The 144,179-nt window shown below is 35.1% G+C and overlaps 1 long non-coding RNA gene across 2 annotated transcripts; it reads right to left on the reverse strand.

Annotated features, from left to right (window-relative positions):
- Window positions 1–19,633: 19,633 nt before the first annotated feature.
- Window positions 19,634–94,389, reverse strand: LOC112665059 (uncharacterized). 2 transcript variants are annotated; one of them, XR_003140193.2, is made up of 4 exons: window positions 94,251–94,389; window positions 88,775–88,876; window positions 77,021–77,143; window positions 19,634–19,881 (listed from the first exon to the last, which is right to left on the reverse strand). It is a non-coding gene; the product is annotated as an uncharacterized LOC112665059 (long non-coding RNA). The 2 variants fall into 2 exon arrangements; XR_004806250.1 differs by lacking the exon at window positions 88,775–88,876.
- Window positions 94,390–144,179: the final 49,790 nt, after the last annotated feature.

Raw genomic sequence — 144,179 nt, forward strand, 5'->3', positions numbered from 1 at the left:
GTGAATATTTATTTGGTAAGGGAACTCAAGAGCAGGGGTTGTGAATGATATGTTCACAGGGTTCCACTCAGAGAAAATTCTCAATTAATTATCCACACCCGATTACCCCTCAAGAATAGGAAAAATAATGCTATATAAGTCATTACTCTTTTGCAGAGAATTCCCAGTTCTAAGAGTCATTTCCTTACTGCAACCTCTGTCTTTTAGGTTCAAGAATATAGAACTGTTGGAGTACTCAGAGTAGAAGTTGAATAAACATACAAGCCTTCTCTGAGTCCTAGATCCCTGAAAAGGGATTCATCAATCCATTTTTTTTTCTTTCCTTCCACCTCTCTCTCACTCTTTCCCCTTTCTCTTTCTTTTGCTTCTTTCATAAAAGATCATGATTATTTACTCATAGCAAGCAATGTTCTAGACATTGGGTATACGGCAGTGAACAAAGCTTTGAGTCTACATGGAGGAGAAACAAAAATATATATTAAAAATAATATGCATACAGAAGTGTCTGGGTGGTTCAGTCAATTGAGTGTCCAACTCTTGATCTCAACTCAGGTCTTGATCTCAGGGTAGTGAGTTCAAGTCCTGCACTGGGCTCCACACTGGAAGCCTACTTAAAAAAATAAATAAATAAAAATAAAAAATAAAAATAAACTGTTTCAATGACTTCTATTACATGTTTCCCACTTGATACTAGTTGAGGCAATCTGTTCTATTTTGGAGAAAAAAATCATTGACAATATCTTTCTTTTAATGGGAAACAAGGAAAAAAGTTATCCTCATAACTTCTCTTGAGTTGGCTTACTAGAACAATACTACAAAAATAGCACCTATAACTAATCCTGGCTTTGCTATTTGCAGTTTTCTACCTGATACTGATGATGTGGCAAATTGTAAGAAGTCATTAAAACTGCTTTTTGTTATAAAAAATATATATATAAGAAAATAAGTTGCCTCAATCAGTAAGGCAATCAAAATAAAGAAGTGAAGAGATCCAAAGAAGGTTTTTTTTTTGTTTTGTTTTGTTTTTTTTTTTAAATTTTTATTTATTTGTGATAGTCACAGAGAGAGAGAGAGAGAGAGGCAGAGACATAGGCAGAGGGAGAAGCAGGCTCCATGCCGGGAGCCTGACGTGGGATTCGATCCCGGGTCTCCAGGATCGCGCCCTGGGCCAAAGGCAGGCGCCAAACTGCTGCGCCACCCAGGGATCCCCAAAGAAGGTTTTTGTTGTTGTTGTTGTTGTTGTTGTTGTTGTTTGTCTTTTTATGGTACAAAAATGTGTTTTTAAAAAAAAATATTTTTTTACTCATGAGAGACACAGAGAGAGACAGAGACATAGGCAGAGGGAGAAGCAGGCTCCCTGCAGGGAGCCTGATGCAGGACTCAATCCCAGGACCCCGGGATCATGACCTGAGCCAAAGGCAGATGCTCAATCACTGAGCCACCCAGATGCCCCTCCAGTTCATCTTTACTTGACTTTGTTTCTCATGGTTCTCCTCACTTCCAATTTCCCAGTGATTATAAACACTTGACTGGCTAGAAAGTGCTGCACTGTGATATATTTTTAAGTTGGGGGAGTGGATGTTAGAGATAACAGAGGTCTCTAAAAGGGGTTCTGTATATTAAGGAAGATTTACATGATCCTGGAGGTCTGGCTATTGTCAAGATAAGGCTGCTTTTAGTCTCTAGCAAAGCATTAACATAAAGGCAGCTGTGAGTTCCTTAAGGAAGGTCACACTCCGCATGTCTCAGATATTTATCAGCAGGCTACAAGTTGTGAAGAAATTTAATTTTATCTACATTTCACTTGCTTTTCTTCTCCTCATCATTTCTCCCCTGAACAATTTTAACTCTTAAATCTTAAGGCTGCTGAGGATGGAAGGGCTTATCTTCTGTAAATTCTTCCTGCTGAATATGGACATAGAGATGTCAACATTGGTCAAATGTTGGGAAATTTGTATATAGGAGTTACAAAAGGCAGAGGCAGCAAAATCCAAGGTAGATAAGCTATATGAATCTCCTTGAATAGAAAGAATCATCTGTTGGCTTAAGTTATGGCAGCAAAGGAGTCTACTAGGCACCAGATGAAGATGGCAGAAAAGACAAGGAAATAAGGTAATATTGTCATAAGAAAAAGAAGCCCAATAAAAAAATTCTAATAGTTGTTCAAAATCCTCCTCCAGTCCAGGAATTTAACCAATCACTAAAAGAGAGAGAAAAATTGTTTAAAGCACCAATTTGAGTATTCATATCTTTCAGTAATCCTATTTACATCTTTGAGATAATCTTAAATATATAAACAACATTCTGTTTTATTTTTTATTTTTATTTATTTATTTATTTATTTTTTCATTCTGTTTTAATAATGACATATATACCACCTTGTATAGCTGTTAAAACATCTAAGGCCACTTGATTTTATAGAATTATTTTACATATTTGAGTTATTTCAGTTTTTTTTTTTTTTAGATTTTTTATTATTTATTCATAATAGTCATAGAGAGAGGAGAGAGAGGCAGAGACACAGGCAGAGGGAGAAGCAGGCTCCATGCCGGGAGCCCGACGTGGGACTCGATTCTGGGACTCCGAGATCGCGCCCTGGGCCAAAAGCAGGCGCTAAACCACTGAGCCACACAGGGATCCCCGAGTTATTTCAGTTTTTAATAATGTAATGCTATTTTGAGAGTCATGTAAGGCTTTAATAATGTAGCAGATGATGTTAGCCATCATATAGACATTGTTTTGTTTAGCAAGCAAGCAGGTAATTGGTAAGAGGTAACTTTATGGAAATGAGAGAAAACTATAATATTTGGAACAAATTACAAACCAAGTATCTGAGTCACTAGTGCTGCCATGAGAATATTTTTAGATGTCAGGCCCGAAGCATCCTCAGATGGAGTGGGAACAGGCAGCCAGAATCAGATGGTCTACTTTGGTTTGTAATTCAAATGTCTCTGGTGATTCTTTTGAATGGCCCATATAAGCAACAACACAAAGATTGTCTATGCATGAGTTTTGTGGCAATTTCTCTGAAGTTGACCTCAGGTTCTAGAGCATCAGTTTTCAGGGCTTTAGGAAACAGAGTAGTCTTAGTTTTTAATGTTTTTAAGGTAAGAGAATGGAAGAATACTGGAAACTTTAGTTTGGAGAGCCATAGCCAGATATTTGAGGAAACCAGGAGAATTCAGGAGATAGTCTAGTTTATAATAAATAGTATTAAATTCTAATATCTACAAAGTATGTTAAACAAATCTCTCTATAATTACCCTTATTTTTATCAAAGATATCCAAATCAAAACTGATTTGCTTCTGGAGCACCTGGGTAGCTCAGTCAGCTAAGCAACCAACACTTGATTTTGGCTTAAGTCATGATCTCAGGGTCCTGAGATCAAGCTCTGTGTCAGGCTTTGCTCTCAGTGTGGAATCTGTTTGAGATTCTCTCCCTCTCCCTTCCACTCTGCCATTCCTCCCTCAAAGAAAGAAAGAAAGAAAGAAAGTTTTTTAAAAGACTGATTTGGGTCAATCCCAGTGGCTCAGCAGTTTAGCGCCACCTTCAGCCCAGGGCCTGATCCTGGAGACTCGGGATTGAGTCCCATGTCAGACTCCCTGCAAGGAGCTTTCTTCTCTCTCTGCCTGTGTCTCTCATGAATAATTAAAAAAAAAAAAAAAAAGACTGATTTGATTATAAAACAAGGTGAGTTACAACAAACTTAGCTTAATTATTTACATAAACTCATCAAGAATAGTGACTGGCCAGATGGATCTTTTAAGATCTGCTTTGCTAGAACATTTTACAAGGAATCTCTAGATTGAAGTAGTCTTTTGAGCCCAGAAGCCAGGCCAAATACTTGTCATTAGACATGTCTGCAACAGCTGTATATTTGGACAAATGCCTCTTCTTGAGGCCCCCAAAATATCATGAGGTTCCTGCACCTGCCAGGAAGTGACATTCTTTATTCATTTGGTAAAGCTTTGGGAAAGTCTTTAAGCAAGGTATTGGTTAACCTTGCTTACCATTGCATAACATTTGCATAACATTTCTAAGAGGTTTTATTGGCTTCATAAAGTCAACCTTAGTTCCTTAAAGCTGTCTGGTCATATCTGAATGGATGGGTGCATGACTCTCAAATACGACATTCCAGTCAAAGCCTTGGTAAAATAACTATTGTTTCCAGGGGAGTCCTATTAGAATGAGAATAGATTCTTACTGAACTTATGTGAATAACTCTAATTGCCATGAAATAAAGAATATTCACCGAGAGTTTCTGAATTCTGGAGGTTCTAGTAGAGAGAAAAGTTAAATGCTTCACTCTGTTCACAAAGGAATATTGTATCATATTTCTGTATATCATGGATATCTTAAGAGAGTTTCCTTAATCTGGGAGAGTAAATATTAGAGAACAATGTTTTAAACAAGAGACACAAAAGCTGTAATCATCTTCCTCAATTCATTTAGTCCCATGTTACTAACTTTTGTTTAGTGTGAATGCAGTTTTTTTCCATTAGTTCTGAAAATTCTTATCCATTTTAGTTTCATGATTTAAAGATATCAAAAACCTGTATTTGTCAAAAATCCCTTTCATGAATCTTCCTTGAAGATGAAACATGTCTTGCAAGAGAGTAAGAACAATAACTCTAAATGACAAAAGACTCAAAAATGGACATGGTTAAGAATCTAATATGAGAGTTCATTATAATATAGCTGACAAGGAAATACGGTTATTTCTGTTATGCATAACACTTTAATAGTTAGAATGTCAAGTGATTACCTTATACCAGAACATATTAAAAGGTTAGGAATTCAGATAATTTCTAAATCAGTCACAGTATTTATCCAAATAATGTAATCTAAGGCTTATCAATATGTGTTTGATAGAGCTTCCCAAGTAACTTAACATACCAAATAAACAAGCCCAATTAGTCAAAAAGACTTCATTTACAATTCAAATCTCAGGGGAGTTTGTTAAAACCCTAAGAAAGTTTTAAAGCTCATGCCTACATAGGATTGCAGACCATTAAAAAATTAGTATTTACATTTAACCAAGGTGGCAATAAGGGATTCTTCAGGAAGTTACTTGTTAGTAAAATTTAGCTCCTTTGGGGATCCCTGTGTAGCTCAACAGTTTGGTGCCTGCCTTGGAACCAGGGCGTGATCCTGGGGTCCTGGGATCAAGTCCCACATCAGGCTCCCTGCATGGAACCTGCTCTTCCTCTGCCTGTGTCTCTGCCTCTCTTTCTGTGTATGTCTCTCATAAATAAATAAAATCTTAAAAAAAGAAAATTAGCTCCTTTAATATTGACAAGTTTGAACTTTCTTAAGTAATCAAAGACCTGACAAAGAGAAAATATAAAAGTTTTCTTTGATTAAAAAACAAACAAAAACAAACAACAAAAAACTGGTTTTCAGAGCAAAGAAAGTAAAAAGTAAGAACATCAAAAACTTTGTTTATATTTTCTTATCAAGAGCAGACCGACAATCCAAGAAAACTTTGTCTTTTTAACAGGAAAGCAGAATTTCAATCTTACACCAGCATACTTCTAAAATCATACCTTTTATTTATTCAAACTACTTAATTTTTAACAATTATCCAGGCAAACTTTGAGACAGATAAAATTAGCTATCATTTTAAGTTATCTTTTTGCTGACAAATTACAATAAAGTTAACATGAGCTTATTTAACCTTCAGTAAACCTTGGTAGAATAGAAGTTTTATATTTAATAGTGGTAATTCTAAGGACATATTTATCTTAATTAAATTAACAGACCTAAATTAGTTTAAATACCAAAGATGTTGCACCTGAGTCTACTTAAAAGTGAATCAATTTGTTCCCCACTGTCAATTTTTTACCTGGGGCACCTGTGGGGAAATCTGAAGTGGGTGGTTTAAGTCCAGGGAGGAGTGACCTGTTCCTTGATAAGAAAGGTAGGAAGAGCAGGAGCCAATGGCACTGCAGGCACAGGGGAGATATAAGGGCCATAATGTAAGCTGTGTCCAAGGCAGTGCAGAAACAGGAGGAGGAGGAGGCAGAGGCAGAAGAGATGAGGTGCTGGCAGCAAGGCTAGAAGCAGATAAAAGCCCAGAGGGCAGAGAAAGAAGACTCCTGGTATAAATCTAGTCAGCTCAGAAAGATGAGCAGATGTTTTTTGTTGTTGTTGTTGTTGTTATTCCACCAATAAAACATGAAAATAGGCAGTCCATGTAGGGCTGGAAAACTGGGAACTTCCCCAAAACAAAGGGAGGTAGACTAACCAGACAGTTGGCTCCAATTATCATAGCCATTAACCCAGAAATGAATGAGGGAGAAAAACTCCCCATACAACAAGAGCCAGGCCACATTCATCTAGTCTGCTAAAGACATATTTCAGATCTTTAGAAGGAGCAAACAAAGAAGAGATAAGTAACTCAGGAAAAAGAAGGAGGCATGTACAAGATCTTGGCAGAAGTAGTATTGAAGTTTAAGGACCGATTAATGGGCCATTTTTCCTTGTCTCCTAAGGAGTACTGAAGCCATGTGTTATTGCAGAAGAAGATGGTTTTTTTCTTCTTTATATCTTGCAATCCAAATTGGCTCTCATGGGTTAAGAGATACCCCCAAGAGGAAGTCCCTGGGAACTGAAGAAGAAAGTCCATTACCATAATTCCCCAGACTTCTCAGTGACATCCCACTCAGGATATGTCAAAAGTTCCTAGCATTCAAAGCAACCAGGGACAACTATGTCCCTTAAAAAGTCATTATGAACACCAACTTGTCCTATTAAAGGGATGCTGACATCCTTTTGCTTCTTTATTGTTTTTCCCCTGGATATAAGGGTGACAGTAGATGGACCAAAGAAGCCTGCCATAGTTACCCTTGGAGATGCTAAGAATTTTTTGGCTTTTTAAAAATTTAAATCCAATTAATTAACATATAAGGTATTATTAATTTCAGAAGGAGAGGCCAGTGATTCATCAGTCTTATATAATACTCAGTGCTCATGACATCATGTGCCCTCTTTACTGTCCATCATCTGGTTCCCCTATCCTCTAACCCCTACCCATCAACAATCCTGTTTGTTTCCTATGATTAAGAGTCTCTTATGGTTTGTCTCCCTCTCTGATTTCATCTTATTTTATTTTTTCCTCTTTTCCCCTATAATCCTGTGTTTTATTTCTTAAATCCACATATGAGTGAGATCATATGATAGTTGTCTTTTTCTGATTGATTTATTTCACTTAACATAATACCCCCTACTTCCAACCACATTGTTGCAAATGGCAAGAATTCATTTTTTTTGATGGTTGAGTAGTAGTCCATTGTATGTATATGTGCATATATACCAAAAGGAGATGCCCCAAAAAACACCTAATTCTTTTTTTTTAAGTTTTATTTATTTGAGAGAGAGAGAGAGAGAGAGAGAGAGAGAGAATGAGTGGGGGGAGGGGAAGAGAGAGAAAATCTCAAGTAGACTCTCCACTTAGTGTGGGCCCTGACATGGGGCTAGATCTCATGAGCCATGAGTTCATGAACTGAGCCGAAACCAAGAGTCAGACACTTAACCAACTGAGCCACCTGAGTGACCCCCAAACAACTAGTTTTGAAAGTCAACAGGGTTTGCATCCAAGAGAGCCACAAAACTACATCAAAGAAGCAGTTCTTAAAGCACTTGCAAATGAAACTAAGCCCTATTTTTTTAAAAAAGGATAAACAAAATAGATAAACTCTGATCTAGACTTAACCATGGAAAATGAGAGAGAACACAAAAATTGTAGATGAAATATCAAACATTATAACTGATAACACAAAGACCCAAAGAATCATAAGGACTACTATGAACACTTATAGGTCAACAGAATGGACAATCTAGAAGAAATAAATTCCTAAAAATATACAACGCACCAAACCTCAAATGTGATGAAACAGAAAATATGAACAGGACAATTATTAGTAAGGAGATTAAATCATTAATCATAAACCTCACAACAAAGAAAAGTCTGGGACCAGATAGCTACAATGATGAATTTTACCAAACATTTAAAGAACCAACACTAATCCTTCTCAAACTCTTCAAAAATACATACATACATATATACATAGAAGGGAATATTTCCAAAATCATTTTATGATGTCAGCATTACTATGATATCAACTCCAGACAAGGACTCTATAAGAAAATTATAGACCAATATCCCTGATAAACACAGATGTAATATCTTCAACAAAATATTAGCAAATCAAAATAAATGACTGCATTAAAAGGATTATCCCATGATTAAGTGGGATTTATTCTAGGGATTCAAGGATGGTTCAACATCCAGAAATCAATCTAATATACCTCATTAAGAAATGAAGGGAAAAAATCATATGATTGTGTCAGTAAATGCAGAAGTATTTGAAAAAGTCAACATCTATTCATAATAAAAACTCTCAACAAAGTGAGTATAAGGAAATATATCTCAATTTAATAAAGAGTCTATATGAAGGACCCACAACTAACATCGTACTCTGAAATGAAAAGCTGATTTTTCCTCCAAGATCAGGAATTAGACCAAGATGCCCACTCTAGCTATTTTATTCACCTTTTATTCCTCATAGTAATGGTAGAGCTAGCCAGAGCAATTAGGAAGAAAAAGAAATAAAATTTATCTAAATCAGAAAGGAAGAAACAAAATTGTCTCTATTTGCAAATGACAAGGTATTATATATAGAAAATCCTAGACTTCACCAAAAAAAAAAAAAACCTGTCAGAATTTATAACAATTCCAGTAAAGTTGCAGATTACAAAATCAAAATTCAAAAATCAGTTGTATTTCTATATACCAACAATTTAGAAACAATCCCATTTATAATAGCATCAAAAAGAATACATTTCAATAATACATTTAACCAAAAAGGTGAAAGATCTGTGCAATGAAAACTTAAACCACTGATGAAAGAAATTGAAGAGGACACAAATAAATGGAAAGATACTCTATGTTATAGATTGGAAAAAATTAATATTGTTATAATGTTCATATTACCCAAAGTAATCTATATATTTAATGAAATTCCCATCAAAATTCTTAAGGAAATTTTCAGAGAAATAAACAAAACAACCCTAAAATTTTCATGGAACCACAAAAGGCCCTAAAGAGACAAAGTAATCATAAGAAAAAAAGAGCAAATCTAAAAGCAGACACATGCAGAAATAGAACAGAATTTGCAATCTGGAAATCAAGCCATGATTACTTGTCAATTACTCGTCACTCTTAGGTAAAAACTCTATCCCACTGAAGTTGATGTAGTCAATAAAGACTACTATCTCTTCGTAAACTTTGTGCTATCAGTCTCTCATTTAGTCAAGAGCCAGCATTCCTCGAATAATTTTGCACCTGGATAAATCCTTCCTTCTACCTCACATTTTGCCATTATCCTATGTGATCACCTATATGATTTCACCAGTTCTATAGATTACATATCTAGATCCATGGACTCTAAATGCACTTATAATACATTTAATTTGTCCACTAATAATTGTAGTCACACCTTAGATCTTGGTGTGCAAAATGTTTTACTGCTGAAATTCTAAATTTACGTGTCTAATTCTAACATCCTAAATTTCTATCCTGATTTCTTAATCTGGTGTTTCTACTACAAGTGGTAATGCTATCCTCAAGACTTGTAGTTCTCTGACTTTTCCATTTTCATTCTTTCATTCATTCATTCATTCACTATTCATTCATCCAGTCATCCATCCATCTTCTATCAATCTATCTATCCATCCTCTAAATATCCATCATCTATCCATTCATGCATCTAGATACTTTCTGTCTAGACTTCCTTTCTTCCATATCTAGCTAGATGATGTAAACATATCTGTTGTTTACAAGTTACCTAGTCTTTGGTATTTTGTTATGGCAGTCCAGACTGATTAAGACAATTATTAGGGCAGCCTGGTTGGCTCAGTGGTTTAGTGCTTGCCTTCAGCCTGGGGCATGATCCTGGAAACCTGGGATTGAGTCCCACATCAGGCTCCCTGCATGGAGCCTGCTTCTCCCTCTGCCTGTGTCTCTGCCTCTCTCTCGCTCTCTGTGTCTCTCATGAATAAATATATAAAATCTTTTTTTTTAAAGACAGAAAAAATAAATAAAAAAGACAGTTATTAAACTTCTTTCGCTGATAATCTGGCAAAAAAGATGATGAAAGAGGGATCCCTGGGTGGTGCAGCGGTTTGGCGCCTGCCTTTGGCCCAGGGCGCGATCCTGGAGACCCCGAATCGAATCCCACGTCGGGCTCCCAGTGCATGGAGCCTGCTTCTCCCTCTGTCTGTGTCTCTGCCTCTCTCTCTCTCTCTCTCTGTGACTATCATAAATAAATAAAATAAAAATTAAAAAAAAAAGATGATGAAAGAAAAACCTTGAAAATAAGGCAGAAAGAGCATGTAAGCAAAGTCAACATTAAATTATTAAAAGGCAGAAATTTTGTACTAAAGCAGTAATATTAGTTCTTACAATTTTTACTGAAAAGCAATGTGGATAGGATTAAACAGGTAGGATTTTGATTAATTGTTGAAGCTTATAATTTATTTCTTCAAAATTAATCCCATTCTTGTGGAGAGTCATTTTCCAATTGGATTATTAATTGGAATATATACTATGAATAAAATAGTCTTGATAGCTTTCAAAAGAATAGTAAGGGGACACTTGGGTGGCTCAGCATCTGCCTTTAGTTCAGGGCGTGATCCCAGACTCCTGGGATCGAGTCCCACATCAGGCTCCCTGCATGGAGCCTGCTTCTCCCTCTGCCTATGTCCCTGCTTCTCTCTATGTGTCTCTCATGAATAAATAAATAAAAATCTTAAAAAAAAGGACAAGTAAGAAAAATATGTTTTTGTTGATGCATAATTTTGATTACCATCATTGTATTGTGTTAAATAATGCAATACTAAAGCATGATATAACTTATTTATTCAACCTTTATTAGGCAAATATCAAATGAATGCTTGTGATGTGCTAAGCACTCTTCTATGTGCTATGGATCTAACAATAAGAAATATGGAGATCAAAGTCACTGATTTCATGGAAATCATAACTTAGTATTACGGAGAAAAAAATAATTATTAATAGAAAATCAAAGCATTTCCATGTAGTTTTCAGTTCTATGGAAAAAGAACATGTTTTGATTAATTTTGGATTTGGATGCATAGATATGTATCATGTTATGATCTACATTGTTTATGTTTGAAATATATCACACATAATAATAATAATAATAATAATAGAATGGATAGGTTTTGATCTAAAACAAATATTACATAATACAATATGGCACTAGTATTTTTGCTATAATTGGTCCATATAGGTTGATGTAGTCTATGTCCTAATATAGATGTGGATCCAAAGTGAAAAACTATAATTGAAATACAGAAGCGCACCGGTGGTAATTATGTATGATTGAGGAAAGGCAATTATGTATGATAGAGGGAAGAAGAAAGAAGAGTTTGAACGAAAAAAGATGACCTCAGTCTGGGGCCTACTGAACTTGATAGGGCTTTGAATAATGTAATTGGATATGTTTACCTTAAATCTGGATGTAATGGTAAGGGCTAGGTCTTTTATAAAGGTGTATCTTCAAATCTGATTACTTCATGTTGTAACAACCACTCCCAATTCTTAGAAGCATTACGAATATGGTTTGGCAGGAAGGTTCTGCTCATGATAGTCATTGAATACTTGCTGAGACACAGTCCAGTAATATAGGATTCTATCATCTCAATAAGGGTCTTTAGGCAGAAAAAGAGAACACAGAGAAGTCTTCATTGGCTCTTAAGAATTTCCACCTGCAATTATGTGCATCACATTTCATACATCAAAGCAGAATACAAGCTCAGTTCTAATTTAAATTAGGCAGACAGTACAAATATCTTTTTTGCCTGTAATGTCAAGGTAAGTGAAAACATTGGTGAGCGCTACCAATACCTACCACAAGAAAATTGTGAGATATTTGCATTTTAGAGGTAGCTTAAAGCATATTAACACATGAAATTGTTTATACAGTGATAAAAAATAAAAGGTACATATAGCATAAAAATAAATTTTAAAATATGTCCATATTTAGCAGCCATTATCTGGAAAAATAATCCACTCTTTATTAGGGTTGCTTAAATCTCTTTAGAAAATTCAGTAGATGGACAGTAATAAATAACTAAAAGCTAACTAGAAAAACAAAAATATGTGAAAGAAGAATCTTAACTAAAACAACCAGGAAATGTTAATTGAACATTTTGAGTGATTTTGTTTTCAACTTTTATTATATGTTTTTGTTTTTCGGTTTTTTTGTAGATTTTATTTATTTATTTGAGAGAGAGTTTTCAGGAGAGTGCAGGAGGAGGGCAGAGAAAGAGAGAGGGACAGGCATGTTCCCTGCTCCACAGGGAGGCTGGATCCCAGGACTCAAGACTGTGAGATCAGGACCTGAGCCAAAGTCAGAGGCTTAACTGACTGAGCCACCTTGGCATCCTCATTATATGGTTTTTAAGTTATTATTTTGTTTAGTAAATTTTAGTATTGAAATAATAATAAAGACAAGCAAAAATTTGTATGGATCTAGCATGAAGATGTTTTTATTTTAATATTTGTAAAATTGCTTGCTATCAGTTAAAAACCCATAGGTATCATAAAAATACATAAAATAGTTTTTTTTTCCTTAATTCAAGTTGCTCTTATCTCCAAGCTTCAACAATTGTAACAATTTAGGATCAAATCTCTAGTCAGAACCATAGTCAAATCATCCCATTATTTATTACAATTTTTTACTTCAAGCAAGTTGTATAACATACATAATCTTAATTGTTTAATTTGTAAAATGAAGATAAAATTTGACTTTAAGGTTTAAGTGATATGTTACTTGTACAAAACTAAACATACAGCAGATCAACAAATATGAAAGTAATTCCTAATATTCTCCCCTGCAACAATTTAGTGAACATGTAATTTATTTCCTTGACTGACCATCTTGTTAGTAATTTCATGAATTTTAATCTTGTCTATTCTAAACATTTGCTTTTCCAGAGAATATAGCTGTTGTTTTGGTTGTTGTATTATAAACTGCTAATACTTAAATTTGTGGTAATATAATCCAACACTTTTGTGAGCTGGATACAAAAGAAACTACTATGGTCTTTCAAAAAAATGAAAATGTTGACACCAAGTGCATATAATTTAACAAAGAATTGAAAAAGGAATTCGGTTTTCCACTGAAAGGAAACTGGGAATTACTTTACTATTTAGTTATTCCATGACCTTGATCATGTTGCATGCCCTTAATGATTATTACCTCATTTATAAATGTGAGGGGATGGGCTATATAACCTTGAAAGTTCATCTAGTTCTTTTATTCTTTGATTTCAATAGACCACTCTAATGTAATTCTCTGGGTTGTTATATTTTATCTGATTAAATCTAAATGTGTGAATTGCTTCTGTATTGTTTAAAAATGAGCTTTCTTATTAGCTTAAGCTGTACTGAAGCAGATCTCTATTGTGTATTTATTATTTCAAGACAGAGAAGTCATAGAAATAGCATATTCCATTTGTTTACAACATATTTGAATGAATAATGCAAAGAAAAAAGCTTGCTAATAGAGCAAACCATGTTCACATATCTCTTTCTTATACATACTAACAACAACATCACAATGTCACAAGCAGTGTCAGTACAAATATTACTTTCTTCCTGGGGGGGCTATGTCAGGTAATTTAGCATTAACAATGATCTTTGGTAATTATCTATTCATTCATTTCAGTTTATCTTATTAAAAAAATTCTCTAAATAACACAAGGAAATTTGGCTCTGTGAAAATTAATGCAACATATTTTGTAAGTTTTTATTTCCTGTGAAATCAATAAATACATAAATTTTATATGCAACACTCTCATTATTACAATTATAATTTTCTCACTTTAGTCTAATGTAGGAAAGTTGAGCAATGAGGTAATAATCCAAATAAACAATGATATTAGTGTCTTCAGTAGATATTATCTCTTCACATTTTTGAATGGGGTAATACTGATGACACATATGAGCCTCAAATCATTCTTCTCATGTTAATGCTAATATCTAGTCAAATTGCTTTACCAAAACATTGCATTGATCAACTGGAATTAATTATGCCAAAGCACTTTTTCAACTGTACACTGCTATTTAAGGTATTAAAGTGAGTTGAATATAATTTAAATAAGCCCTAATGTCAATTCTAGTGGCTCCTAGTGATTGAAAGGACAGCTCAGAGGATAAAAAGCTATGGGGTCTAATGATGAAAAAATAGAAAGATTCATGGATACTCTGCACAATTTTAATAATTGGGGGCATTTAAGAGGAGGTATGTTATGGGCCTAAATTATTCAGTGAAGATCTCCCAGCAATCTCCAAAGGGACCTATGGCTTTTTAACAAAGTGTGTATTGGAAAAAGGAAATGATCAGATCTTTTGGGAACCAACAGACATGGATCTGAACTGACACTAATCCTAGGAGACTCAAAATGTCACTGTGATCCACCAGTCAGAAAAGAAGCTTATAGAGGTCAGGCGACTACCTACTACTAATCTACTTTTAGCTCAGATCTGTGTCAAGACAGACCCAGTGGATTCCCAAACCCATCCTGTGGTTATTTCTCCAGTTCCATATTGCATAATTGGAATAAATATACTCAGCAGCTGGCAAAATCCCCACTTTGGTACGTTGAACTGTATACTAATAGGGTAGAAAAAGCCAAGTGGAAGCCACTCGGATTGCTCCTACATAAAGAAATAGTAAACCTAAAGCACTAGTGCATTCTTCAAGGGATTGCAAAAATTAATACCACCATCAAGAACTTGAAAGATTAAGAGGTTGTGATTCCTACCATGCATTCCCCATGCATTTTGCCTATGTGGCCTATGTAGAAGATGGATCTTGGATAATGACGGTGAATTATCACAAGTTTAACCAGGTGGTGACTTCAAACACAGTTGTTGAACTAGATGTGGTTTTTGTGTCTGGGCAAATTGATACATATGTAACTATTGCTCTGGAAAATGACATCCCTCAGGATCTGTCAATAAGGACCACTAGAAGCAATATATGCTTTCAGTAGCTGACTAGGCCAGTGATACACCTTCATGGTGCTACCTTAGGGACATATCAACTCTCCAACCCTATGTCATAATTTAGTTAGAATTATGTTTGTTTCCCTTACAAAATACCTCACATTGGTCCATTATATCAATGATATTATGCAGATTGGACCAGATGAGCAAAAAATAGCAACTATTTTGATATATTTTAAAGACGTTTATATGTCAGAGGATGAGAAATAAATCTGGCAAAAATTCAGGGGCCTTCTACCTCAGAGAAATTTCTAGGGGTCCAGTGGTATGGAGCAATTTTATGTACCAACTTGGCTGAACCACAGGGACACCCAAACTCCACCAATTCAAATGTTAATATCATCCAAAACACCTTCACAGAAATATCCAGAATAGTCTTTCACAAAATATCTGGGTACTCTGTGGCTCAGCCAAGCCAACATATAAAACTGACAGTGTATCCAGATATTTGGAGTCTTTCCGTATTTCTCTATTTTATTTGGTAATCATTTACTAGATCACAAATAAAAGGGAAAGGGCTTGGATTTTCAGTAGCCATCTTCCCTTCCTCTATGGGGAACTGAGCCATCATTAGAAGAGATATGAGTAAGCAAGAATAAATGTCAAGACTAAGCAGAGTCAAGATACTGGAGTGCTCAGAAAGAAACTCCTGTGGTATTGTGTGGGACCCTAGATCCATAATGCATATTACTGACATAATTTAAGCTGGTCCTTTTTTTTAAAGATTTTATTTATCTATTCATGAAAGACACAGAAAGAGAGAGGCAGAGACATAGGCAGAGGGAGAAGCAGGCTCCATGCAGGGAGCCAGATGTGGGACTTGATCCAGGAACTCCAGGATCACACCCTGAGCCAATGGCAGAGGCCCAATGGCTGAGCCACCCAGGCATCCCTTAAGCTGGTCTTAAGGTAGTTTACTCATCCCTACTTTCAACAAATAAAATGCATCAAATAATATACAGCAACATATACTATATAACCATAAGGGATGGTTCTCAGTGTTGCTGGTACAGTAAAGAAAACCCTGGAGAAAATTCCTACCTATATGAAGCTCACATTCTAATAGGGGAGAGGAGACATAAAGATAAGATTGAGTTTCTGAGTTAGATGTCTAGTATTCAAAATACAAATCATATAAGTCAGAGAAAGACAAATATCTCATGATTTCACTCGTATGCAGAATTTAACAAAGCAAATGAGCAAAGGAAAGAGAGAGAGACACAAACCAAGAAACAGACTCTTAACTTTAGAGAAGAATCTGACAGTTACCAGAATTAATGTGGGGGGTGGGGATGAGTTAAATAGGTGATGGAGATTAAGGAGTGCACTGTGACGAGCACTGGGTGATGCATGAAAATGTTGAATCAGTGTATTGCACACCTGAAGCTAATATTACTGCATAGTAACTAATTGGAATTTAAATAAAAACTGAAAAAAAAAAAAGAAATCTTTGTGAACACCAGTCTGCATGCTTTATTTCAACTAAAGGATATAATGGCCAAGGGGTCATAGAGACAGATGATCAATGAGAGATTCTCTAAATATTTTAGAGAGAATGTTTATGGGAAGACCATAAGATGATTTTCATATCATGACAAGTAGATTTTATTTCAGCAATAATATATTACAGGGGGAAAAAAAGGTTTCTATAAATCAATTGATGGTGCAACTATACTATTTTACCAGAGACAAGATTTTTATTCAGAAAGCCTCATCTTCAGTTTGGATGGATTAGATATCATATATTTTAGATGTAATTATCTTAGCCTCTTAGCTCTTCACTGCAGTTCCTTTATTTATCTATGTGTGAATAAACAATGACAGTAAAGGAAATCATTAAATGATGAATCCCAGGTTAGGCCTTTTGTAAAGTGAAGACTCATAATACAATTTACTACTTCTTCATGTAGTCATTTTGTAAAAAAGGACTTTTAAAAATGGAATTTTTATATAAAAATAAAATCAGGAGGGCTGACATAAACTCTCAAGTAGTACTGACCTAAGACTTAATAATATAATAGTAAATACATAAATGCTAAATTATTTTCTTGAATTACAGCATGTGTCATTTTTTAAAAATTAAAAACTTCTTAATACTGAGGGGATGTTCTATATGGAGTCCAACCTCTGACTGTTAGAAGCACAATTAAGATAATTAATACTTGATCATGAGTTGAACTAATATTAAACAGAACACAGATTACTTTTTCTGAATGAATGAAAACCTCTTTATTCTAAGAATAAAAGACTTAGAGACCTTTTATCTCTGATAATGTTACCAAAGGTATTAGAAAAATACAGATAAATCTCTTTATTGTCATAGTCATGCATTACATTTTTGTATGCTTTCTTTCTTCATTTATTTTAAATAGGAGAAAATGCCTTTATTCTTCTGTTCCCAGAAACTACAACTGTAGGCAAAGACTGCAAAATGAATGCACTGATTTTGCTGGCAATTTAATTGGATTAGAAATGTCTGTGATGTTTAGAAGATTTTATATTTAATCATCAGGCTTACATAAGGGTAGGATCCATTCTGGGTGAAACTATGGAAGAGGTTAAAGACCTCTTCAGCACATATTGCTAGGTCCCATGTAGTTCCCCAGAGCTCACAGACTTCTTTCCAGAAACTCAGCACTGTTTAGGCTGGGGATCTGAGGTCAGAGTTGTGTAAGGACACAGATGAAAGTACGGACATTCAAAATCAAGATTTTCTTATCCAGTGTGAGAGATTCTTCAATGCTCCTTGGTCTTCTGGTATGCCAGTCATAGAAGGCAACCCTATGACTGGCATAGGGTTGCCTATATTTGAAGCTAGATTCAATTCCCCGTGACTATCCATTCCCACTGGAAAGAATGTTTTTAGGCTTCACAAACTCACAACCTGCTCTGTCCTACTGCAACCAACTCCATGCCTTCCTCCCAAGATCTAACATGTTTTTCCCATATTTCCCCAGGGACTAAGTGATCTATACACACTAATCTATATTCAAAGGTCCTGTTCTGTACTCTAGACTCTACCTTACTAGTCTAAGACACAAATGCAATTCAAGCTCATTTAAAAAGATAGGTAAATTGCTGTTTACTGATGACACTTTATTTGTTTCCTATCCTATAAGTATAAACATCCATTCACATAGAGTCATTTCTTAAATATTTTCTTTAAAAGAGATTAGTTTATGTTCTTTTTTCTAAATAACTTGAAAGAACGCCAGCCCTTGCTTTCATTAAGGAAGTCATTAATTAATAATAAACCATTAGTATTATCTTGACAAATGTTAGTGAAAAAGTAGTGGGCCAATTTAAAAAGTCACTCTTTACAGATAAATTCCAAATTAGGAAGATTCACTCATCCCTTTTGTTGGGGATTAGGACAGGCCACCGTAAAATATGCCACAGTGGAAGATAGATTATTTTGAATTAAAGTTACTTCAGAAGCAGCCAGGACAGAAAGGACACTCTTACCCTCCTGTCTCCAGAAAGCAAGAAATAAATCTCCTATGTGAAATGTACCTTCCCTGCACCAGGAGGTAGAGAGATAGCCTTACTGTCAGAGTTGAGGATTTTGACTATACAAATAAGCCTTCTTACTTTTACTAATTTACTGTCTGGGCCCAACTTCTGTTCGAATTCTGTACTGATTGAAACTTCAAACATAAGTTTTCTTTGTCTTGTCAATTCTTCACTGATTTATGTTTCTCTGTCTAAAATGTATAAAAGCTACATGCCTTTGTCACTTATTTGTGTCTCAATTTTTAATATAGGGATTCCATGTACATACACATATTTAACTTCATTTTGTCCCTTGTTAATCTGTCCTGTGTCAATTATTGATCCAGTCAGAAGAGCTTCTGAATAGTATCAGGAGAAATTTTCTTCTCCCCAACACTTTCTATGAGCAACTTTTCATTTCCTCCTCATTTTTTGGAAAATCTGTCTTAGCATCTGATAAAAAAAAAAAAAAAAAAAAAAAAAAAAAAAAAAAACCTAGAATACTGGCTCTGATACATTCTTATTCTGTCATCTTTTTATTGGTTCACAGCCTTTCCAATTTTTAGGACTCTTTACTTTCTCATGTTGTTTGTGTTTGCTTTTTTCCTTTTGTTTGATGAATTACACTTGCCAAATGAGGGGAAAAAATATTCTATGTTCAAATACAGTGTCTGGCTTTGTGTTTAACAGATATAAAGTCATAAATAAATGTTATATCTTTACCTTGCAAAGCTTTTTTTGTTTTTTAAATCAGCCCTTGAACTCCCTTACAGCAATTCTCTTTTCTCTCCCATTTCCTCTCATTTATTCTTTCAAATTATTATTATTTTATATCTTTATCATCACTCCCCATCCTACTATCAATATTCTTCCTTCTTTTCTTTTTTCCTCCATCACTCAGAGAAAGAGCTAACATTTGCCTCTGTAGTGAATTTTCTAGTACCAAGTAAATACTAAGGACATGCTGCCAAGAGTGACATACTTGCAATTTATTTGCCCTCCCTGCTTAAATGGGAGAAAGAACAGGTGAGATCTTTTTCAACAATTCATAAATAGAGATTGCTCTCCACTTTGAGTAAATTAAGTTAGTTGCTTTTGTAACAATAATTGAGGCAGTTATCAAGTCTGAAGGACCAAGAAAAATAGAAATGTTTATAGAAACTTTCAGGGGCACTAACTGACTTTCACAGGGCAGTAAAAGAAACTTTTCAACTCTGGAGAGAATTGAAGAAGCACAGAAGTCCACACGTATCTGGCTGCTTCATATCAGGAAGGCATGAATTGGATACTGTAAAGAAAGAAAAAGGTTTGAAATTACATGAAAATCAGACTATCAGGAAGGGAACTAAACTAAACTTAAGGGCAGAGAATAATGCTGTGCTTGAGAACAGATGAATCTCACTATTTGCAAAGTTTCATATTTCTCTAAGGGCAGGAATTGAGCTGGAAAAAGAAGTGGGGAGAGATTTCCTCTCTGCCTCAGGTATCAGGTTCAGGTTGAATATTTCAGGTGGTGCCTCTTCCCTGGGTGTGCAGTAATATGATTCACTGTATGATTAGGCCTTTCTTAAAGATGCTGTTGGTTTGAGGCTGTTGATTTTGCCTCAACCTATCCTCCTGATTGACTTCACATCATGTGCTCCCTTCAAATTTTATTCTGTCAATCACAAATTGTTGAGTTGGAGAATGATGGTAACACCTACAAAAGACTTGTATTACTATTAAAATGAGTGTCTTTATGGTAACAATCCTCTTGGGTTATCTTACCCATCAATTTATAAGATTATAGAAAAAAATAACTTTCAGTTTTTGTTTAATGAAAATCTGATACATACCTAATAAAGGAATTCAAAGGTTGTCGAATGGAAAGCAATGAAGACTGTGGTCTCCTCACTTCCATTTTCACCTCTCTCTGAAAATGGCCCCTATGTGACAACAGGCTAGTTTCTGAGGGTCTGTACATGGTTCATATATACATATTTCATAAAGACAGAGGGATATTTGCTACCTTTGGCTTAAATTTTTGGTCATTTTCTATAGATTATTTGTAAAATACTAGGATAAGGGCTTGGGCAGAGAGAATGCACAATATGGAAATGCGATTCTATCTTAACAGAATGTGAGATTTGATTAGAGGCTGAGAAAAATTAAAGAAGAGAACAATAAAAAAAACTACTGCAAAAGAAGATTAAAATGCTTATGCCTGTAAAATTCTGCTCAAGTTTGACCTCTCATGCATGTAGTAATAGAATGATGATAGTCAAATACATGTGATTCACTTGAGAGCACACAAGGTTTTAGATATTAATAAACACAAAAGCCAACATGAATCAATTACAATTCATTTATTTTTTACTCCTCTGTCCATCTAGCAAAACAGAAACAGTCAAAGAACTGGTCCAAGATAAAGAATCAGTATATTATTTTTAAAGAGGTAGACAAAGAGCAGACAGGAGGACAGGAATGAGTATCCATCAACTCTCTTTTTAAGTCACCCCAAATGAACACATTATCTGAGTAAAATTAGTGTGCTTCCCTGAACAGTTTCAAGAAAAAACATCCACAATACCTCTTCATCTGCTACTCAGATTGTCACTCTCTCTCTACATAAATATCTTGTTTTTTCAACAAAAGATCTTAAGTTCTACAATGAGTCAGGCCCTGCAATAAGGTACCAAGTAGGATTTTGAGGTAAAAGATTTAAGCTGGATACATAACAGTTTTTTCTGGGGTCCAGAATTATTGCCCTATCCTAATACTAATGGGAAACAATTTGTGTCATTTCTGAAGGAAAATGCAAATTTCTACCCGACTAGCAGCATTACCAAGAGAATAAAGAGGTACATATTCTATTCAATCTAGTAGCAGTTTATCAGAATAAAATATGAGAAAGATGGTAGAACAGGATGGAAAATATTTTTACTTTTTGTTTGAATGTGAGTCTTTGTACCCTTCCCCCATTGTTCCTCAGAGGTTAAAGGGAAGAAATAAAACTCTCATCACTCATATATTTCTGGTCAAGCAACCCTGAGGGCTACTTCCTGTTTTGCTGTGTGTGAATAATAGTCTGGTGCTTAGGGCAACTGACTTGTGTTTTATTTTATTGTAGTGCTGTAAAGCAATTTTGGTCTCCAACTGAACATTTCATTTCTTCTTTATTAAATTTCATGATTGTTCTTTCACCTCAGGTACTTAGAGTAGTAGCATTTATATTTTTAGAGAGCACATTTTCTTCAATGTAAGTGCTTATTATAAAGAACCTGGTGCTTTTCAGTACATGGATTCCAGGCAAGATATGCGGGATATGGTTACTTAGACCCCGGAAGGGCAGAGTATAGGCATTTACACAATAGAAAGGGGAGGAAGGTAAGCTGACATAATGCACGACAGATCAACGTGATGCCTAATCAATGTGGCAAAAGGGTCAAACCTTCTTGGTTGTGATGTGATTGACAAGAGATGTCATGTCTGTGAGCAGCCAGGGAATGGATATGAACTCTGCTGAGGTCAGAAGCAAAGGACACAAGTTACAAATGAGTAAAATAGATTTCAAGTCAAGTTCAAGTGTCACCTTTTCCATGAAGTCCTCTCTGACTACATCAGCCCTCACTCTTCTTCCTCTTCAATGAACTTATATATTGCTTCTTTTATTGCTGTACAATTTAATATTCAACCATATTTTTTGTTTTATTCATTCTTCTTTTTAATATTTTTGAATAGCTAATGCCATTGGTTTAGGTGATCATACCTCACTCCTTAACTATCCTACAAGGCTTTAAGGACAGTAGTTATTACGTAAGACATCAGGTGCTGTGGTAGAGTAATATTAATGTAGCCATACTAATAGTATAAAGTATCACTAATGTTTAAGAGACCTTGTAACCTGCATTTTCACAAGTGTTGCTGTTAAAATTTAAACCCGGATGTCTAAAATCCTGCCTCATATTTATTTTATCATAGAGAAGCATTTGAATTTTACTCAAATAATCAGAATTCTAATCTGACCTCAATCTCCTTCTAGTTGTAAAACTGTGGATATTCACTTCCTTTTTCTGAGTCTCAATTTCATCATCCACAATATGAATATAATATCTCTCCTGAAAATTTCTCAATATGGTTTAAGTTTCAACAAAATCATAACACATAGGAAGAAATATCTGAATCAAAAACTATTATGCAAATTGAATACGGTGCTTCATATTTTCTTTTGTAACTCCCCAGTACCTAGTTGAGTGTTGATATATGAAAGCCATTCAACTATTTTTAAGTGCCATGATTTTAAAGATGATAATGAAATGAGGAAAATAAAATTCAGGAAGCAGGTCTATCAAATAATCAATTTTAGGTGGCCTTTTATGTTTTTCAATTTTAATTTCAGGTGTGTGTATATGTGTATGTACATGTAGGTTTATTGTTTTGAGCAAGGCTAGTGGGTGGAGAGAGAAGTTTGGTGTCTGGAAATAACCATGTTAGCAGAGAATATACAGAGAAAACCAATTAGTTCTGCAAAATTCAGTTGTTAATACATCAGGGAACAAAATTCAACTGAAGTTATTGATTTGGTATATTAAAGTGGTAATTGGGCCTCAGAAGATAATTACTAGAAACCAATATACTTTGTTTAAAAAAAAATCTGGAACATTGGCTGACCTCTATTTCCCATGTACCCTCTCTATCACCCAAGGCATAATAATTTAAATTCAATTTGTTGGAATTTGATGTTTATTTTGAAATTCTAATTATGAAAGGCTATTAAATTGGAAGCTCCCTATAAACCATGCCTTCCAGTATTCAGGTGCTTATGTAATCTTCTCCTACATTAACTCTGGGTTTGGCACATAGCTTGTTTTGATCAATGGAAAATTAGCATGGCAATGAAAGCAGAGGTTTGAAACCTATGTGCTCATTGGTGCTTGTCATCTTAGAACTTCTCTTAGAAACCAGCTACCATTCTGTAAAGAAGGTTAAACAAGAGTACTAAATAATGAGAGGTGGCACAAAAAGAGAAAGAGACCTTGAAGAATAAGAGGCCATCTTGGAAATTACATCGCAATTGAGCTCACGTTTGAATATAGTTGCTTGAATGACTTCAGCAAAGAAAAAATATGGAGCAGAAGAACCACCCACAGAATTATGATAATGAATAAGTCACTATTGCTTAAAGCCTTGAAGTTTTACTTACTTTGTTTTGATACTTAATAAAACACTCATAAAGGCTCAAGCATTATGGATCTAACACAAATTTCACCCCCGATATATTTCATTGGCTAGCTTCCCATCATATATATTAGTATAAAAGTAACCAAGGGCACCTGTGTGGCTCAGTGGTTGAGCATCTGCTTTTGGCTCAGGGTGTGATCCTGTAATCCCAGAATCAAGTCCCACACCAGGAGCCCTGCGGGGAGTCTGCTTCTCCCTCTGTCTTTGTTTCTGCTTCTCTCTGTGTGCCTCTCATGAATAAATAAAATCTTAAAAAAAACAAATAACCAGAAACTTGAATTTTTAAGTCTCTTGAGCTCACTGAACTTTACCACCTAAACTCAAAACTGCAGTTTAGAAAAATGGATGCTCCTTCTAAATATGCCCCATAAGGATATATGGAGAGGGAGGCAAAATTTGATTGTGCCTTGACTCCCATTTTCCTTCAACCTTTTGAGACCTATCACTCCAAAGTTTGCAAATAAACATGAGTTTTTTTGAGGAATTGGGCCAATAAAGAGTAGAATAACAACTCTGGAAAATCCTTGTGAAGTGTGAGTCCAAAGAAAAATCTCCAAAGGACTTTACCTTTCCATAGCATTCTCTCTCATGAAGGGTAACAATTTCCTAGCTTAATAATTAAAGTCCACTTTCCCCAAAACTTCAAAAATCTTCAAGTATCTCTGACTGACTTTCACATACATTTGGATAACATCCATTTCTATTCCAAGAAGGGCTCCTGCTCTCTGAATTTCTTTTCCTTTTCCTTTATTACCCTTGTTCAAATATTCTCACAGCTCAGTTATCTTTCTTAGATGGGCCTTTTGGTCTTTTTTGGGGGATGATCAATTTTGCCCATTATTCATAAGCTTCAAAGAACCATGTTGGGGACCCAGAGTACAAGAATGGAGAGGAAATTTGGAATGACAAGTCTCAAGGGCTCCTTTGAAATATTCTCATTACAGTAAGTTGCAGACAGATTTTTTTCTCATTGAATCTATTAAATCAAACTCTTTTTCCATTATTCTGGAGGCTGCTATGATCTAAATCTTACCAACATGGCACATATTACCTTACCTAATCCATAATCACTCCTGCACCTTTGGAATTAGTAAGCACAATTGTTCTTTACAATAGAATCAAATGACACTTCATAGACTCCTTTGTATATAAACTAAAGTGAGGGTCTGGATTGACCATTTTAGTGTAAGAAAAAAAAATTCTCTATGTCTCCTAGAAGATATGATAATAGCAAAAAAAGAGGAAGATAAGGGAAAAGATGAGTGGCTAACTTTTAAATTACAGAACTTATTTACTTTTTAGAGTAACTGAAAAATTAAAGTACTTGATTAAATAAAATAGATAATAATGGAGAAGTGAATTCTGTTTCAATTTTAATTTATTTTAAAATTATGTGGTTCAAGCCTCTCAGGAATGTAAAAAAAAAAAAAATCTACCTTGAACGTTTTCTCTTCATATCTAATGAAATGTTTTTTAACTTAATGCATATATATTGAATGGAAAATTTGGCAAGTTTAAACTATGTAGATAACACATATAAATTCTATAATGCAGTCAAGTTACATGAGTATTTTCCTCTGACTTTTCCCATCCTAAAGACTGGAATTGTTAAGGGGACTTACATGGCAGAGTCACCAATTAAAAAACACATCATTAGCAAATATATTTATAGAGTAGATTTAGATGTACAGAGTGATGGCAAAGATAGTACAGAGTTCTCATACATGCCATACCCAATTTCTCCTATTTTTATTATCTTACATGCAATACTTGTCACAATTAATGAACAATTACTGATACCTTATTATTAACCAAGTCCACACTTTATTCAGCCTTACTTTATGCCTAATGTTCTTTTTCTATTTCAAAATCCCATCCAAGCTATCATATTATATTTAATCGTCACACTTCCTTAGGCTTCTCTAGACTATGACAGATTCTCAGACTTTCCTTGTTTTTTGATAGTTTTCAGAAATACTGATCTAATATTCTGTAGAATGTCAGTCAACAAAGATTTATCTGATGCTTTTCTTATGGTTAAACTCTTTTAGGAAAAAGGTCCACAGTGGTAAAGTATCATTTTTATCACATCATATCAAGGACACATATTATCAATATGATTCCTTACAACTGTTAATCTTAATCACCTGAATTTAAAACAATGTTTCTCAAGTTTCTACACTATAGAGATACTCTTTATTCCCTCTTGCCTGCATACTGTAGTCTTTGGGAGCAAGTCATTGTACCCAGCTCACAATTAAGGAGTGGGAGTTACGCTCTACCTCTTTGAAGGTGAAATACCTAAAAAAAAAAAAAAAAAAAAAAAAAAAAAATTACTTGAAATTCTGGAAAGATATTTGTTTATTCTCCCTCATTTATTATTGTTCAAGTATTTGTTTATGCCACAGTATGGACACATGTATATTTATTTTATAGTTTAGGTCATAATCCAGTGCAATTTAATTTTTTTTTCTTTTTTTGTTCAAATTGTCCCTGCCTTGGCCACTGAAGCTCTTTCAGTTATATTGATTTGACATACTCCCATCATTTTGTTGCTTTTGTTTTTTAGTATTCCTTACTTTTTTGTTACTATAAGATGCTCCTGGCTAATCTTGTATGTTTCTTTCCCAAGTCCTAGAATAAGTTATTTGCCCATGGAATTTGGTTTCCTTTATTGAAAACAGTATTAGAAATCAGTATCATGGCACTAGGTGTGTTCATTGCTCTAGAGTATCATTGCTTCTAGATCCTCTCAGCTGACAGAGCAAGAAGATATACGTGTATATACTAACTTAAGTACTTACACATATCTATGTACATTTCTATGTAATCATCAGTTTATCTATTAAACTAAAAATGTCTCTTACTGTAATCTGTTACTATATAGATCATTCTATACTGCTTCCCTGGCTTATCTGTGCCTCCTAGAAAAGGACATCTTGGTTATTTACACCTCTGGCAATATGAATAAAGCCGCTACAAACATTCATGCACAGGTTTTTGTATGAGAATAACTTTTTTATTTATTTATTTATTTATTTTTAATTTATTTTTTATTGGTGTTCAATTTACTAACATACAGAATAACCTCCAGTGCCCGTCACCCATTCACTCCCACCCCCCCGCCCTCCTCCCCTTCTACCACTCCTAGTTCGTTTCCCAGAGAGAATAACTTTTTAATTCAACTGGGTAAATACCTAGGAGTTTGAAAGGTAGATCATTTAATAAAACTACACTTAGCTTTATAAGCAACTGGCAAAGAAAATTCCAAAATGGCTGTACCATTTTGCTTTTTATTGACAATAAAGGAGAGTTCCTTTAGCTCCTCATTTATGCTGGCATTTGATGTTGTTAGTGTTTTGAATTTTAGCCTTTCTACAGGTATGTAGTAGCATCTCATTGTTGCTTTAATTTCCAATTTCCTAATAGCAAATGATGTGCATCTTATGGTTATTTGCCATCTAAGTAATATCTTCTTTGGCAAGATATCCATTTAGCTACTTTGTCATTTTTAGCTAGACTGTTGATTTTTTTCATTGTTGAGTATAAGAGTTTTAAAGTTATGTATACTTTGGATGCATATTCTTTAGCAGATATATGGTTTTGCAAATCATTTTCTCTCACAATCTTTTCATTCTCATATTGATACCTCTCACGGAGTAGAACTTTTTAATTTTAATTACATTCATTTTTTTTCATGGATCATGCAAATGTGTTTTATAAAAATTTCACCACCAAATCCAAAGTCATGTTAATTTTCCCTTCTATGTTTTCTTCAAGATGTCTTATAGATATGCCTTATATGATTCCTATATTACATTTTGAGCTAATAATTGGATAAGATATATCTATGTTCATTTTTTGAATATGGAGTTCCAGTATTTCTGTAAAAATTGTGGACAAGACAATCCTTTCTCTCTTCACTTTGCTCTCTGGTCAAAGATTAGTTGACTATAATTTGGGTGAGTTAATTATTTCTAAGATCTCTGTTCTATTCTGTTGACCTATATATCTACTCTTATCAATATCCCACTGTCTTGACTACTATAGCTTTATAATAACTCTTAAAATTGGGTATTGTGACTGATCAAAGTTCTTCTTCAGTATTGTGTTGGCTACAAGAGGTCTTCTGATTTTCCATATAAATTTTAGGATCATTTTGTCAATTTTACAAATAGCTTGCTGGGCTTTTGATTGAGGTTGCATTGAATCTATAATCAAATTGAGAATAATCGTTATTTTAGCAATATTGACTCTTCCAGTTCGTGAACATGAACTAAGAACAACTATTTCTAGTTTATATTATTAACCTTTAAGTTACTTGGTAACTATGTTAAATTAGTATTGCTGATTACGTTTCTGGGGACATTGTTTAAATCACTTGACTTGTAAAGGACAATGTATCTCTTATTATTATAAAAGATACATTTCTAGACACATATTCATTATTAAATGTTTAGAAAACCATTTTTCTCTTACTTTGGGGGTTGCAGGACTTCTAATTTTGATATTCACTTAAGCTGTTTATTTATAATGCAACAGAAATTCTAAAACTACCTAAAATGCATTTATTCATATTCACTTTATTCATTAGGATTGGCTGTGTGGTGGAGTAAAGACTAAGGAGTGTTTGAAGTATTAGTATTTAAGTATCCAAAACTTAATATTCAAAGATCTGTGAAAAATCATACATCATAGTCAAAACTATCAATAAAGTCAACTCAATTCAAAAGATATGTTGTGCTAAATTTTAAGCCTTTGGCAGTACTAATGTTGGATGTTCGATTGACTTGGGGCTTCAACCTATTGCTTTTGGAGTGTGTAGAAAAAGCTGAATCTGAATCAAACTCATCCTGATCAATGTAAATAAAATCTCTTCCTTTTTATTATATCTGGCATATCTGAACAGATTACTTCCCCCCCAAAACAATATCATTAAAACAACACCTTTGCATTTCTTACAGACAGCAATGATTCCTAACATTAATTAATTTATCCACCATACTACACATGATTATAGTGTCCTTAAAATACTAGAGTCTCTATGAATCGTTCACCCATATAAAATGTAGTTTATATCAAGAAAAGCTGATTAGAATGCTTACCAGTAGCAAAGACAATATTTTAAGTTCCAATAAAAATTAAGTTCAAGGTGGAGTGTAATATCATGATCTAGTATGTCACGACTGATGTTGCTCCTGTGTCTTGCTAAATTATTTTCCCTACTTGTGTTAGTTGAAATTTGATATTGAGTAATACAGAGATGTGTTCCCTATAAAATATGCTGGGAGAAGTGCATGAGGTTTGACAATAGGAGAAAGTGATGAAGACTTGAAGTGATGAAGATTCCTGCGTATGGTAGGAAACCTTGTGTATTCTTAGAATACTATAATCTGGGATCCCTGGGTGGCGCAGCGGTTTGGCGCCTGCCCTTGGCCCAGGGCGCGATCCTGGAGACCCGGGATCGAATCCCACATCGGGCTCCCGGTGCATGGAGCCTGCTTCTCCCTCTGCCTGTGTCTCTGCCTCTCTCTCTCTCTGTATGACTATCATAAATAAATAAAAAATATAAAAAAAAAAAGTTTAAAAAAAAAAAAGAATACTATAATCTTAGAGAAAGAATTAATGAAAGAGAGAGATTGAGATTCAAATACAGCTTTTTTTTTTAACTTTTCATTTTTAAATTCAAAACAAATATTCTACATATGTTAGAATTAGAATCAAGTATTTGCTTTAGAGCCTCAAAATAGTTCTCAAAGAACTGTATTATATCCACTAGAAAATATACTTTATTTACTCTTGTATTGAGTGCTTTTACTTAATATCCAGAGAAATATGTTTGATGAACTAGTTTTACCATTATAAATTGATATAGCTATTCTTCTAGATTGGTCAGAATATGATACATCCTATCTTGTTACGGGCTAGGATAACATAATTAAATTTAAGCTAATCATTTCTATAATTTGGGATGGATACAGGCAGAATTAAGTGGTTCCATATAAGACTGACTCAATTTTCCAAAGGATGAAAAAGGCAAAGTACTTGATTAAGGGAGGAGGTAGAGTTAAGATCTAAGAAGAAAAAGAAAAAAAGTTGTTTTGAGGAAAAATAATTAGAAATAAAAGTCAACACCACTAAGGATGAATGAAAAAAATGTTTCCTAGAGCTTAGATTACAGATATCGTTTTTGGTTTCAATTTCAAAATGCCTAATAAAGACTCTTAAATCTATATTTTGAAACAGACAAATTTACCCAAAGGCTAGTTAGGAATCAGGATCATGAGGCAGACTCTGTGGTCTCTTTAAATTGTTGCTCATTCCTAGGGTGTCTAGAGGCTCAGTAGGTTTGAGTCCAACTCTTGATTTCAGCTCAAGTAATGATCTCAGGATTCGGAAATCAAGTTCCACGTTGGGCTATACACCCAGCTTAAGATTCTCTCTCTCCTGCTCCTTTCTCTTGGTCTAAATAAATAAATAAACAAAACAAAACAAAACAAATGGTTGTTCATTCATTTATTTTACCAAGAGGAAAACAAAAAATAAAAAGAAAATAAGAAAAAAGAGGAAAAACAGGAAATTTTGTTTTTGTTTTGTTTTTGTTTTTGTTTTTTTTGTTTGGCTCCAAATCATCTGAAAGGTCTCTGAGTCTTAGAAAGAGATGAGAAGTTAAATAGGAAGTGGTCTGTTCAAAATGTCAATGTGGAAAATAATAAGTGAAGTTGCTCCATATTTGGATATTTGAATGACTCAAAGTTTTAATATGTCAGCTGTCTCTGGTCTGAAGCATGAAGGGATATCCAAGAGTTAGATATCTATTCTCAACCCCAGGTGACTTAACTAGGGTGATAATCCTATCATATTACTCTATATCCATGTGGTCTCTCCACCTGTTTTCTTTTACACTGGACTCTCTCTCTTTTTTAAAAAATTTTTTTGACTTATTATTACTGATATCTCCTACTCCTGAAAGAGTCTGTATCTTAGCCCCAATTTATACAACAAATACAACTTTCCTATAGAAAATAGCATTTTACAAAATGATACCCTTGAACAAAAGATAGTGATTATCAAGTGTTACTAGAGGAAATCACTACCAGCAACAAACTGATTTGATTTCCAAATCTTTCCACATCAAAGTTTAATAAAATGAACATACCAATGTTATTTTAATGAAAACTATTTTCATGTCAGAAATAAGACTGAAAAAATAAACGGTGGTATTTTCTTTAGTCAAATTGGTAAAGGAATATAAGAATATAGTTGAATAAATAAAATAGAACCTTGAGTGTTCATGAATGCAGTTGAAATGGAAAACAATTAAATTCAGAGTAGGATGAAAATGCAAATGAGGAGGAAGCTGGCCATGTAAGAGAAGTGTTTCAGGCAGCACAGGTAATATTGAAAAGAAAAATCGGCTTTTATGACTTGAATATTAGGAGAGGGAAGTACAGAGAAGGTTGTGGCTAGGGAATTCAAAATTATTCATTCATTCATAAATATTTACTATGTCTCCTTCAAGATGCTAGGGATATAGTGGCAAAGACAGCACCTGTATTCATTTCATTTAATTCTATCAGTATAAATAGCTAATAACCAGTAAACAAATAAATACAAAATGTGATAAGTGATAATATATTCTATAAAGATACATAAATACAGTCCTGGAGAGAGAGGGGTGTAGAAGACTCCAGTATTAGAAATGGAGGTCAGAGGGATCCCTGGGTGGCTCAGAGGTTTAGTACCTGCCTTTGGCCTGGGGCATGATCCTGGAGTCTCTGGATCGAATCCCACATCGGGCTCCTTGCATGGAGCCTGCTTCTCCCTCTGTCTGTGTCTCTGCCTCTCCCTCCCTCTCTCTCATGAGTAAATAAATAAAATCTTAAAAAAAAAAAAAAAAGAAATGGAGGTCAGAGAAGAGTTTTCTAATACAGTAAATAAATGGTGCAAGGTTGGAAGTGATGCAGAGATCTGAGGAGGGGGATTCTAGAACAAAGAAACATTAAATCTAAGATCTCAAAAACAGAGATGCTTGGTGTGCTTAAAAAAACACCACAAGGGATCCCTGGGTGGCGCAGCGGTTTGGCGCCTGCCTTTGGCCCAGGGCGTGATCCTGGAGACCCGGAATCGAATCCCATGTGGGCTCCCGGTGCATGGAGCCTGCTTCTCCCTCTGCCTGTGTCTCTGCCTCTCTCTCTCTCTCTCTCTCTCTCTGTGTGACTATCATGAATAAATAAATAAAATCTTAAACAAACAAACAAACAAACAAAAAAACCACAAAAGCCAAATGGCTGCAGAGAAGTGAGCAATGAGAAGGAGGCAGGATATGAGAAAAGGAGATAGCCAGCACCAAATTAAGGCACACATGGTAATAACAATGGATTTTTTTGAGATACATGAAAAAATTATAGCAATTTTACAAAATAAGTGATATGAGACCTAGCATACCATTAATAGTACTCCTCCGTACGGTGTAGAAAAACATTTACTGCTAAGTACAAGGGTGGAATCAGGGACATGTATCAGGTGCTAGATAACACTTATACTGAAATAATAGTGGTAGCATTAGGGAGACGGGCTGGAGTGTGGCTTTGTTTTGAAGGAAAAGTCAACAGAATTTACTTCATAGATTACCCGTTCATAGTTTGAATTGGCTAAGCAGAATAGTATGGGTGATGTTAGGCCATGAGCGATTTTAGGGCTGTTGCTCCTATATAGCTTCATGGTGTTTGAATGAGAACTGCTACAATGACAAGGGCTATGTGACTAACTGAGGAGTATGCAATTAGGGATTTTAGGTCCATTAGACATAGGCAGATAGAGCTTGTCATGATTATGCCTCATAGGGATAATATTACAAATGGGTATGCAAGAAGCTGGTTAAGGGATTTAGTAGGGTTGCAATTCGTATTATACCATATCCCCCTAGTCTTAGAAGTACAGTGGCAAGTACTATGGAGCCAGCAATAGGGGCTTCTACATGTGCTTTTGGTAGTCATAGGTGGAGCCCATATAGGGGTATCTTTACTATGAATGCTATCATGCATGCTAATCATAAGAAGATATTAGATCAAGAATTTGATAGAGATTGGATTCAGTATTGAATTATGAGGAAATTTAGGGAGCCTATGGTGTTTTGGATGAAGAGTAGTGCTACTAGAAGAGGTAGATACCCTATTAGTGTATAGAATAGAAAGTAAAGTCCTGCGCTTAGTCATTCAGTTTGATTTCCTCATCAGGTAATGATAATAAGAGGTGGAATTAGTGTAGCTTCAAATAAGATATAAAAGAGAATTAGTTCTGTAGCAGTAAATGTTATGATCAGGAATAGTTGAAGTGTGATAAGTATTGAGATATATAGTTTTTTTCGAGTTAAAGTTTCTTTTGCTAGGGGAATTGGCTTGCTATTAACATGAGTGGTAAAAGTCATGTTGTGAGTGCTAGCAAGGGTGCTGATAGGGAGTCGGAGAAAAATAGCAATGAGAAATTAAGGCTATTGTCGTTAGGTCAATTTAGATAGAATAGGCTAATTAAACTGATTAGTAGGCTATATGCTGTTGTGTTGATCCAGCTATGCTAGGTTTTGATATGATAGGTATTGCGGTGGGGACAATAACTTTAGCATTGTAGAAGGTTTAGATTTTGTACATAATCGGTGCCAGAGGAATAGTTGATAAAGAGAGATGTCTAGAATATCTCCATGGCTTTCAACTTTGGCAATAAGAATGATGGAGTTACCATCGAGAGGGTTGGAGAAAACAGAGAAAAGGAAAAATATGAGTTGAGGAGTTGAGGAGAAGACCAGGATTTAAATTTTGACTTGTTGGCTTTGTTTTATTGACTCCTAGACTTTCACATGGAGATGTCAGATGGAAAAATAAATACACCTGCCATTTGAATACAGATGGCATTTAAAGTCATAGTTTTAAGTGAGCTCATCAAGAGAAATCATCCAAGGAATGAGTCCTATGTCTCTTCAAATGTATATATTTGGAAGATGAGGAAGATTCAGCAACAAATGTTCAGTAAATTGGAGGAGAGAAAGTGGTCGGCAGAATGAGGGAAATAAGTGCTTTAAGAAATTGGAAGTAATCAGTTAGGTCAAATGTTGTAATAAGTTGAATAAAGTGAGGCTAAAAAATAGCATTAGTTTTAGCATCATGAGGTCATGAGTGTCAAAAAGATTAATAGCACTTTTATTAATGTCAGGAAAATAATATATGACTGTGATAAATTCAAGAGAAAAATGGGAGAAGGGGGGATGAAAACAGCAAATTTTCTACGAAGGGGAACCTCAAAAGGTAATTTCTCCAGAGAAGTTCACATAGATTGTATGAGTTTTTAGGATGGGAGACATACATAGAAGCAAAGCAGTGTTTCAATTTATTCTAACGTGTAGAAAAGGGTCAGGTGACCAAGGGAAAGCTGTGACAATGGTAGACTGTTCATAAATGACATTATTTTTTAAAACCAGCCTTGAAAGTATTACTAAGAATGGTAAAAAATAAACTCAGAAGATATTTTTACACCCCAGTCAAAATGTTCTTATAGAGTAAATAAGAAGTGAGTTAGAAAGTAAATGGAAACAATTGTTTTAAAGAATAATTTTGCATTAGTTAACACAGTTGAAGGTGCAGCATCCACTGAGACCCACCAACACAACTTCAAAGTCTATGTGCTGAGTATGCCTCATACATTAAAGAAGAAAAGGTCCTAAAGATGCTCCAAATCCTCAGGTTGACAGAAAAATGAAAACCAACCCAAATGGCACTCATTAATGGCCTGGATAAAGACATATTATAGTATTACAGATGAAAGCAGGTAAAAAAAAATAAATGTATTAACATAAATAAACATGTACATCTCTAAAATCTCAGTTTATAAAGATGCCAACTGCGGGAAGATATACACATAATGGTACTAACATAGGTGAATTACAAACAGACACAAAACAATATGCAATTGCATAACTATTTTACAGACACACACATGTTGAAAATACAACTGCTGGATGGAAAGGACACATAGGAAATTCAAAATTATGATTTCCAAGTAAGGAAAAATGAGTATGAGGCCAGAATATGACTGAAAAATTTCATAATATCTCCTACAATATGTTTTAATTTCTTAGAATGTAAGAGAGAGGAAAAAAGAAAAAAATATAAGGACAGGTTGAATAAGAGCCTGAATTTTGCCATATAATGCTGGGAAGGAGACCTCACCTAAGTCTCTTTTGAGCTAATGAAGAGTTGCCCAAATTAGAGAGACTGGACCTGGAGAAGTCCCTCATCTATGGCATCAATTTCCTATTTCCCCTGGTTGTACACTATATGCTATGTGCACAAACACATTGATTTATTTATATTATTTTTAAATACTTTAATTTTGTCTGAATTTTAAAAAGTATTTTGCCTGAAAATGCCAAATATTCTAAATAGAGAAGCTGCAAAAAAAAAAAATGGTGTACAACTGGGGAATTTAACGTGATAAAGTTAGTTAAGTGATGATAACTTATTTTGTGCATTCAATGGAGAGAACCAATGCTAAACGCAGAGGGTTTTTCTTTTCTTTTTCATCTTCCCTGTAGGCCTATATAACCTCACATACTTTTCTGCATAAGACAAGCACACGATCCAGAGACTGTAGCCTCTTAATTAACTGCCATGGGAATGTTTAGGTGTAAAATTAGTCACCAGAGGGAGCCCATATTATTCCTCAAAAGCAATCACAAAAGACTGAGGACAAAATGAAAATATATTTAAAGATTGGGGCAGAGAAGTTCAAGGAGAGTACAGAGTGTTCTTTTACTGTTTCTTAAACTGCAGTTTCCTTCCAATTTCAAGCTTTGGAATAAACTAACTTTGATGATGCAAAGGGTTTTTTTTTTATAAAGAAGACATAAGGAGAAACAATTTTTTTTTTTCCTCAGTGGCTATTTTATCCATTGACCTTCACATCTACTTAATGTGAAAACTTCTTTTGTATATTTTGGTTCAATTTACCCATGAATAAGAAATTCTATTAGGCTTCTGGGTAGGTTAACTATAATTCCTAAACAATGCAAGTGTCAATACTTTGCCTGATTCTTTTCAAAATGAAATCAATCACAGCCATGTATTTAACAAATGAAATTGTCTACACATTTTAATCTTTTAATCAAGTATGAAAGAAATCGGTTTGAAAAGCAGAAGCTCTTTACTCCAAAGTACTTTCTTTTGTGAAATTCTATAATTTTGGGATTATATGAAATGGATAAATGGAATCTATAAATGGTTGTCTATCAATCAATTCAAAGAATGAAACTCTTTTTTTAGAAAAACTCAGGACAAAATCTCAGGCACGCATTTTGGTACTGTACAATTGAATCATTTATATGCTTGACTGGACAAAGATGGATAAAATGTGACATGCAATGTACTCTATGATCTCTACTGGCTTTGCTTACCCAGCTATAAAGCTTGAAGAACTAGAATGAGATTGTGGATTATTCAGAATTTTTTATTAACTTCTCATATTTCTATTACTAAGAACATGACTGAAACTCTACTGAAATTTGTATGTCTTTTCAGTTGGTAATAATGGTTCGAATTGACTGACCTGCCTTTACATGCTGAATTCTGTAAAAACTGTCTTAAGATATTTAGGCACAAGGAGTGGGAGACCTGCCACTACTGTGCAGACAACTCTAGAAACCTAATTGTTAATTTACTTTACTCTATTTCTATTGTCATCCAGCCATTTATTTAAAATGTAGATACTCACCTTATTTCACATGACTATCCTTACCATTCCTAGTTAGAATAAAATAATGGTTTAGGTAGACTTCATATACCTTACCCCATTTCTGAACCTTTGCATGAACTGTAGTGTAGCAGGTATTGGATGTGACCTGGAGTGAAAGATCTTGACTCTTGACTAGCTATAATATTTTCTACCTATGTGACCTTAGGGAATTTACTTAATCTCTATTTTCCCATTTTAAAATTAGGTCACTAACACTCCTAAAACAATCAATGTGATACATCATATCAGCAAGAGAAAAACCAAGAACCATATGAGCCTCTCATTAGATGCAGAGAAAGCATTTGACAAAATACAGCATCCATTCCTGATCAAAACTCTTCAGAGTGTAGGGATAGAAGGAACATTCCTCAACATCTTAAAAGCCATCTACGAAAAGCCCACAGCAAATATCATTCTCAATGGGGAAGCAATGGGAGCCTTTCCCCTAAGATCAGGAACAAGACAGGGATGTCCACTCTCACCACTGCTATTCAACATAGTACTGGAAGTCCTAGCCTCAGCAATCAGACAACAAAAAGACATTAAAGGCATTCAAATTGGGAAAGAAGAAGTCAAACTCTCCCTCTTTGCCGATGACATGATACTCTACATAGAAAACCCAAAAGACTCCACCCCAAGATTGCTAGAACTCATACAGTAATTTGGCAGCATGGCAGGATACAAAATTAATGTCCAGAAATCAGTGGCATTTCTATACACTAACAATGAGACTGAAGAAAGAGAAATTAAGGAGTCAATCCCATTTACAATTGCACCCAAAAGCAGAAGATACCTAGGAATAAAACTAACCAAAGAGGTAAAGGATCTATACCCTAAAAACTACAGAACACTTCTGAAAGAATGTGAGGAAGACACAAAGAGATGGAAAAATATTCCATGCTCATGGATTGGCAGAATTAATATTGTGAAAATGTCAATGTTACCCAGGGCAATTTACACGTTTAATGCAATCCCTATCAAAATACCATGGATTTTCTTCAGAGAGTTAGAACAAATTATTTTAAGATTTGTGTGGAGTCAGAAAAGACCCCGAATAGCCAGGGGAATTTTAAAAAGAAAATCATATCTGGGAGCATCACAATGCCAGATTTCAGGTTGTACTACAAAGCTGTGGTCATCAGGATAGTGTGGTCCTGGCACAAAAACAGACACATAGATCAATGGAACAGAATAGAGAACCCAGAAGTGGACCCTCAACTTTATGGTCAACTAATATTCAGTAAAGGAGGAAAGACTATCCATTGGAAGAAAGACGGTCTCTTCAATAAATGGTGCTGGGAAAATTGGACATCCACATGCAGAAGAATGAAACTAGACCACTCTCTTTCACCATACACAAAGATAAACTCAAAATGGATGAAAGATCTAAATGTAAGACAAGATTCCATCAAAATCCTAGAGGGAACACAGGCAACACCCTTTTTGAACTCAGCCACAGTAACTTCTAGCAAGATACATCCACGAAGGCAAAAGAAACAAAAGCAAGAATGAACTATTGGGACTTCATCAAAATAAGAAGCTTTTGCACAGCAAAGGATACAGTCAACAAAACTCAAAGACAACCTACAGAATGGGAGAAGATATTTGCAAATGACATATCAGATAAAGGGCTAGTTTCCAAGATCTATAAAGAACTTATTAAACTCAACATCAAAGAAACAAACAATCCAATCATGAAATAGGCAAAAGACATGAAGAGAAATCTCACAGAGGAAGACATCGACATGGCCAACATGCTCATCAGAAAATGCTCTGCATCACTGGCTATCAGGGAAATACGAATCAAAACCACAATGAGATACCACCTTACACCAGTGAGAATGGGGAAAATTAACAAGGCAGGAAACCACAAATGTTGGAGAGGATGTGGAGAAAAGGGAACTCTCTTACACTGTTGGTGGGAATGTGAACTGGTGCAGCCACTCTGGAAAACTGTGTGGAGGTTCCTCAAAGAGTTAAAAATAGACCTGCCCTAGGACCCAGCAATTGCACTGCTGGGAATTTACCCCAAAGATACAGATGCAATGAAATGCCGGGACACCTGCGCCTCAATGTTTATAGCAGCAATGTCCACAATAGCCAAACTGTGGAAGGAGCCTTGGTGTCCATCGAAAGTTGAATGGATAAAGAAGGTGTAGTTTATGTATACAATGGAATATTCCTCAGCCATTAGAAATGACAAATACCCACCATTTGCTTCGACGTGGATGGAACTGGAGGGTATTATGCTGAGTGAAGTAAGTCAGTCGGAGAAGGACAAACATTATATGTTCTCATTCATTTGGGGTATATAAATAATAGTGAAAGGGAATATAAGGGAAGGGAGAAGAAATGTGTGGGAAATATCAGAAAGGGAGACAGAACATGAAGACTCCTAACTCTGGGAAACGAACTAGGGGTGGTGGAAGGGGAGGAGGGCAGGGGGTGGGGGTGAATGGGTGACGGGCACTGAGGGGGGCACTTGACGGGATGAGCACTGGGTGTTATTCTGTATGCTGATAAATTGAACACCAATAAAAAATAAATTTATTAAAAAATAAATAAATAAAAATAAAATTGGGTCACTTATACTTCTTACCTCATACAGTTATTGGGAACATTAAATGAAATATTCCTTGGTGAAGAATATTGACAAGGACATGGTAAATTCTTAATGATGATTTGCTGCCTCTCATCTTTTTATTATTGTTGTTGGTGGTGGTATTATACTCAAAAAACAGCCCAGTTATGACCATCTCCTAATCTACACATTTCACTTTCCACCAATTGAACTGAGCTTGCTTTGATTTTGACTTATACTTTTTTTTTTTTGGCTTAACACTAACACTTTCATGTATTACTGAACTGTCCTTCCAATAGGTCAAATGTCCTGTTACAGTTAGAATCTTTTCCCTTGTAATTTTCAATAGTCTCTTAATTTTAATTTCCTCTACAAATATTTTTGTGCACACACAGAGGTATATACACATATATCCACTGTTGTCAAAACATAAAATGAAGAATGTACCCAAGGACACTTCTGTAGCTTCTCAATCTTGGTCTGCTAAACAAGAATCTGATCTATAGACTGTGGTTGTAGAGGAGGTAGGGAAGTGGTGAAGGTGTCAGGGAACTAGAACAAGGAGGAGATTGAGAGATCAGGAAAGATCTAGAAACAATTTAGAGCCATGACATTTTTGCTGTGTCTAGTAGAAAGTGCTGTAGATTGACAAAACTAGTCCATAATAAAAATTGAAAATGACAACAAAAATCACAATGATAGGTTTTGGAATTAAATTTGTAGCAATGCAGTAAATGTAAATATAAATAACAAAATTATATACTTCTGCTGAAATTCTACCCAAAGTATTTTTCCCAAGATTGTAGTTTTCCTATAGGACCATAAATGTCAATCTATAGTATATATTTGCAAGCTTATAAGCATTAATTACTAGTGATTCATTGAGAAAACCATTGATATTTTCTGTTTAATTTTTATGGTATGGTAAATTTTTTTTCATATAAACTTTTCTAAAGAGTGACAGTAATAATAATATACACTGGTTTTTCACTTCCACTGTAATGGCAGCTCAAAAAAATACCACTCAAGTGAAACTGTAAAGTATTCTTAATCAATGGCAAAAATATGATTGTTCTGTGACCTCCAAAAATGTTTGCCAGAACATAAAAACTTGTCAGTTATAAACATAAAGTGAAATTTTAAAAAGTAGTAAAACTAATAATTATTTTATATATTATAATTTAAAACATACAAGATGAAAAAATATGTTTAATTCTTTGCAAAAAAGTATTAGGAGTAGTTTAAAAAGTGATTACCTTCTTACTGTGGTGACATCTGATATGAAATGAGTATCATTTCTATGTCTTGGTAAATTATTCTTCTCGTTTCTAAATTTGGATCAGCTTCCAACATTTTATCATGTTTGCTTTCAATGTGATGAAATGTATCCAAGAGTTCTTTTAATGTGAAGTGTTTTTTCTTTGTTTGCCAATGTCACTTCTTCTGGGATATCTTCAGTTCTTCTGTCACAATTACTTCCTTTATATTGGTAAGGTCTTGTTCTCGTTCACGACATTCCTCTGACCCCATATCTAAAGTCTCTCCAATGGCAGCTTTGTCAACATTCCCATCGTTGGCTATTTCTTCTATAATTGTATTTGTTTGATTTGAATTTCACTTACTGTGTTATTGCTCTTCACTTCTTTGTTGCACTTTCTTTTTTTGTTGGCCTAGATCATCTTTGATTACCCATTTTTTGTAAAAGGGCACAGAGGTTTGTAACTGGGAGACAAGGACACAACCCAACTATATGCTTTGCTGTCTGTGCATGAAGTAACAAACGTATAGTGCCCGGTAACCAAGAGACTTTGGAAGAAGAGACATGGTCTTTGACTATGATGCTTACATGTTTTTTTGTTTGTTTGTTTGTTTGCTTGTTTGTTTTTTATGTAGTGATTCGCTGTTTCAAGAGCTAGCAGAATACTTTGCACTTTATGCATTTATTTGCAATTAACAAATTTGGTAACATATATTATTATTTACCTGAAATCTGAACTGTGATGTTGGGGGACTAGTTTTATCTAACTAAACCAGGATAACTAAGATTTGCATGCATTTCAAACAAGAACTGTCTGTATGTACACCAGGACTTATCTTGTTAGCCATTTCCTTGCCACACCTGTTGGCCCAGGCAGCCTCCTTGTGCATATCTCAATGATCATAAGATATCCATAGCCTTTCTCTAGTACAGATGAGTAATTTTCACCTATCCTCAAGACTTTCACAGTATCTGAAGAGAGGTATGAAAAATACCAACAAACATAGTTAGTAAATCATCTATCAGTTGATAGTTGCCATGATAGAGAAATGGATATTTAAATGAGGAAAAAATAAAAATAAATGGCCAAAATATGATAAATTTTTAGATATTTTTTGCCTATTTTTATAATGAGAAAATTGTTTACGGGTAAATTCTAAAATTTAAAACCAATTGGAATTTGGTTGTTTGTGTTTATCAATTCAGGATAATGTAACTGGAACTTTGGGGAGAAAATTTTTCCTTTGCATTATGATTCAGACAAGAGTTATTCAAGGAAGCCTTTGATGCTGTCTCCCATGTCAAAACCTGTTAGAACTGTCTCATTGTAATCTATCTGCTTTTGAATAGACACAGAAGGATGATCTCTGCATTTCTGAAACCCTTTATGTATAAGCAAATCATTGCTAGGAGAGCTAAATTCCTCCTTTAAGGAAAAACTCCTGCATCTCCCTTCAGCCTCTAATTGGAAGCCAATTAGTTTCTTCACAGTTTTCATTGCTGGTGCTAGGAAGAATGGTATCTTATCTTCACCTTCTATTTTTGAGGTGGTAAATGTACTTATCCAGTCTCTGCTGGTTCTGCATTTAGCATGGCCTCACCACCTTCTGTGACTCTTCTTTGCATTCTAACTTGGCCTGACTTTGTATAAATTTTTCATACTGCCTATGATAAAAAAAAAAAAATTACTTCTTCCTTAGTATATTATGTGGATGCATTTCCCTCTGCCATGTGTTAAGAATTTTCCTAATGTGATAAACACAGAAATTAAGTAAAATGCTTTTTACTCCCAGAGGGCTGTATTTAATACCTCACATTTAATTTCAGATAGTATCTGAAGTATTTTAAGAGACACTATTACCCAATAAAAAAAATCATCAAAAATAGTTCCATCATGCTAGTTAAAGTTGGCTTCAGGAACACAAATGATAGTACCAAAAGAAATGTTATATTTTATATAGTCAGATTTTTGAGGATTTAATATACCATTCAGTCCAAATTGTCCTACTGGCTCATATTAAATTTCCAACTGAAATTCTTTTATTTGCTGAGAAAAAAAATGAAAACACAAACTAATACACTGGAAAGAAGTACTATCATATATCTGTGGAAGTAAGAATATAAGTTTGAGCTAATAGCTCTTACTTACGTGGGATGCTAAGTAATATTAAATTTTATTCTATGAAATGTGCTAATATTTAGAGAAACCTGTTTTATTTTTACCTAAGACTGCTAAAAAAAAAACCCTTAGATATAATAATGAATAAACTTGGACTCTAATTTCAATAACATTATACTCTTCTAAAAAATGTACATGTGAACAAATATTCAAGCACAAAATTAAGAAGAAGTGGTCAGGGGGAAGTTAACTTTTCTTCTAGTCACAAGAAGTGGGCTGATGCAAATGAGGAGTCTATCAGAAATGATGGCTGTGCAAAGTTTGGAATGGATAAAGGATGTCACCAGAGAGATACGGCAGAGTGGAGGTCAGTGGGAGGAGAGGGAGAGAAGCATTCCAGGCCACAGCAGCCCTGAGCAAGACAGAGTGTGTAAAGCAGAAATGTGCCTTACTACACCCCAACTAGTGGTCCTGATTGAGCATCACAGAGATGCTGGGCAGAAGAGGAGACTGCAAAGGCAGTCCGTGGAGGCAGATTTGGTATTCTATGCCTAAGAAGGGATGCAACAATTCAAAGAATAAAGCATAATAATTTAGAGTATAATTACATTTTATTTTTTTTTAAGATTTTATTTATTTATTCATAGGCACAGAGAGAGAGGGGCAGAGATACAGACAGAGGGAAAAGCAGGCTCCATGCAGGGAGCCCGATGTGGGACTCGATCCCGGGTCTCCAGGATCACACCCCAGGCTGCAGGCGGTGCCGAACCGCTGCGCCACCGAGGCTGCCCTATAATTACAGTTTAGAGGTTATTTCAATTCCCTACTCCAGGGCAAGGAATTCTATTTAGCATAATTGGCAGAAGGAAAAATGTTCCTTCCCTTCTCCCTCCCCTCTCCCTTCCTTTTTATTTTCAAATTGTTTTATTTGTGTGTGTGTGTGTGTGTGTGTGTGTGTGTATGTGTGTGGTTTTATTGCTTCATATAACAAAAGAAATACTGTAAGAAAAGTAAGCAAATCAAATGAAATATTTTCTGTATGTTTCTATGTTTATGCACAGTAAGACGCATTCACCAACTTTTTACCACTTTCATATATGCAGTTTTAAACAAAATGGGTTCATGATTGTGGATTTATTTTTCTGTTAGCAAAACATCACACTTTCCAAATTATTTTAATTAATTATGTTTATGCACATAAGACGCATTCACCAACTTTTTACCACTTTCATATATGCAGTTTTAAACAAAATGGGTTCATGATTGTGGATTTATTTTTCTGTTAGCAAAACATCACAGTTTCCAAATTATTTTAATTAATTAATTAACTTAATTATTTTTAAAGATTTTATTTAATTATTCATGAGAGACATAGAGAGAGAGAGAGGCAGAGACACAGGCAGAGGGAGAAGCAGGCTCCACGCAGGGAGCCCGACGTGGGACTTGATCCCGGGTCTCCAGGATCACGCCCTCGGCTGAAGGCGGCGCTAAACCGCTGAGCCATCGGGGCTGCCCTATTTAAATAATTTAAAAATGGGGATCCCTGGGTGGCTCAGCGGTTTGGTGCCTGCCTTTGGCCCAGGGCCCGATCTCGGAGTCCCTGGATCGAGTCCCGCGTGGGGCTCCTGGCATGGAGCCTGCTTCTCCCTCCTCCTGTGTCTCTGCCTCTCTCTCTCTATGTCTATCACAAATAAGTAAATAAATAAATAAATCCTTAAAAAAATAAATAAAAAATAAATAATTTAAAAACCTAATTTATAAGTATATTTTCTACAAAATAATGTTATACGAAAGTGTAAAAAAACATGAAGTAAGAGCAAAATTTACTACCATATTACTCATCAGCCAGTTCTACTCTTCAATGGCTTATAACAAGTTTTACATATCATCCAGTGATTTCAATTACAAATGCATATTCATAGATACAATTGTACATTCTTTTGCTTGAAAAAATCGGTGCATATTATATACAGTATGAGTTTACATTCCTAAAAATACTAGACATTGGTCATATGTGTATATATAAATCTTTTTCTTTCTTTTCAATTACCAATTACTGCATTGTGTGGATAGATTGTTATATATAATTATTATCTTTAGTATTTAGGTGTTTCTTATTTTGTTACTGCTGAAATGCTGCAAGTAATAGCCTTATAAATGCAATTTTGCCTGCTTTTATGTAAATATCTTAACGATACTTTATAGAAATGGAATTGCCAGATTAAAGTGTTTGGGCATTTTAGATTGTGATGGACATTATCAATTAACTCTCCATATACATCTCCAATTTACACTTGTGCCAGTGGCATATGAGAATGGCTATTTCTCCACACTTATTTATATAAGAGATTATCAAACATTTCATCTTAGCAAATGTTATAGCTGGATAAATGTGGAATCCTAGTCTATAAATTTGCCTCACTATAATTATCTGACCATCTTTCACATATTAGTCAGTCATTTTTTTCTGTGAAATACATACTCAACTCTATTGTTTCCATTAGGTTACTTATGTTTTCATTATTATTTTCAAATGGCTTTGCACATAATAAACATTCTTTTTTATATCTCATATAAGTTATGTTTATCTTTATATCTCTTTTTATATCTCTCCTTAATTTTAATTGAATTATTTACTTTCTGAAATTTATAAATGATTTTAATTTTTGATAAATGCAATCTACAAATCTTCCACTTTATAGAATTTGCCTTTAGTATCATGCTTAGAATATCTTTAATGGTTAGGGTTCAACAGTGAATGTTTCACAAGCATTTTCCCTCTCCTCAAAAAAGTGAATGGATACAAGATGTATAGGATGGGAAATTTCAGCAAATGACAATTTCAATATTTTTTGGAAAATTGAAATCAGATAAATTAGGATAACTGGCTTAGCAGGGTAGAGGAAGCTAGATACTAAAATTCTTAGAGGTAAAGAAGACATGAAAATTTGAGGACAGGATGGATTAGATATCTCAGATCTGATATACATGGTCCCAAAGAGGAATATTCCCCTAGTCTTAATAACCAAAATACACACACGAGGAAAGAAAGTTTATTTTCAAGGAAATCTGAACTGAAATGCTCTGAACTCAGGAGCTTCAAGCACAGCAAAATTTAAAAAAAGGTGAGCCTAAAAGCTATAAAAAACGTGTGGTGGGTATGGAAGAGTCAGCTGAGAGCCCAGGCTTCTTTCCCATACATTGCTTTAGAATTCAGGCAAATATGCCACCCCACAGACAGGACACTAGGAGAGTCTTTTTTTGGACTTTTTTGGACTTTTGGACTTTTATTCTATTTTTTTGGAAAACTGAACTCCATCAGAAAAATGCCTTATAAAACAAATACTTAGGTTCCTGAATGAAAGGCTATTTTTAAACATGAGCTGTCCACATATTGTCCACAATCAAAATCTGTTTAAACATTTTTCTCTTCCAAGATTTTCAAGACAAAATATCATACGTAGGGGGAGAAATCATAGTTACATTATGGGAAGGGGATTATGATATATAAAAGAAGATATAAAATAAGACTCTTCTATAAAAGAAAACAGATATGTATTTGATAAAAATAAGAAATAGCAACATATTCCTTCCTACTATTATAAATATGTAGATATAAAACAGAAGAAACAACTATGTGCAGTGGTCTGCTAATTTTTTAGATCTCATTTTTAAATGCATATGTCATTTATTTGATACTGTACTATATAAATAGTGTATATATTCTTCAAGCAATTAATATATTTTTCTTTTTCCTCTTTTTTTTCATGTATATCTTTAATCAATTTAAATTTCTTTTTGGGTAAGAAAAAGAAAATAAAGATTTAACTTGGTTCTTTTGGTTCCCAAGAATAAATTGATTCCATAAACTCTATTGAAAGTATCACATTCTTTTCCTAACAATTTAAAATTCTGCCTTCCTTAAATAGTGAATTTTTACACGTACATTTTTTTTGTAGACTCTGATTTCTGTTCCACTGATCTTCTTCAATATTTCTGTGCTAAGATCTCATTGTTTGAATCACTGTAGGAACGTATTGTTTTTTGATATATCCTGCTCTTTGTTGGGCGGCTGTAGTAATCAGAAAATCCTCACAAAAACCAAAATGAACATCAAGGGCCCTTGCCCTGGTTTGGAAGGATAATAGTTCAGGAAGATGACTTGGTCACTACTTGAACATGTGATGAATCTAGCAGCCCAAATCAAAAGACAAAAATAATTTAAATTGACCATGCTTGATTTTTCATTCAGAAAAAAAAAAAAAAAAGAGGCCATTAGAAGAGTGCTACCCCATGAACATAATCACATTTACTCACCTCCTCAACTGCATGTACATCTTCTCATCCTGAATTATGGGTAAACTATTCATAAAACTTTCTAAAAGCACCTTCTCCATTTGTTCATGACACTCCCCACTCACCTAATGAGGATATTGCTCTAATTTTGCCCATTTCCTTTCTACTGATACCCATCAGTATGCAAAATGTATAATTTCCTCAACCCAAATAAATATTAAGTTAAACTTATGAATAAACAAACTAAAACTCTGACTCTGCATCCCTTTCTATTTACTGTCTCATCTCTCCTTCACAGCAAAATGGTTTGGCCTTCATGATTGTCTACTCTCACTGACTCTAGATGTTAGATTCCTATTCTCTATTCAACTCTCCTCAGTAATATTGCTTCAACCACTCCACTAAAATATACCTCACTGAGATCACTAGTGACAGCTATGTTTCTGTGTCTATTCTTTAACTTTCAGTCTTCATCTGGCTTGACCAATCAGCACCGATTGCTCCCATTTTCCTGAAATGCTACTTTCAAGTATTGTCTTAAAGACACCAGACTCTCCTGATTTACCTTGTCCCTCATTTGTAACTTACTTTTCCTTATCCCCCAATGTCTATATTCTGGCATGCTCAGGGCTCAGCCTTTGGACCTCTTCTCTATACTCACTCCTGGGTGACTTCATCTAGTTCCATTGATTTAAGTGGCATATATTCTCTAAAGCTTCCCAAATTGTATCCCCTTTCTAGACTTCTTTCTTAAATTCATGAATTAAATTATCTACCGCCAACTTAATATTCCTACTTTTAATAGGCTTTTCCAATTTAACACCATTTTATGTCCCTGTCTTATTATGAATCTCTTGACTCTCTCAAGTATGTTTCTCCTTTGTCTATCCCTGGAAAGGCAATTCCAATTTTCTCATTGTTTAAAACAAAAATCTTGCAGTTTTCCTTTACTCCTCTCTTTATCTTAAAGGTTTCATCCATTTTTTTTGGTAAATCTCATTGGTTGTTAGTAACATATCCAAAATCCTACCATTTTTCATACATCTAATGCTTTCTTCCTCTTCCAAGTAATCATAATCTCTCACTTACAGAACTGAGGTAGTCTTCTAAATGGTTTCTTTGTTTTTATCTTCTGTCTACCCTCTATATAGAAGTCTGTGGGAATGAATTGTGGCTATTATTTTATAAGATACAAAATAATACACATATAATAAAAACATTAAGCTGTATACCTTTAATATATACAATTTTATTTATCAATGATATTTCAATAAAGCTGGAAAAAATCTTGGGTCAAGCTACTTCTGTATTAAAATGCTTTCAGTGACGTCTAATATCAGTCAAAATAAAAGTAAATTTCTTACAATCATGTCATGGCCTCCTATTACCTTCTCTCCTGGATGGTTCACCCTTTTCCTCACTCACTCACTAGTCACACTAGCCTCCTTGCTATTCCTTACACAAGTCAAACCCCTCCCAACATCAGGACCATTAGACATACTATTTGTTTTGCCTGAAAATATCTTTCTCCTGACTTCCAGTTCTTCTCTTCATTACTATATCAAATATCTAATTAAATGCTATTTATCAAGCATGTCGTTCCTGATTATTCTATTTCAAAGAACAATCACTCTCAATTTCTTATTTATAGAGGAAAAAACAGAAACAACTTGGATATATACAAAGTAAAAAATGTAAATCCTCACAAAACATATCCAGACTCATTCTATAAGAGATGGCCATTTTGATGTGTGAAGTCTTCCAAGCGTTTTATGAATAATGTCTTCAGCAAAATATTCCTTCCTAAAGATTCCATCTATTTCTTTTTGTTCTCCTATCTGAGAGAATCATTTAAAATGCACTGTCTCTTCTATATAACTGTCCTTCAGGTATTTGTGAAAAATTATTTTTGTCCCTACTTTATCTTTTCTTCTCTAAAATAAATACCCCATTTGACTGCTTTCTATTTCTATAAGCTTAGACATAAAATACGTTGTCATATTTGACTTTTTCCTCCATCACTTCTAAATAGAAACAGTATTTTCAGCTATTCATCTTTAAATTCATTTAGCAGTCTAGTAAACCTTTGTCTGAGTCTGCATACTAAAACCAAGTTGGAACGGTCTCATAATATCCAAATTACCTTGAATTTAAATTTACTATTTATCATAATTTGCTACCCTTTTTAACTATTAGTATAGTCTTCTTGCAAGAAAAGATTAGAACAAAGTTGGAATTTATTCATTCTGCCTTCTTATTCTATTTATGCTACACCGTTGCATCCTTTTTCCTTCTTTTAATTTTTTACAAACAACTGGCCTATCCTTTCCACCTTCTCCTTATTAATCAAACATAAATATAAATAAATAAATAAATAAATAAATAAATAAATAAATAAATAACAAATAAGACCGAAACTTCTGTGAATTACATTTCAATATTTTATGAACTTCAGTTCATTCTGACTCTGGTCTTATTCTAGGCTATCTATACTTTCTTCCATGTATAAAATAAATTTCAGTAATTTTCATTGCCACAATGTTTGAATGTGTCCTTTAACCAATTTTTCTATTTTTCTTGGGATAATATGCTATTACATAGTGTTTTAATAATTTTAATATCCCTCTGAGTCAATCATCCATTTAAGAAGCTCATTCACTGTTGTAGTACAAAAATCACGACTTTTAATTTGGAACTGAGTTCAATTCTCAGCTCCATGAATATAAATTTGGGGCACACCCATTAATCTCTATGAGTCTTAGATTCTTTCTCTGCAAAATGAGGAAAATTACTTATATCCTACAGATTTTATTTATTATTTCCATTTGCGCTATTATTTTAAAAATCTCTTATACAAATTAGATGTTCAATAAATGGATGCTGATGACGATAATCATGAGATTAAGTCTTTATGATTTTAAATTTTTCTCTATATATAATAAAGTATATGTGAACTGTGCCTTAATTACCCATGTTTATTTTTATTTTTGTGTAATTTTGTACTTTGCTACTAAGACCTTCATTGTGTCTACCTCAATGAGTTTGCCCAACTAAGACAGAATACCATAGATTGGGTGGCATAAACAAGAGAAATGGATTTCTGACAGTTCTAGAGGCTGGAATGTCCAAGATCAAAGTGCCATCAAGTGTCTTGTAGAAATATGCTTCCTGGTTTGCAATTGGTTATCTTCTCTTGTATTCTCACATGCCAGAAAGCAGATAACAATCATCTCTCTCATGTCTAATAAAGGCACAGATTCCATTCATGTGGGTTTCATCTTTGTGACCTAATTACCTCCCAAAGGTCCAACCTCCAAATACTAACATATTGGCATTTGAGCTTCAACATATGAATATGTGGGAGAGCAGACAAAAAAAAAAAAAAAAAAATTCAGTCTTTAGCACTGGCATAATAATTGTCTCTAATCATTCCTGGTTTCTGTTCCCACTAACATGAAATAGATCCAGATTAGCAATCTCCCTATTCTTTCATTCTGAGAATGTTGTTTGCATTAGCAAACAGCATTAATTGAGATGCTCTAATAAAGGGGATTTCCAGTAGATTTGTGGAAGGTTAGAGTTTCCTCGTCATTCCAAGTCTTGTCTCTATGTGGATATTGTATTCTACTTTAGAAAAACATGCTTTGGTTGTCAGCTTCTTTTAAAATACCTATTTCTATAGAGACTGCCCTTGCTTGATGAAATCATATGCAAAATAAGGTATTTCATTTGAAGAAATGAACTGTGGCTCTTCTCATGAGTCCTTCATTCTGGTTATGACATCCATGTGAAAGAAGAAAAAAAATTCTATCACTGTACAGAGATCAAAAGTGGAAAACTTCAAACAAAAAAAGGTAAAAATACTACTTACATCCTGTATTCTTCAGCTTTCTTCCTGGAACTTCAGAGTTGACTTGGAATTCCTGGTTCTTTCAATTCCATAATTTGTCTACTTCAGTAGCAGTAGAAGTAGTTTTTATTTTTATCAAAGCATGTATTTAACTTGCATATGCTGGTCAACAAAGAGGTGAGGTAGGAGGTAAGCCATATGACCCATTAAATGTGGATCTAGGAATTATATTTCTCCCACATACTAGCCTCCACTAACAGCTGCTTGAAACTTCCCTATTGGATTTTTATGTCATGACCATTAGCCACTTGCTAAAAATGTAGCTTTTTTTAGAATAGTTAGTACTTGAGTGCTGCCTACCATTATAAATCATTTTGGTAGGAAATAATAAGAAAAATTATCAAAATATTCAAACTTTGCATTTTTCTCTGCCATTTACTGTCTGTACAATGTTAGTAATCTTGCTTTCTCAATTAATTTTATTTTGTCATTTTTTAAATTTTGTCACTTTTAAAATGATATATTAACATAAACTTCAGATTTCTCATAGGAATCAGCTGAAATGATTTTATGAAAATATTTTATAAACTACAAGTTGAAATACAACTACTTTTTGATTGAAAAATAAAACATAGCATGATATTTTGGAAAGATTATGGACTTTGCATTTAAACAGACTTGTCCTAAATGTCAGGTTCTGCCTTGCGCTATGTAACCATGTCCATAACTCTTCCTCTACGAACATCAGTTTTCTTACCTGGAAAGGGGATGAAACATCCATATGTAAGGAACTATTATTATAATAATTACCTTTAAAAGTATATTTAAATTATCTAATGTAATGCTGGTCACTCATGATATTAATTCTTTATTTGTTTTCTCTCTAATATGGCAAAAGTCTTTAGAGACCAAATTTTGATGAGGAAAGTAAGAAGACAAAAGCTGAATCTGAATACCTGAGAAATAAAGATTTCCAGGGTGGGGTGAGGTCACACTGAATAATAATAGATAAAACATATGGGTTTACTACATGCCTGACACTTTTCTAATCCCCTCTGTATATATTAACTCACTCCATCCTCATGACGATCCTAGGAGGTAGGACCTATTACCATGTCTAGTTTAAATATGAGGAAAATGAGGTACAGAGAGGTTAAGTAACTTCTCAAAATTACACAGCTAGGAAGTGGTGGAGCCGACATTTAAACACATGTAGAATGGCTTCTATGCCCATGCTCGGAGCTGCTAAACTAAATATCACTGTCAAAAATAACCAGACCTCAGACTTTTACTCATCTTAATTGATAATCTTCTCAGAAACTAGTACATCAACAGAAAAATAGACAAAATTGGAATAGTGGCTATTCTGCACCCCTAAAATTGTACTGCATTGATCTTTCTATGCCATAAAGAAATCACTGTGCCTAAGATTTGTTTTTCTGTTCCCAGCTCAGCAGTTTCATTTTCAATCCTCTCATTTTGGCAGGTAGACAAGGTCACAAAATACACAATTGCCTGAATTTTTTAAAGCTAGCCTCCTGATCACAGAGTCAGTGACATTTGCAGCTTTTTAATTATACACACATGCCCCTTTCATCTTGTATAATGCTGAGCAATAAAATCAAATGCACATTCTTTCCTGTGGGTGGCTATTTGGAACGTAAAGCATTTGTATTATGTGTTAATCAGCACATCTATATTTTGGTGGAGTATATATGGACATGAGATGCAAGCATCCACTTACTCCATTATAATGAATTTATAGTCCTGAGGAACTCACAATAGGGTTAGAAAATGTTGGCTATTGTTCTCTTTTAGGAAAATATATTGCCTAAGGATGTAGAAGTGCTGACTATTGAGGAACCAAACTGGATTTAAGGAAAGCAAATAGCATGGCATAAAGTTACATTAAAATAACTTTTAAAAATTTGATCAGGAGACATGAAAGCCAAGAAACAGGGAAGATGAGGGCACCATTACTTGCAAATGAGTGCTTCTTGGCAAGATTCAGAGATAAGTTGCTTCTGTGAGAGAAACGAATTAAACAGAAATTCTGTTTTCACTTGATGCTTAGACCCACAACAAGCAATGGAATTTAAGGAGAAGGTTAGCATGTCTGATATCATAATCTAAGTAACAGTCACTGTGTTGTTTGGCTCCATGTGTCTTACTTCCTTGTATCATTCACTGACATCTGCTCAAAGAGGCTCTACTTTCAGAAATCATTTCCAAATAAATAAAAAAAAATAGTCCTTTACCAGAAGGCATGAGTTTCTGAGATTTTAAAGTTTATTTCATAAATCTCAAATTTACCTAGATTCCAAGCTATTTTAATCGCAGTTTCTTTCAGAGAAATATATATGTATATTATATAAATTATATATTATATTTAATTAGCTGAATGAGAAAGTGTATGTAAAGTACTTCGCAAAAAACTCAGTTCACAGTATACACTCCAAAAACAACAGGTATTATTTTTAATTTAAATTAGCTTTATCTTCAAGCTAATTGTTCACCTGTTAGTTTTGTTTTTGTTTATATTTTGCTTGAACTCAATTTTTTCAAAGGTAGGATATTCATTAATTATTTAACAGTATTTGTGAAACTGTCCCAAACTCTGTTATAAAAGATAGAAATGTGGCTTAGTAATACTGCCCTTCCCAAAAAACAAGATGCTTCAAATCTAGTTTGAGAATATAAGCTTAGAATAAATGATAAAAGAGATTATAGATCAATGCAATGTAGAGTAAGTTTTAAGTGATGAGCAAATAAATTCTCTAGATATGGAGAGGCGGGAAACTGAGAGAGTTTATTATGATCAACTAGAGCTTTATAATAAGGAATTTATCATTAGCTGGACCTCAAAAGAGAGTGGGCATTTGCATCATATAAAAAGAGCATTATTTTATAATTGATACAGCCATTAGGCATATTTAAAAATGAAGACAAGGCCTTTCAAGGGATTTTAAAAGTTACAAATGGTGTGAATACACAAGACATCATTTTGACTATTCTCCATCAGAGACTTTTTTAACTAGTGAAAACAATATTTCAAAATGATGATAGTTGTTACATCATCTTTAATACAGACTAGTACTTATGACCTTGATTGTCTTGGTATGAGGAATTAGTTTGCCATTGGAGAATGATATAATAGAATGAGGTTTTTGAGAGGATGACAGGAGCAGTTATGTGTGGTAGATGTGATATGACAAATAACAGTACTAAGGAGATGTAGTTAAAAGTTAAAAGTCAGATTCAGAATGGAACACTTCAAATATTAGCTAAAGAGAATCTGAACTTATGTAGGTGGTTGGGTAGATTTCTCTGCATATGTGTTTGTGTGAAATACTGCCAATTTTATCAGGCTATAAATGTATTTTGGGTTATAGATTACAAGATTTGAACAAAATAATCTCTATAGTTCCTATAAACTTTTGAATGTCAATGCACATATCTATTAAAAGGCAAATTATTCAGTAGTGTTACATAGGAAATGTTTCAAATAGCACCTGATCTCATTTAAATAAATGGTTGGAAGGTTTTTTTTTTTTTGCCCATTGTTATTTTAATGAAGAATACATAGCAGGGCATTTAAAAATCAAAAGTACAGTTTTTTTTTTTTTTTTAAGGTTTGGGACACTAAGTATTATATTACAAATTCCATTTTTTAAAAATGTGAGTATTCTTTCCTTAAAGCCACTGGTTACATTTAACTGTGATACACTGTTGAACATTAATTTGATGTATACTTATTTTCTCATTGTGTGATGTTTTCATTCCTCTGATAGAACTAAGGAGGAAATCACTGTTGATGCTTCAGTATTCTTGTTTCTCCAGGGAGTAGATAGAAAATACTCATGCATGGAAAGACTATAGTTAAAATGGGACAGTATTATTGAGGCACAATAAAAAAACAAGATGGAGGAAAAAAGAATGCAATAACAAAGACTAAAATGACAAGAGCAATAGAAATAATAATACTGTGTGAATTTCATTCATCTTATATGTTAAGATAAAACATAACTTTAAGGCTTCAAGACATAAAATATTAGACAGAAAAATGTTATAGTTTGGTCATTTGGTCTACAGGACATGTCAGAACCATTAAAAAGGTTAACATGTTCAATACATTTGCTTCGCAGTATTTAAATAAATGGGAACATAATAAAAACCATGATATTATTAACAGTAAAGACATCTATTTGAAACTCCCAATACAATCTTTAAAATGTGTTCAAATTAAATTTAAAACTATAAGCTCCAAAGTTCAACAATATAATCATTTACACTTTTGTAAAAAAAAAAAAAAAATCAGTGGTTGCCATATATCTGGATCAGTGCATAAGTAATTCAGTTTCATGAATCAGAAAAAATCAAGGAGAGAAACTTGAGATCTGAGGTCATTCGGGAGAAAGAAAGGGTTGCTGTCATTAACTATGATGAAACAGGTCTTCTCAATTTAACAAGTGAAGCCAATGATACTCAAATTTTGTGATTCATTCAGAGCTGCTCTGAGAGATTTTCAAAGAGGAAGCAGTATGGTTATATCATATAAGTAGAAAAAAATAGAGAGTGATTCAATTATCTAAGATGTATAACAAACTATTCCAACCTTTACTAACTTAAAGCAAAACCATTTTAGTACTTCTCATAAAGCAAAACCATTTTAGTACTTCTCATAGTCCTTTAATGTGGATTGGACTCAGCTGGATGGTTCTTCTGTTTCTTATGCTATATTCTAGGGATAGAATGTCCCAGGTGTTCCTCCTCACTCATATGTTTAGTGCTTCCCCTGAGGGAACGCAAATAGCTAAGAGTTGGCTGAGCATCTATAACGTGGGCACATTGAGCTCTCTTAATGAATGGTAGTTTCAGGGTAAGATGATTTCCTATATGACAACTGGTTTTTAATGAAGAGTATCACAAAGTGCAAAAGCTGAAACTTGAAAGTCTTTTTAGAGCTTAGTATTAGATATTAAAAAGAGTAACTTCAACCATTATAAGAAACTTGATTATAAGAAACTAAAGGGCCAGCCCACACTCAAGGAGATGAGAAATAGATTCCACCTACTGATAGGAACAGTGGCAATGTATATGTGGCCACTCTACCACAGGAACTCAGACTCTTTTTAAGGGATGATTTGTGTGATTAACATCCATTATTAGCAAAACCTCTTCGTCTAAGATATACCTGCATTTGCACCTGACCAGAAGGTGAAATGAAGAGAATAGACTACATCATCAACCTTAGGGGGCACATGCTGAAAATTGCCCTCACCACTTCTGCTTTCATTTTTTTCAGGTGAACCCACTTGCATGACCAGATCTAGCTCTAAGGGAAGCTGGAAAATGTAGCCTTTAGGCAGACATGTGCTCATCTATCACATCTCAGGCTCTTTTTTTTATTGAAGAAAGGGAGAAGACGCTGTGAGACAACTAGAAGTCTCTGGTGCAAAACTTAGTGTTTAAATTGCCTATTTTCCTAGCATTCACAGGTAGAGGTTCTCACTACTATATTCCTGTCTGCCTTGAAGGATATTCTCCAGAAATTACAACATGGAATGCTGCCAGATGGCTGTAGGAAAGAAGACCATTTTACTGGGGGGATATTTCCTTTTAATGGCATTTCCTGTGAGAACCTGCTTTTTTTAGCCCTAGTTCTTGGATTGCAGGCTTCCTTTCCTCCTCTCGTAGGAGCTGTAGGCATTTTCCTAATGATGCAGCATCCTTGGATATATATAAATCCAGCCAACTGGTTCTCTGAATACAAACTTCATGAACTACCAGAAAAAAACTACACCACTGGGTGTCTCTTCACAGCTTAACCACCATCCTAATAAATCTCAACAATGTTTGTTTCTTATTCAATACTGACCATCCCTCTTCCTCACACAGAAATGACTGGTTATAGGCATTTTATTTAGAGAGAACACGATGGTATCTGTCTGAATAAGAACAAAGTAATTTCCCTCAGAGCACTTGCCAAATGCATTAGGAATACACACTCCATCACTGTCCGATACACTCTTCAGTGTTCATTCCCTAAACTCATCCAGATAGCATTATGTGTCTAAAGAAGGCAAAATAGTCCTAAATTCAGGTTGTTGGGTTTTCTTTTTCCAATAATATAAAATAAAGATTAAAAGGGGAAGGCAAACCAGAAATTACTAAGTCTTATAAAGTGATTTAAAATATTCAACATTTTCTTTAGCTACATTTTACTTCTAAAATATCTTCAATGTGCCCTGCTTTCTGCTAATATTTCACATAATTTTGACCAACTTACCTTCTTAATCTTACTTCCCAAAGTTCTCTCACACTATTGGACCTACATGGGCCACTTGCTTGAGTGACTCCTTACCATCCAAACAAGTATTTTCTGCTTGCTTGGCTTTGCTTTTGAGTGCCTGGCTGGGCCTCTTTTTTTTTTTTTTTTTTTTTCCTCACTTAGGTAGTTTGGACTATGTTAACTTGGTATAGTTATCTAGAATCATATTCTTTGCAAAGGTTCCAGGTTTAAGTTTCCAAAAGAAGAATTTGTAAGACATTTCAGGGATGGCATTCAGGCAACAGCCATTATTCTGATGGTCAGCGGGTCAGATGCTATGACAGGCAGATAGATGCAAAGGTGCCAGTGGATTCCTGTTCCCACTGTCCTCTGCTCTGTGTCCAGACCTTCTTTCCAAATGGTGACCCTGTTAACCAACTGCAGCTCTAAGCCCTCCAGGAGAAGCCTGGAAGCAGACCCATCACAGGGAAGGTAACACACAGAAACAAAATTTTCTATAGATACCCCACAAACTTCATCTTTGCCATACCTTTAGCCTCTGGACATATCTGGCTTCTCAGATTGACTGCTTGGAGAAAAATCCCAACTCTCTCCTAGACTTTTACTTCCTTCACTTTTCCAAAGTTATGTAATATCTAATTCCTATTTTATATCCCTCGGTCAAAACTGATAGAATATCTGCTTCCTTTATCGAACTCTAACAGTTCAAGTCCCCAAAGTAGAAGAGAACCGTATCAGGAATTGTACTGATGACCTTCAAATGACAATAATAAACTCTTTATTTGTTTAAGCCACTGTCATTTAATGTCTTCTATTATTTACAGATAACCAAACCATAATTAATATACAGGCTTTCTCTGTACTCATCCCAAATAGCAGAATTGTCCTGAGTGCCAAAATTATCCCTATCTTATCCTAGTTAATACAATGAAGATCAGATCCAATTTCACAGAAATAACTACAAACTCCACATGCAAGAACAATATAAGTATCTATTTTTTTCTTTCTGCTGTATCCCCAACAACAACCAAAAGACATGTGGTCAAAGAAAAATAAATATTTATTGAATAATGAAATAAATCCCTTTTTAATATAGAGTGCCTTATGGATAAAACATGGGTAATTTGGGAAACCATAGTAAATATTTTATACCCCAAGGGTAACATTTAGCTGCTGAAAAGGTAATTCATCCTATGAATCACTTAAGCATTAAAGTGCTAATTTTCAATTGCACTTTCATCGCCTAGGGATTAAGAATTAATTCAGATAATAAGTCCCATTGAAATTCCAAATTGGAAGTCATATTCCTTAAAGCCATGGTTTCTACTCTAAAGTCTATAGTCTCCTAGGGAGGGGTCATAAATTGCAAAAAGTTCATGAATCTATGCATGCATTAGACATTAGCAGAATATTAAAGTGTATATCTAGCACATATTTGAACTGTTATTTTTAAAATGCAAATGAATTCTGTATTTTGATTAATCAGTTTCACATGCATTTAAGAGTTACTAAAATCATACTGCCATTTTTTCCTGTATTCTCTCTTAATCAGTAGATAGTAAAATCAGACCATATCATTTGTCTCTTCAAATAAAAATCATTAAAAATCTTTACAAAAATGATGTCATGCAACTTAGTCATCCTCCCTCAAAAATTCTCAGTGAAATATAAAAAGCAATATAGAAATAGAGGATTCTGTAATAGCATTAGAAAAGAGGAAAGAGCACCAGCTACTCAACCAAAAACTGTAAACAAAAATAAAAATATAGTGTAGATGAGATCGAATTAAGAGGACAGAAGTGCATAATTGATTTATGGGCACAATGAATGTTTTAGAAAAAAAAAATACCCCACAGATTAACAACTGAGTGAATCATGCTTTAGAGATTCCCCAGGATTTCCTACACTGCCAAAGTAGAGGTAATGAAATTCCATTTAGTGGCAATATGCAAATTTCAATCATTAAGAAATCGAATGTTGAAATCTTCCTTCAATACAACAGAGAAAGAAATATGGGCCTTCTAATGTGATACAATGTGAAATATATAGGATCAGCTGACAAGTATTTTCACCAAATGTTAAACTTTAATCTGTTTTAAACTTTGGATCCAGCTTGAGGTTTAAACTAAGTATAACAAATACCTTAATATCAAGAAACATTAGAAAAAATTCATAAAGTGAATTCTGCAGGACAATGGGCTCTGGCTGCATATTTCAACAAATCAATTGTATTTTTTTAAGTGGGTATAGTTAGGTCAGTCTACATTAAAAAACACTTCAGTGATATAACAACAATCAAATACAGCAAATAGACCTTGTTTGGATCCTCATTAAAACACAAAACAAAATGGAAACCCAAACACTTTGTTAGACATTATTCTGGTATTCTGGTATTGTAGCTATATAGCGAAATGTCCTTAATTTTTAGAGATGAATCACTAATGGCAATATCTAAATGTGGAAGGCCGAATAATGACCATTGTCCCAAAGATGTCCACATCCTAATGTTACATTACATAAAGGGGAGTTGAGGTTGCAGTTAAAAATAAGGCTGCTTATTAGGCAACCTTAAAATAAGGATATTATCCTATATTATTTGAATGGGTATAACACACTTACAAGGGTATTTTTAAAAGATTTATTTATTTATTCATGATAGACACGGGGGCGGGGGGCACAGAGACACAGGCAGAGGGAAAAGCATGCTCTATGCTGGGAGCCCAATGTGGGACTCGATCCCGGGACTCCAGGATGGCGCCCTGGGCCAAAGGCAGGCGCCAAACCACCGAGCCACCCAGGGATCCCCTACAAGGGTATTTTAAACATAAAAGAGGGAGGTAGGACATTCATTGTCAATAATGTAGTGTGACAAAGACTCAACCAGCCATGGCCAACTTGAAGATGGAAGGAGAACCATAAGCTAGGGAACATAGGGCCTATAGAGACTGGAAAAGGCAAGAAAATTAAACCAAACATTAACTGTAAGAGATCCATTTTATACTTCTCTGTATTTTTAGGTATGTTTGACAATGTTATAATGAAATTTTTAAGGTATCCTTATACCAGATATATTTTTAAAATGAGAAAACCAAATAATGTTAAGTGTTGGTGAAATGTGGCAATATAAAAGTCTTCATTCATTTCTTACGTGAGGTAGTCCAGAGCAATCTGGAGACAGGAAAGTATATGATGTGCCTCAAATTCACTGTGGATGTATAGCCACAAAGGAAAACTCACATAGTTCCATCAAAGGACAGACATGACTAAGGCAATTAAAGCCTTATGTATGATTTGGGGAAGTTTGAAGTATCCTGGTTGTACATAATTAGGAGAGTGAAGAGTAAAACAGTATGGATATACATTATGTTGGGTTAAGCAGCAGGTAGAAGCAGCAAAAGAAAATGAGATAAATAGTGCAATGCTATTTACATAAAATAAAAATATGCAACCAAAACCAATACACTTTTTAAAGAAATCATGATATATCTAGAAGCATAGACAAAATGACACAAAAGTGAGGGAAAACTCACTAGAGATGCACAGAAAAACAACAAAAAAGGTGATCATAATATTAACTTTAAAATGGGTAGACTTCAAGTTCACAAACAGAAATGGTAAAAACTGTCAAGGCCACTTTTAGACAACAGGCTTGAACAGTGGAAACTTGATCAAGGCCAAAGGGGCCCCATTGGCCATCTGGCTGAATACAGACAGGCTCATTAGGCACTCCTGAAAATACCCATCAGTCTCAACTGACCAATGTGCTACTTACAACCAGGCACAGCTACCAAAAAAGGGAAACTTCCATACATTCCTCCTCACCTTTCTGCTTTAAATACAACCCCTACCCACTGCCTCCTTGCAGATAGCCTCTCCTTTGCAGTCCTGACCACTGCTCCCTTGTGCGTGTATTCAATAAACTTTTATCTGCACTTTGTTCTGCACTGGGTGAATCATTTTACCACCCACACCACCAGTTTCCACCCCATCATTGCCTCACATTTGCAGGCCATTGGACAGATACCACATTTAGACACCACAATAACCTCCCATGTGTAAATAGTGGTAGAATAAATCATTTTGATGTGGAGAACAAAGGCAAAAGAAATGAAGAAAAAAAATTAAATTTCCTTTGCAGCCCGTTGACAAGTACTTAAGATAGGCAGCATAATCTTTCTCAAGGAACGCACCTATTTTAATGTTAATACTCTGATAGACTCAAAAGGCAACTTTAGCTTGAAATTAGCCCAACCTTAAGGATTCTGTATCTTCTTTAAGATATAAAAATCCTTCTGGAAACTTCCTTTATTTCTACCCTCCCAAGAGATATATGTTAGTAATCATTGTCCAAATATATGGCCCACTGATATACATTTGACGGGTCTGATGACTAACAGTTTACTAGACAGTAGTAAATGACCTTATCATGACAGCAGCTAGCTCTTCAAGGTCCTGGAAACCTTGCTTCCAAATTCCTTAGCAACTTATGCTGTCCCTAACCTGCTCCCAACTTAAAAGTATATAATCAGTCACTCCTCACAATCCCAGCGTGGCTCTTTCTGCCTAACAGTCCTGTCCCCATGCTTTAATAAAACCACCTTTTTGCACCAAAGATGGCTCAAGAATTCTTTCTTGGCCATTTGCTTCCAGACCCCAACATTTCACACCAACTATTAACAGTCATACAGTTTAGCCTTCTAAATCTTCTTCCTAAATCCAATATCTTGCCCACCCTTTCTACACCATCCCCCACACCAAAGAAAATAGATATAATTAGGTGGGGGAAAAATAGGATCATGTTCCTTGTTTAAAATTCCTCTCTTGCTCTGAGGAAACAATTCAGAATCCTTAGTCTGTCCTCAGAGTGTCCCTCCTATCACCCTTTTCCTCTTTCTTTTTCCTCCAACCCTATTTACCTCTTTCTACTTGTTTTTCTTGCTCCTTCTCCACTCAAGGCCTTCACACTTTTGCTTTTCTCCTGTCTGTAATTTTCACTCTCTAATCCTCAACACTCACACTTCCTAGAGAATCATACATTAAATACCATCTGAAACAGAAGCACAGGAGAAAAAGTTCTGGCTTTCCACATAAAGTAAAATTTTCTTATTAAATATCTATAGTATCTTATGTTTCTCCCTAGTAGCTAGAAAAATTGAATGAACGATACATTAATAATGTATATTATTAATGTATATAATGTAATGTAATAATGTATAATAATATACACTGTATTATTAAGAATGGCTTTTATTATACTTTGTTTTGATGTCCATAAAATATTTCCCATCACGAGGGCTTCATGAGAGTAGGGACTCTTTTATCTGGTAGAGATTAAGTGTTTTTAAAATTTATGTTGAGTGGAGTTTTCAAATGCTTTATGTATTTAAACCTGTATTACTAAAATGTTTACTCAGAAGCATTAAAACAATACGCTCTAAGTTTGAGAGATAAATTAAGCAAAAATTAAGTAAGGATAAAAGGCATTTGGTAATCATAAAGCGTATAATTAATATATAAAGCATATAATTAATATATAAATCCAACACTGTACATTATTGAAAATGTATATTCTTTTCAAATTCTTGAGTTGTTTTCAAAAAAGAATCATATATTACTTTCACAGGGTTATAAATTATATACCCTAGATTTTCTGAATTCAGAACAAAATGTGTCAGATTAATAACAAAAGAATAAAGAAGCCAAAACAATATATATATTGAAAGATAAAAGCTCTTCTAAATATCTCTTGGGTCAAAGAAGAAGTGATTATGGTAATTTTAGTCTATTTAGAAAATTACAACTATGAGTTCCGAGCAAGACAGAAGAGAGAGAGATCACAATGACACACTTCACCAATTGAAATGAACAAAATTGAATAAAAATAAGTACAACTTTGAAGGGAGGTATTCCCTAATTTGAAACAGAAAAAAATTAAAAACTCCAATTTATCATCTGAATCCAATAAAGGTCATAAAAAATTGTCATACAGCAGATATCTATAAACTCTTTCTGGAAAAGATTCACTCAAAATTGTAAGACCATATGGTCTTTATTGTAGCAATTCAACTCTGCAATGTAGTACAAAAGCAGTTATAGTAAGTCAACAAATGTGTGGCACTTTGTTACAATAAAATTTTACTTATGAACTCTAATATTTGGATTTTATAAAAGTTACGTACCACGAAACATTATTCTCATTTTTGCTTTTATTCAACCACTTAAAAATGTAAACATGTAAAAACCATGGTTTTCCAACTATATAAAAAAGGTAGGGAGAAAATTAAGTTATGAACTATATAGTTTGTCAATCCACATCAGAACTTTCCTTCTGTCAAATATAAATAGTTAAGGTAAAAGCTGGGGCCTGGAAGCCATGGGAAAACCAGGAAATAAACTACAATTATATGCCACAAAATAGTCGAACTTAAACATCCTGTACTTTATCTTTTACCACTTAAGGAAATATAATCGACATGTAGCATTGTATAAGGCTGTGTTCCCTCAAGGCTGTGAGTGGTTGTTGCCAACTTTACTGTTGGGGAGTACTACAGGCTTGGCTCTTCCGTCATGCATGCTCAGATGCATCTCAGGTTGTGCTCTCCTATAAACTGTTGCCACTTCCTGGACTCCATGTTCACACAGCATGACAGGCTCTGTTCTGAAGTTGGGGGAGGGGGCATAGGCTGGGTTTAGCAATCAGATAGGTTGGTGGGTGTGCTCTGTGGTTGTGCAAGGTTACTGGCCAGGTTCTCAGGTTGGGAGGGGCGTCTACATATATCCTGCAGCCTACTCCATGACTGGAGCAGAATCAGTAGCTGAGATTCCTACTTGTGCAAGTCCACACACTGTGTTCAGCAATCAGTCACGGCAGTGCGTGTGCTCTGCTGCCAGGTGGGGTTGTAGGCTGAGCCACAGGGCTGAGCAGAGCTTTAGGGTGGATCAAGGTGAGGATCACTGTTTAGGCTTTCTAGTTATGCTCCACAATTGAGATGGTCTGCCGGTTCGGCTCCTGCCTAAGTGAGGCCATAGAAGGTGTTTTGAAGCTACCTGGATTCTTTGGCCAGCCTTCCTGAATGGGCAGGAGTAAAAGCTATGATCAGCCTGAAAATTTGCTTCCTTGTCGAGGTAGGGTAGTGGAATGAGCTCCAGCTGTTATTGCCCATTGACTCTGGATCCAAATCAGGCGTAACTGCCAAATGATCTCCCTGGCCAGATGAGGCCACTACACTTGCTCTAGATACAGGCAGAGCTGATGATCTCCACTCAGGTGACACAGTGAGCAGTCATGCTGCCTACCAATATCTGTGCATTGGTTGCTGTAAGCCCTGCCCCCTCTCCATCTCTATCTGAATCCCCAGTTTTTCAGCCCTACTGGCGATTCCCCCAGTGATTCCCATAAGGCAAGACCTGAGTAGGCCACCAGGAAGCTTCCTACAACACTGGGGGAGCTATATGTTCACCCTGGGCTCTTTTGTCACTGGAGACACCATAGGCCTGGGGCTCTCAGTGCAGCTCTATGTCAGCCTGGTAGAGAAGCAATGAGGTTTCATGTTCCTCTATCCTTCTAATGTGGTCCTTCTTGGTCTCTGTGGTCTGTGGGGGTGCTTCAGCTACACCTCCAAGTTTTGAGATTTTCACAATGGTGCTTTGTCTATGAATAGTTTCTAGGTGATCATGTGAGAGGGCCAAAAGTCAGGAACTACCTTTGTCACCATTTTGATAATGTCACTAGCAACTGATATTCCTGCACTTTATACAAATATAATCTTTATTTAATTTTTTTAAAGATTTTATTTATCTATTCATGAGAGACACAGAGAGAGAGAGAGAGAGAGGCAGAGACACAGGCAGAGGGAGAAGCAGGCTCCATGCAGGGAGCCTGATGTGGGACTCCATCCTGGGACTCCAGGATCATGCCCTGGGCTGAAGATAGACGCTTAACCACTGAGCCACCCAGGCGTCCCTACAAATATACTCTTTAACCAAACACAGCACAAACACAATCTTCTTTATTATTTTGTTGTTTTCTCCTTTTTTTGTTTGTTTTCTCTTTTTGATAGATCAAATTTTTTAAGTGGAAAGAATAAATTCTGAATATGCCAATGGGTTAGAAGAAAAATATTATATACTCTATTTCACTGATTTTAAGATGCTTAATGGTCTCAGAAATACCATATATAAACGCTATTTTTATCTCATTATCCATTGTGTCTTAAAATCATTGTCAGCCATTCGGGAGTTGTGAAGTAGTTGTCAGTGCCCGTATATACATAGACTTGGTCATTCCTATTTTATTTTTCAGTGCAGTCATTTGATGTGCTTTATTGTTAATGCATAGTGTTGAGTTTAATTGCCATTTAAAATGGCATCATGAAGATTACACTATGAATCATTCTTAAGATGAAAATGAAATATCTCTGATTATGCAGGAGAGTTCAGAAACAATCATTTGATATAGTAGAGCAAATCTTTGTTGTCAGAAGAATGAGCAATTCCACATTTTGTTGTAAAGAAACTATCAAGTACTATGCAAAAACTAAGAAAATATAATACCCATAAGCAGATGAAACAGAATTAAATTTTATTTCTGAGATATATGAAAAGAATAACCTATCATACAACAAACAGTGCAGTTAAATGTAGGCAGAATTGCAAAATCCCCTAAAACAGATTGAAGAAATTTCAAAGCAACAGAAGGCTTATGTAAAATATTTTTGAGGCACTGAGCTATGGTTAAATTAACAAAATTTTTCTTCATTCCTAATCATGCATGAACAAATAATGGGTCTTATAATCATAGAACAATCAAATTTCATCATAAAGGCAACTTTGAAGTGGCTAGCTAATGCCAACTTAGGGAAAATAAAACTTGCAGCATAAACATGAATGTATAGATTATCATCCTTTTCCCTTCTGCTAGATATTACTTAAAAACAACAATTTTGGAAAAATTTCCCTGTTGTCAGCTCTAGAAATCCTTACTTCATCCATATTTATACAAACCAGTTAATGTTTCTCTAGTATTATATCTTATGATTTCAATTCAGAAAAAAATCAACCCAATAGAGGATATATATAATACAGATACAAAAACTAGAAGATCCAGTATTGAATTCCATAACAGTTCATAGTCTTTTTTCTTTCATTTTTATTTTTGAATAAATTTGTGAATTCTTTATTTTTTTAAGTTAAATATTATTTTACCTACTTTTTAAAAACCCTGATCTTTTGAAAGGTAGCAATTGTTCATATTTATTATATTTATTTCATTTTTCTCCTCCCTCATTTTTTGTTTTGCCTTTATTCTATCCTTACCTTACTCTTCCCATTAATATTTTCAAGCATAATAACATCAAGAATGTCTTCACCCAAGTTTATGAAGGAAATATTTGTTGAAGTTCAGACCATTAGGCAAGAACTAGACCTCTCCATGGGGTCACATTAATTTACTCTCTCATTCACTTTGGTAAGAACTTGTCAACAACCTATCTAAGTGTCTTATCATGCATTCCACTGTCTGCTATTATTATAGTAAGTTTTCAGATGTACACATATTCCTAAGTGTATGAGCTAGTATTAAAAAAGTGTCATATAAATTATGTACATAAAAATTATTACCAAAAAAAATTATTACCAAATCAAGATACCCTAGAGAATAACAGAATAGATATATTAAAATAAAATTTAAAATTGCCTCACAAAGACATGGAAAATGGATAAGACCATGAAAATGTAAGGTAGGAAGAGGAGACCATAGAGAAACTGGAAAATGTTGAGCATTAATATATACGGATATACTGTATTCATTTGTAAAGGAATATTTTATTAGCTGTACTTAAAGAACTTACAAACAGTAATGGTTTTGTAATTAAAGGAATACAATGCTGACTACCTGATCATAAGAACAAAAGAATGTTAAAATGAGGAATGAGATGAGCAACAGAGACTTGCTTTCCTGTGCAATGGAGATTATCACTACTCTGTCAAATTGTCGTAGATGTGAGGGAATACATGGAGAGTTGAGGGCTGGGTAAGCTCAATCTAGTGAATGGAATTACAAGATTCTAACATAATAAGTATTGTAATACAATAAAGTTATTCTAATCGTTGACATGATATCAGCTTTATTACCTTAACTAGTCTTGGTCAAGTCACTTTGTCCCCATGGGCTTTAGTGTATCTAATTGTAAAATAACAGAAGTTGCCCAGAAAAAACTAAATTATTATTCTTATTTATCATGCTTGTGAGTCTTCATTATGAATACAGTCTAGGAAAGGCTGGATATTGCTTCAAAGACTTTCCTTATTCAATTTGTGTATTGAATTGAATCGTTGGATTTCCCCATGGTTCTATTTATAATTACCAAGAAATGAAGGAGTCTTGATAAGACATTGAGATCTTCAGGAAGTCAAATTAGGAGAGGCTCAAATAAAAACAAAAATAGGCTTCTTGGATGGAATTATAAAGTGAGGTGGTAAAAATGTATTCAGTCATGGAGTTTGAAAAAATAGACTTATCATTTAAAAAATAAATTAAATTGTATTTCTCATTTTTTATAACAATGTAAAATAAAGTTAAAAGGTATTACAAGTACTTTACATAAACATTTTTAAATTATAGGGCTGGTACAGATTTTTAAAATATGTCATCACAGCTAAACGCATCAAGGAAAATATAAAATCTGCATGTGTCCAAAATAGAAACCAAATCAAAAGACAAATAAAAAAACAAAGAATATACATTTTAACTATATGAAAATGTTGCTCTAAAAATATATGAAATGCTTCTACACATCAGAGAATGGTTTCTGAACATAATTTGGAAAATATTAACTGCAGCCATAAAATCTTCAATAATCACATGAAAATAATATAACTTTTGACAACAAGTTGTAGATGATCAATTTAATAATATAAAAGGTCAAAACATCCAGATTCAATGAAATTATGGGAAAATAAGCTCATTACTAGTCTGTTGTCGACAAAAAAAAATCAATCTATTGTTTGTAATTATCACAGGTTCTATCTCTTTTTCATTAAGCTAGTGTACAGAACTCCTAGACTATGCCATACTATGTTCCTACCTCTCTCAAAAAACAAAACTTCTCTCTCACCTTTATTAAACAACAAACATTTTATAATGTTTATAATATTTTACATAAGTTATGAAGGTCTTGGCCTATAAATCAGAACATTTGCCCTATAGATTTAATATTACCTTAGATTCAAGCTTACTTAATAAATTAAAAGCAACAGAACTTGAAATGGCAAAAGATGAGAGAATAAACATTTGGATGGGGTAAAAGAATGGAGAGAAATACATTATAGGAATCTTTAGATAAAAGATAATAAAGAAAATAATACATACATAGGAAAAAAGACATGGCCTTACGGTTTTGTTCTGCCTCTTTAATAGAGCATAACACCCTTAAATTTGCAATGCTCATGTATATATTTATATAAATACACACACACACACACACACACACATATGTATTCTCTTGCAATAGGGAATAATACCTGGTCCACCTAACACATTACAGTTGCAAAAACTGAATTCCCAATGTGATACTAAATAAAAAAAAATGTTGAAGATGTTTTGTAACCACAAAGCATTGCACAAATGTGACCAATTAATATCTTAGTATTATTTACATTAAAGAAGTTCATATTTATCTACTTCAGCAGGCATTTCTAAAGATACATTGATTTCTAGCTGTATTATAAAGACCATAAATAATGGTATTAAGTCTTCCCCTTAAGAAATTTTCACCCTATTTCAGAAGTCAATATATGCCATATTTAAGTGGATAATATTCAAAAAAATGATTCACAGTAAAACTTTAAGTCTAAGATGCATTGATTGATTTGAAAAATAAAATTCAATTAGATATCTGTAACTGTATGTTCCATAGCAAACTCAAACTGTATGCTAAATTCATCACCTTCACAAGAATCCTTATCCCTGGACACAAAAACAAAAAAAAAAAATGAAATATCTAATTCCTTATTATGATCTCTCTTGCTCTATGTTAATCACATAGTGCTTTTATAAGGGGAGTAAGAGACATCAGTTACCTCAAATGGATCATGCGCAGAACAGGAAGAGGGACCTCACCTAAAACTGCATCTGCCAGCTTTGATTTTGGACTTCTTGGCCACCCAAACTTTAAGAAATAAAGTCTTTTGTTTAAGCCACGCTATCCATGGTATTTTATTATAGCGGCTGGGCTAAAACAATTGCCATCCAGTTTCCCTGAATTGTTTTCCCATTTTAATCTGTCTTCTACAGGATTGCTAGGACAATGTGTTAAATCATAAATATCATCTTTCATAGTTTTCTGCTTAAAACAGTTCAGCAATTCCCCACTGCTTTTAGAACAAACTCAAACCCCCCAAACTGACACATAAGACTCTTCCTGAACTGACTCCAGCAGACACCTTTGCAGCCTCATTTCTGGCTGGTTGGTCCAGTTTTCTGCTGCAGCCATTCAGAACCACACAAGATCACACAGTCACTCCTCTGAGGCCCTGCCTTTTCTTCTCTCCCTTTGGTAAAGTATCCTTCTCTATTTTTGCCTTTCATGGCCCCAAGTCTATTCTTTGATACTGAAGAACTCAAATTCATCAGCATTAATCTCCTCTAATCTCACTAGATATTTTTAAAAATATATTCAACAAGTCAGTATGAGTTTATTGTATCCACTCTCTCTGCTAGGCCCCTGGGTAGGCATGAGTGATACAAGGCAAAATAAAGCAGGCATAGATTTTTGTTTTCCTGGAGCTTAAAATGACCCTCCACTTTATTCTGATAGCAACAGAATTTCTCCATTTTCACACTTCTTGGAAGTTTATCTCTTATACTAGCATAGTAGTCATAATGTTTTATTCACTTGCTTGTCCACAGCATATAAGTGGCATCTGGTACCTAATAAAAGGCTCAATGAAGCTTCTACTGAATGAATAAGTTTTATCATTCTGTGGATTAAATTACTAAGAAAATCTGTATGAAATATATTGAATTTGAGTTGTGCTAAAGTAGTTAATTTGGATTATTAGAAGAAAGGAAGACATTGGGATCTCTGGGTGGCTCAGTGGTTTAGCACCTGCCTTTGGCCAGGGCATGATCCTGGAGTCCCGGGATGGAGTCCCACATCAGGCTCCCTGCATGGAGCCTGCTTCTCCCTCTGCCTGTGTCTCTGCCTCTCTCTCTCTCTCTCTCTCTCTCTCTCTCTCTCATGAATAAATAAATAAAATTTAAAAAAAAGAAAGGAAGACATTGCAGAATGGGGACACATGATATTTAAGGTTTGTATGGCATTAAAGAGTAAATTAACCTCTCTGAATCTCAATTCTATCAACTGTAAAAGTAGGGTAATAATATCTACCTTATAGGTTCTTTACAAATATTAACTTGTAAAAGCTAAAGTAGACGGTTTAGCATTATACTAGGTACATAATGAATAAAAAATAAATAAAATCACCATTATTGTTATATAAGGTTTATCCATTCTCTAAAAGATTTTAAAAATCACAAAAGATTTAGCATTAAAGAGTAAATTAACCTCTCTGAATCTCAATTCTATCAACTCTAAAAGTAGGGTAATAATATCTACCTTATAGGTTCTTTACAAATATTAACTTGTAAAAGCTGAAGTAGACGGTTTAGCATTATACTAGGTACATAATGAATAAAAAATAAATAAAAATCACCATTATTGTTATATAAGGTTTATCCATTCTCTAAAAGATTTTAAAAGGGATAGCTGAAGTTTTCAAATTATTTCTGTGCAAAATGTTATTGCAACTGATATAGGTAATAACTGCTACTGTTTTATCTCAAACCACACAAAAGTAATATAAAATTTCACTAAATAACAATTTTGTAACTGCATGTAAATGTGTTCAGTTGATATTTATATCCATCTTTAATTACTGTTTATAAGTTATACAGTTAGCAAATCTTAAAATTAAGCTCATTGAACAAAGCTTAAGTGCAAGCCCATGCTACTGAAAGTTAAGTAATTTCTAATAAATTATTAACTGTAAAAACTTAAAAGACTCTTGAAGATTTACAGTGATTTTTGAAGAGAAATATCATAGTTAAGAAACAGGAAAAATTAGGCTAAAATCAGACTGCTATACCAAAAAATTAGGCTACTGTACAGCAGACACACATTACTCTAAGTCCTTTGTCACATAAACTTTAAAAGTAAGCTATAATCTAAAGAAGATAGATAAATTCCCAGTAAGTATGTGAAAAGATGCTCAAAAATATAAGCTATTAGGGAAATCTAAGTCAAAACCATAGTGAGATAATACTGTACACATACAGAATGGCTATATTCAGATTGTGGTGAAAGTGTAGAAAAATTGGAACTTTTGTATACTGCTAGTAGAATGTAAAATGGTGCAGCTGTATTGGAAAACAGTTTGCCAGTTCCTCAAAGAATTAAAGTTACCATATAAACCAGCACTTCTATTTTTTTGTTATGATGCTCAAGAGAACTGAAACTATACTTTCACATACATACAAAAACCTTATCAACATATGTTCATAATAGCATTATTCGTAACAGTAAAAAAGCAGATACAACCCAAATATCATCAACTGAAGGATAGATAAAAAGACTAACATGATATATTCATATAATGGAATATTATTTACCTGTAAAGTGGAATGAAGTACTGATACCTGCTACATAACATGGAACAACTTAAAAAATGCCAATGAAAGAAGATAGTCACAAAAGGCCTTATAGCATGATTCCATTTAAGTGAAATGTCCAGAATATGCAAGTCTATAGATACTAAAAATAGATTAAATAAATGGTTGCCTTGGGTTGGAGTGTTGGGAGAAAATAGAGAATGATTGCTAATGGGTGGGATGTTTCTTTTAGTGATAATCAAAATGTTCTACAAGACTGATTGTGTTCATGGTTGCAGATGCCTCATATTCCCAAACATTAGTACAGATCCATGGCCATTCTTTCTCAGCCCATGATTCTTCCTTTTGTCCTCATTTCCAAACAAACACAAATCCTAAAAGATCTGTGGTTGCCCAAAGCCCTATAAACATTAGGAGAGTATAAAGTTCAAAGCCAACTAAATCTGGGTTTAAATTCAAGCACTGCTCTTACTAGCTGAGTAAACATCTGCTCTTCAAAGTTTAGTTTCTCTCATCTTTGACAATGAAGATCATGTCAAAAGGCTTTTGTGAATATTAAGTAAGATATATCTATATCTATATCTATCTATATCTATATCTATATCTATATCTATATCTATATCTATATCTATATATAGATATATATAGTGTCCATAACATGCCCCAGAAATGCTTTTTCCTCTTCTCTGTTTCAGTTACTTCATTTCCTCAACTGTAGCATTTACTTTATTAATACTTTGATCTGTCCTCAAGCGCTCAGCCAGTTCCCCTTGGTAAACTAGCCAAACTTTGACAAATGCAGGACACTCATGCTGTGCTTATCACTCTGGTGATAAGCTGACCTCTAATAATTCTGGTTCAAATTATGTGTGGAGGAATTTTTCCTACACTACCAACCAATTCTCTGACACTAGCTGGCTGTCCAATAATTCAACTCAATTCTGTCACTACCTACCCAGAGACAGCATCAGATTCCACAGGGTAATGCTTAGTTCCACAAAACTTGTCCATCTCAGATGCCAATTGCATGTCCAGGTTATCAATAATTGGCTATAGACTGGAATTTCCAACAGCTTGGATAATTTTCTAGAGCCACTCACAGAATTGAAAGAAATATTTCATTTACTGGATTACTAATTTATTATAAAAGGTTATAACTCAGAAACAGCCAGGTGGAAGTGATACATAGGATAAGGTATGGGGGAAAGTCCTCAGAGCTTCCTTACTCTCCCTATGCACACCACTCTCCCTTGTATCTCCATGTGTTCATCAACCTGGAAGCTTAACAAATCTTGTCCTTTTGAGTTTTTATTAAGGCTTCATTCCATAGGTATGATTGATTAAATCATTGGCCATTGGTGATTGAACTCAACCTTTAGCCCCTCACCCTATCCCAGAGGTCAGGGTGAAATGAAAGTTCCAACCCTTTAATCATCATTCCTGGCAACCAGTCTCCATCCTTAGGTGGATTCCAAAGACATCTCATTAACAAAGGACACTTTTATGGCTATCATCAATTTAGGAAATCCCAAAGGTTTTAGGAGTTCTGTGCCAGAATTGGGACAAAGATCAAATATACATTTCTCATTGTAAACCATAATATCATGACTTCACTAGTCAATTTCATACCACTTTCCGCTGAGTATAAATAGAACCTTAGAACATGGGCTAAGTTGGCAAAAGAATTAAAGCATATTAGCAACCCTTTATTAGATTCTCATGGGAAAGGCTTGAATTTACACTAAAGGCAACAAAGATATGCTAGTTATATTAACAGTTACTTCTAGATTCAAAGCACATTATTTTATAATGCACGTCTGATATTGTTTATTTTATTTTTATTTTATTTTCATCAGTTAGGGACTCAAAATCTTACAACAAATAAAAAAACACATAAGAAATGAGATAATACACACGTATATGTATTTATGTGCTTATACACATGTATAAAGACATACTAATCGTGTGGCAAATATAATTTTGTGCTAAGATGACAAGAGAGAATAATTAATAATCCATTTTAATTTCTAGATAAATTAAGTGTGAAAGGCTAATGTGAACTTTAATCAAATTGGAAGGTCTCACAAAATATAAGACTTGAGTTAGGCCTTGTATGATTGTAATATTTGGATATAGTTTTTAAAAGATGTATATTCTAAATTGTGATACTTACATGAACAGTGGATAATTCTAATTAGGGTAAAGGAGGAGCCATGGAGGAATAAGACCCTGAGGAAATGATAGAATCACCAAAGTCCTGGGTACATCCACAGATATATTTGCAGTACAAACCAAAAATACTGCAGATAAGTTATGATTTATCTCCTTTTAAATGGTGAATATAAAATCCTGTTTATATGATTTATGGAGTCTGAGGAATGCACATTTCCTCTTGGAGCATTAACAAATGAATGAGCACTCTGGTCAAGAGAATCATTAATTTAGGAAGAAGATACACTTGATCTTGCACTTAATCAAGAAACACATTTCCCTAGATTAAAAAAGGAAGAAGAAGAAGAAGAATCCAAGAGAATTAGGAATGCAAGGTTGTCTCCCATGCAGAAAGGTCAGAGCAAACCGAAGGCACTTTATAAAAGTGGCAAGCTTGGCAGAGCCATATGCCATGCCTATTGTTCCCATAGTAGAGCTCTGAATGGCCTGGGGGAAGACAGAAGAGAGGAGGCTCTTACCAGTTACTCTCTCACTTTAAAGCCTGCAAAGATAACATATTTAAAGTAGACGTTGGTTTCAAACATTTTTATGCATATAAGGCATAATCTCTGCCTCGTGGTGCTATAAATATCTTGTGGCTAAACAGTTCTTTGTTGTAAGGGTCTGTTCATGTTTATTGTAGGATGTTTAGTAGCATCCTTGGCCTCTGCTCACTAAATATCAATTGTTTCCTTGCTCCAGTCATGAAACATCTTCGAATATTGACAGATTTCTGCTGAGAGCAGGGGGGCAATATCATTCAACAAAGACTTATTCCCATCCTCCCCACCTCAGAAACATTACATATACAGCAGGAAAAAAAGTAGAGGAGACCTTAGGTCACTGCCATATGCATACTCCTTTCACCACCTAAACGCCTTCTTAAGGAAGGTTTAGTCTCTGTCTCCTAGCCTTTCCATGAGCCTATTATGATTCAGCTCAGATCCCAATTCCTCCTGAAGCCTTTCCTGATGATACTAGTTTCAATTAGGTATCTCTGCTCTTTTTCTCACTTATACTTTGACCAAGCATAGAATTTACTATCATGCATTGCAATTTTTTGTTAACTTGCTTGTCTCCTTTTCTAGACAATGAGTTCCTTAAGGTTAAAGAATCTTTCTCATCCGTATATTAATTTATAAAGCCTTATATAAAAGTATTGTGAACAGGCTTACTAAAAAGAATTACTGAGTGAAGGAATGAATATAAGATTTATCTATCTCCGATGTGATACATAACTTAAAGAAATCAGAAGATGAAATACAGACACGAAATAATTATAGAACCAAAGTTAACTACTGATATTCAGAAGGAAAAGGAAGTAAAGACTTGTGGTGAGAGAAATTTGATAAAACTTGGACAGACTTGCCCAGTGAGGAGGACACAGAAAATATAATTACTACCTCTGTGTTTCTCTTTTGGTAAGTGGATGACTTTGCATAAATCTAAGCTCTGGATAAACTGGGAAGCTAGGACCTATACAAAGTTAGCAGGTTGGCAAAGCCCAAGAAATTTCTGGTTGGAATGAGCCACCACAAATTTCTAGTACCATCTTTTCTTTATATAAAATTCATTTTTCCATCTCCTTATCAAATTATCATTTAGGTAGCTTTTCTAGAACAATACCTCTGGTTGTGAGAATTAGTTATGTCTATTTTATGTTGCATATGATGATCATTCAAATACCTGAAGATACTTTACTTGTGCCAAATCTTCTCTTTTCTGTGTTAAACATTTCCACTACCTTCCACTAGTCATCCTGTGACCTAGTTTCTGGACTCATCAGGTTACATTCAAATGAGGAAAAGACTGAGAATAAATTGTGGTTTCAGATTCAGTTATTAGTTGTAGGGACTAGTAGGTGTCAACTGTGCGTTCTAATTTTCTCCTTTATCATCCGTAAAGTTGGTATAATTTAATCTTTCTTAAAGGAAAATTTGAAATAATGCAGAGTCTTTCATAATGGCTCACATATAGCAAATGCTTCCTAAATGTCAGTTTCCATGCTGCTTCTCTATTCTGTTCCTCTTTCTCTTGTACTTTCATTTGATTGGTTATGGCCAGTTACCTATGAATAACACCCTTGAGAGAACTCCCACCCACTCATTTGTCATGCTGCCTCCCTTTTACAACTGCCTTTACCATTCCCACACTAAGATAATCAGAGAAATTTCTTTAAGAACTATTACTACTCCTACTAAGAATTAATTAATAATAGAGATCCTAAAGTATTTCTTCCAAGCTTGTCTTTAAAAAAAAATAGTCCATGTTTAGGAAATTTTGGTCCTCATCTCTACTTCAAAGCATGCTTATTTTACTATGCCTTGCTATCAGGAAACTCATTCAAATTGTTGCATACATAGGCCCACACCTGGGGGTATAAAAACGATTGCATATAATTAGGTGGGCAAGAGGGGAGAAAACATCATCATAAGGATCAAACTCCAGATTCAACAATATGAAACGATACAATGGGAATCGTTGGGAAAAAAAGGAAAAAAGTGGTAAAAAAAAATCAGAACATCAGGCAACTGGACTATGATACAATGAGTATAAAATTATAATTATTTCTAGATCCAAACTACTGGAGAACAGGGATTCAAAATGTACTTACCAGCTATATTCTCGTTGCTTTAAGGCATTCAAATGGTAAAAAATCCACAGACAGAAATGGAGTTAAGATACCGCAATATGTATAGTAGGAACATGAACAATATTTATGGAGAACTATGTAAATAGCTATAATATAATGGCTATATAGAATTTTTGGTCCAGATGAATAAGCCATATGGAAAAACATGTAAAAGGTCACATTTAGTTTCCTTAGAATTCATTTTGCTTGCTGAACAAGTAGTAAACAAGTATACATGCAAAAAGATAAATGTTCTTCTCAACCTCCTGTTTTGTTGTTTTTCTTAACCATAAAAATATGTGAAATCTTAATTAGCTATCTACTGCTACATAAATAATTAGCCCAAAATATAGTGCCTTAAGACAATAAACATTTATTGTATTACAGTTTCTCAGGATCAGGGATTTGAGAGTGGGTTTAAATGAGAATTTCTGGCTCGGGGTCTCTCATAAGGTTTCGGAAAAATTGCTGGGCTTGACTGAGGATTACAAATCTACTTCCCAGAGGGTTTACTCACCTGGCTGCTGGCTGGGTGGGGAGGGGGTGGAGGGGTGTCTCCATCCCTTGTTATATATGTCTCTCGTCAGGGCTGCCTTAGTGTTTTCAAGGCATGGAAGCTGGCTTTCCCTGCACGAGTGATCTGAAAGAGAATAATCAAGACAGATATCACAGCACCTCTTTATATTCTCCTCTTGGGTGTCAGTTATATCTTATTCTATTCATTCGAAATGAGTCAGTAAAAGTCCAGCCCACACTCAAGGGGAGGAGGAAACATCCTTATGTTATAGTACAATAGAAAGCAAGTACAAACAAATAGACCAAGAGAGAGATAAAGAGGGAGAGCAAGAAAGGAAAAGAAAGAAGCAGAAGAAAGAGATTGAAACAATTTGATGGTAGTAGTAAGGTCTGGGGTTAGTTCACTGTGCACGTGGTGTGGAGGGAATCACATTCACATGCTGGGACTAGGGCTGGAGGCAGAAGATCTAGACAAATACCAAATTTCTGGTACTCCCTTTGGTAAAATCCCGGGCAATACTTCTAAGTCTTTCTTTTTTTTCCCTGTAAAATCCTCAGCTTCCTCATCTGTAAACAAGGTGGAATACAGTGATGTTTTTCCAGCCTTAACATTCTCAGAGTGGAGGTGTAAGAAGGCAGAGGAAGTATTTAGGATGTATACACTTAGATCACAATAGCATGTTTCTTCAAAGACATTCATTATCTCGACTTAGCCTGTGTGTTTGAACAATCTGTTGCTACAGAACAAAATATATCCAAAATGTAATGTTTAAAATATTTTAAGTACTATTCTTTTTTATGGTTCTACTGGTTTCTGTGTTCAACTGAGATCTGTTATACGACTGGAGCTGAAAGTTTGCTGCATAGCACATATAACAAAGAAGCCCCATAGCTGATGCTCATAGTCATTGACTAGAACTTAGGAGCAGCCGGCAACAGAGCACCTATGTAGAGCCTCTCCATGTGGCTTGGGAGTTTCTCACAGCAATACCCCTGGTTTTCAAAAGGCAGGAAACAAGTTTTCAGGCTAGTTAAGGGCCATGGGTACAAATGCTACAGCATCACCTTTCCCTTATTCTACTGGTCAAAGCACTTAGATTTCTAGGGAACAGAGTTAGAAACTTGACTTCTCAGTGATGGGGGAGGTCATGTTACAGAAGTAATGGGGGAGGGAAAATGTTTCTGTAAACTTCTTTGAAAAATGAAGTGTGCCACAGTGTGATTCTGTGACAGATACAAGAATATTTAATGTACAGCCTCTGATAATATTTGCATATATGAAAAATTCTGAGTCAGTTGTTAACATTAATGATATCTGTAATTAATCATTGATTGCTGCTGGTATATGGCCACAAGAGCTGCCCTAACAGGGTATCCTCATCTCCCAGGCTGCAAATTTAGCAGTTAAAAAGTGGACAACACAATTAGGCTAACAATGTGGTCCATTAAGAAAGTGTTTGGAGTTCATAACACCTTTTACTTTAGAAATATTTATGAGTGTATATATATAAATATATATATGTGTGTGTGTGTGTGTCTGGAAACACACGCATTTACTTTCTAAATACTTAATTATCACATACCGATTAGCAAAGTGACTGAGTAAATAAATTAACTTTCGTTTTCTTGAAATTTGTATTTTAACCAAAGCAAAATTGTCAATCCATAGACAGTATCAACAGGATGTTACACTGAATTTATAGATAACATTAATTAGACACCTGGTTTCCATAATATCCCCCTTATATCTTGGCTATCTAAAGAGTAATATTTATAGATTTTTATTCAGTATGACAACTTACAACCAAATTTACCATTTTACTGTAATTTTGTTTAGTACTTATTCTGTATTACCAGTTTATAATGTTTTAAGAAATATGATGGTCTTGTCAAAAGTCAGGTTTTAGCTTCTCGGAGAAAAGAGCTAAATTTATAAGACCGTGAAAAGTGAGAGTTCTCTAATTAGATAAGGAGTTAACATTAGGACAGTAAAAAATACTGTTTTTGCAAATTTATTCTTCCTTTTTTTATATTTTATTTTTGCTTCATGTTTTGAAATGGAATATTTAAAATCACATTTGGCTAGGACTATAATGCAGACAGATCAGTTCTTGAAATGATATGGAGGATTCCATTTCTGGCAGGAGCTAACTAAGGTTGGTCTGCCCAAAACCTCCAGTGAGAGCAAACAGAAAAATCAGACAAAAACTAAAACACATATTTAAAAGCATTGGAGAGATAATATGAACTATGGTGTCAACACGAGGAAGAGGGATGCCAACTTCTGCCTTTCACCTGTGGACAACTGCTAACACTGAACATGGTGGCTGACAGAGCATCCACTAGATTTGTGGGGGTGATGTACAGAAATTGGAGTTCAGAGCCTACTATGGCATGTAAGAAAAAACCCAAAGATCCAGAAAATGGAATTGCAAACACAAAAAAACACACATGATTATTATGTTCTAGGAAATAAAAGATAAATAATTTCACTAGACAATGGTGATATTTACCAGAAAATGGGATAACTGTAGGAAAGAATCATATAGGAATCCCTGGGTGGCTAAGGGTTCTGGGATCAAGTCCTGCATTAAGGTCCCTGCAGGGAGCCTGCTTCTCCCTCTGCCTATGTCTCTGCCTCTCTCTCTATGTCTCTCATGAATAAATATATAAAATCTTAAGAAAAAGAATCACATAGAATGTATAGAATTTAACAACATAATCACAAATAAGGACTCAAACAATAACTAAACCTATGAAAGTGGAAAATGTGCCAGAAGAAAACACCCTGTCTACTAGTACTCTGTGTTTCATTCCACTTGTATCTTGTCAGATCCTCTCCTTCATTCATCCCTGATCATGGTGGATTTTATGTGTCAACTTGAGTGGGCCATAGGGTGCCCAGATATTCAAACACTATTCTTGTTGTGTTAATGAGGGTGTTTCTGAATGAAATTAATATTTGAATTAGTAGATGTGAATTGGTACACACACACACACACACACCACACACAAACACACATCTCTTTTCTGCATCATTGCATTTTTTTTTATACTCAGCCATTCTGACTGGCACATAAACATGCTCCAGAATTTCTGCCCTTAACCTCAGTTTCCCCTTCTGTTTACTACTCACTTGTTAATCCTTGGATGCACTTTTTCATTCCCTCTTTTCTTTGTGTGACAGTGAGATGTTGAGTGGGTGAGATGGGAGAAAAAAAGGTAGAGATGGCCCAATAACCAAATCTTGCCTGAAGAGTCCAGATGAAGACAAAATATATCACCTATTAAATTCCTAAAATTCCAAAACTACAGGAAAAGTTCCATTTACTGTCTTTAGCCTATAAATTTGATAAGTTGACTAGAGGCAAAAATGCATTATCTAAACTTGACATTATAGATATTTATTTTTAGGGGCAAAGGATATTTAGTTTGCCTTGATTTATTTTTAAGGAAATATTCTTTGTCCAAAAAGACAAAGCACCAATATTTCAAGCCAATATTTTTCTAGTATTGTTTTAAAACTGCTAGGGTCATAGGACCTTGAGCTAGCATGGCAGCCAGACCAAAAAATATATATGTCAGCTCATGCTCTAAGCCAATAATACAGCCAAGAACAGAGAATGTGTAAACACAATGACATCTGAATTCAAACAAGGTGAAAATTCTATTCCCAGATGACATGTTTCATCTTAATGTAGAGATATCACTGAAATTTGTGTTCAGAAAATGACACTTCTCAAAGCACCACACTAGGGGGGAGTCAATAAAGTAGTTTGATCAGTAATTAACTGTCAGTTACTCTAAGCAAGTTTTGTACAATTTTTTCCCTAGAGAATGGTAATAGTTTTCCCAAATGTTTTGTTGCTTTTTCTTGGGTAGCTGATGATGCTATTTTTGACTTTTTTTTTTTTTTTTTTTTTACTAATATTACCTATTATCTCTCATTTCTGCTTAGGAGGTTTTCTCTATAATCTTGTTTTTGTTTTTGTCTGCTTGTTTTGTAGAAGTGATCATAAAATTAAGGCAAGTAAGGGGATATAATGATTATTTTTGTAGTAACTGAACAGCTTGACTTACCCTGGATCCTCATTTTTATTTTTAAATGAATTTTAGGGACAGAACTAGTTTACATCCTAACCATACTTTTTTTGATGTAAGGATCTTTGGTGACTTACTCCTCCTTTTCCTGTTTCTTTTATCTATAAAATGAGCATAGCCTAATTATAGACATGGGCTTATACTATGTAATGATATAATTTTATATAATCTAATATCCCAAAATATATTGAACTAAGTATAAACCTAATAAAACATAGCTATAATGAAATTTTAAGTATCTCTGTGCATTTAATAATTTTGTTCCCAATATTTTTTTAATTTTAAAATTGTGGTAAAATACAAATAAAATCTACCATCTTAGCCATTTTTAAACATATACTTCGGTGGCATCAAGTATATTCATATTATTGTACAACCATTACCACCATCCATCTGCAGAACTCATCTATAGCCACTAAACGATTATTTCTCATCACTCCTTCCCTCAAGCCCTTGGCAACCACCATTTTCCTCTCTGTCACTATGCATTTGACTACTTTAGAAACCTCATATAAATTATAAATGGAATAATACCATATTCTTCTTTTTGCTATGTTGACTAAGAATGATACCCTCAGGTTTGATCCATTTTAAAGTACATTTCAGAATGTACCATCACCTCTTTTATGCTGAATAATATTCCATTGTATGTATATACCAAGTTTTGTTCATCCATTCATTGATGGACACTTGGGGCGCTTCTATCTTTTGGCTCTTATAAATAATTACAATTAGCAGTGAAAGACGCAACAGTGACTACCCACCTGTGTTTGCACCTCTGTGTCTCCAATCAGAATTGGCAATTAGTGATTAGAGCACAGATCCCTGATCTTTGAAGGACAGTATCCTTACTGCCTGCCTTGCAAGTTGCTCCAGGAACACATACACAGCTACCTGCCACAGGGCTAGGTTTGGAGGATAGTAGCTGAAATTGACCAAAATGAACTATGGCTTACCACCATGCCTTCCCCTAGAAGTCTCAAGCTTTGAACATGCTCCAGAGTTTCAAAGTAATCTCATCAGATAGATTCTACCAATAAAACTGTTGTCTAGGTGGGAAGACAGATTCCTGGTGCCTCCTACTGTGCCATCTCCCCAGAATCCTCTGTTCAATAAGTATTTTGAGAAACAAATGCATTTGACAAAAATAAACAAAGCAATTTACACTTTGTGTTTCTTCACATTTCTCTACTTAGTGCATTCATTCATGGATTGAATGCCTGCCATTTGACAGGCCTCTAAGGGTCCAAGATAATTAAATTTTGTAGTCTCCTAGCTTCTAAAACTTTGAAGTCTAATAGGAGAGACAGGTATAAGCAAGCAGCTGCAGCACCATGTATATATGGCTTTAACTGAACAATGCACAAGGGTCAGGGTTGTCTGCCTTCTGCCTGGGTGAGAGTGAGAGGTTGGGAGGCTGGGAAGTGAATACTTCATTTCATCGATGGCTATCTCCTTCTTGTGAATAATTGGCAAAACTTGGGTACCTCTTCTATTCCCTCTCCACCACAGCTGTTTTGCCACCACCAAAGTTCTCTAAAACATGCAAACCTGTCTCAAATGTGGGGAATTGGGCAAACTTAGTTTTTACCCACAACTGTCCTTTAAACTCTCATTTCCTAAGAGTTCACTGATTTCATAAAGATGAGCATCTTCACTTTAATCCCAATTTCCCTTTTTCTCATGCATATATTCATCAATTTATTGATTCATTGGGTAAATTGTTTTGAGAACCTAAGACTGTGTTCCAGTGAAAATGATAAGTATTTTGCTACTACTGCCTGAAAGAAGAGCCACAATCAAGGCACTTTACAAGCAGTCTCTGTCTTGTATAACTTGTATCCTAGTGAACAATATAGACATTAAATTAAAAAACCCAAGGGGGATGAGATACTCTGCTTTCTCTCTGTCTCTTTCTCTTTCTCTTACACACACACACACACACACACACACACTCATAGAATATTTTTTCAATATTTTTCATAGGGTTTCTGTTCTAATGGACTCACAAAATGAGAAAATTATAACTATCTTTAGTAGTTCCATTTAATGCAGCTTATTTTATGCCACGAGCTCACATAAATAGATATTTATTTCTTGTTCTCTTTGTCTAATCTCTAGATCTAGTCTGAGATGGCTACTTTTAGACTAAGGCCCTTTGCAGCTCAATTTGTTGTGTTCTTTAATCTTCCACAGGATATGGACATGCAATCAGTTCCAAGCCCTAATGGCTCCTATTGTTGTTACCCTTTCATACCAGAGTAATTCAGGCCTTCCATGGAAGCAGCTTTGGAAAGCAGTTGATATCTCTGTCTGACAGTGTGCCACATCTGTTCTGCCTTTGTCCACTCACCAGGGACAGAAGCAAAACGTCGTGGGACATCATGTACTGCATTATTTAGCAATGAGTGAGAGGACACCTCTAGAGAAGAATGTAATTTTAAACTGGAAAAAAATGATTAAGAATCATGGGCATGAAAGAAACAGTAGCAAGCAGATGTTGTAAAACACCGGTAAGGAGGAAAGAAAGGCGACAGCTGAGAGTGAATTGATTTTCCTCCTAAGTTTTGCATCCTTACTCAATCATGCCAGATGGAGAAGCAATCACTAAGACATAAGGTCCTGTTGGTCTCACTGCCCTTCCCACAAGAGAACTGGTTGAAAATACTTTCCAAAAGCAGCAGAATGATAAAAGCAAATGCACTGTTTCATTTACTAATCAAGATTCAATTTATCTCACTCATTTGAGACAGCAAGCTGTGGTGAAAAAGAACAGTCTTTGAGTTAGGGAGAGAGCAGCTTTGAATCCTAATTCTTTTACTTACTACCTGTATGACCTTGAGTGAGTTTCTTTTCCATTCTGAGCCTTAGTATTATTACTTATAAAAGATTAAGCATTATGCTTATCACTTTATTTTATTGTCTTGTTTAATCCTTCCAAAAAACCCCTGAAGTACATATTATTAGCTGGTTTCTACAAGACCAAAAAAAAAAAAAAAAAAAAAAACAAAGCAAATTTAAGAAGTTTATAAAGGTTGACAATCCAATATGGAAGTTAGTTGCATGGGTGATAGGGTAGGAGTGCCTGGGTTCAAATCCCAGATTCATCATATAAGTTTGGACATCTTTTCTTTTTTTTTTTTTTTCACATCTTTGTGCTATAGTTTCTTCACAGATAAATGTGGGTATTGAGAAAAGCTGTATCATATAATAGCTATGGAATTAGATAGCATGTGTTTTTGTATCATTTCTGAAACATACCTGTTCAATACATAATAATCAACACTATGTGTAGTATATTATGTATATATCAATATATTAGTATTAGTATTACCACTGTTGCCATTTTAGGCTAGATTACTCATCGTCTAAGTCACACATCTAAATTTAAACCCAGGTTTGTCTGACTACAAAGCCTTCACTCTATTCATCAATAATAGTGAGGGCTTTGTGAGAGTTAACTGCTATAGCACAAGGAAATCTCAACAGAAATTAGGTGTCAAATACTTTCTAATTCCTCCTAGACCCTCCTCTTTTCTTTCCAGCTGTCAAGAGAATAAAACCTTGCATTTGACAAGGGCTATGCCTCTCACTTTTAATTTTGCATACAAATGTCTCCAATTTCCACTATATTCCTCAGATTTTTTTTTTCAAACTATCTCACGTACTCCTTATCCTTGTTGTGCCCTGTAAATATTGATGATATTCAGGGTTACATACTCAGCCAAGTTTTCTCCTTCTGTTCTCTTATAACCAATTATATGTCACTTTCCTTGATCAATAAAAGACAAATGCAGGCCTATTAAGAAGAGACTGTATTTGAAAGAACTATTGCAAAGAGTTGGCAAAAGAGACTGTTCTAGGGGCAGCAGTATGGCCACAGTATGCAAGTTTCACAAGGGTTAGGCCTAAGGATGTTTCTTCCACTGGAAAAGACAAACAAGGCTGAAAAGAACCAGGTATGGGAAAGTGAGATGAATAGGAATGGCATAATTAAACAGTAGATTAGAGAATGGTTTGTCTTGAGATCCTCCTATTTTCAGGAGAGGCTGTTAAAGGCAGGTTGTAGCCTGACCCAGGGGCCTGGAGGAAGGAAAAAAATCTTACCTGAAGTTTGATTAACAGGTATCTTGTTCTGACTGATCGGAAGGGACAAGCAGGTTTAATCATCTATCAGGCAAAGGATGGGAATTTAGAGGATCTATGGCTGGTCTTCTCTTGGGTAAACAAGGGGGGGTGGTCTATGACTTTCCCCTTAATCATTTGGGGGAAAGGTGGTTCTTTTCAGTAAGCCATTTTATGAAACACAAACAAGTGGGGAGATTTTATAACATTTTCAGTTTTTTCAAGATCACAGAGCCTTGGTAAAGTTAAACCATGTCAGTTCCCAAATACTACATCTAAATGTTCCTCAGTAGGGCAGTTAGATATTATCACCCTGAAATAACACAAGCATTGCAAATCAACATTTCTGGAACTAAATTAATCTTTCCTGCTAAAATTGAAATTCCTTTTGGCTTTGATTTTCTTGATGGCACCACCAAAAATGACAGTCACTACAGACAAAAGTCTGGAGATAGAAAGAAAGGAAAAGGGAAAGTGTTTTTGGCTAATCCAACTTCCTCTTTGTGTCATATTTAACAGGTATAAAATATACACAAACAGAAGATGGCAACAAACATGTAATTTTTTAAATCAAAAAGATATATGTGGAAACAGGTAAATGATTAGAATATCATAACAGCACTAAGTTTGTTAATGAACAGAATTATACAGGTGTAAATGGTGAGCTGAATATTTTGATATTTTTTATAAAATCATATTGTTTTCCTTTTATTAAAGATAGAATATATTTCCTTATATAAAGTATTTGAAGAAAAAAATATATACACATATAGATATGTAACAAAATGGTCTCATATTATACATGTGTTTTTGTAACAGTCATTCTTCCACAGAAGAATATATAATGCTGGGCACCTGGATGGCACAGTTGGTTAAATGTCCAGCTCTTGGTTTCAGCTCATGTCATGACCTCAAGGTAGTGAGATAGAGCCCTGCATTAGGCTCTGCATTCAGCACAGAGTCAGCTTGAGATTCTCTCTCCCTTTCCCTCTGCCCCTCACACTAATGCTCTCTCTCTAAAATAAATAAATCTAAAAAAAAAAAAAAGAAGAGTATACAGTGCCTATTTCCGGTACTTCAATACATTATTCCATGGCATCATTTTTGGATTCTATGCCTTGTGGTAATATAGCCATTTAGTCAATCAATATTCTCTATCATTAGATGCTCATATATTTCCAATTGTTTTATAAATATTTGTATAAACACAAATTTTCTTCCAGGAATAAACGTCTAGAAATGGTGAAGGAAAAGGAATAAGCCTTTTTCAAGCACTCAACAGAGTCAAATTATCTTACAAGAAGCGTGTAAAGCTACCATCTTGCACATCCCAGGAAGAAAATGAAATTGCCAATTTCCTACACATATCAATAATACTATATTTATAAATATAAAATCCATTTTATGGTTAATTTGTATTTATTTGACTACTAGTATGTTTGAACTTTTTCTCATATGTGTTTTGGCCTGATCCAAATCATGAATTGAAGGCACACTAAAAAATGGAAACATATATAAATACTTTCCTTCTAAAACCCAATTTTAAGTCCTAATTCTAGCAAAATAGCTATATTTTATAACTTAAAGTAGAAACTCACTAAAATGTTTATTGAAATAATATCTACCATGTCAATTACAGATGTTACATGTTAATTACATTATTAATTAAATCTACAAAACAAATCTATAAAGATTCCCATTTTATTTTTTTAATAAATAAATAAATATATTTATTTTTTATTGGTGTTCAATTTACCAACATACAGAATAACACCCAGTGCTCATCCCGTCAAGTGCCCCCCTCAGTGCCCGTCACCCATTCACCCCCACCCCCTGCCCTCCTCCCCTTCCACCACCCCTAGTTCGTTTCCCAGAGTTAGGAGTCTTTATGTTCTGTCTCCCTTTCTGATATTTCCCACACATTTCTTCTCCCTTCCCTTCTATTCCTTTTCACTATTATTTATATTCCCCAAATGAATGAGAACATATAATGTTTGTCCTTCTCCAATTGACTTACTTCACTCAGCAAAATACCCTCCAGTTCCATCCACGTCGAAGCAAATGGTGGGTATTTGTCATTTCTAATGGCTGAGTAATATTCCATTGTATACATAAACCACATCTTCTTTATCCATTCATCTTTTGATGGACACCGAGGAGATTCCCATTTTATAGAGAAGAAAATTCAGGGTTGAGAAATGCCAAATCATTTCTACCAACTTTGTGTGTACGCACATGTGTGTAAACTAAATGATGGGGCTAGGATTTTCAACTTTGAATTGTCAAATTTCTTACTGTATCTATCTTCAAATGGTGGAATTTGATTTCATACCTACTTGAAAAATCTGAATGTCCTCTGATATTTCTTAAATATTTCTTATAAAGGACATACTTCAGACTAGTCAATTTTCAATGCAGTAATGGCTGGGGCGGGACGAGTAAGACTTGGGGAGGAGTAATGATCAGAGGTAAGGGTGCCAAATATATTCCCCAGTCTGTTTTAGTGACATTGGCACCAAGGGGAAGAAGGTTTTTGTAGGTTTAAGATGCTCAGATCTAAACAACAAACCAATAACTGAATCACTTGATCACTTCACTTTGGATATTGTAATTTACAATTCAAATGACAATACTCTTCAGTTTTCATAAAACATTTATGGAATGATTTACATAAACATTTGGTTTTCTGTCATGATGGTTGGCTGCCCTTTGTGTTGGCACCACCTTGGGGCTGCTATTTTAAATTGGTTAAGAGTCCTGACTTTTCCATCCTGATCATACTATTTTTGAAACATTCATCAAAAACATTGAATCAGATTTCCTAAGAAATAATCTCCATTACAATCATCAATGATCTATATTTTACTTTGGACAAATTTAAAGAGTGCCATACAAGCCTTTGTGATTAGCTAGTTATAAACTGAAGGCAGTACAATGTACCAATGGTAGTGGTACCATTGTACTACCATTACTGAATAGTTCCTACAACTATTCATGGTCCAAAAGTAGTAACTTTTCTGATGAAATAGACTTACAAAATTAAGGAAATATCTGGGTGTGAAAGCAGCTGCTCTTATTGAAGTGCTTGTGTACCAACAACTGTAGGCTGTGAGCAAGAAGAGACATAAATTGCTGGTACTTCCATCTTCATGCTATGAAATCAGAGAGATGTTCTCTTTACTCCTGAAAGAGGAAAAATCCATTCTCTGTCATCCTGTGTAAGTAAGTAAGAATAGGAAGGAAGGAAGGAAGGAAGGAAGGAAGGAAGGTAGGAAGGAAGGAAGGATTCATTTAAAGGAGGGAAGCAAGAAAGGATGAAAGGAAGGACAGGAGGATGGATGGAAGAAAAGAAAGAAGAGAGAATAAAAGGCCTTTAATCTGTATATTTGACACTCAAGCTAATTTGTCTCTGGCACACTGACTTAGGCAAGAGTCACCTTCTATGCTGTAGTAGAAGGAAGGATTGCTAATCATCATATGTCCTTTGAAACATAAATCAGGAAGCCCCTGAGATATCCCAAATCATTACCTGACTACATGCGTAGCTGTAATTAATGACTGTTTGTAAAAGACTCTGAAGATGAAAAGCACCTTAATTGGAGTAACTCTCAATCATGCAGAAGCAGAAAATCTAAAGTAAATGGAAATAAATATTAGGACATGGATGGATTATTTTAAACTAGAACAACAAGACTAAATGTGATTTTTTTCTCTTAGAATTTCAGTTAATGTTTCAAAGCTAAAAAAATATGTTGTGTATCCTAAATAGATCTACATTCATATCTCATGGTACATAAGAAAAGCTACAACTAGTAGTTTGACTATCATCTCCTCTGACACACCTCCAGTTGAAGTAAGAAAAGGAAAACTATTTTGAAAGGAATTTATAGGAGTAAATACTTCTTTGGCTTTTTGCCTCTCTCAACAAAAGATGTAAGGAAAGATATACTTTATCATTCTCAAATCAAACAGAATGAATACTGTTAAAAGAATAACTCAGAGACTAGGGGTTGCTTGTAAAAATAGAGAAAGGGACATCTAACTCACTGTCTGGAGAAGAAAAAAAAAAAAAAAAAGAACCAGGGCAGCCTGGGTCTTGGCGGTTTAGTGCCGCCTTCAGCTCAGGGCCTGATCCTGGAGACTCAGGATCGAGTCCCACGTCAGGCTCCATGCATGGAGCCTGCTTCTCCCTCTGCCTGTGTCTCTGCCTCTCTCTCTGTCTCTCTCATGAATAAGTAAATAAAATCTTAAAAAAGAAAAAAAAAAAAAAGAACCAATTCTCTGTGGTCACAAGGATTGGATTAAATGATGGGAAGTTGGCAAATATAAACACACGCACACACACACACACACACACACAGGGATGTAGGGGATTTTGTGACAACAGAAATCTTTGCCTTTTCCCTGCTGAGCTCTGAAACCAGAGTCTGACTACAGCAGACAGCAATGGCAGGAACAGGGGAGAGAGCAAAAATTACTAGACAAGCTGTGTTTTTAGTCATTTATCAGGCCATATATCCCTGAATTTGAGTGATACTAGTACATGTTTTTCATATAATTTACTAAGACACTATATTAACTTTATTTTTATTTTAGAGAATACATTTTTTTAATTAACATTTAAGGATACAACCATATTCTTTCATGATCTTTAGTATTATACCTAATTAGTAATATAAGCCTCATCTTACTACATATGTCTGAGAAATTAGTTCCCAAAATTAGTATTTATTCTATTTCTCCCTTTATAGGCCATGTGCCCTCATTTTTTGTTAGTTTGCCAAAACTGAACGTAACAATCTCAACATGTATCATATAATGTGGTTGGTCTTCAACATTAGGTTCAAAATCTTTTTTTTTTTTGTTTGTTTGTTTGTTCAAAATCTTGATAGTCATTTATAACTCCAGATTAAGTCCTAAGTTCCTCTCTTTATTACCTAGACTCTAGTTATTTTCTAGGGCTCTGTTGGTCTGTTTTCTGAGTTCTGGATACCAGTCTCTGATTGAGTCCTCCCATAAGCCTGAGCAATTTCACTCTATATTCCTGTATTTAATGTATCAAATGTTACTTCTTTTAACTTTTTTTGTGTGTGAATGTATAGTATATTTGACAAGCTCGAAGCAAGGTCTCATTCAAATGCACTTGTATGAGCCTTCTAAAATTGCAAAGTAGCCATATTTCTTGCTACTAAGGTACTATTTCAGATTTTTCTTATTTTGACTACTTTCACACATCTAATTATGACATGCAGGAGTATTTCTGGTGTGCAGAGGGCTTAGTGAGAAAGGCCTAAGAATGTTGGAAATCCAATGAAGCTGAAATGATGATGTCTCCAGCTGTGAATAGGACAGAAAAGGCAGGGCAGGAATAATTTCAACCCTTGGAGCTCTAGGCTCAGTGGCAGTAACAAATCTGTGCCCGTTCCAGAAGCAAAGGAGAGAAAGTGGCTAGGTGGCAACCAAATCACATTTCACCTGAACCATCAGATTGAAGAACGTCATATGTAGTGTCTGACGGATACAAAATAGACAAGGATATGAGGGTTCCTTTATGCCAAAAAGAAAAAGAATGCAACTTGAAAATCACCCCAACTCACCTCTACCTACCTTTCCTAGGTTCTGTTTACATCGCTCCTGTTATTATAATACAAGATATTATTTTTACAGTAATCATCTTACTTGACATTGATAACAGTGATACTCCACAGCAGTGGAACTGGATAAGTGTTTGTAATTTCAGGTTTGCTGATACTGGAAGAGACCTTTGTGTTTTGAAAGAAGTATGGACTTCTGTGAAGTCCTACTTGCAGATTTTTAGTTCTCTCTTCATGCCTGTCCTGGGCTAGCCCTTTAATCAAACAACCTTTACTAGAAGGAAATGTATTCACCAGAACATGTACTTTCACATTCCAAAATGTAATGGTCTAAGACTTCATGCTGTCGTTAGCTAATGGCATTTTAAATGACAATAGTAGGATTCCCTCCCTTTCTCTTTTATCCCCTTTTCACCCCCTAGAAAAACTCTTGAGGGAGAAAGAATGCCAAATATATTCACTCTATGAAAGCTTCAGATATTTTCACAAAAAATATACTTTCAATTATTTTGAATATTACTTTGACTAAACTTGTCCTTGAATATTTCTAATAAAGAACCTATTACCCAAATATCCACTTTCAGTAATTCCCTAACCCAGGGGCACGTGGGTGGGTCAGCAGTTGAGTGTCTGCCTTTGGCTCGGGGTGTGTCCCAGGGGTTCTGAGATTAAATCTTACATCGAGTCCCACTTTGAGTTCCACATTGGACTCCCTTCATGGAGCCTGCCTCTCCCTCTGCCTCTGTCTCTGCCTCTGTGTGTGTGTGTCTTAAAAAAATAAAAAATCCCTAACTTAGGCCTTATGGGATTAAACAGAAAAGAGCCAAGGTCATTTAGAGAAATAAATGTTCTTTTGTTGGCTAGGAAGACCTACAAATGTGTTACATGTATGAGAGGAATCTAAGAGAAAGGAGAGGTATCAGTAGGAACCATGTATGTGAGATGTGAGTATGCACACATGTGGGGGGATGTGAATACATGCATGTGTGTACAAACATGTGGAAGGAAGAGGTGAACATGCAGATGTGTGTGTGGATGTGCATGTGTGTTTACCTGAGGAGGAAGGGAATTTTAAGAAAATAAACATAGGGATCCCTGGGTGGCGCAGTGGTTTAGAGCCTGCCTTTGGCCCAGGGCGCGATCCTGGAGACCCGGGATCGAATCCCACATCGGGCTCCTGGTGCATGGAGCCTGCTTCTCCCTCTGCCTATGTCTCTGCCTCTCTCTCTCTCTCTCTCTCTGTAACTATCATAAATAAATAAAAATTAAAAAAAAAAGAAAATAAACATAAATTAGGCATTGAATAATAAAAATCTCATTGTTATTACATTCTGTGGTAGAATTTGGGAGTTACACAATCTTCGTGAAGTCACAGATTTGGGGTCTCAATTTTTTTTCTTTAAAACAGGTGGTTTCTTTAAAACAAATACTTTACTTTTCCCATAGTAAAAGTAAACTTGGTATGATTATATATGTGAGAGTGCTTTGCAAAGTGTAAAACATGTTAAGAATGTTTTGTTATTATCATTATTTCTATCATCCTAAAGTATATACCCATCTCCTCTCATATGCAAATCAAATGTAATAAAGCAAAGCATCTGGAAAGCACTAACATTGGAATCCTGATGAACTTGTCTTGCCTTCCTTAACCTCTCCTTCACTTCCCATCAGACACCTTCCTAGCTCACTATAGAGACAAAAACAAAACCAAAAACAAAAAACTTAATGTCAGTTTTTCCAAGTTCTGGTTTAGAACTGAATGTATTATCTCTATAATCTATGTATTGTAAATATCTCCACAATTATGCAAAAATCTCAGCAGATAAGCAGGGGCCCCAGCCTCAACCCCATCCTAACTCAGGGTCTGTTACGCTGCCTGAATTTGAATCCTGTCCGCATCAGTTATTTACCGTTGTACAAATTACTTAAAATTCTCTTGCTTAATTTTTGCCATTTGTTTTTGAGGAATAATAATTACTTTCTAGGATTTTTGAAAGGATTAAAATTTTAATACATGTAACTATAAAGAAAAGCATAAGGTAAATAGTTGATTCTTAGTAATATTTAGATTTATTATTACTAAAATAATAAGATCATGAAACTATAGAGAGTTCCATAAATACTATGGATGAGAAAGATAATTCCATAGTGATATTTAAAATTTGTTCTCAAAAGGTAAATATGAAATTATGCAAAAAAAAAAAAAACAGAGAAGAAAGATATTTTGGATGAAAACAAGAACCCTGCAAAAATAATAAGATATAATTAAATAACATGTATGCATAAAGTTCCTGGTTAGAATGACGCAAATAGGTTGCGGGGCATATATTGAACAGAAGCACAAATTAAAATTAAGGTGATATATTAGCTCTGATAACACATGAAAATTAAGAGCCAGATATCTATCATACTATCTGAAGTACAAACGTCTCAATGGGGGATGCTCATTTCAAAGAGCGGCTCAGTGGTTGAGCATTTGCCTTTGGCTCAGGGCATGATCCCAATATCCTGCAATCAAGTCCCACATCGGGTTTCCCACGGGGAGCCTGCTTCTCCCTCTGCCTAGTGTCTGCCTCTCTGTGTGTATCTCTCATAAATAAATGAATAAAATTATTAAAAATAATTTAAAAAATCAAACATCTCAATGGTAAAAACTGTGTTTCTTATCATTGTTAACTCTTCCTGGCCTCTCTACCTTATGACCACTATTCTCAGAATAGGAATATCAATGATTTTAAGTCAAAAATCCTTAAATAATTAAAGCTAAACAGCAGAATTAAGATCCTGGCTGTTGGCTTGTGCCTTCCAGCACACATGTATCTAATGTGTCTTAGTAGTGGCATGAGCACCTGGATCTTCTGTATGTCAATTTCTTTGGTTGTACCTTTTCAAGATGGCTGCAGACATTCCAAGCTGGTTCAATGTCTAAATATTTATATATATACAGTTTTGCTCATCTTTCTTTTTTTCCTCTCCTGAGTGTTTAGCTTCACAAATTACAGGCATACTAAATCTTTAAGAAATTGATGGGGAAATTAGGAGGGCAGACAGAACTTAATATGGTGTCAAGCATGAGAGAGCCCAAGGAAAACAGGATGAGTTGATTATTAAAATAAATAAAATACCCCAACGAGTGTTTATGGGGGTAGGCAGAAGAGTGTTTAATGAGCTCCAGAAAAATAATCTGAAACAGAGGAAGAAGCAAAGCAAATCTCTAAGCATGGCATTATATACCAAAGGATTAGCAAAGACACCTAACTTCACTTTCCTTAGGAACAGTCTCAGTTATTTAACATGTCAGAGAGATTTTAATGACACACTACTGCAGTTTTAATTAATTTTTTCATCCATATGCAAGCACTCAATTAAAAGCTTACCTCCTCCCCATATGTTCTAAGATTTGCTACTTACATTTCAATTTGATGCATTGTTGCAGTGGTAGAATGTTGGGAGTGTTTTTATTTACAAATGAGGTCAAGATAATACAGTATTTTTTAGAATTTTGACTTGTTTAACAGAATGGGAAAGGACACAATACCTACTGGGTCACTGGTTCTCAATCAGAAATGATTTTGTCTCTCTTTCTGCAGGGATATTTCACAATGTATAGGGACATTTATGATGTCACAACCAGGACGATGCTACTGGCATCTAGTGGGTAGAAGGCAAGTATGCTGCTAAATATCCTACAATGCACAGTTCAGCCTCCCACAATAAAGAGTTCTTTGAAACAAAATATTAGCAGTGCTGAGACTGAGAAGTCTTGTATTAGGTAAAATACATGTGGTGCTTCACTATATGAAGCATTTGCTTGTACTGAATAAACCAGATTTTTTTTCTGACTGCATACAGTGGTCACTACTTTCTTGGAATCTTTGTTTCAGTGGAAACTGAGTGATCTACTCATCTTGAATACAACATCACAGTAGGGCAAGGCAGGGAGCGGGTGGGCAAAATAGAAGTAAGGCTTAGGACTCTGTTTTCACCTGTGTAGAATGATCTGTATTAGAACTTGGGGAAGAGGAAAAAGAATGCATTTTCTTGTGAGTTGATAAAGAATTGAACATTTTGAAAATGATCATAAAAAAGACAGGAATTCAGGTTGAAAATGGCCAAGGATGCTTGCTATTATAGCCAAAAGGTTTAAGGAAGAATTGGAATTTTGGCTTAGTTGATTTTCAGCAGCAGTATTTTTTTTTTTAATTAAATGCTTAGAGGACATTAGTCTACTAGAAATAGAATAGGCACTGTAGGGAGTTTCGGGTGAAGAGTCAGCAAGGAAGGCTCATATCTCTTGTCTAGACACTACTGCCTTTGTTTTCTGCATGCCTACCAATAAAAAAATAGATGCTAACAGCAGGTATGAAAACTTTCTATGAAGGAAGAAAAGATTTAGCAAAATAAACATATCTACTTGAAAAAAATCCTGAAAATATTAGATCTAGCATTTTTTTTCTGATATATGAAGACATATATTTAGGTAAATACATAGAAAATAACATTTGTCTCAGACATTATTCTACAAAGACTCATAGAAAAAAAAGCCTATGACCCCAAAATTAGATGATCAGAAAAATGTTCTAAGAATGAACCATATTTGTTGAGGAATAAAATAGTTTTGTGGGATGATCAGTGCTAATGTTTGACATTTATTTTTGGTTTTCCCTTATGAATACCTGTTAAGATCACACTTTCTGGCAACGTAAGACTCATGGCCACTAAGTTTTGAGCAAAAGTAGCATGTATCACTTCTGGGACTTTTGCCAGTGCCATTGGTAACATTGCAGATAGCAAGTGGTCTATCACCCTGAGTCCCAGAGTGAAGACAGTGAACTCATTCTGAAAGCTAGAACAATGTTCTCATGTTATGATGAGCCAAGTCATTTGGTAAAACTATTGTTCATGCTTACTTAGAGGTCTGCTAAGATACTGTGCTTGACAGAATGATAGTGCCTAAAAGTGTCCACATTATAATCCGCAGAATCCTCAAATATATTACCTTACATGGGAAAAGGGATTTTGCAGATATGATCAAGTTAAGTTTCATGAGATGGACAGATTATCTGGGTCATCCCAATGCAACTACAATGGTCCTTATAGGAAGAAGACAGGAAGCTCAGAGGAGATTCGATGAGGGGTACAAAAGTTAGAGCAATGCTCTTTGAAAAGGGAGGTAAATGCTACAAGCCAAGGAATGCACATAGCCTCTAGAAACTAGAAAATGTGGGCAGCCCAGGTGGTTCAGCGGTCTAGCGCTGCCTTCAGCCCAAGGCATGATCCTGGAGACTTGGGATCAAGTCCCATATCGGGCTCCCTGCATGGAGCCTGCTTCTCCCTCTGCCTATGTCTCTGCCTCTCTCTCTCTCTGTGTGTCTCTCATAAATAAATAAAATCTTAAAAAAGAAAGAAACAAACTAGAAAATGCAAGGAAACAGATTCTCTCCTAGTACTTCCAGGGCAAGAGAACTCTGAGTTTAGCTTCATAAAGCCAATTCTGGATTTCTGACCCCCAGAAACTTAAGATGATAATTTGTTGACAAATGGTAGCTATACTTATGAACCATCTATGAACCAAATAGCTGTCCCTAACTGAATACCAAATCCAATTAACACCCTAATCCTGGACTTCCAGCCACTAGAACTGTTAAGAAATAAATTTCTGTTGTTTACAAACTACCCTGCCTGTGGTATTTTGTTATAGAAGCCCAAATGAATTAACATAGCATATACTGAGAAAAATTCAAGCTGTTGAGTAGACAAGATAAGTTCCTTTGTGTGAAGGAATTTTCTGATTTTGATTATTAAAGATGGGTGATTTTTTATCATTGAGTGTCAGGTATGGTTGTAAGGCCATAATGGTGCTTTTAGTGTGGGATCATCCTTTTCAGTAAAAGTTTTGGGGACAGAGATCATCTTTATTGGAAATCTTTACCTGATAGATTTTAATGGAGATTATTATTTTTTCTACATATGGGAATGTGTGGCTATAGTCAGAGTCCAGTGTTGTTTGGAACTGAAATGCTTCTCAAAAGGGACCTCTCTTATTTTACTTGACCAAATCTTATTTACTATTCAATGCCAGATTAAAATTAACCTCCTCAGGTGAGCATTCTTTTACATCTCTGAAAAGTAGTCAAGAGCTAAGCCATGTAGTTTAATATATCACTGTGTGTGAGAGAGAGAAGAGACAGAGATGGAGAGAGACAGAGAGAGTGAGAAAGAGAAAGAGAGAACATCCCATAAGAGGTGGAACTCTGGGGATGCCTGAGTGGCTCAGAGGATGAGCGTCTGCCTTTAGCTCAGGGTGTGATCCTGGGATCCAGGATCGAATCCCACATCAGGCTCCCTGCATGGAGCCTGCTTCTCCCTCTGCCTATGTCTCTTCCTCTCTCTGTGTCTCTTGTGAATAAATAAAATCTTTAAAAAAAAATTATATAAAAAAAGAGCTGGAACTCTGTTTTTACTACCTGTAGTAAATTTAAAAGAGAACCGACCTCTTTAATTCTCAGTCATTATGGACTATGAGTGTGTCTATCCCCTTCCTATACTAACACATGACAGGTAAACTCATGAACTAGATCAGAATCAATAGAATATAGTATCTTCTTAGCCACAATCAATAGATGAGAGATGAAAACATAACTGAAGAAAGAAAAATAATAATATTAGAGATCATCTTGCAATATTTTCTGAAAAAATATGAAAGAAATGGACTGAAATTATAATCTGTGTAAATAATACAAGCCCAGGGACCAAGAAATGCTACATTTTTTTTATCTACAACTTACTGTAGAGGCAAAAAAAAAAAAAAAAAGAAAAGAAAAAGGAAACAGAGAAAAGAAGATAAACTTAGGCAGTACCATTTAAGTATCTGGATCTAGCCATGTCTGAAAGTAAAGTTACCTTTGTGTTTTCCAGCAAGTGAATAAATAAATCACTTCTCATCTTTTTATCTTTTTTAAAAAAATATTTTATTTATTTTTTCATGAGAGACACAGAGAGAGGCAGAGACACAGGCAAAGGGAGAAGCAGGCTCCCTGCAGGGATCCTGATGCAGGACTTGTTCCCAGGACCCCAGGAACACGACCTTAGCCAAAGGCAGATGCTCAACCACTGAGTCACCCACATGCCCCTTCCCATCTTTTTATCTTCAACTGAGTTGTATTACTGTCAATTGCTAACAAAGTAATAGTAGTAAAACATCTTGATATCCTCAGCACATAATAAATTGCTAAACACCTAGGAACCATTTAACTGCTGCTTAGTATCTTACTTAGCTTGGGCTGCCATAACAAAATACCATAGGGTTGCTTATACAACAAAAATGTATATTTCATGGTTCTGGAAACTAGAAGTCTGAAATCAGTGTGCCAGTATGGTTGGGTTCTGAAGGCTCTCTTTCTGGCTCACAGTCACTTCTCACTGTGACTTTACATAGTAGGGAGAGAGGAGAAGCCTTCTGGTATCTCTTCTTAGATGAGCACCATTCCACCATGGGAGCCCCATCATTAGGATCTCATCTAAACTTAAGTACTTCTTAAAGTCACCATTTGTAAATACTGTCAATATATATGAATTTTGGGGCTTCAATATATATGAATTTTAGAGGGACACATTTCAGTTCATAGCAATTAGTAACTGAATACATAAGTGAATCAGAAGATTTATAATATCAAAAAAAAGATTTATAATATCTGTAGAAGTTATTATGCCAGTCTTATTTCTGAAATTAACTTTATCATGGTGATTATAGCCACTTTAAAATGATATCCCATTGATTATACCCTATCTTTTGCTCAAAAACACAATTATTAGGGTCATGGCTGGGGAAAGGAGACTAATCAATGGTTCAAGTCCTAAAGCCACAGGTTAAAGTATGAAACAAGAAAAAATGAATTTTAATGAGTATTTGAAAGATATTTATTAGATTTCCTAAGTGTAAATCAACTAATAGTTTCTATATGCCATAATTTGGGGATATTTAGATACTGCGATTCATATGGATCTTTTTTTATCAAGTATACAAAGGACTTTCAGCAGAATGACTTCTTCAGAGAATGTAAACAATATAATAATGTAATGCTGCTATATGGGCACAACCTATTGAAACTCCATAATATCCAATGGCTAAAGTAAAATAAATCTGTTTGGATAAAATAATTGCTTGAATAACAGCACTCTAAAGGAAACCTGACTTCATCATCACTTGCAGCAAATGAGAAAAGTATTTATGGGAGCAAATATGAGGGAGAGGAGGAAATAGATTCCTGGTGGAAGGAATCAGAATTACCAATCATCGCAAACTCATGGTTCTATATATTAGCAAAGAGCAAACCAAACTCAAGGTTGTTAAAATCACAGTTCAAAAAAATGTAGATATAAACTTCTACATCACAGTCAGTGAACTGTGATGCAGAAAAGAAAAAATATATTTCAAATATTTCTGCTCTCTCCCTAATGGAATCTACATGGAAAATAAGCTAAAATTGCATAAGTTTTCTCTTTTAGTTTTATTTCTCTTTCTATTCAACTAAAATCATCCCTACGGCAAATAGACCTAAGAAGGACATTTTACATGGGCTAATACGTTTCCTCTGTGAAGTAAGTAAGCCAAAATATTAGCAAATAAATTCCCAAGAGACCTCAACTAATCTTACTCTTTCAAGGAGGAACAGAGACACCTGGGTGGCTCAGCGATTGAGCGTCTGCCTCCGGATCAGGGCGTGATCCCAGGACCTGGGATCAAGTCCCACATGGGGCTCCCTGTGAGGAGCCTGCTTCTCCCTCTGCCTATGTCTCTGCCTCTCTCTATGTCTCTCATAAATAAATAAATAAATAAATAAATAAATAAATAAATAAATAAATCTTTTTAAAAAAGACAAATTAAGGGTGAAGAAAGACTGAGGTTATAGTGGATCAAGTGTATTTTCTATTATTCTAATCTATTATCAGTAAGAATACTTAACAGTTTCTTTTTACACAATAAAGCTTGAAACCAGTCAAGTACTTTTTTACAAGAGAAAACCCTAAGCTTTATCCCTACTCCACCAAATGCACTTTCCCATGGATTCTGCAGGTACCTGTTGGTGCATAGTTTTGATAGAGTTTCTGGGTCCTAAGACAAAATGAATGGGTCTACACAAAGTTCAAAGCTGTGAAGTTAGTGTTAACAATCCTTATGGGAATAAAAATAAGCATGTACATTCTAAGCTGAATCACCTACACTATCATTCTAATTGTCTGTAATTGTGTAACTGTTAAAATATCAGTTCAGTTCTTTGTTTTTTAAGATTTTATTTATTTATTCATGAGAGATACAGAGAGAGAGAGAGAGAGAGAGAGAGGCAGAGATATTGGCAGAGGGAGAAGCAGGCTCCCAGCAAGGAGCCTGATGTGGGACTCGCCCCCAGACCCTGGAATCACACCCTGAGCCAAAGGCAGATGCTCAACCACTGAGCCATCCAGGTATCCTATCAGTTCAGTTCTTATTCTTTACAAAACGGTATTTATCCAAGGTCTACAAAGAACTTATTAAACTTAACAGCAAAGAAATAAACAATACAATCATGAAATGGGCAAAAGACATGAACAGAAATTTCACAGAGGAAGACATAGACATGGCCAACAAGCACATGAGAAAATGCTCCGCATCACTGGCCATCAGGGAAATACAAATCAAAACCACAATGAGACACCAGTGAGAATGGGGAAAATTAGTAAGACAGGAAACAACAAATGTTGGAGAGGATGTGGAGAAAGGGGAACCCTCTTGCACTGTTGGTGGGAATGTGAACTGGTGCAGCCACTCGGGAAAACTGTGTGGAGGTTCCTCAAAGAGTTAAAAATAGACCTGCCCTAAGACCCAGCAATTGCACTGCTGGGGATTTACCCCAAAGATACAGATGCAATGAAACGCCAGGACACCTGCACCCCGATGTTTATAGCAGCAATGTCCACAATAGCCAAACTGTGGAAGGAGCCTCGGTGTCCATCGAAAGATAAATGGATAAAGAAGATGTGGTCTATGTGTACAATGGAATATTACTCAGCCATTAGAAACGACAAATACCCACTATTTCCTTTGACGTAGAGGGACCTGGAGGGTATTGTGCTGAGTGAAATAAGTCAATCGGAAAAGGACAAACTTTATATGGTCTCCTTCATTCGGGGATTATAAAAATTAGTGAAAGGGAATAAAGGGAAAGGAGAGAAAATGCGTGAAAATATCAGTGAGGGTGACAAAACATGAGAGACACCTAACTCTGGGAAACGAACAAGGAGTAGTGGAGGGGAGGTGGGCAGGGGATTGGGGTGACTGGGTAATGGGCACTGAAGGGGGCACTTGGCGGGATGAGCACTGGGTGTTATGCTATATGTTGGCAAATTGAACTCCAATAAAAAAAATTAAAAAAAAAACAGTATTTATTATGTTAGAAAGTAATTGAAGGAATTTTGAAGCCACACAGAATCATATCTGGTTCCATCATTAAATACTAATTGTATAACCTTAGACAAATTTCCCTGAGGTTCAATTTCCTTACATGCATGATGGATATATTCATTATTACCCCCATTTAAACTCCCATTTGTTGCATTCGAGTAGATTACATATTCAGAATAATTTTATCAAATAAAATAAAGTGTCACATGATAAGCAAAAAAATCATGCATTACTGAGAAATATATCATTGTAAAATCCCCTAAACAACTCAAATGTTAATCAATGGTGGTCTAGTTACATAAATTATGGCAAAAGTACACCATAATGTAGTAGGTAGAAAGAGGGAACAAAAAAGAGGACTATCTCTATATATTGCAGTAGAGTATATTCAGAATATAATGCTGGATAAACAAGTTAAGTGTATAAAATATGTATGGAAGCCTAAATTTATCAAAATGAGGAATATTTTTATTTTTAAATGTATTAGCAAATCAAAATAAGTTGTGCATGAAACAGTAATATCTAAAAACAATGAAAATAAAATCAAATATAATAAATGAGTTATTTGATGGAAACAGAATTGATAGTTTCTAGATGAAGACTTATGGCTTAAAGAAATGGCTGATTCTTAGAGGAGAAAATACATAAAATGAATTAAGAATATCTGGGGATAACATAAGGAAAATAAATTATCAAAGTCAACTAGGATCAAGTTTAAGATTCAGGAGCCACTTTGAAGAAATGACTACTCGCCAAATTTGGGAATTTTAGACATCAGTAATTCAGCAATGAGTTGAATTACATAAAATATGTTAACATCCTTAGGTTTATAATGATAATGACAACATATATACAATTACACAGATCATTGTTAAGATGTTAGTGAATCAACTCATCATTGTGAAAATAACAAAGATAAAAATCAAGTATTTATAATGTATTTCCAACAGAGTTTGAAAGTAAAGCCTCTAAATCCAGCTTCTTAGCCTGTGGATTTTTGCTGAATTAAGGACACCAGAGCTTCTATCTTTATGGCAACATCTGGAACAAATACTAAAGAGATGAATCCACATACCTGACTAAGGAGGGAATTCTAAAAGAAGGGCTGGGGCAATAAAACTGAGGACTAAAAACAAAAACCAGTCCAAGGGCAAATTTGTAGTAGGATTTTGTGTGTATGTATGTGTGTGTGTGTGTGTGTGTGTATATATATGTATATGTATTTGTATATATATAATAGTAGTATATATACACATATATACACATATATTAAAGATTTTATATATAACTATACATATATATATATAAAGGATTTTATTTATTTATTCATAAGAGACACAGAGAGAGAGAGGCAGAGACATAGACTGAGGGAGAAGCAGGCTCCCAATGGGGAGCCCTATATGGGACTCCATCCCAGGACCCTAGGATCATGATCTGAGCCAAAGGCAGATGCTCAACCACTGAGCCACTTACGTGCCCTTGTAGTAAGATTTTTATGCTATTCATGTCACTGGAGAAGCCTTATTTTTATAAATAAAGTCCTGCAAAAGATGCTAGAAAAAAAAAATCTACAGGACCTGCTTTCAAATCAGGCTACAAATGAACTCATACAAATAAAATTCTGAGAAAAATTATCACCTCACAGTCAAAAATTTAAAAAACAAAGGAAAACAGGCAAGATATTGAGAGGCAAGTAAAATAAAATAGACAAAAATAAGATATGTAAGATTTCAGATGTTAAAATTTTTTACCAAACTCTGTAAGATAAGTAAGCTTACACAGTGCTCCTAGAAGAATTTAAGCACTGTCCATACCACTCCACCAGTAGAAGACAACTGAAACTTGAACTTAGTCTTTCCTGGACTCTGCCCTATGCAAAATTTACCTTTGCTGATTTAAGTCTGTATCTCTCACTGTAATACACTATAACCATGAGTGTAGTAACTTTTCTGAATTCTTGCAAATCACTGACCTGAGGATGGTGTTGGGGACCACCAACACAATGTCTTATGCAAGAAAATATAAAAATGGTGTCACAGATCTACAATTTCCCCAGATGGAAAAGGGATCAGTTTGCCCTGCAGCACCTAAGATTGACTTAGTGTCCCACCATTAAACTGTACAGTTCTAAGAGGAAATAAGGGTAATTGCATAAAAGGTAAGGTGGGAGCAAAAGTAGTATTAACAGAGTTCTTTAGTACATGCTGGTTTCTGCAAGGCCCAACTCAGAGCTCAGTGTGAAGCTCGAACTCACAACTCTGAGATCAAGACCTGAGCCAAGATCAAGAGTTGGCCTCTCAACTGACTGAGCCATGCAGGTACCCCTCTGTAATAGTTTTTTATTTATCAGACACATCTTTTTCCCCACCAGGATGTCTTCTGATGGGGAAGACCAAAAAAATAAGTAAATACAATGAGACCTTCAACTATGGCACTTTGTAAGTTCCACAGAAGGTCTTAGGAAGGAGACTGTAGGATTGCTACATTCATATTTAGCACTTGCTCTACTTATCTCTGTGCTCAGAAGCATGGCTTTTGATCCATTAAGACTTGGGTCCACATCTTCTTTCCACCAACTCCATTACTATCTATGTGAGCTTTCTACAAACTTTCAACCTCTGCTTGGTTTCAATTTCCCATACTTTTAATGGGGAGAATAATATTACAGTGTAGTGCACTATGTTTCTATTTGAATACATAATGTTATATAATGATTATATAGGGTTTTGGTAAATATCAAGTGACACAATGCTTGCAAATCATTTATCATGGTGACTAAACAGATACACATAGGGATTAATTAAATATTCTTCTAATTTTTATAAGTAGTAATAGTAGTTGCAGCAGCAGTCACGTGAGTGCTTTGTAATCACTAAATCATCACAGTCCTATAAGCTTATGTAAAAGGATAGTTGGTCACAGCACAATGTTCATATGCTACAAGTTCATAGGGTCTTTCGTGCTAATAAGCAACCACTTACTGACACGACTCAGTGCTGAGCAAGTAGGCATCTTATATAGTCGTTAATTTATTGATTTGTAATTTAGTTATGGAAATAAGCAGATAAATACAATGAACCCAGCCATGCTTTATTCACAAATAAGAAGTTTTGAGCCCAGGTAAAAAGTAAAAAAAATTCAGGATACACCAGTAGCAAAACAAATTCCCAAGCAAGTTGAAGGCTAATCTGCTCAAGACACTTGCCACCCTCTACCAATTAGGGTGCACTGCACTGACCCCTAAATGAGAAGTTAAACTGAGAAAGTCTCACTCTAGAGTGGGATTCGGAGACCCAGTGCTCTCCAGGGCTTCAGATGTGAACATAAAGGCCAGGGACAGAAATAAGTTTAGTCTGGCCAGAGCATTAGCTCCACAAAAGCTGTAAAAGCATTTCTGAAGTTAGCAGAAACTTCCACTGACCTAATCAGTGAACCCAAAACCAAAACAAACTCTGCTAATTTGCTGAAACCTAAGCCACAAGCTTATTTACTGTTGTTTTGTTATAACTGCTTTTAACAGAATCATGAACAAAATAAAAGTTTAAAAACAAAGAAACATTAAGTATCAAAAATACCTGCCCTAATCCAGCCAGTGGTGGTTTAATTTATATATTCTCTAAGTTATTCAAAAAGAACAATACTAGAATAGATCCTTTAAAATGTACTAACATGAAGAAGAAACAACTCAGGCTGTTGGTAAGCAGACAAATAAGCTAATGATGTATAAAAGTTTCAAGAATTCCTCTGTAAATGCATGAACACCCGGGTTGAACAGGAGCAGAACTACCCTTCACAGCCCAATATCCCCTTATCTTTATGATATGAGGATTTTTACTCAGGGAACATTTGCCAGGTCTATCCATAATTTACTTCTAAATTTAATTTAGTTTTTAATGCTTAAGGGAATTTTAAGTCTTTTCCTGGTTTAATGATCCTTAAGTAATACAGAAATCCTGTTAGAGTTGGGAAAAAGATAGCAATTAAGTTTTCATTGGGTAAAACCTGAACAATAATTAATTTCTCAGTAGTGACTATGAGCCAAAAGCTGATTGCAGAAGTAATAGAGTCTATAAGAATATTAGGAAAAGCAGAAAAGAAGAAAGGAGTATTGAAAGAGAAAAATCTGGAAAATTGGAAGTTGGTCGTAGTAATCTTTGCCTTTGTAAAATGTTTCCTAAGCTGAGTAAAAATCAGTCCATATATCAAGCCATTATGTTTCACACCTTAAATTATACAACATTATATATCAATTATATCTCAGTAAAGCTGGAAAAAAAAAGGAGTTGAAAAGCAGCACTTTTAGCCACTGTAAGTGGATAGTCTGCTATAATGCCAATAAACAAACAGACAAGATCATCCCATAGTTCGCTAGATTGAGATACTATGATTGGGAAAAGAAATAAGAAAGTCTTATCAGGAGATTAAGAGAGTTTAATGGTTACTATGAGGCTGAAAGTGCCCTCTCTATAAATGACAGGATCAGGAAAATGTAAATAACTAATGTTACAATATTGCTAGTTGAGTTACTGACTCAAAATTATCAGGAGATGATTGTGATAATTGATGATGCTGATTTTTTTTTCAAAATAGCCAAATGTTACTGTCATATTCTTAGACACTAATAAATATTTATTATAGTTCTATGTCTAATTTAGTACAAGAAATAACTATAAAAGAAATTTAGAGAATATTAGATCTGAGAGGAAAACAAATCTTCTGTTACAGATTTGCTCAATGCTTTGCAAAAGGCACTCCCTTTTTTCCCATCTGTGGGGCAAAGGAGTTAAAACTCAAGATATCTAAGGATGTTTTTGTATTTATTATTCTGGCATACAGTAATTCCCAAATTTAGGGTGGCCACGTAGAAAGAAAAAATATTTCACAGAAAAGGTTTGTTTGTGTGTGTGTGTGTGTGTGTGTGTGTGTCTCTGTGTGTGCACGTGTGCATGCCAGTGCTTTGTCCTTGGGATGTTGATCTCATATACAAACAATGTTTAATGGCAGATACTAGAAGAAAAATTCAAGAAAATCCTTTCACATTAAGTTAACTAAATCTAAAAATAAAGTAATTAGAGTAGGATCTGCAACAAAGGAGCTAACCCTAATCCCTGAATCCCTGACAGCCTTTCTCTTATATAACCAGGTCTATAGAACATGATCAGAGGTAGAAGGGTACTCAATCTAGAAAAACAAAGCAGTTTTCTTATCTGTACTAATAATTTCTTACAAAGATATAGATCATGTATGTTAAGGTAGTGGTTAAAGCCATGTAATCTGGGGTTAGACTGCTTTTGTTCAAATCTCGGTTCTACTAATTATTATGTGAAACTATGCTAGTTACTTAAACTATTAATTGCTTGGTTCCTCATCCTTAAATGAAGCATATACCTACTATTCAACCTAACAATCCAATTGTTAATATTCCCCAAAGAAATGAAAATATATGTCTTAGTAACTATATATCCATACCCCCCCCCAAAAAAAAAAATCCAACACAAATACTTATTGTGGATTAATGTGTAATCACCAAAACACAATCCAAGTAACCATTAAATTGTGAGTGGGCAAATTGTGGTACATCCATATAATGCAATACTACTAAAAAATAAAAAAGGATAGGAACACCTGGGTGGCTCAACAGTTGAGCGTCTGCCTTTGACTCAGGGCCTGATCCCAGGGTCTGGGATCAAGTCCCACATTAGGCTCCTGCAGACAGCCTACTTCTCCTTCTGCCTATGTCTCTGCCTCCCTCTCTCTCTTTCTGTCTCTCATGAATAAATAAATAAAATCTTCAAATAAAGAATAAAAAGTAATAAATTACTGATGTAGATATCTGCCATAGAATAGATGAATCTCAACTACATTATGCAAAATGAAAGAAGCGAAAAATAAAAGGTGATATATTGTATAATTTCATTTATATGGTATTATGGAAAGCAAAGGCATAAGGACACAAAACAAATCAGTGGTTACTATGGGCTATAGATGAGGAGAGGCTACTGAATCCAACAAGGCATGAGGGGACATTTTCAGGTAATAGGACTGTTGATTAGAGTGTGATTACATGACTTTATTCATCTAGTAAAGTTCACAGAACTGCATATTAACATAGGATGACTTTGTAAGTTGTACCTCAAAACACTGAAAAAAATAGACATGAGAGAAGCACCTACTTCATCAGGTTGCTGTGAAGATTAAGAAAGATAATGCACATAAAAATATTGCAGTGTTTGACATATTAAGCACTCAACAAACTTCATTACTGCCATAATCCTAATTCTTCAGAATTAATAATTATGCGTATTTTTGCTAGATGAAAGTTATTTCTAAAAAAATAACAGTCATTCTTTAATAATCTTTTATAAAAATTGAGGTTTTTGGTTTAATAACAGTTTGGTTATATAGTGAGGTCACCTGTTCCTAACACATTGAAGATGACTGCAACAATTCTCAGGTCTGTGCTTTCAAAACAGATTCACATATTGAGGCTGCCCATTTTTAACGCCAAATGAGATCTAGTCATGAGCAAAACTAAAATGAAAAGGAAGTTTGCTTGCTTTTCAGAGCCATTCAGTTTTTGCTTCTGAGTCTCCAAACCTCCAGTGCAGGCAGAGACCAACATAAGGACACTTCTCCCATTTCACCAAGGCTTTGATTTCTTTCATCTCTATCCTTCAGCACCTTCTTTCAAATCCTTTCTTCTGTAGAGACTTATACTATAGGTAGGTAGTAGACATGGTACTCGCCTTCATATCCATGTCACATGCCTCCCAACTGTAGACCAATCTTCATATCCACCCAGTTCTTTAAAAAAAAAAAAAACATTTTATTTATTAATTCATGAGACGCACAGAGAGGGAGAGACACAGGCAGAGGGAGAAGCAGGCTCCATGCAGGGAACCCGATGTGGGACTCGATCCCAGGACTCCAGGATCACACCGTGGGCTGAAGGCAGTCGCTAAACCACTGAGCAGCGCAGGCACCCCAATAGCTACTCAGTTTTGAAAAAAATCTTGATTTGCTAAGCCAACCAAAAAATCTTATCATCTCCTTTACATGGTGCCTGGTGCAGAGTGGCTGCTAACTTGATCCTCCTCTGGACATAGGTAGGGACAGAGCAGAGTGTAGCATAGTAGTTGCTTAGAAGTTCATAGGACATGATATCTATGTATATATCCCTAGACATGGTGATATATATGGATAGATCCTCCAAGAGCTACCATGTGTAAAGCCAGCTATGAGATGAAGGTCAGCCTGATTCTATTCTTTACTATTTCAGTGGTTAATATTTTTTTTGTCGGTTAAGACATTTGGAGATATCTATCTTATCTATCCATTTATCTATCTCTGTGTGTGTGTGTATACATATATGTATACACACACACACATATATACATACACACACACACACACACACACACACTTTCTTAATGGCACCAAGAACATCTCAACCAATACATTTACCTTTCCCATTAGTATTTCAGTTTTCCAAGTCCATTAAGGTTCACAGTGGATTAGAGCCCAACTAATCTGATAAATCACTATATACTAAGCCCTTAATGATATGTAATACAGTCTCACAAATACATATATACATTCTAATAGGGCACTTGGAAATCTTACCTTTTAAATGTAAATTGTGTAAAACTAGGAAGAGTTTGTAAAAAATGTTTTTTACAAAGCTATGGAAATTTCTTGAAAAATCTCCACAAATATTGTCTTCTAAAAATTTTCTTTGGCTTATTGCCCTCTCACAATTTCAATATTCTAAAATAATCTGTAATTCTCCATCTCTGCTTTCTAAAATCAAATGTATGTCTGACAGATAAAAAAAAAATATACAGTTTTTCTGGTTCACAAAATAAAAAAAAATACTTAGAATTTTAACAAGGGTATTTGAATTGAATATAGGGACTGTGGGTTAATTTCACTTAATATTTTTCTTGAAACTTTAAAAAGAAAATGATTTCTCTTTAAACCTCAAAAAGAGGGCATCAGATTCATAGTACAGCCCCAGTTTTTTTTTTTTTTTCACAGTGGAAGCAAAAATTGAGAGAAGTTATCTTCACTGATGAAAATACTGATTAACAAATTATTGCCATAGAATTTCCCAGAACTAGTTTTTTTTTTCTTTTTTTGTTTATTTGTTTTACATTATAATTATCTTATATACAAAGTCATTACATGCTGTCATTCCTGGATTTTCAGCAAGAAACTGTTTTCAGCAAGATGACTGTTTCTCATACTCAAATGTACCAGTGACTAATTTTTGTTCCAATCCTATCCAAACTACTCATTATGTTTACCTCAAAACCAGAAGATGCCTTGATACTTTGTGCATAGCTGAGTCATCATTTTCCATATGGTTTTATCTATGTACTATAGTCCTTCCAATATCTTTTGAAGAATATAACTCAAAGTCTAAGGTAAAAAAGCGCATATATTTTTCTTTCAATTCACCCAGATCCAGTCAGTTACTAAGTCAATTGTCATAGTGTTTTCTCAGCTGCCCCCTCTTTATTTTCTCTTTTATGTTTATCCTGGATCTATGCTTCCTATATTTCCTATATGAATGAATGCAATACTCTCTTAGGTGCTTGCCTTACTTCCTATCTTCACATTTATTTTCCTATTCAAATTCATCCTCCCCAGTACAAATTACTTGAAAAAAAAAAAAATTTACCTTGGTATTTAACATCTCCATGTTTTGTCTCAGGCTCACCCACCCACCTGGAGTTTTCATTTATCACTCTGCCCACATATCGGGATTCTATCCATCCTTGAAAGTTCATCTCAAATATCAATCTTTCACTAAAAATGTTCCCAATGCCCCTATTCACTGTGACTACTCTCTTCTTTGCATTTCTCTTCTTTGAATAGTAATGTGTTTCTTGCCTATGCCATTTCAAATATCCTATGTCCTTAAATATACTTTTAATCTTTCCTTTAGTGGATTCTACATTTCTGGAGGGCACAAACTCTATCTTTTTCATCTTCATATTCTCTTTCTCAACTACCTATAAAAATTAAGTGATCAATAATGATCAATCATGATGATCAAGAATAAATATGTTGTTTTCATCAATATGTTCTCCCAACTCAAAGTTGATATTTCTTTCTTATATCAAGCATTGAGCAAGATTGTTTTTGCATGTGGACAAAACTTTAGTTGAGTATTTGATGGAATATATTTGACATGAAATTGTAGTGTTGCTGATAATCCAATACTTAACACATGGTCTGTCTGGGAAATAGGGGTAAATCAAGAGTGACACATAAATAGGCCCAAATTTAAGAGGTGGGAGAGTATAGCAATGATCATCAAAGTGGAACTGATCTGGGAAGTCTTCTTTAAGGGCTTAAGACAGGGTCTCCTATATTGATCTAATTACTTAATTAGGCTGAAGTCACAAGAAGTATATTTTGTAGTTAAAATGTTGGAAATGAATTTGGTCTTAATGGACTTTTATTAAATCTGAAGATTATTAAGCTATAAATATCCTTTTTTTTTCTGAAGAGCTAAGTTCCAAGAATGCAGACATGAACATTAGAAGTGTTACTAGTTAATATTTACTCTTTTGGACTTCATTAGGAACATAGTCTGATATTTATGCAAACTGTCTCTCTGCTGAAGTAATCTGTCAATTACTACTTGTCATTTGCACCATCCTGCCATAGCCTGGGCAGGCACTGTTGTCATACTTAATCCAGTAAATGAAGTGGTGTCATTAAAAACAATCGAAAGTGGATGTGTGCTAATTTCAGACTTTTGGTTAGAGAAAGGGAAGGTGTAAAGTTGAAAGAGCTTGTGGTTGGTATCAGCAGTTGAATAGAAACTTCATTCTTTTTTAAAAAATCTCTTATTTGTCTGGGTTAGTCTTTTGTTTCGGCATGGAAAATTTTAAAGTATTTAACAACAGGTTGACTATATGCTTGACTGTAAAAAGCACTATGACTGAAGAAATGGAGCTGGTATGAAGTTCCAGTTCTCTGGACTCTGGAGATGCAATATGATTAGTTGTGATATTTTGAAGGGTAAGAATGGATTTAGAACAGTGTAATGGACACAGATTGCATTTTGAATTAGTTGCCAAATGGTTAAAAACTCAAGCACCATCAACCAATTTATTTACCTTTCATTGTTTTAGAAACCAAATAAGAGTAGGAATATTGTGCTAATTTGTTTAAAGGGTAATTTGCATTACATTTTCCAAAAGCCCATTATTAGAAATATTAAAATTTCAGGACTATGACTTTACAGAGAGGCAGGCCCAGTTACTAAATGAAAAACTGATATATTATCTGTCATCTAGATTTTTCCCTGTTTCCAAGGTTTGGGATAGTAGACATCATATACATCCAGAATAAAATTGAGTGAAGTAACTAGATGCTAGTATATTTTAAGGATAAATTGTTCCTCACCCTGAAAGTCTGACTTTGATATATCACAGAATAAGTAGGTAGTTTGACAACTCAGTTACTAAAGGTAGCATTGGCTAATTAAAAAAGATCTGCCAATAGTTCCCAGAAGAGCTATTCTTAATTATTTACAAATCTAAAAGAGTTTGAACACATTGAATTTCTTGTTGAATCAAAAATCTGCCTGGGCATCTGGAGATCTCCCAAACTGCGTGTTTCTTGTTTTGGCCCATGTGACTGATTTAGCTCACTTCTTAATTTCAGTTTCCTAGGTGAGAATTGTAGCTTCTAATCTGACCAACTCACAGAGCTGCCAGCTGGTAGCTGGCGTGGTCCTAAAGATCTTGGCTATGATTTTCACTACTCAACAGAAACAACTCACAGAACACCAACATCAAACAAGGTAATTCAGGTGTGATGAGGTAAGACAAAACAAGATACTCACCAAAGAAAAGACCTGCTTCTTTGATCCTTTCTCAAAATTTTATATTATGGGCCCAAATTTCATAATTAATCCCTCTTGAAACCCTCTACCTGAAACAGCCCTCATTTCTTCAGGGTGTTCAGTTTCCTTTTCACAGTAAATAATAAACTCAACTTTGTTTGCTAATAAGTGTGCTTTCAGTGGTCACTGATAGGTAGGCATTGACTATTATTAAAGATTTATTATATGAGTTCTATTCTCTGGTAGATATATACCACGGTGTATCATGATAAAGAAAAAAAAGATGAAGATATTCCTGCTTTAAAAAGTCATATGGCATTTTAGAAAATAGAATATTCTCAATGATCCCTGTGTATTAAGCACTATGCTAATCATTATATGGGCATTAACTCGGTTATCCTTACTAAGTCCCAGAAAGATAGCCATGCTATTGTCTTTGTTGTGCCCACTAGAATATCGGCCTTAAAGGAGTTAAACAAATCACCCACAGTCTCTGTGGCAGATATAAAAATGCACCACTCAGATCACCCACTGAGGGGAGCAAAATGGACTGACAAGCTCATCTGCCATTCCCTTGAGTCACCATTGTGTTGTCATCCAGGACATGCTTCTTCTAGCCTCTCCCAGGAAAAAAGAAAGCACAGTGGATGTATTAATGTTGGGCCATTTCTGGAGGACAGGACTCATAACACATAGCTAGACTCCCCTTGTCTTAGCCAAATCTTTCTCAGAATGGGACAGCAGTCTAAGACTCTTCCTACACAATCATCATTCCTTCTTACTCTTCTTTTACAGGTGTCAGACCTGCATGTAATCTAAAGGCTATATTGCTCTCTCTCCCTTTTCCATCACAGGTGTTTCCTCAATATATCTCTTACACATCAAATCCCATCTTTACATTTTCTTCCTGGAGGGCCAGGACTCACACAGTCACTCCAAGTGTAAGAAGAGGAGTTAAATTTTAATATTGGACAGTCTATTGCTATCCTTAATGTTTTTAACAATCACTGACAGAATGAGACCACTTTAAATGTCAAGTCTCAAAGGATGATTTTAAGATGCCAGAAGAGCAAACTTGACTAAGATAGTGCCAAACATTTTATAAAATCTGTCTGAGCTGTGTCATACTTAATTTCATGTGAGATATGGATTTCCTTCTCTAATTCCTCTACCCATTTATTCCTGGGGCTTGGGCTTGCCTCTTGTCTCTGACACCTACACCTGAATTGTGGATTTCCATATTCTATTAGCCTTGACTAGAACTCTCTTCCTGTAAAAAAATGTTTCATCCTTCAAGATTCACTCAGCTTCCTGAGGGCAGTATCCCTTAACAGTTTGTGCTTACCATATATAATGAAAATTTCATGTTCTCCTACTTTTACCTCTTTTAACATCAACAGGAAACAGTAATTAAAAAAAAAATAATTGCAGCTCCTAGCAAAGTAATGAGTGGATAAGTGAGTAAATTAATAACCATTTGTTCTAACTGGTCTTTGTTTTAACACATGTGACCTTCTGGTGTTGCTACTGCTACTTGCCTGCTGTACTGACTCATAAAATATAGTTACATGCTCTACTACATCATATGTTGACCAGCCCTGTTATCTTGACGGTTTTCCTGAAAAATTACGATATCTTTGTATATTATACTATGGATGTAAACCCAATGATGACATTGATTTCATTTATCCTGTCATTGTTCCACATCTGGTACATGATAGGTGTTAGGAACCCAGTGAATGAACATAATACCCGAGTATACAGAATGCTATAAAACACAACAGAAGGTCTTATTAAGAAGATGAGTGCTAGTATAGATTTATTGAAGATGTAGAGACTTGACCTTTAGAGAAAGGGTAGATGAACTTAATTATATAATTGAAGAATACTGGAAACTTTTCAGTACTGGAGAACTCTGACAATTACACAAAAGCCCATCGATGCCCAAATACTCATATACAAACCTCGGGGATGACAAGATCATGACATAAATGACCTCTACCAAACTTCATTCATTCATGATTATGCTCTGAATTCCTAAAGCAACCATCTTTAGTCCAGGCAGTGAAAAAAAATTAAGGCAAGAATCTGAACAATAAGGCAGTAAATGAAATTTAAAACTTTTCTGTGATTACTCTTACATAGCAATGCATCCAGAATGGTATATGGTTGACGTTCTGATAAACACTATTTCACTGCAGATTATCCATTTTATGATCTGCAAAAAAATGCAAAAAGGTTATCTAGATGTGGTAAATGAAACAAATTTGTTGTTATATTTGTTACTAAATATGGAATATATTAGTTGCATAGACTTCAATATAGATATAAAATAAAAATAATAGCATAGTAAGGTGCATAGATTTAAACATAAAAGCCTTTTTCATGTCGGAGGGATTCTATGCAAGAATTGTATGCAAAGAATTAACCACTTATTTATAGAATAAATATTCATTGTGATGTTATACTTAAAGTTGGAAGACTCTCTGTCAGGTGATAATATTCCCTGTGATAATTGTGTGTCTATAAAGTACCTACTAGAATATATGGATTAAAATGAAATATGGTTGAAACAATCATGTGGATGCAAAAATTATTGTGAATACTTGCTGTTAAAAAATCCTCATGGCAGGAGAAAGCTGATAAGAAAATTTTCATAAAACTTCTTACCAACATGTCCACTTAGTAAAGACAAGCTTGTGAAGTTTAGAGTAGGTATAAGCATTGTAATACTTCTGACAATTCTGATGGGTAAATTGTGCAGACTGGCATGACTTTACACACAAACTCAACAATATTTCAGTTATGACTCTGCTCCTCTAAAAGGAAAGGCTCATATTGATCCAAATTAAAAATTTAAAAAAAAAACTATGAAAAAATTCAAAAGCATGCTTGAGGGACGCATGGGTGGCTCAGGACGTGATCCCGGGATCTGGGATCGAGTCCTACATCAGACTCCTTGCATGGAGCCCGCTTCTTCTGCCTAGGTCTCTGTCTCTGTCTCTGTCTCTCTCTCTCTCTTTTCTGTGTCTCTCATGAATAAATAAATAAATAAATAAAATCTTAAAAAAAAAAAAAAGCAATGCTTGGCACAGGCCTACATCTTTATCAGAAAAGTTCTTTATGCTGCCCCAAATCTCGGGCTTATATTTAGTTAGTCATTCACTTGTGCATCTGTCAAATCCTTCCTCATTACCAGTAGTGCCTGGTAACTGGGAGGCTAAAGAGTTCAATTTGGAAGGAAAGTTAGGTAAGCCTCCTCCAAGTGTGAACATGCTCCTTAGATAATGCAGGCTGCCTCTGCTTCCTCCTAAACAAGCGTCCCACAAAAGTTTTAGTGGGGCACCAACAGAGGTAGGAGAAGTCACAAAATGGGGAAAGGGATCAACAGTTTCAAATGAGAACCAATCTGGCCTCAAATTCTTACAACTACCACGGACAAACAATTCTCAAGTCTTTTACTCGGTGCACCTGCTCTGGGGGTACAAATCAAGAGTTCCAAAGAAATCTTAAAGATTCCCAGATTCTGTTGTGGAATAAAAAGCAGGATTGTTTTTTCTAGCTCAGCATCAAAAAATAGTTAAAACATCCCCAAACACTTATGATTACCAATCTGAAGCAGAGAGTAGTGCTTAGTAAGCAGACTGATTTAGTAAATCACCTACATTCTACCTTTCAATCACCACAACCCGGAAACCACCACAACAAACCCAGGGTAGAGCAAAGTGCTGTATTTCCTCCAAGGTCACAACACCAGGAAATGGCTGAGCTTAGATCTGAAGCCAGAGTCAACGTTCTTTAGTTCTTGCCATATTTTGTGATAATTCTAAGGGAATATTAGTTAAGACTGGTAGACTGAATTTACACAGAGATAAATTCTAATTCAAAATAAAAGGTATTTTCAGCAATGATAGGACTGTATTAATTAAATATACTTGATTCTTGACATAGTGGCTTCATAGTCTTAGGTTTTAAGTCCTGGGAGTATTGAAGAAGAAATTAACCAGTCATCTATCACAGACAGTACAGGTGGACCTGAACTGTGTTTCTACTGATGGCAAATTATTGTAGCATTTAAAAGTTAAAACACTCCTAAGTCTAAATCCTTAGTGGCAAAAATAAAATTCAGTCCAGGTAATTTACATATAGATTAATTTATCCTAAAAAAAACCTATGAGAATAAAAAGAGGGGTGCTTGGGTGGCTAAGTGGTTGAGCATCTGCCTTTGGCTCAGGTGGTGATCTCGGGGTCCTGGGATTGAGTCCCACTGCAGGGAGCCTGCTTCTCCCTCTTCTTATGTCTCTACCTCTCTATCTGTCTCTTATGAATAAATAAATAAAATCCTTAAAAAAACTATAAGAATAAAAAGAAGTATGGAAGCCAATAGGTAAAGAAGGAGCCAATAGGTACAGAAGGATCCCGAAGTGAGCCAGGATGATGTCCAATTCCTCTCTTGATAGGTAGATAGACCAATAGACACACACAAATATACATATACATAAATATACATATTTATTTATATTCTTGGTAAATACATATGTATATTTCAAATAAGTTTTGCATATAATTTGTTTGTTATGCCTAAATAAATGTTTAAGAAGGTGAAGGCCTTCTATTTTTAAAATATAGTAATAAATAATGTTTCTTTTACTCTGCATATATCTATATTTACATCTGGGAGGGAGGAGAGAGAACTATTTTTGTTGGCTGCAGGCAACTAGATGGGGTCCCTGAAAGGGTCTTGTTCTCACTTCCTAAAACATAAACCTACAGGTAGCTTTGTGTTGCTGGCATGGTAGGTCAGTACCAACACCATGCAGTCATTTAGGTAAAGAATATAAAAATGCATCCCTTCCTCAGTTTGGGTCATTTATTTACCACTGGCACAACCAGTGGTGGAGAGTAGGGTCCTGTGATACTAACACAGCTTTCCAAAATCATTACATTAGCTAGAAAAGCTTGGCTTAGGGAGTGGTTACAAAGTAGCAGGTATACATGCTGGACAGATTTCAGTTTGAAACTTGTCTTGGTCAGCATTCATACCCTCTTTATTGCCTGGTTATTCTATCTCTTCAAGAGTCCATTCCCACTCTAATTAAATCTCTAAATTTTAAAAGTTCAAATTCCCATGGTAAAAAACAAATGTAAGGGAGGCAGGATACCTTAATTGATTAGAAGTTGCACCTAAGTTTCGATCATTCTTTCTATTCCTATTCAACTGCTACCAGCTTAAATTACCAAATTGCTTCAGGATTTGAAGGCAGAGCCCACTCTTTGACCCTATGATCCTGATATGGATAGGATTTCATGTAGAAATTACATGGTATTAAGTCCTCTCTGCATATGCACAATGTTAACCTTAATACTTAATCTTTTGGCCACCAACATCCCTCCAAAGTGAGACTTTCACATGAATCTGCCAGGTGAGCATTCTTTTTTAAGGGACAAATTTGGACTGTCATGCCAACATGATACATGAGCCACATGTCCGTGACACTGGACAAGTGATCAGAACTCTTGTCCATCAATGGTCAGTGACAGATATCAGAAGTTAGTGAGGGAGCTGGCAAAAATTTTATCAGTCCACATGTTCTGATCTCATAACAAAACTTCTTTGATTTTCTGTAATATTTATTTTAGAATTGTTATTATTTCTTCCTCAAATATTTGGTAGAATACATCAGTGAAGCTATCTGGGTCTGGATTATTCTTTGTGAGTTTTAGCTTATTTGTTTTCTTTTTATTAACATTGATTTAAAAAAATACTTATAAAACAATTTAGGCTATTTCTTCTTGAGTATGTTTTAGTAGTTGTACCACCCAAGGAATTTATCCAATTAATCTAAGTAACTGCATTTATTGGCATAAATTAATTTACATTAAACCTTTATTTCCTTTTTAATGTCTGCAGACTCTGTAGTGATGTTTCTTTATAATTGCAGGTATTATTCTCGAACCTTTACTCATTTTTTACTAGACAGTCTGAATGGAAATTGATCAATTTTACTGATCTCAAACAATTAGTTTTAGTTTCATTTATTTTCTTTAGTGTTTCTCTGGGTTCTGTTCAAATAATTTTGGCTTTTATCTATATTTTTCCTTTCTTCCACTTACTTTTTTCTAGTTCATTGATTTGATGTCTTTTTTTTTCTGATACACTAAATTTCCAACTAAATACTGCTTTAGAGGCATCACATAATTTTGATATGTTACATTTTCATTTCTATTTAGTACAAAATGCCTTTTATTTTCCTGTATAGGTCCTTTTTGGAACACAGCTTATCTACAAGTGTTTTATTTCGTTTACAAATATATGGTAATTTTTCAGAGCTCTTTTGTTAATATTTCTATTTTAAATCCACTGTGGTCAGAGAACATATTTTGTATGAATTAAATCCTTTTACATTTGAGTCTTTTGTTGTAACTCAGAATATGTTCTCTCTTGGTAAATGTCCCATGTGAATTTGAAAAGACTATCCATGCTACTGTTGCTGTGCAATTTATTTTATAAATTTCAATTAGGTAAAGTTTGCTGAAATTGTCTTTCCAGTTTTCTATATCCTTACTAATTTTCTATTCAGTCCATCAATTTTTCAGAGAAAGATACTGAAATTTTATCATGTGATTTCATTTTTGTTTTGTATTTCTCCTTGCACTTCTATAAGGTTTAGCATTAGGCATTTGAAGCTCTATTATTAATTGCATAAATATTCAGGATTTTTTTGCTCTCTTCATAACCAAACACTTTTATGACTATTGAATGACTTATCTTGTCTCAGATAATATTCTTTACTCCAAACCTTGTTTTCTATAATATTAATATAGCCATTCAAGCTTTCATTAGTGTTAACATATATCATTCCCCATTATCTAACTTTTAACCTATTTGTGTCTTTCTATAAAAACTATATTCCAAGGTAAGCAGTATTAATTTGGGCCTTGCTTCTTCAACCAATCAATCTCTAATTATTAGTTATACTTAATATTACAATCAATTTGGCTAGTTTGAATCTATCATTTAACTATTTGTTTTGCATTTTTAAATCTTTTTTTCTTCCTTAATGTGCCTTTGTCTGGATTGAGTCTTTTATGGTTTTTTTTCTGTTAATCTACTAACTGTAACTCCTTAGTTACAGTTGTTTTAGAGTTGTTTCAGAGTTTAATATACATCCTTACCTTATCAAAAGTCAACCTTCAATAACACTGTATAAATTCAAACATAGTTAGGAGCCATACAAAAATACACTTCCATGTTTCTAACCTTTATTGCTACGTTTTCATAGCTTTTATTTATATATATGTGACAAACCTGAATCCAAGGCAATTTTTGTTTAAATAGCTATACTTCAAAGATATTTCCCTCATAATAAAAATACAGTTATATAATTATTCAAGTAGTTATCTTTTCTGTTGCAACTTATTCCATTTTTTTAAAAAATGGGTCATAGGAAAAGTCACTGAAAACTGGAGAGATAGGTAGATACAGAGAATCACATCTTAACCAAGAGCACAAAACACTGCTGGAGCCAGCATCAAGTAGGAATACTTAAGGTGTAGGTGACTGCTGACGATTGAGTATGGGCTAGCTTCAGAAATAAATAAAAACTCCTGGAGGCCCTGCCTTGGGGAATCCCCACACTTCTGTGAGTTTTTCCTCTAGGAGCTCCACCAGATTCTCTCTATAAAGTTTAGAGAAAAACTACTTCCTGCTTCTAGCAAGAACAGACAAAAAGCAGCCATTGTGAAATAAGCCTGCAGTTTTCTTTACTCCTCACCAAATGCTTGCCCTCAAGGGAAACTATTTTTTAGTACCTAACCAATGTGTAAAGAGGGAAATACCCAACTCCAACCACTTCTATTATTCCTGTCTCATCTAAGGTGTGAAATGGAAAGCTGACCAGCACTTATAAATGTCCCAGCACAGGTGAAAAGACTCTATAAATCATGAAATTTAAATCACAGGATTATAGAAGGCTTCTTCACCCCCTACATCTTACTATCACAATAAGGCTCCTGTATAATAATAAGAGACTACAGCTGAATAGAATTGCAAGACTCAGATCTTATTTAAGAAATCCTTAGGGAGACACAAGACAGAGGAAACAAAAACTAGGTCACCAGAGAAAATTTTAGCCTCTAACATCTATAGCTACAGCAAAAAATCAACAGCTTAACTCCCAGACAGATAAACATAAAACCATGCAATAAAGACTCAGTTACCTCATTTCCTTTTCCGTTATATATTATGTCTGGCTTTTAACAACAACAAAAAATGACAAGTCATGCTAAAAGAGCCAGACCAAATATGACCAATTCAAATTATCAGATCAAAAACTTAAAATAAGGCAGCCCCGGTTTCACAGCGGTTTAGTGCCGCCTGCAGCCCAGGGCATGATCCTGGAGTCCCCGGATCGAGTCCCATGTCAGGATCTCTGCATGGAGCCTGCTTCTCCCTCTACCTGTGTCTCTGCCTCTCTCTCTCTCAATCTGCATCTCTATGAATAAATAAATAAAATCTTAAAAAATTAAAAAAACTTAAAAAAAAACTGTGACTAATATAATAAAGGATTTACTGAAAAAAGTAGATAATGTGCAAGAAATGGGTAATGTAAGCAGAGAGATGGAAACGAGAAGAATATCATAAGGAACTGCTAGAAATTAAAAAAAACACTGTAACAAGAATTAAAAGTGCCTTTGATGGGGTCATCAGGAGTTTGGATACACGCATAGAAAGAATTAGTGAACCTGAGGGTGTAACAACAAAAATTACCCAAAGTGAAATACAAAGAGAGAGAGAAAAAAAAAAAAAAAAGATGTAATAAAATATCTAAGAACTCTGAAGCAACTATAAAAGGTGTAACATACATATTATGGGAATATAGGAAGATGAAAAAAGAAGAAATATTTGAGGTAATAATGGCTGAGAAGTTTCTAAAAATTTTGATAGATACAATGCTAAGAATCTTATAGAACATAAACTGGAAAAATACAAATACAGGTAGGCATTTCCTAGTCAAACTTCAGAACATCAAAGACAAAGAGGAAAAATTTAGAGAAGCCATGGTCAAGTGGGAGAAATATCTTACCTATAGAGTAACAAAGATAAGAATTACATCAGACTTCTTTTTAGGCATTATTCAAACAAGAAGAGAGTGGAGTAGCTAAATGTAAATGGTAGTTAAATGTTAAAACTAAATACCTTGACTTGTAGACTCAGCGAAATTATACTTCAACAGTGAAGAAGAAATAGTTTCTCAAACAAAATTTGTAAGAATTCATTGCCAGTTGACCTGATGTGCAAGAAACATTAAAATGAATTTTTCAGAAAGAAGGAAAATGATGTAAGTCAGAAACATATATCTATGTAAAGAAGGGAAAGGTGTAAGAAGGAATAAACGAAGATAAAATAATTTTTACTTTTCTTATATTAAAAGTTTAACAGATAATAGTTCATTCAAAATAATAGCCATAAAAAACACAAAATAATTTAAAAACAAAATAGTGGGGGGAGGAGCAAGATGGCGGAGGAGTAGGGTCTCCAAATCACCTGTCTCCACCAAACTACCTAGAAAACCTTCAAATTATCCTGAAAATCTATGAATTCGGCCTGAGATTCAAAGAGAGACCAGCTGGAATGCTACAGTGAGAAGAGTTCGCGCATCTATCAAGGTAGGAAGACGGGGAAAAAGAAGTAAAGGAACAAAGGCCTCCAAGGGGGAGGGGCCCCGCGAGGAGCCGGGCTGAGGCCGGGGCGAGTGTCCCCAGGACAGGAGAGCCCCGTCCCGGAGGAGCAGGAGCTGCACCGACCTTCCCGGGCGGAAAGGGGCTCGCGGGGAGTTGGAGCAGGACCCAGGAGGGCGGGGATGCCCTCGGGCTCCCGGGGACAGTAACAGCAACTGCGCGCCCAGGAGAGTGCGCCGAGCTCCCTAAGGGCTGCAGCGCGGGCGGCGGGACCCGGCGGGACCCGGAGCAGCTGAAGGGGCTCGGGCGGCGGCTCCGCGGAGGGGGCTGCGGGGCCCCGGGAGCAGCTCGGAGGGGCTCGGGCAGAGGAAGAGGCTCCGTGCGGAGGGGGCTGCGCGGTTCCAGGAGCAGCTCGGAGGGGCTCGGGCGGCAGCTCCGCGGAGGGGGCTGCGCGGCCCGGGAGCGCGAATCCACCAGCGCAGGCTCCGGAGCACAGGGCGCCGGGACACAGCCCAGGATCCGGCCTCCCCGGGGACAGGCAGAGGCTGGGAGGGCCCAGGACAGCGAGGACGCTCCTGCCCCAGCTGAGCAGATCAGCGGCCCCGCCCCGGAGCCTCCAGGCCCTGCAGACGGAGTTCCTGCCGGAGCTGAATCCAGGTTTCCAGAGCTGCCCCGCCACTGGGGCTGTTCCTCCTGCGGCCTCACGGGGTAAACAACCCCCACCGAGCCCTGCACCAGGCAGGGGCACAGCAGCTCCCCCAACTGCTAACACCTGAAAATCAGCACAGCAGGCCCCTCCCCCAGAACACCAGCTAGACGGACAACTTCCAGGAGAAGCCAAGGGACTTAAAGAACACAGAATCAGAAGATACTCCCCGGTGGTTCTTTTTTTGTTTGTTTGTTTTTGTTTTTGTTTTTGTTTTTGTTTTGTTTTGCTTTTTGATTTGTTTCCTTCCCCCACCCCCTTTTTTTCTCCTTTCTTTTTCTTTCTCTTTTTCTTCTTTTTTTTTTTTTTTTCGTTTTTTTTTCTTTTTCTTCCCTTTTTTTTTTCTCTTTCTCTTTTCTTTCCTTCTTTCTCTCCTCTCTTTTTCTCTTTTTCCCAATACAACTTGCTTTTGGCCACTCTGCACTGAGCAAAATGACTAGAAGGAAAACCTCACCTCAAAAGAAAGAATCAGAAACAGTCCTCTCTCCCACAGAGTTACAAAATCTGGATTACAATTCAATGTCAGAAAGCCAATTCAGAAGCACTATTATACAGCTACTGGTGGCTCTAGAAAAAAGTATAAAGGACTCAAGAGACTTCATGACTGCAGAATTTAGAGCTAATCAGGCAGAAATTAAAAACCAATTGAATGAGATGCAATCCAAACTAGAAGTCCTAACGACGAGGGTTAACGAGGTGGAAGAACGAGTGAGTGACCTAGAAGACAAGTTGACAGCAAAGAGGGAAACTGAGGAAAAAAGAGACAAACAATTAAAAGACCATGAAGATAGATTAAGGGAAATAAACGACAGCCTGAGGAAGAAAAACCTACGTTTAATTGGGGTTCCCGAGGGCGCCGAAAGGGACAGAGGGCCAGAATATGTATTTGAACAAATTCTAGCTGAAAACTTTCCTAATCTGGGAAGGGAAACAGGCATTCAGATCCAGGAAATAGAGAGATCCCCCCCTAAAATCAATAAAAACCGTTCAACACCTCGACATTTAATTGTGAAGCTTGCAAATTCCAAAGATAAGGAGAAGATCCTTAAAGCAGCAAGAGACAAGAAATCCCTGACTTTTATGGGGAGGAGTATTAGGGTAACAGCAGACCTCTCCACAGAGACCTGGCAGGCCAGAAAGGGCTGGCAGGATATATTCAGGGTCCTAAATGAAAAGAACATGCAACCAAGAATACTTTATCCAGCAAGGCTCTCATTCAAAATGGAAGGAGAGATAAAGAGCTTCCAAGACAGGCAGCAACTAAAAGAATATGTGACCTCCAAACCAGCTCTGCAAGAAATTTTAAGGGGGCCTCTTAAAATTCCCCTTTAAGAAGAAGTTCAGTGGAACAGTCCACAAAAACAAAGACTGAATAGATATCATGATGACACTAAACTCATATCTCTCAATAGTAACTCTGAATGTGAACGGGCTTAATGACCCCATCAAAAGGCGCAGGGTTTCAGACTGGATAAAAAAGCAGGACCCATCTATTTGCTGTCTACAAGAGACTCATTTTAGACAGAAGGACACCTACAGCCTGAAAATAAAAGGTTGGAGAACCATTTACCATTCGAATGGTCCTCAAAAGAAAGCAGGGGTAGCCATCCTTATATCAGATAAACTAAAATTTACCCCAAAGACTGTAGTGAGAGATGAAGAGGGACACTATATCATACTTAAAGGATCTATTCAACAAGAGGACTTAACAATCCTCAATATATATGCTCCGAATGTGGGAGCTGCCAAATATATACATCAATTATTAACCAAAGTGAAGAAATACTTAGATAATAATACACTTATACTTGGTGACTTCAATCTAGCTCTTTCTATACTTGATAGGTCTTCTAAGCAAAGCATCTCCAAAGAAACGAGAGCTTTAAATGATACACTGGACCAGATGGATTTCACAGATATCTACAGAACTTTACATCCAAACTCAACTGAATACACATTCTTCTCAAGCGCACATGGAACTTTCTCCAGAATAGACCACATATTGGGTCACAAATCGGGTCTGAACCGATACCAAAAGATTGGGATTGTCCCCTGCATATTCTCGGACCATAATGCCTTGAAATTAGAACTAAATCACAACAAGAAGTTTGGAAGGACCTCAAACACATGGAGGTTAAGGACCATCCTGCTAAAAGATAAAAGGGTCAACCAGGAAATTAAGGAAGAATTAAAAAGATTCATGGAAACTAATGAGAATGAAGATACAACCGTTCAAAATCTTTGGGATGCAGCAAAAGCAGTCCTAAGGGGGAAATACATCGCAATACAAGCATCCATTCAAAAACTGGAAAGAACTCAAATACAAAAGCTAACCTTACACATAAAGGAGCTAGAGAAAAAACAGCAAATAGATCCTACACCCAAGAGAAGAAGGGAGCTAATAAAGATTCGAGCAGAACTCAACGAAATCGAGACCAGAAGAACTGTGGAACAGATCAACAGAACCAGGAGTTGGTTCTTTGAAAGAATTAATAAGATAGATAAACCATTAGCCAGCCTTATTAAAAAGAAGAGAGAGAAGACTCAAATTAATAAAATCATGAATGAGAAAGGAGAGATCACTACCAACACCAAGGAAATACAAACGATTTTAAAAACATATTATGAACAGCTATACGCCAATAAATTAGGCAATCTAGAAGAAATGGACGCATTCCTGGAAAGCCACAAACTACCAAAACTGGAACAGGAAGAAATAGAAAACCTGAACAGGCCAATAACCAGGGAGGAAATTGAAGCAGTCATCAAAAACCTCCCAAGACACAAGAGTCCAGGGCCAGATGGCTTCCCAGGAGAATTTTATCAAACGTTTAAAGAAGAAATCATACCTATTCTCCTAAAGCTGTTTGGAAAGATAGAAAGAGATGGAGTACTTCCAAATTCGTTCTATGAAGCCAGCATCACCTTAATTCCAAAGCCAGACAAAGACCCCGCCAAAAAGGAGAATTACAGACCAATATCCCTGATGAACATGGATGCAAAAATTCTCAACAAGATACTGGCCAATAGGATCCAACAGTACATTAAGAAAATTATTCACCATGACCAAGTAGGATTTATCCCTGGGACACAAGGCTGGTTCAACACCCGTAAAACAATCAATGTGATTCATCATATCAGCAAGAGAAAAACCAAGAACCATATGATCCTCTCATTGGATGCAGAGAAAGCATTTGACAAAATACAGCATCCATTCCTGATCAAAACTCTTCAGAGTGTAGGGATAGAGGGAACATTCCTCGACATCTTAAAAGCCATCTATGAAAAGCCCACAGCAAATATCATTCTCAATGGGGAAGCACTGGGAGCCTTTCCCCTAAGATCAGGAACAAGACAGGGATGTCCACTCTCACCACTGCTATTCAACATAGTACTGGAAGTCCTAGCCTCAGCAATCAGACAACAAAAAGACATTAAAGGCATTCAAATTGGCAAAGAAGAAGTCAAACTCTCCCTCTTCGCCGATGACATGATACTCTACATAGAAAACCCAAAAGTCTCCACCCCAAGATTGCTAGAACTCATACAGCAATTCGGTAGAGTGGCAGGATACAAAATCAATGCCCAGAAGTCAGTGGCATTTCTATACACTAACAATGAGACTGAAGAAAGAGAAATTAAGGAGTCAATCCCATTTACAATTGCACCCAAAAGCATAAGATACCTAGGAATAAACCTCACCAAAGATGTAAAGGATCTATACCCTCAAAACTATAGAACACTTCTGAAAGAAATTGAGGAAGACACAAAGAGATGGAAAAATATTCCATGCTCATGGATTGGCAGAATTAATATTGTGAAAATGTCAATGTTACCCAGGGCAATATACACGTTTAATGCAATCCCTATCAAAATACCATGGACTTTCTTCAGAGAGTTAGAACAAATTATTTTAAGATTTGTGTGGAATCAGAAAAGACCCCGAATAGCCAGGGGAATTTTAAAAAAGAAAACCATATCTGGGGGCATCACAATGCCAGATTTCAGGTTGTACTACAAAGCTGTGGTCATCAAGACAGTGTGGTACTGGCACAAAAACAGACGCATAGATCAGTGGAACAGAATAGAGAATCCAGAAGTGGACCCTGAACTTTATGGGCAACTAATATTCGATAAAGGAGGAAAGACTATCCATTGGAAGAAAGACAGTCTCTTCAATAAATGGTGCTGGGAAAATTGGACATCCACATGCAGAAGAATGAAACTAGACCACTCTCTTTCACCATACACAAAGATAAACTCAAAATGGATGAAAGATCTAAATGTGAGACAAGATTCCATCAAAATCCTAGAGAAGAACACAGGCAACACCCTTTTTGAACTCGGCCATAGTAACTTCTTGCAAGATACATCCACGAAGGCAAAAGAAACAAAAGCAAAAATGAACTATTGGGACTTCATCAAGATAAGAAGCTTTTGCACAGCAAAGGATACAGTCAACAAAACTCAAAGACAACCTACAGAATGGGAGAAGATATTTGCAAATGACATATCAGATAAAGGGCTAGTTTCCAAGATCTATAAAGAACTTTTTAAACTCAACACCAAAGAAACAAACAATCCAATCATGAAATGGGCAAAAGACATGAACAGAAATCTCACAGAAGAAGACATAGACATGGCCAACATGCACATGAGAAAATGCTCTGCATCACTTGCCATCAGGGAAATACAAATCAAAACCACAATGAGATACCACCTCACACCAGTGAGAATGGGAAAAATTAACAAGGCAGGAAACAACAAATGTTGGAGAGGATGTGGAGAAAAGGGAACCCTCTTACACTGTTGGTGGGAATGTGAACTGGTGCAGCCACTGTGGAAAACTGTGTGGAGGTTCCTCAAACAGTTAAAAATATACCTGCCCTACGACCCAGCAATTGCACTGTTGGGGATTTACCCCAAAGATACAAATGCAATGAAACGCTGGGACACCTGCACCCCGATGTTTCTAGCAGCAATGGCCACGATAGCCAAACTGTGGAAGGAGCCTCGGTGTCCAACGAAAGATGAATGGATAAAGAAGATGTGGTTTATGTATACAATGGAATATTACTCAGCTATTAGAAATGACAAATACCCACCATTTGCTTCAACGTGGATGGAACTGGAGGGTATTATGCTGAGTGAAGTAAGTCAGTCGGAGAAGGACAAACATTATATGTTCTCATTCATTTGGGGAATATAAATAATAGTGAAAGGGAAAATAAGGGAAGGGAGAAGAAATGTGTGGGAAATATCAGAAAGGGAGACAGAACATAAAGACTGCTAACTCTGGGAAACGAACTAGGGGTGGTAGAAGGGGAGGAGGGCGGGGGGTGGGAGTGAATGGGTGACGGGCACTGGGTGTTATTCTGTATGTTAGTAAATTGAACACCAATAAAAAAAAAAAAAAAAAAAAAAAGAAGCTAAAAAAAAAAAAAAAAAAAAAAAAAAAAAAACAAAAAAAAAAAAATAAAAACAAAATAGTAATAGCAACAATATATGGGATGATCATAGTTTATGGTTAAGTGAAAGATATAACAATGTTATAAGACATGGGAAGGAGAAATTTGGAATATTTAAATTATAAGGTACTTGAACTAACCATGAAGTGGTATAGTGTTATTTGAAAGTAGACTTAGATTAGTTGTTAATATATATTGGAAACTTGAAAGCAACCAGTAGGAAAAGAAAATGAAAGAAAAATTAAAGTGTGATCAATGTGATCAATATCCTGAGAGATAAGAAAATTACATCGTGTAAAATGGTCAATGAAAAGCAAGGTGCAAAAAAGAATAAAAGAGAGAGAGTGAGAGAAAGAAAAGAAGGAAGGACAGGTGGATGGATGGACAGGCAGGGGCAACAAACAGAAAATAGTAACCAATATAGCAAATGTTAAAGCAACTGCATCAAGAATCGTTTAAAATGTTAATGATCTTAATGTACATACAGGAACTATCAGAGTGGGTTAAGTAAGAGTCCCAATTGTATGTCATATATAAGAAACTTCAATTATAAACAAAGATATATTAAAATTAAAGGGATAGAGATGATACTATACTAACAACAATCAAAAGAAAATAGAACCAGCTATTTTAATTTCAGACAAAGTAAATTTCAGTTCAAAGGAAATTATCAGACAAAAGAAGGGCATCACATAAGGATTAAGGAGCCAATTCAAGTAGGCATACAACTCTTAATGTGTACACATCCAACATATGTATCTCAAAATTAGTAAGGAAAAACTGATAGAACTGAAAGGAGAAATAGACAACTTCACTATTATAGTTGAAGAATTTAAGCCCCAATATCAATAATTGATAGGTCCAGCAGACAGAAAATCACTATATAGTTGAAATGCTTAGCACCATCAATCAAGTGAATCTAATTGATATTTATAAAATACATCATCTAACCAAATCAAAATATATATTCTTCCTAAGCTCATATAGAACATTTCCCAAGATGGACTGATCCTGGCTCATAAAACACATCTTAGCAAATTTAAAAGAATAAAACTCATAGAAAATACATTCTCAGATACAAACAGAATAAAACTAGATTTCTATAGCAAAAATAAGCTGGAAAATCCCCAAATATTTCAATATTTGGATACTAAAAAACATACCTTAAAGTAACACATAGGTAAAAGAGGTATCAAAGAAATTGCAAAAACTATTTTGAACTAAATGAAAATGAAAATACAACTTTTCAAATTTTGTGTGTTATAGGAAAAGTAGTATGTAGAGAGAAATTTATGTGAAATACATAAGATGGAAAAGATGAATACATAAAAATTAATAATCTGTTTCAACATTAAGGAGCTTGAGAATGTAGAGCAAACTGAATCTAAGTAAGCAGAAAAAGAAGAAATAATGAAAATTTAGAATAGAAAGCAATGAAATTGCAAACAGAAATTTAAGAAAGAAAATCAAGGAAACCAAAAGCTGGATCTAGAAAAGAAAAATAGAATTGATAAAACTTTATCCAAATCATATAAGAGGAAAAAGAGATGACACAAGTTACTAGTATCAGAATGAAATTGGGGCCAACACAACTGATCGCATGATAATAAAGAGGGACACCTGGGTGGCTCAGTGGTTGAGCATCTGCCTTTGATCTGATCCTGGGGTTCTGGGATAGAGTCCCACATTGGGCTCCCTGCAGGGAGTCTGCATCTCCCTCTGCCTATGTCTCTGCCTCTTGCTCTATAATAAATAAATAAATAAATAAATAAATAAATAAATAAATAAATAAATAAATAAAATCTTTTAAAAAATGATAATAAATAGTATGAAAAACTCCTACCCTAAAATTTGATAATTAGTTTAATAAAACCAATTCCTCAAAAGACATGATATGCTAAAAGGGACACAAAGAGAAATAGACAATTTAAATAGGCTCATATATTACAGAAACTAAAGCAACAGAATCTAACTTTCCCCAAACAGGAAATAGCTGGTCTAAATAGTTTCACTGTGAATTCTTTTTTTAAAAAAGATATTATTTATTTATTCATGAGAGACACAGAGAAAGAAAGAGGCAGAGACATAGGCAGAGGGAGAAGCAGGCTCCTCACAGGGAACCTAATGCAGGACTGGATCCCTAAACCCAGGATCACACCCTGAGCTGAAGGCAGACACTCAACCACTGAGCCACCCAGGCATCCCTTCACTGTGAATTCTATGAAACACTTAAAGAATAATACCAACTTTCCTACAATGTCACCCAGAAAAAACAAGCAGAGGGAATACTTAATAACATGTTCCACAAGGCCAGCATTGCTCTAACACTAAAACCGAAAAAAGACATTACTGGGGAGAAAAATTATAGACCAATATCTCTTATGAATGTAGATGCAAACCTTCTTAACAAAATATCAGCAAATGAATCCAACAATATGTAGAAAAAATATCTACATTATATCCAAATGTGATTTATTTCAGGTATGCAAGGCTGATTTAGAATTCAAAAATCAATTAATGTAACCCATCAAATCAATATGCTAAGTAGGAAAAAAACCCATTTTTATGTCAATAAATGCAGAAAAAGCATTTGACAAATCCATTATTTACTCACATAAAAACTTTGAGCAAACCAGGAATAGAAGGAACACCCTCAGTTTGATAAAGAACATGCACAAAAAAGGCCAAAAAGTCAACATATCAAAACTAAAAAACAAAAACCCTAGAACTAACAGCATACTTAATGGTAAAAAACTGTTTCTCCTCATAATCAAGAACAAGATAAAAATGACCCTTCTTACTACTCCTATTCAACATCGTACTGAAAGTCATATTAATTCAAGATAAGAAAAGGAAATAAAAGACATACAGACTAGAAAGGAAAAAATAAACCTTATTCACAGATGATATGATCATCTATGCAGAAAATCTGAAAGAACTGATGAAAAGAAAAACCTCCAATGACTAAGTGATTGCAGCACATCAAAATCCTAGTAAGTTATTTCATGAAGATCAACAAAGTAATTCTAAAGTTTCTATGGGAAAACAAAAGATCCAGAAGAGCCAACACAATGCTGACTAAATTACTGCAAGACTTACTATAAAGCTACAGTGATCCAGACTTTGTGTCAATGATAAAAGAAAAGACAAATAGATCAATAATAGAATCATAGAAATAGAATCACATATTCAGTCAACTTATCCTTGACAAAGGAGTAAAGACAGATATATAAGAATAGATTAATAATTTCAATAAATGTTGCTAAAACATCTGTACATCCACATGTAAGAAAAAAAGAATCTAGACACAGTCCTTGAAACTTTTATAAAAGTTTATACAAAACAGACCATGTATGTAAATATAATATAAATAAATATATAGTTTCTAGACTATAACAGGGAAAACCTAGGCAATCTTGAAGTTGGCAATGACTTTGTAGATACAGCACCAAAAATAATTCATCAAAAACAATTGGTAAGTTCTTCTTCATTAAAATTAAAAATTTCTGTTCTGCAAAATAACTTATGAGAACAAAAAGACTATCTACAGACAGGGAAACAATATTTCAAAACACATATATGCTAAACATCTGGTTTATACAGTTTATACAAATATCCCTCAGCAAAAAGAAAACAAAACAATGGGCAATAGAACTGGTCATCTTGCTAAAGAAAATATACAGAAGATAAATAAGCTTATGAAAAGGTGTTTAATATCATATGTAATTAGAGAAATGCAAATTAAAACAACATTGAGATACCACTACATACCTAGACTGCTAAAATTCAAAGTACTGACAACATCAAATTATGTGGAGTAACAGGAATGCTCATTCATTGCTGGTGGAAATGTCAAATGGTACAGCTATATTAGAAGACATTTTGGCAGTCAATAAAGCTATTTGTTGAGTTACAATATGATCCAGAAATCACACTCCTAAATATTTACACAAATAAGTTAAAGGCTTTTGTCCATACAAAAATTTATACATGAATGTTTACAGCAGCTTTATTCATCATTGACAAAACTTGGAAATAACTAAGATGTCCTTAAATAGATGGGTGGATAAACAAAGTATGGCACATCCATACAACAGAGCATTTTCAGTGATAAAAAAGAAATGAACCCTAAAGCTTCAAAAAATATATGAAGAGTCCCTAAATGCATATGGCTAAGTGAAAGAAGTCAGTCTGGAAAGTGTATACCTTATGATCCCAACTATAAGACATTCTAGAAAAGGCAAAACTGTAGATCCAGTAAAGTTTATTGGTGTCCAGGCATTTAGAACAAGCAGCAGAAAGATGAATATGTGAGCAACCGACATTTTTAGGTCAGTGAAACTATTCTGGATTATGCTGTAATGGTGGACACATAACATTATTAATCTGTCAAAACTCATAGAACTTTATGGCACATAGAATAAATTCTAATGGAAGCCATGTAGTTTAGTTAATAATAATATATTAATATTGGTTTTTCAATTGTATCAAATGTATCACACTATTACAAAATGTTAATAACAATGGAGAAATTATTGAGGGAAACAGTATATGACAACTCTGCATTTTTACATAAGTTTTTGTAAAGCTAAAATTCCTCTAAAAAGTCTATTAAAAACTTAAGAAAATATTTTTATAATAAATTTTAATCACAACAGATAAAATCACAGATCAATAATCATAATAGATCATAATTATATCCCTATGTTGCAGAAATAAATTGTTATTACTTTTGAAGAGCTACCTATATAGTTTTAAGCATAAATTGATTATTTTAGAATCAATTTATGTGTGACTTTGCTTGTAGAGCCTAAAGGATAGAATTACAAAAAATGAAAATTCCTGTTGCTTAGGCATGTAATCACTGCACCATACTCATCCTCTCTCCCATATCCTCCTTTGATCTCCATATCCTCACCAATTTTATTTGCTATATCTTATATACTTAATAGCTGGTAGCTATTTAGTCATCATTCCCCCTATTTCTGCTAGCAGTGCTATTACAGTGATGAATTCATGAAATATTAGAACAAGTTTTAACAAGATGGTAAAATGGTATTTGGAACTAGGATATGATGAATTTTCAATTTCCACTTAATTTGGAATTTTTAGTTTTCTTTCTTTTTAAACTCCTTCAAAAATTTATAATTAGAAACCCTGTAAGACTAAACAAAATACCATAAATTATCCATTCAATGGTTGTTAACAGATACCAAAAGAAGAATATCTAAATACTGATTTGACTTTTCCAGTAAGAAAAAAACTTATTTTGAATATACTTCCAATGCATCATTTAGGTTTTAGATACGGTGATGTCATTTATTACTCTCTTGAAAGGACATGGAGTCCAAATTTTATGATAGCAAAATTGGCCTTGTTTGACATATCTGCTGCTATGTAAATGAATTAAATCTGTTGGAAGTAGTCTTTTAATGCCTATTAACCTCTCCTGGGCCTTATTCTTGCAACTGAAGTAACAATTGGTTGACATTGTATACTGCACATAGTTGGATCACTCTGTAGAAAGGTAACTGAGAGCTCAGAGGATTTGGCATCTTATGTAGTGCTGTATTAAAATAAATATATTTTAACACCATATGTTGTCCTTATTATGTTGTCCTTATTATCTGACCTGTTACTCAAGTTGTAATATTAAAATGGCCTAAGAAAAAAACATCAGTTTCCTAAAGTTACACATAGGAATGGTTCACAAAACCCTGCAGCTATGTCCTGATGCTGGATGATACCTGTCTTGTGTAGTCCTAAATTGGTTAATGTAATATCGTTCCACCATCTCGGAGGCACCACTGCCAATGTCATATATGCTGCAGTTACTCCTTAAACCAGATGTGTATTTACTGTGTTTTGTAACTTCTGATTCCTTCATCCCAACATCCAACATGCCTAGGCCATCTTTTTTTCTTCAGTCACATCCTGGGATCCAATGTATAAATTCAATATTGCATGTATTGTGCATAACTCCTCTAAAGGATCTTATTTTGTGTACTATATATGTCAGAATATAGTGTACATTGCCATATAATGTAAAAAGACAATGCAACCAACTGTCATGCCAACTAAAATACCAAATAAATGTTGAACAGTGAAAAAAAAAACACTAAGTATGAGCAGTTAAAATGATAATAATGACTACTACGTATTGCACCCTATATCGGATGATGAAACATAGTATGTTTCAGATATTCTGCTTCTAAGTTGACATACATTGTCATACTAAATAGTCACAAAAACTCCACAGGTTAGATACCACTATCAGAATTTGTGAATTAGAACTCTATGGCATATGTAGGTTAAACCCTAAAGAACCATAGGAAATAATAAGCAGAGAAGCAAGAATTTAAAGGTAGGTTATTTGACTCATAGTTAATGCTATCACTACTATAATCAGTGTGAAAAAAAAATGCTATCAAAAGGATATTGAAAATAAATGCATACATCACATTAGCTATTTTCACATTATTTTCAATAATGCCACAAAATTGAGAAATGTGTAATAATAATCATTTTACTCATGTATCTATGGGTCTGCTAGATTATGGTTGATTTAACAACTATGCTAGGTTCCATGCTGCATGTTAGATCAAGATCTGCTTTATGTAATTCTTATCCTCATTATATCAGCCTCCCCCTGAAGCATGTTCTTATGGTTTGATAAGTAGGAGTTTGATAAAGGAACCCCAGCTACACAGCCTTTTGAGCTTCTGCTTGTTCTATATTCTACTGGTTATAGTAAGTTACTGGCAAAACCCAACATCAGTGGTGCCTTCCATCATGGCCAACTGGGAGATGATGAGTATTTACTATATAATAATCTAATCTCACACACACAAACACACCCATCTCCATCATCCAATACCATAGGTACATATTGCATACGGATGCCATTTTCTTCCTAATCAAAGATTTTATGACTCAATTCACCCAATCTTCTACTGTCTTTATGGAATTTAGTTGGGTTATTTGAGTTTGAGAGTCCAGTTCCAACAACCATCACCAATTATAATTTCTTTTGAAAGAAAGAATGTATGCCTTCTGCTCAACTTAACTGCCCATCTATATATTTGAAGGAGAAACAATATCACTGGAGAGCTAAGACTCTTATAACTTAAGTCTCATAATTTGAAACAGGAAAAAAAAAAAAAAAGGAAAGGAGTGGAGATGAAGATAGATTCACCCTGGAGGTGGAGTAATTATTCAAAGTCAGAGATATGGGCTGTAATATTTTTTTTTTCCATTTAGACATCAAACCTCTTTGCTCTCACATTTTACAAATAAGCACTGACATATATGCTAATCTAATGGGGCCTATAATATTTGAGAATCTGATCATTTCTCTTGCAGGATATTAGTTTTTTGATGTCCTACTAGGAGGAATACAGATATGGGATTATTCAAATCAAAAGGTGGGGTAGGGCTTTATCCATATATGGCCTTTTTGAATTAACTTTTAAATTAATATATTATGTCTCTGCGTGTTCTTAAATTCAGAAGGGGAAGAATAATTTGAGGAGAATACACACTCAGGGTCACAGAATGATGAGCGATCCTTTTTTGGTAAGAGAAATATTTGGTTCATAAAATCAATGAATGGTTATAAAAGTCACATGCCAATTTTCTCTTATGCAAGTGAGAATCAATTTAGAAAACCTGCCTGTGCCTTATCCACTACCATGTGTTCAGCCTTACAAATTTATTTCTTAGTACTCAAAACAAATATTTTAGAAAATTCCAAGATTACCAGACAAGTTCTTCTCATTTTGCATTGCCATCTGGATACAGATTCCAAAGCAGCACTATTCTTCAAAAAAGCTATTCCTGAAAAACAGAAGACTGGGATCGAATTGGGATCCCTGGAATGCTCTGGTTTTAATGCTTAGCCTGATTTAATCATAAGTCCAAACAACTTAAGGCAGGCAAGACAAAGGAAACCTTTCCAGAACCACAGAATTCAGTTCAAGCACAGTCATTTTTCAACGACATAATACGGTATAGATTTGTTTTGTGACTTTTTTTTCCTTTGTTATTCAAGACAAGGAAGTTTCTAAGGACACTTTTCACTGGATCTGTCATTCTCAAGCTCTATGCAAGACCACAGTAAGAACATTAAAATGGAGGTTGCCAGAGCAAGGTTATTATTACAATGGCAGATTTTGACTTAGAACAGTCTGAAAAAAAACGGAAAAAAAAAAAAAAGAACAGACTGAAAACTTGTTACTATCCATTCTGGGAAGGGAAATATCAAAATATACACAGTTGAAGGAGATGAAGGAGATAAAGAGTATGGACAGAGCATCATCAAAATCTGAAAGCGTCTTTAAGGAGTCAAAGAAAATTTATGCATGGCTATTAATGCTTAAAAAATTAAGACTTTACCTACATTATATGCTCCAACAAACAGCAGTTATATACCTAAAATTTATCATAAAGGAAGTTTAGGCTGATACAGTAGATTGTTATGAATAGCTTCCATTGTTTCGAAGCTATTTCAGAATTTGTATCGAGCATTTTTCCCCTTCTAGTCAAAGCTACCTGCTTTAATATTGATTTCCCACTGGCCCTACCCTCCCAAACAAACACCACCACAGCTGTACTATAACATGAATGTTACACCTTAATCTTTTCCTAATAGATATTTTGACTAATTTAATAGTGTTTTCTGCTCTGTAGATGCTGCACATGGGGGAGAGTCATAAATGTTAAAATGTGTATCTAGGTATCTAAGATGCTCCAGGCATAAAACAAAAATCAGAATGTGGATGGACCATGTGAATGAGTTTATGGCCTGGTTGGGGGAAACAAAAGTTTCTGGGATCAGCAGGATGATGGTATAGAAATTTCTACTCTCTCCTCCCAGAAACATCAATTTGAATAAATACCTTCACAGGAAAATACCTTCACAATTGCTAAGGATTCCTGGTGATGGATGACAACACCTGGATAAAGCACAGGAAAGATACATTGAAGAAAGTAGGAAAGACAGTAATCCAATTTAAAAATGGTCAAACAAACCCCATTTGGCTATGGTGCATTATTCTTCTCATATATTGCTGGATTTAATTTCTTAATGCCTAGTTAAGGATTTGTGACATCTATGTTTATGAGGTTATTTATCTTTAGTTTTCTTTTTTTGTACCATTTGTCTGGTTTTAGTGTTGATGTAATGCTGACCTCATCATGAGTTAGGAAATGAGGTTTCTAGCTGGCTCAGTCAGTAGAGCATGTGACTTTTGATCCCAGGGTTATGAGTTAAACCCGGTTGGTGGATGAAGAGCTTTCTTAAAAAAAATATTTTTTAATTAAAAAATAAAAAAACCAAAAACAAAACAAAACAAACAAAAAGATAAAAATGGTCAAAAAACTCGACTACACAAATTTTCCAAAGAAAACATAAAAATACCAACAAGTACATAACAGGTGTTCAACATCACTAATAATCAGGGAAATGCAAATAAAAACTACAATGAGATCATACCTCACATCTGCTAGGATGGCTATCATCAAAAGCACAATAAAATATTGGCAAGGGTGTGAAGAAAAGAGAACACTTATGAACTGTAGGTGTGGATATAAACAAGTACAGCCACTCTAGAAAGCATTATGGAGGTTCCTCAAAAAACTAACAAAGGTTCTTAACAAAACTAACTCATAGGATCCAGCAATCCGACTTCTGGGTATATATCCAAAGGAAATGAAATCAAGATCTCAAAGAGAAAGCCTGTACTTTCATGTTTGCTTAAGCATTATTCATAAGCCAAGACATGGAATCCTAAACGTCTAATGACAGATGAATGAAAAAAGAAAATATGAGATACATCTTTTTTTTCATAAGAACTTTATTTCTCAAAAAGGGGGAAGAATCCAAAGTATTAAAATAGCCCTCTATTTTGTTTTGGAGGGAAAGGATAGGATGACAAAATAATTGATATAAAAATTTCAAGCATAATTGCTGTAGATCCTTCATCTTGGGACTCGCAACTCCAGGTTCCAACTGCATCCCCAGTAATGCCGAATCTTCTGGGTCCGGAGATGTGCAAGCAATTGGAATGCTGCTTTATATTTACTCCACAATAAATATAAAAGGTCCATCTTCCCAGTGAAAAATATTCAGTTCTCTTTTGCAACTGTTGCTGATGAGAATGCGAAAAAGTAGAGCTGCCCCTCTTCTAAATTGCCTGTACACACACACACACACACACACACGTATATATATATATATATATATATATAAATATATATATATATATATATAAAATGCCATTAAATTAAAAAAAAAGAAATCCTATCTTTGTACAAAATGGATGGACCCTTGAGTGTTATGCTAAAGGAAGTAAATCAGAGAAAGACATTACATGACCTCACTTATATGTGGTGTCTAAAAAAGCTGAACTCACAGAAACTCACAGGGTAGAATGGGGGTTGTTAGGACCTGAGGGAAATAGGGAGACACAGATCAAATGAAAGAGAGCATAAACTTCCAGTTATAAGATGAGTGAGTTCTGAGGATGCAATGTGTAGCATGGTGACAATCGTTAGTAATAACTGAAAGAGTAAATCTTAAATGTTCTACCATAAAACGAAAGGTAATTACATGAGACAATGGAGGTGTTAACTAACCTTACTATAGCAACTCTTTCACAAATTTTTGTGTGTATCAAACCATCATATTGTATGCTGTAAAATTTACCCAATGCTATATGTAAGTTATATCTCTGTAGAGTTGGAAAAAAGAAGTTTCTGAGTTGCTGTAAAGGGTGAATCAATTAAAAATCAATGGATTTTGTACTGATTTAAAGAATATTAGGGTCTCAGATTGTCTTCTAGGAAACTGGGTCCTAAATACTTATGCAAGCCACTTCAATCTGGCTAAAAAAAATGATTTTCCCAAACAAATATCCCTGCATTATACATAAAGGTCACAAAGGCAAGCTGAATTCCATCTTTTCTAAAAATGTGACCAGTCTCTGAGGTCCTAGAGTTTCCATGACATTCCTACCTCAATGTCAAAGGTGTGAATTAACACCTATACACACAGACACACACTAAAGCAAGGTTTCAAATGGAATGAAATTGTTATAAAAGAAATTGCCTCATTTTCTTTCTCTTTCTCGGATAATCCTTATTTAGAATTTCCATGTTTGAACTAGATGGCATTTGTTTTATTTTCTTTTTTTTTTAATTTTTTTTTTAATTTTTATTTACTTATGATAGTCACAGAGAGAGAGAGAGGCAGAGATACAGGCAGAGGGAGAAGCAGGCTCCATGCACCGGGAGCCCGATGTGGGATTCGATCCCGGGTCTCCAGGATAGCACCCTGGGCCAAAGGCAGGCGCCAAACCGCTGCGCCACCCAGGGATCCCATTTGTTGTATTTTCATGTTGAAAATTAAATTAAATTGAACCAAAGTGGTCTCTTATTAATGTTTAACTAATAAGTAGTCCCACAGTAAGATTCCAGGTTCCAGAGAAGATCTGTTAATTTTTCCAATGATAACTACTGAGAACCTCCTTTCTTCCCTTACATATATTCTCCTGTCATTCCTTTCATAGCTGTGAAATGGGTCTTTATCCAAAAAAATGCTTCCTTCCTGTGGAATGAACTTCCTGTTTGTAGCATTTCCTATCATATCTTTTTCTTTGTGTTTTCTTTTCCAGATACTACTGAAGCAATAGTATTGGCAGAAGGTTGTGTGTATGTAACAAAACAAAACAACAACAACAACAACAACAACAAAATGTAGAGAGCTCCCTGAAATGTGAAGGAAAGAATGTGGAGAATCTCTTACAGGCTGTGCAACTTATGGAAAATACTGTCTCTTTCCATTTCAAGAAGATGATAATTCCTGATCTAACTTAAAAGCTGCTCTTCAAGTGAACTATCCAGCATTTTTCTTGCAGGTTCTACAGTAATCATTTATCAATTGATGATGAGATAAAGTGTTTCTTAAAAAAACTCAAAAGACACCTCAGATGCAAACCACTCAAAAGTCTGCTCTAGACCTTCCAATTCATAGTCAAATAATCCCACATATCTCAAGGATAGTGGGGAGTGGCGGTGTAATTTTGATAACAAGTACTTAGTTCTCTTCAGCCCTATATTTCTCCTCAACTCCATGGGGCCCATTCTAGTAGGGCCCAGGATGAAGTACATGCAAAACAATAAGTACACTCACCTAGTTTAAAAACACTCAAGATGCTTTGTCCTGAATTTTAAGCAGCACATATGACCTGGTCCGTCCATTCTGGTTTCAACTTCAAAGATATCAGGCCTGGCTTGTGGGTTAGAAGCTAACATATCTTTCAAGAGCTGCTTGATCCCCTCAGACATGGAAGTCCTGTGTTTCTGAGAGATATATGTGCAACCTATCTTTGAGTTTTCAAGCAGTCCTTCACCAACAAAGACCACCTTGGTCTCTTGTTTGATATAGGTCCTCAAGAGGTCCTTCTTGGTCTGAGAGTCAATGGAAATGATTCTATCTTTGTCGAGGTATTAATGCCCAAGTTAAAGATGTCAGCCTTTAAAATGGTTGTCTGGTGTCTATCCCAGACATCAGAAACCACATAGAAGTCTGACCAACAGGCTGAGCACAGCAGGTATTCATTCACATTCACATTTTTGTTGTCTTGATTGCCTCTTTGCCTGGGAGATGCAGTTTGTTTAGTCCAAAGTCAGCTACCTTTTGGATGGCGGTGCCAGACCACTCTGTGATGAGGCCGTTACCTGGCTTCACATCACTGGGCAGGCCATGGATTTTGTGACCTGTAGCATGAAACTTTTGTTGGCATTGGTTTTCAGAGCTCCACGACAAACGGGGTAGGAGGGCTCCTCGGCATAACCCAGAGCCCTTGGTCCTTGGAACTAGGCCTTCTCCAAGCACAGACAAAGCTGCGCTCTGGTTGCCACCGCCGGTGCGCACAGCCAGCGGTTGCGTGGGCAGGACACACTCCTCTCACCACGCACTTTACTTCTCCAATTGCGCTGCGTTCTGGGGGGCGCCTCTAGAGGCTGGTTAGGCTCTACGTTCTTGGTGGTATCGTGGCTCATGAGCGTTACCACTGTGACGACCCAGCTGCTCCAACCACTGCTTAGTGACCCAGGCCCAGGCCATGGCTGCCAAGGTGCATCTCTGGCTACCGACTGTCTGGAGCGCCACTGTGCAGACCTGTCCCCTGCCTCTGTCTTCTGCAGCGCCAGGTAGGCCTTGCCTCATCTGCCACCAGTGAAAAGATTCACGAAAAAATGTAATATGTTAAAGATAAAGAATTTTGTTTTAAAATTCACCCTTCCTTCGTCATAGCTTTCATAACAGTGGGAATGGAATTCTAATATGAATTATAAACTATGAGTTATAGCTCTGCAAAGATTATTAAAATCATTGTGTCCATTTGCTTCTATCTAGGCCCTATTGTAGCATGAAGAATCCCACCTGCCTCATTCTTTCCTACTTGAACAGATGGATCATAAAAGTATGGGCTCACCAAGGAACATTTAGTCTCATCCCATTACACCTGCTGGCCAAGGGAGAGATACAAAACAGCCACTATCCAATTCATATACTTACAACCATCCAAGAGAATGGCTTTGCAGGCCTTACTGGCCAGCTGGGTTTGTCCTTGGCTTGTTCCCAATAATATAAAAGTAAATTATATTTATTGCAGCCCATTCCATATCACAAGTATACAGGCCCTAAGAACTACATTACTTCTATGAGTAGAAAAAGAAATGTAAAACGTGAAGAATATATTTATATGTATGTGTGTGTATATTTTAATGGCCACGAGAGAGATACAAAACAGCCACTATCCAATTCATATACTTACTTCTGTGTTTGAAGGAACAGTGAAGAAATGGCCCTTGTTCAAAATATAAATCAGTACTACCTGTAGATAGGCACACTCATTTTCAGGGATACTGTGCAGTTTACCCTAAGGAACATGATATGCATGTGAACATATGTATTCGTAAGTATGTTTATGGGTTTACTATTTGTCACAGATGACAGACAAATGGTTGAAAATAATCAGAATAATTTGTACTGAAAAGGCACTTGATGGGATGAGCACGGGGTGTTACACTATATGTTGGCAAATTGAATTTAAATTAAAATAAAAAAAACTATGATATACAATAAAAAATAGGTATATATCAATAGTGATGAGTAAAATTGAAGTTATTGACATGTAGAGGCCAACTGCCTTGTTATTCCTGAAATCAATCATAGAACAATACAATTGAATGAAATACAATATACATATAAAATACAATGAAAATGAATCACTTAAAACATAATCACACTCTTAGAAGTCATGGAAATATTCAGTTTCTATAAAAAGTGTAATCTTACTGTCAATTTCTATATTTATCTAGTCTTACTCTCAAATTCCTTTTTTTGTAACAAATATATAGGTGATTTTATTTATTTTATTTTTTTGTATATTTTTTATTGGAGTTCAATTTGCCAACATATAGCATAACACCCAGTGCTCATCTGTATTTATTTAATTGCTAGCTGGTGACATTCAGCATGGGATTCAGGACAGGTCTGTGGATCACACTGTGAGTACTACTGCTCTAGAAAATATGATAGTTACTGAGGAATCAAAGCATGCTATTTAAAAAGATCATTTAATATATGAGGATAGACCAATCTATGATGAGGTTAAAAATCAATCATAAAATCTCAATGGATTAAATAATAAAGCATTCTTTCTCAATCAGTCAGAGTCCACTGTGGGTCAAGCCATGATTCTCTGTCTTATAGCTCTGCCACTTGGAACATTTGGCTTCTGTATCCCTATCACAGGGGAAAAGAGAGATGAAGAAGGAATACCAGTTCTTTATTGCCTTTGGTTATAAGAAATGCATATCGTTATTGTTTACAGTCCATTAACCAGAATTAATCATAGGGCTGCAAACTAAGTACAATTTAGGGTGAGAAATGTAGAAGAAAAGGTAGATATTTGATGAGCAGTAACTTTATGAAGAAGTTATTAACCGAAGTTGCCTAATACTATCAATAAAATAAAGAGTATAAGGGAGCTCGGATTAAAACTCAGAGTTTTTTTTATTATAAATTCAATTTATATGTGTATCAATTTGGATAAACTAGGTTATATTAAAGTAACAGATTAACCCCCAGATCTCAAGAGCTTAGCCTGTAGAGGTTTATTCTATACTTCTTTCAGGGGCTCTGTAATCCCCATGTGTGTCTTCCAGGGTGACAAGAGGAAAAAAGAAAAGTGCCTGGAGAAGACACACATTTTCTATATTCTGGCTCAGAAGAGATACTTGTCACTTTCTTTCAGAGTCAATTGGCAAGAGCTGATAACATGGACACTCCACTGTAAGAAGACTGGGTATGGAGGAAGAACACATGTATGTTTGGTAAGCAGTATATGAGAATATGTATTTTCTGTAACATTCAACTAAACCAAGCCAGTTCTCAGTAATTAGTCACCTTTTGGATATTTCTGCCTTTTCAATTACAGTTATGTTTATAGTGGTCGAATGAATTTTGTAAAGTTCCTAATATACCCTTTATCTTTGATTCTCACAACTTTACCAAAAGCCAATTCAGCAATTTTCCCTAAATTGTTCAATCCTGTGGAGGTAAAAAAGTCAGGCAAAACTATCAATATTTATTTGAAAGAGAAATAATAGCAAATGTGTCAAGCTAAAAACATGAATAGACTTAGCCTTATATTACCTTCCTTAGGTTTCCAGTGGTAAAAAGGCAAACAGTGACATGCCTAACTTGTTCTCCTTTTCCATCAACTGAGAGGAGGTTATCATTCTGTTTGCTCTAACATGGCCTGGAAAATATGCATAGGGTGCTTACTTGTCAAGAAGCCCCTTTATCTGAATCAAGCTGTATATGAGATTTAATCCTTGGAGAATACTCATAGAGTGTCTGAAAGAATACTCAAAGAATGTGTATTTTATGTGTCAGAGAAGACAGAGCCATCTATCCCAGCTGAAGCAGATTTTCACCCATGTAAAGGACCAAGTGATGTCTTCAGACAACTATTAGCCCAGAAACGTAAGGATTAAAGCTGTGTGTTTGATATGGATTGCAGTCATCATACAGACCTGTACTTTACCTAAAATATCCATATTTCATCAGGAAATACAATATGAGTTCAAATATAAAGAAAAGCAAGTT

Source organism: Canis lupus, chromosome 17 (assembly GCF_003254725.2).
Source record: "Canis lupus dingo isolate Sandy chromosome 17, ASM325472v2, whole genome shotgun sequence".
Taxonomy (NCBI): domain Eukaryota; kingdom Metazoa; phylum Chordata; class Mammalia; order Carnivora; family Canidae; genus Canis; species Canis lupus.